Raw genomic sequence first — 140,529 nt, forward strand, 5'->3', positions numbered from 1 at the left:
TGAGTGATACCTGCTCTGGAGATGGTCCTTGATGAATAACTCTACTCCCAGTATCTATCTCCTGTACTTGTAAGTAAGGAACACTACTTGTCTGCTTGTCAGGACATTGCAACAACAACTGAGATAACAGCAGAAAAGCACTGCCTCAGTGCCAGCTCACTGTATACCTCCATACGTTTTATTATTGAGTCTGCTCAGCACTGAGCAGCCTACAAAGTCTCTCTTTTGCCCCAAATGGCTTCCTTTGCCTCAGAGGCACCAGGAAAGGCTCAAAATAGCCAGAGAGGTTCTCACAAAACCTGCCTGCTGGGAATACCAACATGCACTGTGCACTGCCTAAGTGCACACCCTGTACTGTGGTTTAAGCCATGATACCAAGTTGAGCTAGTACAGATGGCTGTGCACTATTAATTGATTGCTAACAGTAATAAATGGCTCCATAGTGTGGACTTATAAATAAAGTCCTTGGCATTTGTATTGACAGTAGGCAGCATGTGGAAATGTTCTTGAGAGAGGTGAGCTCCCAGCCACTGTGGAATGCAAGCTGCCACCCTGAATCTTGGCCAAGCAACGATTTATTTAGTATTTCAATTAGAAAAAAACTCATCAGATCCTTTGGGGAAAAAAAGAAATTAAAAATAAGGCTGACCTCTAAGCCCACTCTGGAGTCTAAATTTTCTTATTTGCTTAACATTTCCCGGGTCCAGAAATAGAAAGGGTGGGTGAGTAATAGACTTAAGATCTCTGAGGTGAAATGATGCTACTGAAGGAAGAATATGCATTAGCTGGAATCAGCACAGCCAGAAAAAAAGGAGAAATCCACTTAGAGCTGCTTCTCCTGTAAGATAAGCCCCAGGTTCACAAAGTGAGATGCCTCCTCCCTGCTGCAGCAGTGAATTAAGTTTGTCATTTGTTATTGTGTCTTGCCAGCGTGCAAAATAGCAGCCCTGGGCTGTAATCTCCACTCATCTGAGTCTGCACAGTAATTGCTGGCAGCCATGGAAACCAAACTTCCCACAGTCATTTATAAACTTGACCCTCCTTGCTTCCTTATTGCTGTATTCAGCCAAGCCCTTGATGGGGGTAAGCGAAGAGAGAGGAAATTGTAAACTGCAAGAAAATCTAAATGTTTGGCGGCGGAGCACAGAGAACTGGCCAAGAGCCCATCGCGGGAGTAGGAGCCTTTCCAATGTCCCGCTGGCTCTACAGCAAGCTCCTGGTGAAGAAGGTGGAGCAGAGCCATCTGCTGCGATAAGCTCCAGTTAATGACTAACGGGCCTTTATCTTCATCGCGTGGGATGTGAGGATGTCTCCCCGCCTCCAAATCCCACCACCGGCTTCCCGGGGAGCCTTGGCCATGCCACATGACTTGCCTTCCGCCTGAGACATCCCAGCTGTAAACTGGGGATAGCCTATTTCACAGGATTATGAGGAAGGTGAAATGATGAAGGCCTCTCAGTAGATCAAAGATTTGGACAATAGAAGGCCAAAGAACTCATGCTGCTATTTTCCTCAAGGGTATAACAAAGATTCTAAAAATGTTTCCAGCCCAGCTGAAGATAGAGGACCTTGCCTAGCTGACATCTTGCCAGAAAACTCGATCAACCACCAAATACTCACCTCATGCACAGTCTTTGGATGGCTGAAGCCAGGCAAGATCTCTGGTGCCATTGTTAATTACACAACTTTGTGGCCATCCGAAAACCTGATCATCTTATAATTGCTGTGAAATATCTACTGCAGCAACAAAAAAACAAAGAAAATATTGAGTAGAGTTTTGAAAGTGACTAGATTTTATCTAGTTCAATTATTCAGGGATCCTCAACTGTCACACTTCAGGAACAGCAATGACTGAATACTGGCAGGAGTTTCAACACTACTGAAAAACATGTCATTGACCTCTGGGACCATCAGATTATACCACTTGACAAATAGCTACATCTCATTCCTACAATCTGCTTGTAACGGTTTCTCTTCTTTCCCCAGTACTTTTTCTGTGTCAATATTATTTGATCTAAAGCCCAGTCCAAAAGGATGACTTTTTCTTCTTGACATGCCACACCAGGTTATGATATCCTGTCAAAACGTGTCAAACCAGGCTCAGTTAAAAAGTGACACATCTATAACAGCTCTGGCATTCAAAAACAGTCTTTTCTGGCATGGTGAATTAGGAAGGATACCAATTCATTTAATTTTTTTCCTTTGGGAAGAGGGAAGCTAATTAAGATATGCTAAGCTTGGTCAATTTTTTTCTAAAAGACAGAGCTCTGTAATTATTTGGACCTCATTTAAAAGGAAAAGAATATGCTTTGGTGTCATTATTTACCCAAGAGCTGTGTGCTAGCCATGAAGTTTGGCTCTGGAGGTTAAATTTTCTCCTGTTCAGATTTGTTTTGAGCCAATGTTCTCAGATTGAGCCTGATGCAAAGTGTTACACCTCTGAGAAGGATTTAGTCTTTTCTTCCTCTTTAAGTACTCTTGCAACTTGCTTCTCCTGGTCATAGGGAAGAACAGCAGCTGTACAACACTCCCTTTTCCCAAATCCTTGTAGCCATTTCATCTATATCTTCCCACAACATCCTTATTTAAATTTCCCATCCCTCTCCATTGTTAAAAAGACTACATGGAGCTTGTAGGAGATTTGCACCTCTGTGCTGTACATCACAGACGGGAAATGTTGCAGGAGAGGAGTTCAAGCAGCAGAATTCGCTGTGCCCAGTTGCATCCACTCAAATTTGGCCTATTAAACCCACTTGAATATCAACTTTGACCATCTATGTTTTCCTCTGTAGCTAGCAGCTGGTTAATAAACTTAGTGATAAGAAGTGGTGCACAGAGGCATCTGGAAAAAATATCATGTGATTACGATAATCAATAAGTGCACCATAATGAACTGGCATGAAAGGTTGGGTTTAAGCATGGAGAGAACTCTACATTATATTTTCAGCATCCAGGGTGTTTGCCTTAAGATGCTGTGTGTATCTTTGGCATGATTTATTTTAAAAAGAGACAAAGATCTAATTAGGCAAGCCCACTACCCCTAGTTCTCTGGGTAGTTTAGAGTCTGCATGTAAGTTAACCTGCTCTGAAGCTGCACGCATGCAAGTCAAACACATGCACCAGAAGTGCTTTCATAGCTAGATGTCTTTAGGGAGGCTAACGACACAGCATATGAGCAAGGTCATCAGGTCAAGAAACATACTAACAGCACCCTTCTCACAGGTTCCAGACCCACCCAAACCCTCCCTGACCAACTCCTTATCTGCAGCACTGCCCACAGCCTGGGTAGGGATCACCACCTGGGATTTGCCCTAACAAATTTACCAGGGCTTCAGGTGCAACATTGAATGAAACAGAATAAAACTACAGCTTTCTCAGCACCCATTTAATTCAGTTGCTGCAATTTCTGTGTATTGACTTGACCTAAATTATTTAACAAGTGATGTTTATTAGAACATGCAGCACATACGCTTGCCCTGTTGTTATTCTTCTCCAGGCATCTGTCTATGGCAGCAGTTTTGGGGGGAAGGGGAGGGAGGAAGGGAAAGAAAGCTGCTGCTTTTTGTTCGGGGTTCGTTTTTTTCAGACTGAAAAATTCTCTGGTGACGACAAAAGATATTTTCTGCTTGGGGTGGAAAAAGACCCACTGAAATGTCCCATTTGTTGCAGGATGTGGGACCTAGGCAGACAGGTTTGACCCACTCTTCTCCCCTTCCCAGCCAGGCCCGTGAAGGTGCTGTTCTTCTGCTGGCTTTGCCAGTTCACAGTGTTGTGGGGACGGACAGCTGCACTGGTGCTCTGTGGCACACAGGCTGGATGCAGTGGGAGGGGCTGCTCCGACCAAAAAGCAGAAATATCCTCTACAGACAAGAGGAGAGAGGCTGGGGGTCAGCATCAGTGTCGTAGGGTCTCAGACCCGATGATCTGGAAGAACACTGTCAGCGTCACAGCATCAGGCACATACCCTCACAACCACAGGCAGCAATTAAGAGATATGAAGTCCTGAAATTTGCTTCCAAAACTCTTCTAGTGATACTTCCACACATCCCAAACCACCAATCCTTTCCCCCAGAATCTAGCTATGGCAGGATCCTTGTACACTTGGCATAGCATAGTGTTTGTTAGCTTTACTCTCCTTGGAGGATTAGATACTTTATAGCCAGTCTTTATGCTGTCAGCTGCTCTACCCAAAAGCAGTGCCTGGGATTTGACTTTTAAAAGCTGCTTCTGGGGGCGCACTGCACTCCGGTGGCAATGCCTCCATGAGGTTTTGCACATGTGCTGCTTCTGAAATCCATCTGTTCTCCTCAGAGAAGCTGGGCTCCACTGCTGTTCACCCCAAAGGATCAAGGGAAATGAAGGAAGATGCAACGATTCATCTGGACCCATTCTTCAGCAGGAGGTAGGAAAGATGCAAATGGGAAACTGTTAGGTCTGCCTCCTCCAAAATCTGACTGGACACGGCAAATTGGGCAGGCAGAGCATGGATTTTTACGTTCTGTAGGACAAACAGGATTAACAGCCCTGGTGATAGCCAAACACAGAATTGTAACAACCAAGGATGGAAGGCCTCAAACAACATCTTGTCCACCCTATTTCCACAAGGCACCATCTGCTGTTTGCCTAGTCAGCTCTTAAAAGCCTCCCACGATGGAGATGCCACTGCCTTTCCAGGCAACTTTCTCCACTGCTTTTTCTGCCATTGCTGTCAGGGAGCTTTGTTCTCACGCCAAACCTAAATCTCTCTTTCTACAATGTAACACTATTCTTCCTTACCCTCACCAAAGCAGGAAGGAAAAAAAAGTATTCTATTCTCCTTACTGCGGTTTTTGTGTTTTTAGAAACCATTGTCATCTCTGTCTTCAGACATCTCTCAGTTAAGCCTAGTTCTTTCACTCTTTCTCCCCAACATGTTTTCCACCATCTATGCTCTCTATCTGTATGTCACCAGTTGGCTCAGAACTGTCTTGAAGTGTGGTGACAGAATGTCCAAAAGAGGACCCAGCAGTCTTCCAACTGGTGGTGTTCCTCCTTAAACCATAAACTATTTTTCAGGGTCACTTTTTCCATAAGGCATTTCAAATCCTGCTGTCCAGATGTGTGTAGAGCCCTTTCCAGCTCACCCTCAGCTGCAGATTTAATAATTCCCTAGCCCTTCCACCAAGCTGTCTTAATGAAAGTATGGTATTACAGGAGACCCAGAGCACTCACTCAATAAATCTTTAAAGTCTGACAGCAAATTGTTGAAAACTTATGTCTAGATCTGTTTATCCTTTTTCCATTGGACTGTTCTCTAGTTTGTGTAGCTCCATGTCTGTAGCAGACTGACATCCTTCTGTTGCCCAGTTTGTACAGTCAAAGCACCAGCAGCATAGTAGCATGAGTTACTCTTTCCAAGGGGGTCACGCTAGGAGCAGCTTCCAAAGAGGTGGATTTTCCCCTTGCAGGAACTCCCAGCACAGCAACATGACTGTAGACAGTTGAGCTCCACTTCTGGTAACTGCAGTAAACGAAAGAGCAGGCTCTGCAGCGTGTTTTGGAAGGGAAAGCTTTCTGGAGTCATTAAGTCACTAACATCCGTGTACTCAGACCTGAAAGAAAGGTGCTGAATTGATGGATGTACTTGTCATATTTATGGTTTGTAGCAGAGTGATGAATGTGCTTTGTGGTTTATAATGCAATGCTCATTTAACTCTCCTTTTTAAGATCTGGCTGATTTATAGAAGCCAGTGTTACTATTGCATTTTAGTGGGGTGACAGGGATGATATTATAGCACAGAGGTTTGTCAATTAGTCTTGTATGACAAAGCCAGGCTCCAAATGGCCGCCTCTGATTGGGAAGATTTAACCCTGGTGAAAAAGGATTCATTTTAAAGACATCTCTGGTGCTGGAGTGACCCACTGATTTATGTCCTTACCCAGCATTTTGTGGAAGCCCTAATTTATGGGGCTAAAGCTCCAGCTGCCTCAGTGAGTCAACTCACAGAGGTGCATTCCAGCACACAGCACATCTCTGGCTGCAGCTGACCAGCACAGCAGATGTCAGGTACCACTGCCCAGCTGTAACAGAACACCCCAGAGCCATCCCTTCCCTACTTTTCCAACGATGGCTAATGGTTCAGAGTACATTTGTTTTTATTATCCATGGAGAAGCACTTGATTTTCTGGAGTCAGGGGTTCAGCGTGCACCAGAAAGGGTGGGTGCAAGATCTCTAATCACATGAGTCAGTGCAGGCGTATAGTAGTGCTGAGAGCTTTGATTTGTCAGACTTAACACACATCAGTGTCCATGTTTTCAACCTCTGCTCTGCCATGGAATCTCTGCTGGCTTTTTTAGCAAGTCTCTTCCTCCATCCGCCTCATCTTTCCCCCCCTCTTTAAAGCTAATGGAAGTACTTAGCTCACACATGTAATTAGCACTCGAGCAGCACTCTAAAACCACCAGGCACATATGTGCTTTAAGCTTTTTCACCCCGGGAGGGCAAATGCCCATGTGTAACACAAAATCACATCATACTATTTCTGGTAGGATCTTCCATATTCATTTAGCTCAAAATGCTTTGCAAGGCCACTGGAAATGAAGTTAGTTATCAAGCTAAATATAGCAAAACATCTGATGTGGAGGCAAGAAATTCAGAAAAGTGAAAATGTGTGCAGACACAGAAGCCAAGATCACCCATTTAAATCAGTCGACACACCTAGTTCTTTTTCATTTGCTGTCTTGGACCCTCTGAATTTTGTTTACTCCTGCAGAATTTTACGACAGCTGCCCCTTGGGAGTCCATTGTACACTGAATTTTGTCCCTGGGACAGAGACATTTTAAGCAGCCAGATGGTGTGAGAAACAAAAAGTTGGGTGCACAGGTGCCCGGTGTTGGACAGGTGCATGGAGGTCAGGATGAGAAGTGGGGACAGCTTCATTTGGGAGGGGAGGAGCAGACCGAGGTAGAGATGCTGTCAGGGATGGGGTGGAGAGGTGTCTGCTGGCAGCGATTCCAGGGGCAGAGTTGGTACAGGGCCGGTAACATAAAGATGTGGTTGGGTTTGGGGAGAAGCCTCACCTGTTGGCTCAAACAAAACCAAACCCTCATGACCTAGGATGCTTTTGAAGGATGCTGAGAGCACCTCAGCTCCAGCACCTCCTGAGATAGCCCCAGAAAAATGCCTCCCTATCAGTGGAAAATGGTCACAGTAAACCCTCTCTTAGCAGTGATGTGTCTGCCAGGCTCTGTCACCAGAAAGGCCACAGACAGCTTATATATTGCTCTAAAGTGGGTCTCCTGCTGGTTAGTTCTCACTGCTATTTTAAGGCTGAGGCACTTTATGCCTTCAACTTTCCCCCCCTTTTTTTTCACCATCAAATGGCCGTGAACTCTCTCACAGTTGACAGAAATTTGTATCCTTCAACAGTAATAGATCCATCAAGACCAGGATGAGGTAACTGAATGCAGAAATGCATATTTGAGATGCTGTTCATTTTAATAAACTACACTGCATGAGTCGAATAGATATTGAATTTAACATATACTGGCATGAAATAATTCTTACTAAGTGGTGTCTGGAGTCAGTTTTCAATCTAATTTCCCCTTTGTAGATTTTTTTTTTTTGCATAAATAGATTATATAAAGATCAAGAAATTAATTTGTTTGGCACGTAGCAGGTTTTCCTTATGATGAAGAGGACAAGTATGGTTAAGCATCCACCTGTACACTTAAGGGACTGAGATTTTTTGTTGGCCCTGATAAGCTGAAACTCATCTGAATGCATCTCATCAGAGAAAAAATTGAATTTTTCAGAGGTCCAGCAGACTTTTGGAAAGCTAAGGCTTGTGTCAAGGTTAATTAGGAGATAACTTTGGAATGGCACCAAGGTAGCTGGCCCAACATGGAAGACAGAGCCATCAGGCTGGCCCTCACCCAGCCCTGTGAGGCTCTGTGAGACTGGATGCAGCCATGCAGCCAGAGAGGCTCCTTCCCATGCGTGGTGGGAGGGATGGCTTTGCTAAGATGAAAGGCAGCTCTCCACAAGGAACCCCTCTCTACACTTCTGCATTTGTCCCCACTGCGTCCTTCAAAATGGGGCTCAGGCTGGAAAGTAAAGTTCCATATAGACATGGTTTCTTTTCCAGACATCATCATCATCATCATCATTATCATTATTATTATTATTACTTTTGCCATAAATTGTACTGGTGCAAGGCCAAGAGGGACATCATCATTATCCAGTCTGCCTGAGATGGGCAGTGGGAACAGAGGTGGTGTTCATCCTCACCACCAGCCTTCAGAGAGGAGGCCTGTGCACAGATGGACAGGTTTGGTGGATGTTTCCTATTAGAACAAACAGGGGGAGGACAATATAATATATCGCAGTCATTAAAAAGAGAAAGATGTTGATTTCCCCAAAGGCTTTAGTACAGGACTTCAGCTCAAAGTAGCTGGCACCTTGTGCCACATGGCCATCATCTGTCATCTGTCATTTCACCCCCTCACTGGAACCAACCTCTCTGAGCAAACTTCTCTTTCTGGCTGCTGCTTTCCCAGCGAAGTCTGAGCCAGCCTTTTGCTCCATGACAACAGGCTGAATCCAGCCCAGCCTCTCAGCAGCCAGAGCTCTTGCCATCTGATAGGCGGTTTGTCTCAGCTCGGTTCCATGCTGGGGGAAAACAAGCACATCTCACCACTGGGCTCCCCAGCTTTTGGCAGACCACCAAAGATGGCCCAGCGTGCGGAGCACCCCCTCATCCCCTGCAGGTGTACCTCCAGGTCCAGACCACTGCAGGGATGCATCACTCCACTCACCTCTGTGCAGGGGGCCAAGCACACTCCAGCTCTGCCCACCAGCAGATACCTGAAGCTGACTCTTCCTTTGAAGAATATGGACACACTAGGCTTAATCCACAGTTCATGGGATTTACAGCACACCTAACATTTCAGTCAAGGCATAGCCTTGACAGGTCAGAGCAGGCTCAAGCGAAAAAAGGACTCTGCACTGCTCCAAATTCCTGCAGCTCCAAGCCAACCACGTAGCTGTGGTGAGCAGCAGAGACCAGGCTGCAGGCATGTTAGGAAATAACTGCTGTACAGACTGTTTATTGTCCACTTGATGCCAGTCCTTGTCAGCATCAATATCCCAATTTCTCTTGCTACAAACAAAGGTTAAGTGAGTCCAATTACTCTAGTAAGGTAATATCAATAATGCTACTAATTACAGCAATTGCCTTATGGATCATTAGTTAGTGATTATGACTTTGTCGAGTGCTTTGGCAATTTTATACAAGAATCACTCACAGTGTGTCATGGAAAAGAAATATCTTCTTGGCATTGCTAGGCCCCCCTCTGTATAAATGATCCTAAAAGTTTGTGTGAAGTCTGCCAGAAGCTTCTTAGGAAAAGAGATGTCTGTCTAGCTTTTGCAGATCCACAACACACAATAGGAAGAGGGTAATGGCAAGAGAGGGGTGGAGGGGTCTTACCTTATGCAAATAAAATTTCATTATTTTGAGTCCTGAAAAATTTCAGAAAACAGGATCCTGTGCAAATAAAATGGACCCAGTTTGCGTGAGGTATTGAAATGTTTTTCTAATAACAGGCATTACTATCCTTACAGCCTCCCTGAAGAGTCTTGACGTGTCTTATTTTATTTGAATAAATAATTAATTTAGTTTAATTAAGACCATCCAACAGCCTGGAGACAGGTTTCACTAATTCAAAATGCATGGGAGGGTCTAAGTATGTAGATGGTATCCACGGAAACTGATTTTTCTCTTTCAGTTGAGTTGGAGGTGGTTGAAAACTCTCTCTTGTCCTGTAAATTCTCCTTTGCCTGTAGCTCTGCTGTCAGAGCAGTGGTGACCAGAGACAGGATGTTCCAGTGGGAACCCTTCTATGATCCCTTCTTTGGCCACAAACAAGTGAGCTCTTAGTGCCTGCATCACACTGAGGATTTTTGCTCATTCACCAGCTTTTCCAGGGCTTTTCCCAAGACCCTCCCCACATGATCATATTCCACATTTTCAACCCCTTGCTTAAGTGAGTATGAAAATCACTGAAACACAACTTTAATTAAAAATAAAAAGGAAATTGAATTTAAAAACAGAAAAGAGATCATTATAGTCCACTAATCTCAGTCATGCACATGACAGACCATAAATTTCACCCTACACTTCTTGCACCAATATGAAGTAGAATTAAAATGCCTGTTCTAGAAAAGGTCCTGGTCTGGAAGACAATAAGCTTCCTCAACTCATCATCTCATTGACAAACTCAAGGACTCTAGCATTTTGAAGGTCTTCTGAAGGTCTGGAAACCTTATGAAGCTAAGGCAAAGAGCTGGAAGTGAGATTCATTCATACACAATCCAGGGGTGCTAGAATATCCCTGGAACTTGTAAGCATCTTGTCTTGGTGCTCTGTTGGCCTTTAAGATGCAATACAAGCAATCATATATTTGGGCTGCTTCTGTCAGGGTGAGAGCAAACCAATGCAGTAGGTGGGAAAACCAGCTCCTCAGACATGTTGAATATACCACAGTGAAAACTGAGAAGACAAGGACTTGACCTCATTTCTCACTGCATAACCCCTCAGACTTAGGAAGATGGCTCAGGCAAGGCTGAAAGCAATATTCAGTCCATAATCATGTGAAATATTTAACACAGAAAGCAGATGCTTAATATGATTTTAAATTACTCATTAGAGGAAACCTTAAGCAAGAGACAATATACACAAGCACATTAAACAGGACAGCATCATAGTTGTTTCTATTCCCTTTTTAATGTACAAGCAGGCAACTGAAGAGAAAAAAATCTCTTAAACTATTGTAATAATGCAGCTCCTGTCCACATCATTGGGATACCAGCTGGAAAAAGACTGATAATTCATCTCCATTTTCATTTGGCAAGATGAGAAGATCAGATGAATTGTGATGGTGTGCAGCTTTGGGTCACAAGAGTAAAATCAGCACTGTTTGTTCTCCATGGTCGGCATTGATTTACCCTCACTTGAACTGAGAGGTTATTTAAGCAGTAATTTCACCTTCCTGCAACACAGAAGCAATAAATGGATTCTCTCATGCATTTGAGACATTTTTACTAAGCACATTCATGGGGAGACAACTGTTGATTATCCTCCAAAGCCAACTTTGAAATAATAATTATGATAACAAAATGTCACAGGAAAAGCACACCTGCCACTCGTTTCTCTCTGACACGCTCATAAATATCCACCTTTCTCCGCTCTTTTCTTAGGGCTCCAGGAAGAGAGGTGGCAAGGTGGGGAGAAGGGAGTGAGATGCCAGCAGCAAGGCTGTTTGGGGCATTCCTGCTGACTGAGGGAGCTTGTCATTCATTAGTATGTGTTGAGCAGCTTCATGGCAATGGGAAGTGATGTTGTACAAAAGCATTGGGAGTTCATTTGGTTTTCCTCATGGGAACATTTGGCCTGTCCTGAAGACCCTGCATTGCTTGGTTGTGCCTTAAGCAAACCAAGAAGCCCATTCCAGACCTGATTTTGTCACAGTTTTCCCTGCCTACAAGGGCACAGAAGGGACCATAGCCTAGTTTTTTGTGTCAATGCGTGTGTCCATGACAGGTGGCTGGAGACCACTGTTATCCCACCTTTTGCTTTATGGTTTGTGCAACCTGATTTTTGCCAGTCCCTCTAGCCAGGGTGCAAGAGGGCTCATTCACCTGGTCCATGAGAGTGCACCAAGGAGACATCAGCACCAACAATTCCCATCCAAGTAGTAAGGGCATGGTTTAGAGGTGGGCTTGGTAGTGTTCGGTTAACAGCTGGACTCAATGACCTTAAGGATCTTTTCCAACCTAAATGTGTCCAAGGCACAAGGAGCAGCCCTTATGCAGGAAGGCACAGACCCTTGCTAACTAGGCTGCACCATTTCCAAGACCTTACCCCCTGGAGATGTGCTACATGGATATAGGGAGCTCAATTAAATGCTGCCTCTGAAAGAAGAAAATGGACTCTCTCACTGCTGCTTTCTGTATGCACACCCCATTTCCATTCAGACACAAAACAAGTGTCTGAGCACTGCACAAGTGTAGGATCCCCTTCCACCTACTCCCTCTAGTCCAAAAATGATGCCTTTTACCAGGAAAGTCAAAATGTGCCTCATGTAGCTGATACAGGGCTGTGAAAATTCACAAAGCTGCCACTCCATCCCCAACATTGGGAGAACGCACCACACAGCTAAAAGAGGAGGTGCTGCTGACTGATTCCTGCTTCTTCAGTGCCTCCATTCCTGAGCAAAGCATCCCTTGCTCATACTGTGCTAGAATTAGTTCCCTGGCTGAATAAAACACTACAGGCTGCAGAGCTGTACTTTTGGCACCGCTCACCAGCACTAAAAACAATTTTGAAAAAGAGAAAACAAAAAGGAAGAACATATCTGTCAGCTCTTGGCACTAATCAGTGAAAATTATTTCACTTCAGTGGCACCAAATGAACATAAAGGTAATTGAAATGCAATGGCCAGTAAGCTGACCACCTCTAACAGTATAGTCTCTGTGCCAATTTAAGAATTATTTGGATTTTTCTCAGGGGATTTTCATATGTATAATTACATTTGCATATAGGACCCCTGTAATATGCCAAGCCAACAGCCCTGAAGATCGCTGTCCTCTCTTTTTAAACAAAACAGATTCAATCCAGGGAACAGATGCTGCCCTCTCAGGGAGCCTCATCCTGTCCATCAGAGATGCAACTACTCTAAATTGTACCAGCACTGGTACAGGCACTAGAGTAATCCAAACAAAGACATTTATCCCCATGTCTGTACCTCTGACCTTTAATCAGGAGCCACCAGCCTGTGGTTCTTGAGTCAAGACTCCGAAACAATTCAAGTGCAGCTCAAATGTAGGATCTGTCCCGTGACAGAGGCCTGCCAGTGCAGGAGCTGCAGGTAGTCCAAATCCCCTTGTTGTGATGGGAAATGGATTAAACCACCATAGTCCCATCCTCACATGTGAGGCAGACCAGCCCCTGTGGCAGTGTAGTGGAGAGAAGGCTCTCAGCTGGGTGCAAGAAGTAGGACACAGTGATTATGTGAATGATTATGATTAGATTTGTTGCTAATACAGTATCTAAATATTCCCAATGCAGTATCTAAACACCGGCTTTATCATCTATTACAATGGATTACAGTATAATCAGGTCATGGTCTCTCCTGTTGAGTCACAGGCTTCAGTGAGACCCCTCTGCTGTCTAAGCTTCTCAGAGAAATCTAGGTGCAGCTAGGTCCACTTAGTGTCAGATTTGGTCAACTGTTTACAGGGTTATAAGCAGATTTGATGAGAAATGTACATATTTACAGGCTTTGGCCCTGCAGAATTACCAATTACAAAACAACAAAGCACCTATCTAGCTATTTTAGGATTTTATCTCTGTATTTGACCAAATATTAGTGCTTTTTAATCATCAGTCCAAAAGTGAGTGTTCCCTGCCTCTGGACTGGATGGATCCTGCAGTCTGCAACTTTGGGAGACCAGTTTACCCAGTTGTCCCAGTCTCCAGCAGTATTTTATGCCCTTCTGTAGGCCAGTGTGCACCAAAGTCAAATGAAAATATCTCAGCTCCCCCACCACTGGAATGCATTAATTATGCAAGCAACCAGACAGTTCCTCCTGCAATACCCACCTGGTTCTCTTATCTTAGGACAAAACACATTGCCCATCAGAGAAAGGTATGTGTGAGGGGGAGAACAAATTCAAAGACCCAGCTAGCTTGTCTGGCAATCACAGTCCCCTCTCACCATGGAGAAGCAGGATTTCTGGCCAGGCTTTGTCAATCCCTGCCTGCAAACATCTCCCAACAATTCTCCCAGGCTTGTCTCCAGGAGGCATGTGCTGTCTGCCGACCCTTGGCTGTAGAAAGCTGTTGACATGATTTTTTAGGGTCAGGAAAGCTGGACACATCTATACCATAGGTAGTATTACATGGTCTGAAGTATTCCTAAAGAACAAAGTCCCTGGGAGGCAAGGAACTGCCCAAGCAGCAGTCCTGCCTAGCTCTTGGTCACAGTGTCCAGTCTCTTCCTACATGAGATGCAAGTGTTTCTTCCCATGACTAAAGAGTTAACAAAGCACCGACCCCAAACACAGAGGCTTGTGCATCACAGAGGATTTGCTGGGACTGTGTCCATGTAGCCCAGCCTGTGATGAGGAGCAGTGCCGACCTCACCCATGTCACTGGTTCCTCTCCTTCACACACATCTGGATGTGGCCTCTGGGGATATGAACCAGCACAGCTCACTGGTTCACACCAAGCCAGCCTGGGTCAAGTCATCTCTCCTCAGAACAGAGCTGGATGGAGTATGAATGTTGTGTGTAAAATGAGGAAACAAGGACCCAAGGGCTGACAAGACTGACTACCAACGCCAGTGGCCTCATTTCATAAAACCTTGGTCACCTCCAGTCTCCTCTGAATCCAAGTCAGTTTTGGTTTTCATTCTTAATTCCTCAGAACCAACTTACCTCTCAGTGAGTCTGCTTTTGAGATTTCTCACTTTGCAGACTGAAAAAACGGGCTTGTTAAAACATTTAGATGGGGAGGGCTAAGAGCATCTCCTCTATCTGTAATTCAGGCACAGAACAGAGGGTGCAACCACAGGGCACAGCAGAGCACGCTGATTATTCTGTCAGGGGCAGCTTAAGATAGTGAATTTCAAGCTCTTACTTCTGATCATGAAACGCCTGCAAACACATCAAGACTTTTGCACCTGCACTCATTACTCAGAATTATTTGATGAGTGTTATGTGCAAACCTGTTTAACTGCATGTGGATTATCTACAAATCATTTGATGTGACCTTCATTCACGAGTTCAACATTCACATACTGCCAAGGGACCTGTCAACCACACCGTTCTTTTCAGCCTTGATTTCTTAGGGCTGAAAAAGGGGAACCATTCCCTGGAAGAAGGACCAGAGAAAAAGAGCAGCAGGATTTTGCTTTTCTGTGAGATAAAATACGAATTCAGACAGTGAAGACAGGGTTCAAATTTGGAAGTATTTTCATCCTTTCCTGTCTAAAGGATCAAGAAAGGCATAAGCCTGATCAATGGACTGTTTGGAAAACTTCACCTCACATTTTCTCTTCATGGTCTCAAAAAGTTATCGCATTTGCATACATGAGGGTGATCCTCTTTGCAGTGTAATATCTTTTCCCCTGACTTCCACATCTGATAATTGCTTTAGCACTATGAGACTGGCTAGAGTTATGAAATAGCCTGTAGTGTCATGCAGTCCTCTTTGTAATACAGGTCCCACAGATGCACCCATTCTCCTCCTCTCTATTTGCCTGTTTTAATTTTGCCCTCTTTCTCCTGAAGCCAAAATGGGAGGAAAGAGAAAAGAACCAGTGACAGACACCACTGATATTTCTTGATAAAAGGAGCTCCTACACCACAGTGATGGGTGAGAGGAACACAGGAAAAATCAAATTTGACTGACAGCCTCAGTGCTGGATCTCTTGCCTGAGATATTGGCATTATAGTACTAAAGGTCTTCTCTCTAACAAAATAATATTTCATATACCTGCCAAGCACACTGATTTGAATGTATTCATCTCCCAGTTTCTGTCACCACCTATCATGGTTCATCACAGCCACTGTTGCATTATTAATAATCCTTCCTGTGTGTATATATGTATGTTTGCAGCCCAGATGGAAAAGAGCTCCACCTGATCAACAGCAATCTCAGTGGAGGGCACCGTCTGGGGACTTGGAAAAAATTCACAAGTCTGCTCTTCTGTGTGAGTTTGAGAAACAGTCCATCACTCGTTAAAGCATCCTCTCCAGCTGGCCATGCAGGATACAGGTGAAGGATGAAGTGACAGGGAAGAGAACAAGGGTTTACTTATTTTATTGGAACTAATCAGGAGGCTATCCTGGTGAGATCAGAATGCAAAGAGTGTGCAGGTAAAGGGGGACTTGACACCAAAACTCTTCAAGAAACAACGAAGATAAGAGCTTTGCCTGGCCAAAGTTGTCACTGGGAGGGCATCATGCAACATTTTAGTAAGCCGACAGCATTGTCAATAGGATTATCCTATTTTAACTGGTGAAGTGGGAAAACTGTGTCTGGTGGCCCAGCAGAGCAATAAAGAACCTCAGCTGTTAGTCATGGCTCTTGTTGGAAAGAAAAAAAAGAAAATCACTGACATGAAAAGGGCCAAGGGGCACTGACATGTAATCCCTACTTCAGAAAATTCTGGGAAAGGGCATTGTGTGTTTCCCTTAACATTGGAAATGTCTGATGGCTCTCCAGGACACAGAGATGTGAGCACTGATATTTCCAGGGAAAAATCCACTAATAAATGCTAAGAAATCCTAGTCTGTATTTTGCCAGAGGGCAGATCTCTTTCAAACAAACATGTATGTTCCATCACCATCTTCCCTTGAAATCAGAATGGCAAACAAAACTGTATCCCAGGCCCCAAAGTTAACCACCGGGCCATTATTTCCTCTGTGTGAGCCATATATGGCACTTTAGAAGGCTCTAATTTTACCTGTAGGGCCCAGGTGGTGAAATGGAGAGTCCTTCACCCCTGGCAGAATCACCCTGGGACTCATGTCACAGCAGATTTGCAGCTTTATCTGTCCTTTGTTCCCTAGTAGATGGAGTTTCATGGCCAATGAATAATGAAACCATCTCTTTCCAAAGTACAAAACGTGATGGTTGGTACCTTCCCTAAGAAAAGACAAGGCCAAATGAGCGTGAGAGTTGAATCTGTCCTTCAGCTCTGAACCCGAATCCCAGTTACTCTGGAGAGCACTCAAGAGCCATGCACTGGGCTTGGCATGTATTTATTTCTTTGACAGAAGGCTCACCTTGTCAGTCTGACCATAATGTTTGATTCTCACAAGTGCTTCTCAAAGCAGCATGTACATCATTAACATCCCTCCCATCCATGCCTTGCGGTGCTTCCCACCCTGCAGTGACTCTTCCACCCTGCCTGACTCCTTGGCTGCAGAATTGCTGTTACCCTGCATCTGCAGCCTCCTGCAGCATGAGACTGGCAGGGGTGAATCTGAGACACAGGGTGCACTAATTAATGGCTTACAGCAGCTGAGAAGGTGAATCTTTGTTAAGATCCCATCATGGAAATGAAAGAAGCTGCATTGAGGCTCATGTTCCCTTCAAGTGCTTCCAGATGGAGGCAGAAACCCCTCACAAAAGAGTGTTGCACAGGGGTGAGCATGTTTAAGCTCACTGCAGCTGCTTGCAGTGCTCTGACAAAGAGATGTCCATCTTGCCTCAGGAGCAGGATTTTTCAGGTTTTGCCCAAAAGCATGTGATTCAATACTGGCCCTTTTTGCCTTGCCTCAGGTACCCACAAGTGTTGTAAAAGGTTGTGAAATTAGTTCAGCCTCTTTAAAATCCGGTCACAGCCTTTGTGTCCATGACCTCGGGGAGAGGGACAATACATTCCATGGATATACTACATGCAGCATTTAAAAAAGAAGAAATTATCAGCTCTAAAGCTTCTGCCCTTTAATTTCAGTGAATGACCCCTTGTTCCCATGTTGCAGGACAGAGTTTAAAGGAAAAAAAAAGGAAAGAAAGGAAGGGGCAATCAATTTCACTTTCCATCTTTAATCATTGTGAATGTCTCAGACAAGACTCCCTCCAACTAGTCATCATTTCTGGCTAAAGAGTCCCTGCAATCTCTCATCATCTGTAAATTCAATGACACTTCTATCTTCACTGACCTTCTCTGGACCTTGCAATATCTCCTACATTTTTCTTCACCTGACAAACAACGATTTCTGACCCCCCATCAGTTTGATCCTTCCTATTGTCCTCTAAAAGGGAGCCTGTTGCATCATTTGCCCAGTCCCTGACTATTGCTTGCTTTCTGCTTATTTAAAGGTAGATACTGCAGTCCCTGTTTTCAAAGCAAAGTGCTTTACTTTAGGCACATTGTCAGTGCAAGAAGAACTCGATGAAATCTTTACACAAACCTCTGAAGAAAGCTTTCAAAGTGAGTTATCCCCTCATTTCTACTCCTAACACACACACAGAGCTGGATATTGCTGTTTACAAGCCTGGAGAGAACAACAGAAGCAGTTTTCATTGCTGTGGCATCGACTTGCTCTGGAAGCTGCTCATGGTTTAGCTCGTTCGGGCTTTTTTGCCCTTAAAATAAGCTGTAGTTTTGGAGTAGGGCTCAGGACGGGTCATGGAAAACATGTACCTGTTGCTAGCAGAAATTGTGAGTGCATTGGTCTGTGTAGTCTCATGCCTCTTTGTCCCTTTCCATAAACAGTCAGTGAAGCTGTTGACCTGCTTTGCAAGAACATCGATGGCTGCTAATGAAAAGCTCTAGGAAAGAGCTGGCTGTTATCCTATTATGAGTAATTTCCCTTAGTTTTGGACTGACCTGTTTGGGCATACAGAAGGTCTCCTCCTCCAGAACATTCCATCTCCCAATCCTCGTGGGACATGAAAGCAAGGACATGTTCTCCCCCAGCCCTACCCACTGCTGTCTTACAGCCCAAAATATTGCCCAGGACACTGGCTTGCCTGAGAAGAACACATGAACCTTTGTGAGCCCAGCTTTCTCCTTCTTCTCCCCCGGCTTCTTTGGTCAGCTCCAAAACACTCCATGTTGAAGACACTGGAAGTGTCAGCGATGGCTGTGAGGAAACAAACCAAAACAAACTGATGCCATTCACACACCACATCCTGCAGCTTCTGCAAACTTCTTCAGTGCTGCAACACTAGGCCAGTTCTTTCTTTCAAAATTTGCTGCAGAGCCCTGGCAGCCAGGCATTTTTTTTTTTTCCATGAAACCTGAGATGCTGAAAAGCAGCTAGAGGCTTCTGCCAATCCTTCCCTTTAATCTCCTCGCTAAGGCTTCCTGCTTCCCACTATACTATTGCACTCATGCTCAAACTACCCCAGCTTAACTGGTTTCTGCTGTCAGCTCTCCAGAGGACAAGATAACGCAGGAATGGGATGAGAAGAGAAAGTTTCTTTTCTAGGCTTGGTTTCTTTTCTATGCTTGGTTTCTTTTTCACTTGGAAAAGTGGCTGAAGTGATGATCACCAGGTGTGTGCTAGGAAAGGCTAGAAATCCTGGAAATCCTGTGCCATATCCTTTTCATGCTGTGAATCACTGACCTTGAGTAGAAAATAATGTGCTATTGAGCCACATTACAATGGAGTACATGCAACGTGGGCACCTCTGCTGATACTTGTCTGTCTTTGTTTTACTATTTATATCTGTAATCATCCTGAAGAGAGAAATTAATTACAGCCTGTCTCCTTATCCAGAGATTTTGTTCATATTACAAACCCCTGAAAGCACAACTCAAGCAGTTTCTGATTACCGGTGAAAGCTTCAAACTGGAATACAAGCTTCTTAATTAATCTCTCCCTCTTTCCCTCTTTTCAAATAATGATTTCATGAGGAAAGAAAAGGAGAAGAAAGTATGAGTTAGAGATTGAGAGTAGAAAACAATTTTCTTTCATGGAGAAGATAATTGCAGGGGAGAAGCTGGAGGTAGATTCTGGCTGAAGATTTCAGGCATCATATGTGGCATTTCTCCTTCTCTAGAACAGTGATGGAAGCTGGACAATAAAAACTGAGCATCCCATTTGCACAGTCCTTCACATCCCCAAGGCTCTCAGGGTCCTCCACTTGCTGAAAAATCAGATATTTTCTACAGAAATGGGATTCAAACAATTATGCTTTGTGCAGATGGGTTAATGCACATATGTCTGTCTGTTCAGTTGTCTGCCTTTCTTTTCCTCACTCCCCTGAGCTCACTGGGCAATTTTAGCCGATTTTAACTGGAATGACAGGCATAAATGAAAGGTTTCATTAAAAAAAAAGGAGGATGTCTGGATAGAGGACATAGTCCCCGTGTTCTAAATTATGGAAAATCTGCAGGCTGAGCTCACAGCTTATTAGACTCAAGACAGTCCGCATGGACAGGAAACCTTTTAAATGCCCCAACCACAGAAAAAGTTTCAGCTGGAGTGACTTGACCCAGGTCTCATTAGTTCCACTCATCAGCTATTCACTTCTTTCCTCCTTTCCTCTTGTGCCTCTTACAGACTCCAGCAGGTTTTCAGTACCTTTTGGGCCATCAGCAGTCTCCTCTCCAGGCACTGAATCCCCTCCCTCTTTTTGATTCCTAACAGTGAATAGGGACGGGGAAGAAAAGGATTTCCACCTCTGCTCCTCCAACATCCACTTGTTTTTCTGGATGCTTAGGCAGAACAGAGGCTGTTTTCCCTGCATCTCTTGTAATGATATAAAAGGAAGACACTATCCTTTGCTCTCACCTTCCTCTAAAATGCCCTTGAATGAGAGAATAACTGTTTTTCTTTATGCCTATTACTTCCCAGGTGACTTCCCTCTTACTACATTACTACTAATCTGCTAATCTACAGCCACTCACAAGGATGAGGCCTTGCCAGGGCCCAAGGACAGTGATGGAGGTCCTCAAGTGCCGTTTATGGATTGCACAGCCAGCATGGGGGCCGGGGATCATCACTACCAAAACTCAAGCACATGCAGCTGGGGATGCTGGCAAAGGCAGCAGTCCTCGAGCCCCACCTGACTGCCAAGCCTGTGGCTGTGAGGCAGCACAGCAAGGACAGGGACTCCCTGTGTCAGAGCAGTGTCAACTGCCTGGGGAACCTGCTTAAGGCTGCTGGGGTGGCTAAGTAGGTTAGCTTAAGCTGTATCACTGTCTCTTGCTGGGGGGCTCACCATTTGGCTGCCTGCTTTGGAAGGGAAGCCTGTGGTGGAGTGCCTCCTAAGGGGTTCCCGTACAAAGCCCTACTCAGCTCTCAGATAAGCAGCTTGTATCTGAAGGCAGTGTTTATGTCTGAGTTAATTCCTCTCCCTTAGAGGGAGGGATTTGAGCAGTTTGTTCTCAGAAAAAGCAAGGGAGAGTCTCTCCCCATGGTGATACCTGTGGGAACTCTGAAAGAGGCTGGGTGCTTCCTGTCATGCACCTGTCTGACCTCCAAGTCAGAGAAAGCTGCACAGCTACAGCTAAGGAAAATGCATCCTCTGGTTTCAGAAAGGAAAGTCAAGCTCACTGTTAATTAAAGCAGGAAGTGTAATTGTTTCTGTTAAGATAGTGTAGATAGGACCCCACATGAGATCTTGTTCTTGCTGTAGAGTGGATTAGGAAGAAAACAAACAAGCATGTTGGGAAAAGCAAAGATTGCTCATTATCAGCATTTCCTAGAAGACTGTCAGAGCAGATCATGAGGCCCACAGGCATGTCAGAAGAAACCAGATGCATGAATATTTTAAGTCATTTCCTTAGGTAGTGGAAAACTCACTGCATGTGCACTTGTTACCTTGCTTTCCCACAGAAACAAAGCTAATAAAAAAAATCTAATAAAACTATCAGGTTCCAGTCCTTCTCCCTTCTCATGAGTGGCTTCTAAAGAGGCTGACTGTGAGACCAGCCAGGCTGGACCAAAAGGGTCAGAGACTTTTACGTCCCAACAAGCCAATGAACAAAAGCTGTCTGAGTGGTGAATACTGGAATAGCACAGCTGAAAAAAAGCATCCAAGAGTGAGCTCAGCCCTCACAGAGATTAGAGGACCCATAAGGAAGAGACACCTGAGGATACCCCAACCCTAGGACCTTGAGGTGGAACTTTTCACCCCAAAAAAGCACAAGTGCTCTGTTGGTCCTTGCAGCTCACAGTGCCTTTCCTCCTGCCAAGTTCCTTCTGTCCCCTGCCTCCCGGAGAACCTCCCGGAGAACAGGGCCTAAGTCTCAGCTCATGTCCATCTGTGCCCTCCTGCTGAAACAAGAGGAAAAACTCCACAAAAGGAGAAGAAAGAAAGGAGAAGAGGAAGGGTAGGTGTCAGCTATCTAGGAGAGCTGAAGAAGACCCAAAAGGCCCAGTCAGTAACTACTGACAAGGAATGAGCATTGCACGGCAGTGAAACTGTGCTCAGCTTTTCTGACAGATGTTTCTGACAGATGTGTTCAATACCCCACGTCCCACTTCATTTGGCTTCCCTCTCATCTGTTAGCCAGGGATGTTGAATCATGCACACACAAGCAGATGTGCACCCTTTGGTGTCTGATGGTGCTTTTTATCCACCCCAGGAGCCTAAGGCTGGACAGACCTTTGGGAACAGTCACCAAAAGAAGGAGGCCATACCACAGCTGATCTATGAGATGCCTTACCTCAAAATGCAACTCAACCTAAATGACGCTGGGCAGGGAAGGTAAAGCTGGCTTCTATAAAAAGCAAATGCTGTGATGAATGCTCCAGCAGCAGAGTTATCAGGTGAGAAAACAAGGGCTGCCCAAACATAGTGGAAAACATGAGATGAAATATTTTGTGTATCACTTATCCTCTTTGAGTTGACATGGAAGGACAATCTATCTTTTTTCTCTGAACCCACCTCGAGCTGAGAAATAGAAGGAAAAAGGCATCTTCCTTGAATAGAAGGAAGCGTCCTTCCATGGCAATGTGCACTTGCAGGCCAAGAAATCCAGCCTTATCCTGGGCCACATCAAGAGCAGCATGGGCAGCAGGGCAAGGGAAGGGATTCTGTCCCTCTGCTCCACTCTGGTGAGATCCCACCTGAAGTGCTGCATCCAGCCTTGGGGCACCCAACGTAAGAAGGAACATGTACCTGTTGGAGCAAGTCCAGAGGAGGCCAAAGATGATCAGAGGGATGGGGCATTTCTTCTATGAAGACAGGCTGAGAGACTTGGGGTTGCTCAACCTGGAGAAGAGAAGGATCTGGGGAGACCTTATTGCACCTGTCAGTACTCAAAGGGGGCTACAAGAGAGCTGAAGAGGGACTTTTTACAGGGGCATTAGTGGTAGGACAAGGGCTAATGGCTTTAAATTGAAAGAGGGTACTGTGAGGGTGGTGAGGCACTGGAACAGGCTGTCCAGATAAGTTGTGGATGCTCCGTCCCTGGAGGGGTTCAAGGCCAGGCTGGATGGGGCTTTGACCAACCTGGTCTAATGGAAGGTGTCCCTGCCCATGGCAGGATGGCTGGAACAAGATGAGCTTTAAGGTCCCTTCTAACAAAAACCACTAGGATTCTATCTTGACCTTCTTTCAAGCAGCACTTTCAAGGACTAGAACAATGGAATAAACAATGAGCTTTTTAGAGCCTGCTTTTCAGAGCAGGATGGCACTTGAAGGCAAACCTTGGAGTTCTGCAGACCTGACAGTGCAGCTATTCGAATGCAATGTGTGATGTTGTTTTTAACCTGCAGTGTGGCTGAGTAGTGCGGTATGCATTGCATTTGAATGCATTACATTGCACTGCTAACTGGCTCCTAACTTCTTTCTGATGTGTGGTAAAATATGATTTGTAAATGTTTACTATCAAAAATGCTGTCATGAGCAATTCTATATGTTAAGTAAGTTGGGCTGAAGTGGACACAAATCATCCCTATGATCAAAGCTTTTGAAGTTCAAATCTTTATTTAATCATGTTTCCTTGGAAGCTCTTGCTTTCACATCGATAATAAACTGTTAAGCTGAGGCCCTCAAGGAGCAGCAATCAGGCTTGAAATCATAGGCAGTGTTTCTTTTTGTGTTGGTACATCCTGTACAACAAGAAGATTTCAACTTGACACGTGTTGCTTTGCACTTCAACCCTCACTACTTCAGTGTCACTGCTCACCCTCTGTCTAGTTCCCTGTTCCGACAACCAACCTGGCATCCCGTTCCATATGGCAGCATGTCTTAGACCTGTCACCTTTTCCACACACTGACTTTTCCCTTCCTTCCCACAATGCTGCTGCACATGCCACTGTTGTTTGCGTGACTGCGTGAATTTGGAAAGACAGTAACAGGTGCTGACGTACACGAAACTTCAAAAAATTTGTCTGTGCTCTTTTAACCCCATTAGGAGGTTTTCAGTGATGTGCAAGATGGCAGATCCTCAAAGTTATTAAACCTCTGACACCGACTGTGGTATTTAAGCAGCTGAAAACCAATAAGGACCAGAAGCATTATCCTTTTGCACTCCTATAAATCCTTTTGTATGCTTACTCATGATGTGGGCTTCCAGACTGTCCTAGACTCTCACCTTTTATAAATCAATTCCCTGCTGGTTTGCAGAACTAAAGACCTGAGTCAATGAATCAACAGCTTGTTTTTCTTCACCTAAAATTTCAGTTAGAATGAGGAGTCTACACAGACCCCTGCCCGAGTATTTTGTAAAGCTTTGAAATATTAAATCAAAAGCCCTTCTAAATTCAGCATTTCCCTTATCTCCTCTTTTGCCTTTGAGTGGAGCAGGCACACAATACAGCATAGTCCTGCAGCAGGAAGAGTTTGTGCCTGGCAGATGGATAAGCCTCCACTAGCCACAAATTAAGGGGTCCAGGGCCTGAAGCAGAGAGAACAAGTTGGACTTTTGAACAGAATCCAGCTTTGTTTTATCAACAATTATTTGTACAAAGCTCACAACTGAAGCAGCACAGGCATCAACAAAGTAGTTCAGCCACTGGTTTGATCCTGAGGCACCGACACACGCAAAGCAGGAGGTAGCAGCCTGAGAGCTTACCTTCAGGACTGGCCTTTTGCACCACCCAAACGGGACTCATGGGGCATACACTCTGTGTTGCCATGATGTCAGGAGTCTGTGCAGAGGCTGTTTGTGAGGCCAAGGGACTCTGCCAGTCCTCCCTCAAGCTGCTCCTGCACAGCAGCACAGACCCCAGAAATTTCCACAGCCGTGGGAGGGGAGGATGTGCTGACAACCTGCAGCTGCTCAGGGGAAAGCATATTGGAGGCCTCCAAATTGTGGGAGACATGGACAGAGCCGGGCTGAGAAACACAATCTATCATGGGAGTCCTTGCAGTTCTGAAATGATGTCCACGTGAGGGCAAACACATCTGTTAATCCTGGAGACACTGGGGATGCCACTGGGAATGCCACTGGGACAGCGGGATGTCTGTGGTGCTGAATGTGATTGGGGCTTCTTTTTTACTCATGACAATGTCCTGAGATGTGAGATTCTTCTGGACCAGCACTCTCTGGAGACAGAAAGCTAACATTGTGCAAACTCCTCACACCCCTCTCCACCCAGAGTCCTTATCAGATGTGCCAGACCTGGCTGTTTCTGCATTACACTTTTCCTCTAGTGGTTTGGCCCATGCAGCTCAGTTCTCAGCTACCTCATCCCCTGTTGTATTCAAACCTGGTAGTATTTGCACAGCAGTGACAGTACTTCTAATTTTGCTCCCATATATTTTAATTCTGAGCACAGGTTGCCACAAACTATGGCCAGTTCTATCCTCCCTTTCCTTTTCCCTGCAAAACCAGGTTATGCTGCAACAGCAAAGCATTCCACCTCAGTTTGAAGATCACCTTCTTGTCATAAAGGGAATAACTGTGGTCGCAAGGCAGCTCCCAAGGCCCCAGTTCAGCAGTTTGTCTCTGATCAGCAAAACATTTAAGCACATGTTTACCTGCAGGCTGATGATTATATCCCTTAGACTTGCCAGAGCCATGCTTTTCTGTCTCTGGTTTATGCACCCCTAGAGACTCATGAACTACTTCTAAGGGGGCCTGAAAGGTACTTAAGAAGAGCAAGCTTCTCACCAAGAGGCTTGTTTGCTACAGAGAAGGTCCAGACTCCTTCTCAGGGAATGAAGAGACCAAGGACCACTGCTTGAGAGCAGGACAGGTCTGACAGTCTCAGGCCATGGGCTTTAACAAAAGGCTGGGATCCCACCACCTCTAGGTATGTCTTCATGGTGTCCTGCAAACCAATGTTAACTTGCTCTGGAGCCAATCTGACAGGATGCAACCAGCTCCAGACCTAACATGGAACAGTGGTGGTGAGCACAGGGCTGAGTCCGAGCTGAGACACTGTGATGAGGGATGGGCATTAGCAAAAGCCTCCAGTTTGGAGCTTGTGTTAGCTGGTTTGGAGCAAAATCAGGACATACATGTGTCTGCTTGAAAAATATCTTACAGATGTTTCCTTAGACTGAAAGCCGTGGAAAGCTTGGTGATTCTTATCTTCTCCACCATCTGGACAGAAATGACATGAACTGCCCATTTTTTCTGGGACAAGGCTGTGTCAGATTCTTTTCTCATAAAGCTGATCATGAGTAGGCACCTGATTTCAGCCTTGGGGGCATCATGCCTATTTCTGCTCCTGCTTCGTCCCCCCATGCAGCCACAGCAAAATAAAGAAGCCTGCAAGTGGTGAATTACCTGGGCCCATCCAATCTTACAAAGTAAATGTCCCATGTCTGCCCTTTATTGATCCATCTGCAAATGTGCATATGAAAGTAGGTAATTCATGCTGAGATTTACTAAAACTATACCTAACTCACCTTGTGTTTTAACCGGCCATTCAAATTACTTTCAGAAATCTATTATGTGCATTATCATTTTTATTTTCAGCACAAAGGAGATATTTTTTCCCAGCCAGTCAAGTTACTGTCTACTTTTATACAATAAATTGCTATAAATTAAGTTAGCAGCGGTATAAACAGAGGTAATAGATCCCTGTCTCTGGAGTGGCAGCTGACAGCATTATGGAAATGTAGAATGTCTATTTCTGAGTTTATTCTAATGCTGATGAGTTTGCACCGATGTTCGTCTCACTCATTTCTCATTTTATCACCTCTAATGCAGTGATTTCCCCCCTGCAAGCTTCTTCTTCTTGAGGCTTGATTTAGTCAAGTAAATCCTAAAGGCTATTTTAAAAATGAGCTGTAGGAAAATGCTTACAGTTGGCATAGTGGGTACCACTTAGGCTTTTGTTTGAATAACAAAACTTTGTTTCAAAATAATAAAAGTTGCTGCAATTGAATGCATTCAGCCCAATAAAAATATAATCCATTTTCCCCTTGAAATATGCTCATAATAAAAGAGAGTATGTATTTTTGCTTTACATCCATTTCAAAATTCTAACTCCTGCTGAAGGACAGCATGGAGCAAGTGAAGTAGGAGGGAGAATGAGAAAGTGAAAATTTGTAGCCCAAAATGTGTATTTGGGTGTGCAAATATATAAAATAGTCTCCTTTTCTTTTCTACTTACCTTCCCACAACTCTTGGCCATGTAAAGAAGGCCTTAAAAATGCATGGATTAGCATCAGTTTGGAGGATTCTTTCCACCACCAAATTGTAATAGGAACTTGTGGTAATAAGAATTAAGCCCTTAACCTTGTGAGAGTTTTCAGATGCACCAACCCCCAGTATCAATTAAAAAAAAAATCAGTAATCTCATAAATTACAGACGAGGTGACCTTGGAAGAGTCTCTATCCAGAATTATGGGTTTGATGACCCTCAGTTTTGAAATCCCCATCTGCCTTTTTGCAGAGCACAGCAGCACTATTTTGATTTTCTGAGAGTTTGGTGAAGGTGGTCTTGAAATCTGTGACAAGAGCCAAGAGCCATGTCCTTCCCAGTACATTTGAACACAGTTGCCTTGGTCCATTTCCAGACCTAAAACTCTATTGAAAAGAATTTTTTTATGAGGAATTAAAGTGTAGGTTGTTTTTTGGTTGGGGGAGGGGGGGAGGGGAAGGAGGATTTGTTAAAAAAAGCAAGTTAGAAGAATTACAATAACCTTTCCTTCTTCCCCCTGCCCTAGAGTTCAGCTTGTCATTGAAGCAGACAGGGAAGGAGCTATTGAACCCACAAAGACCAGATGGTGACCACCAGAGGAAACTCTCCTGGTTTTGACACTGACATCTGAAGGGTTCTTGGAGACTGCTTGAGTTTAGTGAGATTTCTTTGGAAAGCAGGCAAAACAACACTGACACCACCAGCCAGGCTGTGCACCCATTCATCACACTGCTAGACCCTCAGAGTCTAATGGTTGTAGCTGGGGAACTGACTGGAATTATTCCTTTTCACAGGAAATTCCTGAACTGGGAAACTTGAGGATTGCTCAAGACCAAAATTACTCTGATTTTTTTAATTCTCCAGTGTATTTCCCTTCTCTTCTCTTAGCACTTTGGTTTTAGCATTTTACTGGGCAAAGCCAACTGCAACAGTGGAACAACAACAAATAGTGCCATTAACAAATTCCTGTTAAGCAGTTTCATACCTGAGCCATGGAGTCAACCTCTGTTGGTTCCAGGGACAATCTCTGCTCTCAGCCAAAGCTAAGTTGGTTACCTTGCATTGCCTTGGCAGCATATAACATATCATAACAATACAGTCATTAGCATGTGTACACACCAGCATCTGCAAGCTAAAAATTGGGGCAATTTCAGAGAAAAACAAGGAATCTGAAGAAAAATTAGGGGATCATCCATAAAAAGCCACCCTTTTTGAAGGCACCAAATGGAGAACACAAATCTTTTGCTGAGGAAGAGACAAGTATTTTCTCGGTAGGTATAGCTGCCCTTGCATACTCTGCAAAGCTGGGAACTGGCTCCAAGGAGCATCCCCGGGCACAGAGCTGAGACCAGTTCAGGACAAGAGGAGACCAGGAACGACACTTCTGCCATCTAGTGGTTTGTATAAGCATTCGAGCTGAGGAAAGATGCTGTAAATCCTGGCGGGTAGCACGAGCTTAGCAGTGCAGAATAATACAGCCATAAACCGTGATCTTACCTGCGGTAAAGAGAGGAATACGGTGAAAAATACGTGCTGGATGTCTTCAGCACATAATGAACATAATGCTGTGTAGATCCACATTCAGCCCAAAAGATACTGCCGAGACATTATTGCTAGCAATGACCAGAGCAGGAACATTTAAGAAATGATGCATTTGACATTTCTGTGATCATTTGTCTCCCATGAGCATTTCTTGACAGGTTCTCAGAATTCAAATTCGACTTCTGTTCTGGAATATGGCAGGGCTCTGCTTTCCAGAGTGGAAGAGTATAAATAAAAAATGTATTTGCCATTACAGTAATTACACTAAAACTAGCACAGAAATTTCCACCCTTGTTTAAAACTGAGCTCCTGTACTCCAACAAACATGAAAGCGGGGATTTCCACTGCCTCCTTTTGTCATGGCACAAAGCTTCCTTTTACCAGTCATTTCCCTCCCCACTAAGCTCTCCTTTCTCCTTGTTTCACAAAAAATTCTCAGCGATAATGGTCATACCTTCTTCTCTACCATACATGGTGTACATTTCCCATCCCTTCTCCATCTTTACACTGATGTTTCAATCTTTGTTTATATAAGAGTTTTTCCATGCATAGTCTCATCCCAGTGGTCTGACTAAAACACACTTTTCTCCTGCTTTGGAGTAGATCTAAACTGAAAACTCCTGCTGAAGACATAGCATCAATTTGCATAATAGCACTGCAATATCCCACACACCATACTTGGTACATTTTGCTTCTCTTTAACCACTAATTTTGGCCAAGCACAGAACTATTCATTTGTTGAATGTGCTGAAAATATGCAAACACACTTAATAGAAATGGAAGAATGTCTGTTACTTTTCTCCTTGTTAGATCTTAGACACTGCCCTCATCCTCCCACCTATCAGAGCTGGTAATTTACCAGTGCTATTTCCAGGACAAATGTGTCTAAAGAGTCCTAAATTTCAGCTCAGTAATAGGATTGCTAAATCCAAATATAGAATGATCCAAATAAATATATAGAGGTTTTAGCCCAGCCTCACTCATTTTACTAGAACACTGCTGTGGGGGTGTTTTGAGCTGTGCTAATTTGCAAATTTCTTAGTAATAATCATCTTTTCTTCAGGTTCCTTCAACTGGAAACTAATGCATTTCAAGAAGGAAAATGTGAAGAAAACAGCAACAACTGAAATAGACTCAGTGGGGGAGGTTTTCAGATTTGCTTTTTATCTGGTCATTTATTTCTTCAGAAAAAGCAAGCAGCTCAACTAAATAAAAAAGAAAACTCCTTGCTTATGAAATCTAGCAGACAAAACAATGCTCTCAAGTGATATGGTAAAAGCTTCCATTACCTGAGACATTTAACCCTGAATTGAATCTAGGACCATAAAACATCCCATTCTTTCTGTGCTTCAAGTGCAACACCAATACTCAATAGCCTTTCCTGGCTGGTACTGTTAAAAAAAGAAATGAGTTATGACTGGGATATACACTGATATAATCTCTCTACTTCTCTCTATATAAGTACACTGTTATATCCTGCATAGAAACAAACAACAGGTTTTGGGTTGGTTTTTTTTTTACATTCCCCCATTCTGAAATTTAAATCTGAAACTAAAACCCACCAAACTCTTCCCTAGGTCTCTCACCAAGATAAATGTGGGGCATGCAGACCCATGTGTCTTATTTGGGACCAGCACTTTTTGGGAGAACAATTTATCCCCCTTGTGTACAAGGGATCAGTACACAGTCCAGGCACATGATAAGGATTTGAGAATCACTGGGAGGCTGGTCAAAATTGCTTCTCAGACTGTCACAGCTTCAGCATCCCCAGAAAAAGTTGAAAACCCTGAACTTCCATCTGGAGAACAATTGATGAAAGAAAAGGAGAATTTTCAAAATGTTGTTGAACGGTGCAGTGAGCGATGAGCTGAAGGAGCTTCCACTCTGATTCATCTTGAAGCACCTTAACTTCTTCTGAAGGTTTCTGTTGTGCATTACAAAGAAAATGTTCTCATTTCAAGTTTATCCCATGTTTGTACTTACACTTCAGACCAATACTGAATGTCTTCACACAAAAACATTAAGCTCAGCTTTATGACTCCTCTGCCTTCTTGGTGCAAAGCATAGTTAAAATTCCTTTTATAGAGGCCTTTCATTCCTCCACCTCTCCCAGCATTAGCTCAGTCATAGCCTAGACTGCAGAATTCCCAATTAGATAGTTCTCTTGTACCACGTTGTGATGACACAGGTCATTATTTTTAGGTTCTCCTGTAACACAGAAAAGTGAGCTTGATTTAATTTTATTTCAGATTGTGGCACAGTGAGAGGTGAGGCTTCTTGAAGCAAGTTTGCAAACAAACAATAGTGCAATCACAAAAAACAGTCACTGTATCCCTGACCAGCTATACTTACCCCCATAGCAAGGACTAACTGCTTTTACATATTTAGGGAAAGAGGGGTTGATGTCTCAGTGCAGCACAGTTTTTCTTCCCTTTGAGTGACATATTCTATTTGCAAAATGAGAATTAGTGCAGGTAGGATGTCTCCCTATAAATATTTCTGAGCAAAAACAGCAACAAGAGACAATAATTATATTAGCTAAAATAAGATGTTGGCACAAGAACAAATGGATGCAAGCTAACCATGTATACATTTAATCTGGTAATTAGGAGATGGTTCCTTACCATCAGACAAAAGAGACTCTGGAACAGTCTCCCAGTGAGCATTGTGGGGGAATGAGACTTGATTACTTTTAAGATAAAGACTGATCAGTTTACAATAGGGATTGAATGACAGACAATAGCAGAGAACAGCACTTGATGACCCAGATCATGTTGTCCTTTCCAGTGACCCTGAAAGCACTGAAAATTACCTGTTATGGAAAACACATAAAATGTCCTGCAACACCACCAACTTCTCCCAACACAGACCACTCTGCAATGCATAACTGTTTGTTATTCCTGACCTACTCACCACATCAGTACATCTCCTTGCCTTTACCGTGACTCCAACCTTGGTGAGTCTGGAGCCCTTTCCACATGTCACCTCTTGCCCATACTTTTGCAGCAGCTCCATAGACCATGGCACACCACAGTCACAAGGCTGGCATTACCCCAGCTGGCATCTCAAGAATTTTGCGGGCAGCACTGTCCTGTTGCCAGCCTCTGCAAACTCCACTGCCACTTTCTAGCTGTTCAGGGAACAGTGGAATCTCCTGCTCTTCCCAAAAGTTCTGATCTCCAGCAATGGCATCTCTAGCCAGAAGCAGAGGCAATATGCAGGCTTGGTCTACAGAAATAGACATGACCCATCTACATTATCTGGAGAGAAATATTAGTAATACGGTAATTTCAGCTACCCAGTACAGGACAGATGTCAATGCTGTGGGTCTGTCATAAACAGAAAACTGCAGGAATGAAGCACCCCAGAGTTACAAGCTTTTTTTCCTAGAGGTGAAGGATCATGCCACAATGTCCAAAAAAAAGAAGAGCGGGTCAGTCTGACCTGTACAGAAGAGGGCTATAATGGAAACAAGGTATGAAAGGAGGAATTTAAACAAATTAACAAATTCAAGGAAAAAGAAGGAAAATGCAAATCAAGAATACAGATAGAGCTGAATATCTGATGTTTCATGGGACCAGGGTTGTAAGCTAACACCAGCAAGGGCTCCAGGGAGCAGGCATAGAGGGAGACCTCACTGCTGAAAGCAATGCAATAGGCCTTGCATGGCTCAATTAAACTCGGATTAAACCTATTCTACCTCCCTGGCAGGTGGTGAGAAGGGAGACAGCAAAATCAGCGAAAAGAGGCAAATTCAGTGCTGACTGATTGCCTGCATTTAGCCTTTCCTTTATGTGTATCACCCCAATATAGTCCTTTTGCCTTTGCTTAACCACATCCAGGAGCAGGCTCTTCCCCTCCAGACCCCATAAATCCTACTGTAATTCACTGTACTTCTTCCCTACCAGATGGACACTGACCCCCCCATCTCACCTTAGCTCTCTCAGTGTGAATACAGAGGGTGCAGCACGAGGAGCAGGGGGAGGTGCATCCCCACTGTGACAGATGCTGTGGCTCCAGGGAACAATCAGGCTGCTGTATTGACATTACAAATGAACGCATACACCTCTGTGGTTTCATTAATGACTGCAGTGAAAGATGAAGAGGCATGAAAATGAATGCAGCCTGCAAAAAAGCAAAGACAAATGGGAAGTAATTTAACTAAATCTCCAACACCTAAACAACGCACATAACAAATCTTTTGAAGTTTTGATTCTCTAAGGAAGCAAGTCCTTGAATCCAAAGTATCCAAAGAGGAGTCACCAGCATCGCTTATAAATAAGACTAAGGAAATTATATGGGTGAGGCAATTGGCAAGCAAGCAAGCAAGCAAGGTTCATTACACCTAAAATCACTGTGACATCGAGATCACTTCCTCCGCTTTCCTTCTTAAGGGCAGCTTGGTAGCTAGTAACACACAAGTCTTGAAATGTGCAGGGAGAAGAGTAACACTGTGCAAAACAAGCAACAAGACTAACAAGTGCTACAAGAGTAGCACTGTCTGTGTGCTGCTTTTCTTGGACAGGTGGAGAGCAGAGGTTTTAAACCAGGTCCCATTCCAGTTAATGCCTACTCATCCTGGAATCTAGGGAAAAAATATGAGAAACTGGGACAGGAGTGAAAAGAGATTTATGAGTTGCAAAACTATGACAGGTAAAATTGATAATTGTTCACACAGTTCTGAGTGCTGAATTTAATTCAATACATAACTTGGTTGTAAGCTTGTGCTCATGTTATTATTTATTCTTCTTACATTCATTGCACTTGAGACACCACAGAACTGAGTACTAAAACCCAATGAAACAAAAGAGGGCTACTAAATCTAGAAGCTTGGACTGTTGTTCAGTCACGAGAAAATAAGCAGACAAGGTCGCATGGTGGAAATAAAGTGGGGAAAACAAGACCAGATTGGGTGGCTTCATGGGCACTAAGCCCTTAGCACCTAACTAATCTTGCATTAAGCATAGGGAACTATACACACATCCTAAAATGTTCTGCACTGCCAAGAGCATTTTACAGAATATGTATCTCACAGCCAAGGAGACACCTGAGGGAGCATACCATGTACCCTTTTGCAGTTTGTCTCCCAGGGATGTAGGAAAAAGAATGCAAGGTGCTCTGAGCAAAAGGAATAAGCAATATTCTCACAACAGACTGAAGACTGACTGACTGAAGCTGCACTTCAGGTCTTAAAAGCTATAGGGACTGTTTGATTTTCTGATTCCCTCACTATAACCTCTTATATTCCAGAGTATAAAGAAACAATTCTGTCAAGTGTTAAGGATTTGAAGGGGTTGTGACTCTCTTAAATTTGCCATCAGAGTTCTGACATTTTCCCCACCTGACCTGTTTAATCTAGGTGTATATTCTAAAGACGTTCCTGGATTTTCTAGAAAAGAGAAAGGCTAAGTTGTCTGAAAGCACTCAATAAATGCCAATGTTTTGTGCTGGCTGATTCCCTTTATGAGCTCTGAAGAATGTGAATGATTGAAATGAATTTTTCTGAACATTTCTTCACTAATATAAAGTGCAGTAGAAGGGACTACATGTTATTGTTGTTACAATTCCTATTATTATTACTATTATGTTTGTTCTGTGGGAGGAAAGAAACTTGGGTGGATCTCAACAGGGGAAGTCTGAATGACTGGTGCTTCAGTGGCTTTATGTGCAAGTATCCTGCTATATGCTCATTTTTGCAAATTCACCTGCAAATTCATTCTCTCATCCACACAGAGTCCCTGACACAATCTAATACCTATGAGCAATCCAGCACTAAAAACATTAAACTGCAGGGGAGCTCAAACGTTTTCTCTTTCTAGGGTGCAGAATATTAAACATACCATCCCAACACATACCAAAACAACACATCCCAACAAGCTATCATTACCAAATGCTTGCTTTCATCAAATACCAGGATAATTTAAGCTCTCAATTTTCAAAGCAATCTGAATCCCTGTTCCTTTGGGCTGCACTTAGTCTCTCCCAACCATGCTCATGGCTTCTTCTGACTTGCTCCCATTCTGCCTCCACCTGACCCATAGGCCAGGTGCTCCCAGGACTTAACTGATATTTCTGTCCATAGATGTTTTTGCACAGCCTGTAATACGAGCAAGAAAGCTGAAGACTATAAAAACACAGGAACTGTGATTTTGTTGTGCTGTGCATTGTTGAATGGGGTATGAATCCACCACTGGGACTCCTAGAAACATCACCAACAAGCAGAAGTAAAGGAGCAGGTCATGTCAGGTTCACCTCTGACAAGATCCTGGTCATAAATTTGCAGAGGGACTTGTCCACCTTGGTGTTTCCTCCCTGGGTTACTGTCTGGAGGGCAAGGAGCGATTTTAGTTTTGCCAGCAGCAGGCACACGTGTACACGCAGGAGAACATCTGCACAGGTTTTTTTGTGCTCAGCCTAGGGGCTGGTTAGTTTTTACCCTGATGTGTTACAGCTTCTGCGCTTGCCGACAATGATCTGTGTGTACAGGCTGTACCCCTCACTTTGGATCAAACTACACTTTGACACAGCATAACAGGCATAGGCCTCTATTCTCTTCAAATTCCTCTAGGCCCTTACTGCACTGCAAATAATTACTGTCATCATTCTGTACTTGTTAGGACACAAAAGCATCAGCAGGGCCAGAAGGCGGATCTGTAGGGGCTGTGGAATGGCCTGTCTGTGATGGGTCAGGTTTAACCTCAGGCATGGCTGGGAACGGTGGTTTGCAGACAGCATGTGACTGTGAGCAGCCTCTGCCAAAGAGTCACGGGGCTATCTGCCGGCATCTAAATAAAAAGACAACTCGTGCATCAGTGGAGATTATGGGATTTAAGGTAACAGTGAAATGAGGTTTGTTGAACCTCCCAACAAGTCAGAGTGAAGAAGGGCTAACCTAGTGGGAAAAAGGATTCTTTTCTGACTTGGCTGTTTCCTGAGCTTTTTTTTTAACCTCTGTCTTGATGCCTTTGCAATAATGAATGAGCCATTTAGAAGATGCTGGGGGCAATTTGCCTTTCTCTTGCCTGACGCCTTTGGACAATCGATCAGAATGGGTTCGAGGGTTGGGTGATGCCTTCAGGGGCAGCAGTTCCAAGTGTGCTGTTAAGTCGTGCTTATCTCTGCCTCAACTGGCCCCGAATCCCCACCTGTGCAGTGCACCCATTCAGGTCCTCGGTGATTTAGGCAGTCTTGAGGGAGATGTGCCCATTCACGTGCATGTGTGACTAGTCTCATGGAAGTGCTGGCTCTGTAACTGTGTAGTAACAGTTTCACCCTTTCCCACTGACCCACCGCGGCAGGAACAAGCAGCCAACAACCAACCCGGGCTGCAAGCCCAGCCAGCTCAGTCTCTTACGGACTCAGACGACACGAGAGAGGAAGCTGTGCCGGGACCGCGCAGCACCCGCGCACGCGAAGAGGAGGCTGCGCCACGCCAGGGGAAAGGTGGGCACGCCTCCTCTGGTGGTGGCCGGGGTCAGAGCGGGGCCGGGCACAGGTGCCCCTGGCGTGTCCCACCCGCGTGTGGCACAGCTCCGACGGGACACGCTGCTCCCGGGGAGCCGCTCCGCGCCATCGATGCGCTCGGCAAGCCGGCGCCCCGCCCTCTTCCCCCGCCCCGCGGGTGCCGCGTTGGAGGCGCTCGGCGCTCGGCTGGCCGGCGCTAGCGCGGGTCCCTTGTCTGCCTGTCCAAGATGGCGGCCGCGGGCGGCGGCGCGGCGGGAAGCGGCGGGGCCGAGTGAGGCGGCCGCGCCCGTCCCCACCCTGCGGCCGCTGCTCAGCGCCGGCGGGCCTTGTCGCCGCTGGGCGGCCCCGCAGTCGGGGCACGCCCGGGCCTGCTGCAGGGGCGGAGCCGCGGGCTGGCGTGAGGCTGGAGCCCGCTCGGGTGAGAGGACGTGCGGGCGGGAGTGGGGCGGGTGAGCCCGCTTTGAACGGAGGCGGCGGCGGGACCCGGGCGCCGGGGGGTGTCGGGGCGCATGCGCAGGACGGGCCGGCCGTGGGTCCGCGCCCGCGGAGGGGCCGGTGCCGGGGTTCGCGCCTTCGGCTGCGCGCGCGATTCCCGGCGGTCCCGTCTGCCCTCACGGCTATGGCTGAGAGCGCCGGCGGACATGGGGCGAGGGAGCCACCCCTTGCGGCCAGTCGGCAGCGGGCCGAGGAGCGGGGGTCCGTGCGGAGCTCCGGGACTACAGAAGAGCAAGGCTGGGCCTTGAACCCGCAGGAACGGGAGACGTGAAGGGAGAGCTTCCCCGCTGAGCCTGTGCCATCACTGCTGAAACACAGGAATGTGAAGCAGGGGACCCTAATTGAGGTTTACAGGATGAGAGTAGTTAAGGGTGTGTTTTGTATTTGCCGGATTGGAGGTCTGGGCTGTGAGCGCCTTTGGGCAGTATCTACCAACCTTTGTACTGCCAAGTAGATAAGATTTTAAAAGAGTCTTAAAAGATACGCATGTAGGTACAAAGAAATCTTAGACTCTCCAAGTCAACTATTCATGAATTACCGTCTTCAGCTTTGTTTTGCATAATCGGGATTAGGCCCTTACCGTCTTGAGCACAATGCTCTGGTATTGTGTGTCTTCCCACTGAAGTCTGTATGACAAGGGAACATTACAAAATGTTGACAAGGTCTGGTTCAAGATCACGAGCCCACAAGTGGCAAGATGCTCTTTTTTATTGCTAAGTGCAGTGCTCTCTGAGTGTACATATGCAGTGCTCTTTTGCGTAGGTAGAATCCTTGTGTTTGCTACCAGCAATGTATAATGGTCAGAATACTGACTTGACAATCTGCAGTGGGTGTTTTCCCAAAAGCTGAAGAAATAACATGTATTCCTATGGATTTAAACAGAAACATCTCCTGTGTACCCACAAGCTTTATTTAGTTGTGACTTCGTTGTATCACTTAAGTAGCCACAATAGGATGAATATGTTGTACATTGTCAGCATCAGCCAGTTGTTTATAAAATTGAGTTGCATGGGGAATGTACAAGCACAAGTTCCCTGCTCCCAAAGTATTTCCATGTAGTGTGGCAAGATTACCGTGACAGCTAGGATGGCAAGCTGCACGGTCTTTGTGGCTGGATGTTTACACGAATATGCACATACACACAAACACACAAAGGCAGCTGGGTGCAATTGATTTAATCCCATAGGAGCAGAAGGTCGATCTTTTCTTGCAAAGCTGGTCACTGGCTGAGGAGCAAAAGCTGTTTGCTCTGAGAGAACCAGAGCGTGGCTATTCCATAGCAGCTCTGTCCTGCTGTATGCCCATAGCTGGAGCAGTGACTTGTTTAGAGGAGACCTGAAACCTGGGGGGGCAGAGGTTGGGTTGCTGCAGGCCTAGCTAAAAGGAGTGCTCTCTTCCCTCCCATCTCCCAGGCTGGCTTTCAGAATGGCTGCAGTGGTAGCATTGGGAAACACATCAGAAGGATGCACACCTCTAATACAAAATGTGTGGTCCTCTAGTTAAAAAAAATTAATAATAATTCTTTTGTAATTTAACTCTTTCTGCCTGGTCCCTTCTTTTCCTTCACTTCATCTGAGATTCAAGGGTTTGAAATCTATTAAAACATCCCACTCTTTGCTACAGTGGCTTCTGACAAAAATGGCTTTGACACAGTTTGGGTGCAGTTTTGTGTGTCATAAAAATCAAACTCAGTTGTCTTCTCACCTTCTTTCTATTTTTGTAAATAAATTACTTCCTTGATTTAGGTATTTTCTAAGACAGAGGTGGTAATTTCTATCTTTAAAATAATACAACATCCATTTTGATCTGTCAAGCCTGAAGAGTGACCACTCCTTTCCTTTCCTTTCCTGCTGTCTTCCAGAGAATACTTCTTTGGTTCAGAGAAAGTTTCCCAATTTACATAATGATTCTTCTTTATGGGAGGGTTTTTTTCATTCTCTGTTTCTCAGACCTTTTCCTATAGATGGGAACGGGGGAAGGAGCCCAGACGTGGCAGCTCATTCACAGGCTCCTGCAGGACCACCATGGCTTATGATGGCACCAAGAAGAAAGAAGGTATGACTGCTTCATGATCTGAAGGATTTACAAAAAAATTAATTAATTAAAAGAGTGCCCTTTGCAGCCCTTACCAGGCCATGCAGTCAGAGTGGGAAAGGAAGCTAGTGTGCTATGGAGCCCTTAAATTTAACCTGGCCAAGTTACTGGAGGATCCCAAGCCCTTGACTTTCAGGTGTAAAGTACTGGGATTAGAACTTGAGAGAAATGAGTGGTATTTCATAAGGTAGACACCCTGATTGGGAGCCCTGCCACTGCAGCCCTTCTTCTCCCGGCCAGGTCAATGGGACTAGGAACGAGGGATAATGATAGGTTTAGTCATGGTAACATTTCCAGGTCCATTTGTCTTTAGGAAGGAATCTCCAGGCATTAGAAATTAAATCTGGAATGATTGTGTTAGAGCACCGAGCCCCATCCCTCTGGTCAGACAGTACAGACTGTTATCTTTCAAGCCTCTGTGCTTATGGGGTTTTGTGCATCACTCTGTGCCTGCATCCTCTGTTAGCTTATTTTGTGCATGGTCCACTTGTCTATCAGTCCTTAATGTGGTATTTCATTTCTTCCTTTTTTTCCATGTCACATAAATCACAGAATTCCTAGAGAGTCACCGAAGTGTTGACGACGGGCTGGCATCTGGCAGGATACAGCGAGAGAAAAAGCGCTCGTACAAGGATCTTCTGCAAGAGGAAGATGAGATAGCAACTCAGGTAGAAACCCTCAGAGAAAAGGTTCAAGGTGTAAGGATATGCATAAAGGTTGTGATGGAATGGAATGTGATGGAATGGATTTCTTGTCCTTTTTTAAAATTGTTTTTACTTAGAAATGCATGTAGAAGACAGCAAGAGCAGCTAATCATGTCCTGTGTTGTTCAGTAATTTTCCTGGGGAAAAGGAGGGGATCAATCCTTGATTCTGATTTTTCTGGCCTCAGAAAATAAGCTAGTAGGAGTGTTGTCCTAGTCTTAATGTGGAACCTTGCAAATCATAAGATGCCTATACGTGAATAACTTCTTACACACATTAAAAAAAAATTAGCATTTATGGCTGTATAAATAGCCAGCAAATGATGGATAGAATGTTATTTACATCTTTGGGGCCTTAACTTTTGAAATCACATAGTGGCAACTTAAGTTTCTTCAAAACTTTCCTCTTTGAGTTAAAATTTCTGCTGTTAGCTCAGAGGTGGATATCTAGTGATTTGGGGGTTTTTTCATCTGGAAAGCAAGTTCTAGTGTAAAATTAAAATCAAAGTCTTCTACCCCACAGTTGGAATTCTTTAGAGGAGCTTCAGTTTCAGATTGCTAAATTGATCAAGACACAGATAATAATTAGGTGACATGGCATATTAAGGACGTATTTTTCACCCATCATTCTAATTATCACCTTTCTGTACCTCCTGTCACTTCTTTTTCAGCATAGTAAACATCAACTGCTTGCCTTTGTTTTCAAGGCTTGACAGTCTGTGCATCTTAAGTTATTTTTTAGCTTTCTTAAGAGGTAGATGTCTGTCTTTTGTCAACTTATCAGCTGATCTCCAAGTGATGGCTTTCACACACACACACTGCCCATATCTCAACACTTTCCAAATGTGCTTTTTCAAGTTTTCTTTTATATTGCTCCTCTCACTTGGGGGGCCTCCGTACAGAGATCTGTGTTTCAGTTTCCTTGGATGCCTGTTTTGCTGCAGTGCCTACAGAAAGCTCGATGGCTATTAGGTGACTGTGCTGAAACCAATCCTGAGTAATACCATTTCTTGTATTCTCACACCTATCTGTAACTTGTCTTTCTTTATACATACACTGTGCTCTTGGGGACAGAGTAGGTTTCCTTTTAACACCTAGAATGATGATCCTGGTTCTTACGTACGGTTCCTTGATGTTACAGTAGTATCAAGATACTTCCTACTAATTTTTGTCTAATAGTCCATGCGACTGTCATATTGTTTCCCTCCTTTTTGTCAGCAACTTTTTTCTTCTTATTCCAGGACAGTGAGTTTTTTCCAGGGACAGAACCTCACAAAAAGAAGAGAAAGCACTCCTCCGATGAGTTCTGCTACAGAGGTAAGGTAGTAGTCAAGTAGGGGGAGGGGCTAACAAATCATGACTTTAAGGAAAGGATGCTCTTAAGCCAGTGTCAGCAAGCTTTGTGATTAGCATTTTATAGGAGGAGAGTACATCAACCTTAGAACAAGTCATCAGAAACCTGACACTGATCAGCACCAGACAGCAGAAGGTTAGGGAATTACATTTTCAGAGTCTGTCTTAACAAATTGCCATTGTAGGTCACAGAGATCTTCCATCCCCTTTTCATGTACAAGTTGTAGTTTTCTAACCCATGCCTTCCCATTTGACATTTGCTTTTCTTTTTTTCCTATTGCATTACAAACTAATTATACTTACAGGTAGTATAACTTTCTCTGAATTTATAAGAACAGAATGTCTGAGGTTGAAAAATAAATGCTTTTCTGTTCAGTTATTATCACAATTAATAAGTTGGCCAGAAAATGACAATTCGGTTCATAAAAGCTTAACACTTTTAGGATTTTTTTTTTGGCCCAATAGAAGGAGAAAGCCAAGCTGAAATTTCATCTTTCATCAAAATCTGTCTACAGAATGGAAAAGCTCATATTTTCTACTCATTGGTCTCACCTTGGCTAAAAATGGCACGAAAACCTTGCACTTGAGATACAATTTCAGTAAGATTTATTTTCATCAAAATACATTATTTCACAGTAGAATGGAGTTTGACAAAACTTCAAGAACTTTCCTGCTGTCTCTGCCTTCCTTAAATTATTTGACCAGCTCAGGTGTCACAGCTTCTGTGACACTTCTGTGAATACTGAATTGTATCAGTAAGGCTGTGCTGAGCTGGCTGCAGTTCTGTTTAAGCCAGAATGTAAATCTGTCACCTGTAATTGTAAGGCTCACAGGATTCTCACTTCCTTTCTTTGCTGTCTTTAAGGGAAGCATCTCAATGTACATTTCTCTTGGTCTCTTTCAGGTGTCTCGCCTTTGGATCTACCATCAAAGAAGAAGAAAAAAGCAGCTTCTAGCCCATCCTCAGCTGATACAACCATGGATTTGCTCAAGGCTATCACCACACCTTTGGCCACAAGCTCAAAGTCTTCAAAGAGGACCTCTGAAAAATCATCTCATTCTTCCTCTGGCCATTCTGAAAGCAGAAAGGAGCATCCCAAGAAGAAGCTGAGTGGGAGCAGTGGGGAGCACTCAGTGGATGACAGCAGCTCCCACAAATCTAAAAAAATGAAACCTCTTTACGTGAACACGGAGACACTTACTCTTCGTGAACCTGATGGCTTGAAGATGAAGCTCATCCTTTCACCAAAAGAGAAAAGTAGTGCAGCAGATGATGATTCTTTATCCTACTCTTCAGCACCAGCAGCTGCAAAGAAATCTTCAAAGAAATCAGCTCGAGATGAGCAAGGCTCATTCCTGCTGGGGCACGATCTGCAGAGCTTCCTGAAGTCATCCCGAAAGAAGCACAAACTGCCTCCGGACTCACATCCACCTTCTGAGAGTTTTGGTGCTGACACCTCCCTTCATTCAGAGGGCCATGCAAGCGAGTACGAGGTTGCAGGTATGGAGGCACCACCAGAATCTGGTTCTTCTTCTGGTGGAGAGTTGGAGGCTGGAGAGCTGGTGATAGATGACTCCTACCGGGAAATCAAGAAAAAGAAGAAGTCAAAAAAAAGTAAGAAAAAAAAGGACAAGGAGAAACACAGAGAGAAGAAGCACTCCAAGTCTAAAAAGAGTTCTGGGCACTCTCCAGTGGCAGTAGCAGAAGTAAGAGTGTCACCACCACCTCCCAGTACCCCCTATGTTGTTCCTCCACCTCCTCCTGCTGTTGTTCACTCAGATGGTCAAGGTGAGAAGAGGAGGAAAAAGGAAGACAAGGAGAAGGACAAGTCTGAGAAATGGGAAAAGGAGAAGGAAAGAGAGAAGGAGAAGGAAAGAGAGAAGGAGAAGGAAAGAGAGAAGGAGAAGGAAAGAGAAAAAGAAAAGGAAAGAGAGAAGGAAAAAGAAAGAGAAAAAGAAAAGGAAAAAGAAAGAGAAAAAGAAAAGGAAAAAGAAAGAGAAAGAGAAAAAGAAAAGGAAAGAGAAAAGGAAAGAGAAAGAGACAAAGTAAGGAAAAATTGGAGGGAAAACAGAAATTGGGTGACGGGTAATAGTGAATTAGGCACTCCATTGCAAAGGCATGCTAAATTGAAACAAAGGATAACTGATACCAATTATCAATGGTTTAACTGAAGCATGTTTGAAAAACTGTTAGCCACTGTGATTTCTATTTGTAGCAAAACGAATATATGTTGTTCTGGCTTTGTGGCACAGACAGTCTTCAGCCAATAGCGGTCCTCTGGGAAAGTTACACTTAATTTTGCTTGGTACAGGTCATGTACCAAGCACATTTACATCTTTTTCTAATGGGTCTGGCTCTAGCTATTCCCAGGCAGACTTCTGGACTAGTGATCAAAGTTCCTGTAAAAAGGAATCAAGCTGTTACCTGAAAATTGAAGATATTTACCCATTTACTCCTGTATTCAAACAAAATTCTAATTCTTACAGGCTGCCACATTCCCAGTTTTGTACTTATATATTCAGTTTTCCATGGTTACTGCATAAAGATACGAGTAGCAGAAATAGTAGCTAGCATATGAACAAGGTTATAAATGAGATAACTGTAGCTGTGTGATTAAATGGGGGAAAGCAGCTTGTACATGTTCAGATAGAGAAATAATGCTTCATATGAGGAAATGGGCAGACAGAGCTCAGATCTGTTCAGACAGTATCCTATTCTATTCGGGAATTTTTCCCTGATCATAGCTCAGCAATCGCAATACCTTTGCTGTCAGTGTACTACACAGTCTCTTTTCCTGCCAAATGGAAGCACTTTGTAAGGATTCAAGAAATGGAACAAAACATTATCATGAGGACTAAATTGTTTTGACAGATCTATAATAGGTACTGTGAATAGTATAACAGATACAGGGTTTCATTATTTTAAGTTTTAAAACTGAGATACATTAAAAAGTTTTCTGTCGATCCTGAATTTAGAATAGGAGCTTGTTGAGTTTTGCAAGATAAGCCTTGTACTAAGACTGGTTCTGGCTGATTCCTGTGCTTTCATAAAGATTAAACTCAGCCAGAAGATGTAAAGGACTGCTTTTTAAGGTTCCTGATCTAAGTACCGTATCTTTCTTTAGGTCTTCAATAAATGCCAAATTCTTATTAAATTGGAGAAGGTCTCATCATAATTAAAAATCTTTGTTTCCTTTCTTCTTCTGACTAGCCAAAGAAGAAAAACATGTCTGCTTATCAAGTGTTCTGTAAGGAATATCGTACAAATATTGTGTCTGAGCACCCTGGAATAGGTAAGAGAATAATCCAGCCTTCTCTTCTCTTGATTATACCCCAGTCAGATTAATTAGCAGAACATATTGTCTTTGTTTCAGACCAGCTTCTTAATTTTGACGTAGTGCAAAGAATATGCCAATACTTAGAATAAGAGGTGGCAAAGGAGACAGGAGTGTATTATAATTTTACTTTAACCAAGCTGTGAATTTAGATAAATTATAATCAAATTTGTTTTAAACATTTTTCTTCTTTCTTTCTGCCAGATTTTGGGGAGTTAAGTAAAAAACTGGCAGAAGTGTGGAAGCAGCTACCTGAGAAGGATAAACTGGTGAGTGTTTGTGTGACATGTTTTTGTAAAATGATTTCTGTGAACTAGGTGCTTAGATCAGAATGTGCTGGCAGCATTGCCACAATGCCATGAAATACGTTTCCTATATCCCTAAAGCATGTAAAGGTGGAAAGTATGGAAATCCTGCCCTTGCAAACATAAAAGCATTCATTTTCTTCTTGTGGTATTGCTTCACCTCCTAGTTTTGTAACATCATTCTGCCTCCAGGTCCTGGCATCAGGTAACAGAATTACCTAATGTTATGAATCTTTCCTTTCTTACCATGGTAACTACAGATCTGGAAACAGAAAGCTCAGTATCTCCAACACAAGCAGAATAAAGCAGAGGCCACCACTGTGAAGAGAAAGGCATCATCTTCAGATGGTGCACCAAAAATGAAAGGTAATTGTTGCGCTTTATTCACTCTCATCTCTTTTCTTGGACAGGGAAGGTAGTCTTGCCTGTGGAATAAAAAACAAAGGTCCTTACCTGCTTCACTTCCCTACCTGCTTTCTCACAAACCATGACATTTAAATCACAGTCAAATCAACTTTTCTGTGAGAGCAAGAATGATGTCAGCATTTTTCATAAAGATTTCCTTGTCTAATTTGTGGAATGGTATTCATTTTAGCAGTTTAGGGATTGAAATGTAAAATAAGAAGAGGCAGAAAGGAAGTTCTAGTGGGATTAGCTTGCTGCTAGAGGGAAGTTGGGTTGTTCTTAGTTTAGTATCTCTGATATCAAATCTCCCCAGCTGCATTCAGCTGAGGTAGATGTTCTGTACATGTGAAAAAAAGTTGCGACTACAAAGACTTTGGGACTGGGGCAACCATTAAGAACCATTTAAGCATCTCATGCCTATGAGATTTGAACTTTAGTAACTAAATGGGCTTCTGAGTAAAAGAGTGAAAGCAAGGAATATGGAATTTTAATTTTTTGTGTTTCCAGCTCTTCCAACAGGAGCGATTTCCCCTCACAAAAAATCCCCCACCAGCACCGTAGTGATGCCTTCCTCACCAGCCAAAGCCCCTGAGACAGATCCTATTGATGTAGCTGCACATTTACAGTTGCTGGGTGAATCTCTGAGCCTCATTGGACACAGACTGCAGGAAACAGAGGTGAGTCTGTAACCAGCAGAGTCCCAGTGATGTCCTGTAATCTACACAATGCATTGAGGGAGATGATTATTTTATTTTCTTAAAAGTTTAACCAGTGGTTTTCTGTTAGGAAGAGAAACTAGAGGTGGCATGCCCTGTTTCTTTGATGCATTGCTCTTTATTTTCAGTGAAGTAAAAAGTCTCAGTAAACAGTTGGCATCAAAGAAAGACAGATGCTTTGCAGCTCTAGGTCCTTGAAAGCAATTTGTAGTTCAGCAAACCCTTCAGTCTTTACTTACCATGGATTTGGTACTTGCTTGCTATTTTGTCAGTCTCTGGGCAGTTGCTATTACTGTTCTACTTCTTAGAAAACTACCAGCCTTTACCAAGAAGTTTTTTGCATGTCCGGTGGTTTTCTGGCAGTATCATATTGCCAGTGCTTTGGATAAGGGGCTACTATTGTTTCAACTTACCTGGTAACATAATGTCACATTTTAATGGTTTCCTACTGTTAAATGACAATGGCTCTGTGAATGCACATACACACGTGTACACTTTCAGAACTCAGCTCAGCCTCTAAGGAGAAAACATATTTGTCTCAAATAATACCACTGAATTTTATGAGTAGCATGATAATCTCACCCCACTATGCTTGCTTATTTTATCAATAGTGAAATAAATGTTCTAGCGTTTTGTTTTTGGTATGCTTATTGAGATCATGAGAGGAACAACCAGAGTCCAGAAAAGCACACAGACAAATTCCCTTTCCTGAAAGTATATCAATGAATAAAGCATTTGTTTATAGGCTTAGCATTCCTTTAACTTCAAAAATAAAACAACCATTGTCATTAGGACTCACATAGTTAGCAAAATAGATGGTACAAAATAGCACAGAAAGTATATTACAAAAATGTGTGGAATCAGTGTTTTATGCAGCTGACAACTTTCTGGTGTTTTCTGTTGATTGCTACCTTTATCTTGCACTAGTTCGTTGCCTACTGAACACTTCAAATGTTTTGGGCCTGCAGTCTCTCTGTGAAGCACGAGGCACAGTTTTGTCACTGTGTAAATAGTGGAAGTGGACTGGAGGAGCTGAAGATACTGTATCTGCATGAGCGTGGATACAGTTGAGAAAGAACCGCAATTTCCACTACTCATCCCTATCCCAATCTTTTGCTTTCCTCACTACCAGGGAATGGTGGCTGTTTCAGGAAGTTTGTCAGTACTCCTAGATTCAATCATCTGTGCTTTGGGCCCATTGGCATGTCTGACCACACAACTACCTGAGTTGAATGGCTGCCCAAAGCATGTTTTGGTGAGTTCTCTGTGGTTATTTTCTCTCTAGCACTGTTAATTTCAGTAGAGTCTAAATAGAGTTTTTTTGATTAATCAGTGTAATGTAATTATAATTCCAGTGCAATAAGAAAATTTGTCTTGGTCATGCACTTTTACAGAAGAATATTTATTGAAATTGTTACAGATATTACGATTGTACAATACTGTGCAACCTTTTTTTCTCCCACTGGCTACTGACCTAATATTTTTAGCATTGATTGCAGTGTGGGTAGGTCCTGTTTTAGTGATGGAGCCAATCAATCTGAATCAAATACAGGTATATCAGTATTTTTGAAAGTTCTAATTTTCCATAAAAATAAAACCCATCTTCTAGCTGCTCTGTATCACGCAAGCTGTTTTTCTTTCAGTAGCATAAAAAACAATTTGTGATCTCAGGATTCCTAATGTGATGGTGTAGCACCTTTTACAAGTGGCTGAAACCTTCTCTGAGGAAAGAAAAATAGTCTCTGTCTTAAGGAGCTGCATAACTACAGTTTCTTTTCCACTTTAAGCTACTCTTAATATTGAGCCCTAATTTAGCAACAGCTTGTGGCATTTATGTAGCTTGATGTGGACATAGATTAAGATGGCAGCAGCCATCAGGAGTCATACTTCCTACAGGAGACATGAATAAAGCAGCAAAGGAGAGGAGCAAAAATCAAAAATACAGAGTCTGAAGAGCTAAGAGATTAAAAGCAGTCTGACAGAGAGGACAAGAGAATTGGGATATCAATTGTCATATCATAATAGGGCAGCCCAAACGTTTATTCATTAAGAGAATGGACTGTCAACAACAGGAGCAAAGTTGACAGTTTAGTCTGTGAACTCCCATAAACTGGTTCTGTGCACAAAAGCTGAGTCAGTGGGGTGTTCCCATCTTAAGCCATGGAAAAACTCCGATGCTTTTTTTCCTTCCTGCTTGCCAAGTTTATTCAGAGCAGTGACGCTACATGACTAGTGGTGTGTTTATTGGAAACTTGATCAGCTTATTGTTCTAAGGAGCAATGGAGCTTTAGGTGAATTATGGCAACTACCCTTCACTTCTGGAAGCTGCTGTTCAGGAGCTGGTAATAAATCTGATTTTCACAGTCAGATGCGTAACGACAGTGATGTTTTAAGACATGGATAAACCCCAGCGGTTGTGTTGCAATTTATCTTTCAGACAGTAGGTGGCATTGCTAGATTCTAGAATCACAACTGGTGCAGCTCCAGCTCCTCAGTCTCTCAGTTAAAGGTGCTGTTCCTAAGGCCTCCTTCAGCTATCCAGCCACAGGCTTGACCTTACTAAAACATTGTATCTGAAGAACATACAGCTGGGTCTTTTGTCTGATGTGCATGAGAAGGATTCTTACTCTCAGAATTCTGTTACATTTTGCAAGAAAAACTGAAGAGCACTTTTTTTCCCATCTGGCACCCTATTAGAGGTGATCAATAGGCAGATTCGGTTGTCTCATCCTATGATAACTTGTAACACAAGTGACTATGCTTAGTACTCTCACCTGTGCCATTTTTTAAGGATTATCTGACACTAAAAAACACTGAATTTTTTTTCCCCAGTCAAACACGCTAGACAACATTGCCTACATCATGCCTGGACTTTGATGGGAAAGGACCCTGGGATGTACTCAACCTCTGCGTAACTGACTTGTGTACATGCACTACGCTGGCACTCCCGAAGGGCTCCATGTGGAGGCTTTTAAAGTTTTATATATGTATAGTATATACATAGGATTGTAACTATTTGACTTCTATTTTATGAAAAATTGTGAAGTTAAGCTGAGAAAACCCTTTTGTGTTGGTGGGTGAAATGTCCTCCAATCTGAAAGTATTTTGTACGAAGAATTCAGAAAGCTTTTGAGATACTCGCCTTAAATTCAGATTTAGTGGGGGAAGCAGACAGAGAATGGACTTCTCAATATAAAGAAGAAAGCTGTCACCGTGAGAGGGGTCATTGAAACAGGTGGCCCAGAGAGGTTCTTGACTCTCCTTCCTCGGTGATACTCAGAAACTGAATGAGCAGCCTGCTCTAGTTGGACTTGCTTTAAGCAGGGAGATGGGCCAGATGACCTCCTGATATCCCTGCCTAAACTAAAGTATTCTGATATTCTGTGGGCAGGTAGAGATGACAACATATTTTGGACCAATTAATAGAACTGAATTCTTCACCAGCCCTATTTGTAACTCTTTTTCTGTTTAAAATCCACTTCTTGAGGGGAAAGCTGGATAGCTTTTTGCTTCTTGGTCACTTTTTCCAACCCCTTCTCCTCAGTCAGTAATAACTGAAAGTTATCAGCTGGCTGGTCTGGTAGCTGGCATTTGAAGTGAAGTAGAAGACAACAACAAGATAAATTTTTCCTTGTGGACTCATACTCAAATCATCATTAGCACAATGTATCAACCCATTGCATTGGCTTGAGAGAATGAACCTCCTGCTGATTTTTCCATGGCATGGTCAGCCTGCTTTGATGGAAAGGAGTAGGGAAGCAGATGGGAAAAACTTGGATTGCTTCTGCCCATCTTGCACCTGTTTTGTGAAATGGCTCATCCCCCATCCCTCTCACCAGCACTATTTCAGGAGCTGTGGTGCTGCTGCAGGGCAGTGACCAGTGGCCAGTGTGAAGCAGTTATGACCGAGTAAGGCACATGTGGGTTGATTGGACTGGTTTCCCTTCCTTCCAGCCACATACTTGGAGTTTGGTTTTCTGCTCCTCTGGAGGAGGAGCCGCAGGAGAACGCTTGATTCCTATTTAGGCTTTTGTCTGTGTGTATGTATGTGTATGTGGTGTTCATATCACATGTATTTAACTTCTACCAATATCTGTAACAGATTTTAATTTATCCTGTATATTTCTCTGTGTGTGTATATATTTATATATATATACATAATTTAAAAGCAAAAATTCCTCCCTCAGCCAACAGTGTGTGGAAAATGTGAATCAAGTTTGCCTCACCTCACTTCCTGCAGGAATCAACTCTGTGTATAGTAGTTAGCATGGGCATTGTGTAAGGAAACACCAGGAAGATTCTAAGTGTTTGTAGAAACAGGCTATCTTGTGAAGGTAGGCAGAACAACTGAAATATCATTTGACTCAGGCCTTATCATCTCTGTAACAGGAAAGTTTTTAAATTACAGAAGAGGCATTTTTTACTTCCAAGTAAGTCAAGCTTCTGTTTTTCAGGACAGTTGAAAGTGAGCTGTCCCTTATTGTGGCTGAGCCCCACATCAGAAGTAAATTGAATCCTGCGGTGTGGAGGAGGGTTTTTCTCCCCATGCCTCTTTGCCACATCTTCCCTAGATGTGCCTGTACAAGGTAGTCTGTCTCTTAAGGATCTTCTCTCAGTGCAGTGAGGGGTTTTCTCAGCAGAGGAGGCGCTGAAGATTCTCAGACCACCAGACCAGAACGCACATTTTAACAATTTAGGACAAATCCTAATGAGCCTGGAATTAGGAAGGGCCCAGGAGGGAGGCAGTCCAATCCTGCTTCAGATCCTGGCCCATATTAAAGCATCTGCTGTTGTGAGCAGCAGAAAATAACTGGCTCTTTCCAGCCCTTCACAGTTGAGAGCATTGTGGTGAAGGCTGCTTTTGGATCTGCTTTTGGAAACAGAAGGGGATCAGCTTTAGCTTTGTCCTCTGTACAATAGAAAACTCTTGAAGAGTGAAAAACACACACGACCCTGGTGTATTGTATTTTTATTAAAATTTGTACACTTTGTATAATCTGTATCTTGTGGTATTTGGTACTATAGGGAAAACTTTGTCAAGACTTAGCAGTTTTTATATTTTTGTTATTTCTTTGCTGTTTGGTCCAGATTACATTACAATTATACACAGACTTTTTTGTACTGTACTTAACAATATAATTTTTTTTTTAACTTCTGGAGTATTGTCGTTCATTTCTGGCACATGCTGTTTTCTGCAGCTGTTGTTACTACTCGTATTTAGTGTTTCTCAGCAAAACACATCCAATCCTAACCTTGCTAAATTCACTCAGTTGCCAGGCAAGCTGTACTGTATCCAGCAGCACAGGTCACCCAAATTACCACTCAGGCTCCTGCCTGCTTGGGACCCCCCAGAAGGGAGATGTACCATGGAGCACTGCAGGTAACACCAGGGCATTTGTCTTCCCTGCTGCCTCACCTCAGTTCAGGTTTGTGGCATTCAGGTGACACCAACACACAGGACTCGAGTGTGTTACACGGGCTGTCAGGCGTGGCAGCGTTAGAGCAGGATTTGTGCTGGTTATTAACACGGCCCCATTTTCCGGGTATGGGTGTTGGTTGATTGCAGCCTCAGCTTGGGCAGGGCAGTTGCTTAGGCCGGGAGCACATCTCAGAATGTGCTTTTACCAACCACTCTGTGCAGAGTCATAGGATGGTTTGGGTTGGAAGGGACCTTAAAGATCATTTAGTTCCAACACCTCTGCCACAGACAGGGACACCTTCCACAAAAAAAGTTTGCTCAAAGTCCCATCCAACCTGGCCTGAAAGACTTCCAAGGATGGGGCATCCACAACTCTCGGCAACCTCTCCCAGTGCCTCACCACCCTCACAGTGAAGAATTTCTTCCTAACTCCTATGAGTACGCTCCCACACCGGGCTGTGGAAAACTAAAAACCCATCGCTACAGGCTTTCCAGGATTTGGGCACCGCTCAGGCTCGCGAGTTCGGCGTGGCTGCAGAAAGCGGCGGAGGGTCTCGGCAGCGGGAGCCCCTCGGTTCCTGCGGCCGGGGGGTAAGGGCCAGCAGGGTCAGCAGGACCAGGGATCCGCCGGCAGCCACCGCCCCTCCGCGGCCGCTCCGCACCTCACTCAGCCCGTGGCACGGCGGGGCCGGTCCGGGCGGCGGCCGGTGGCGTCACAGCGGGGCCCGGCGGGGCCCGCCCCGGCCGGCGCACGGGTCACGTGAGCGGCGGCGGCGGCGGCGTCAGCTGATCGCGGCGCGGCGGCGGCGGCGATGGACTTTCTGCTGGGGAACCCCTTCAGCTCCCCCGTGGGGCAGCGCATCGGTGAGAGCCGCACCCGCGCCCCCCCCGACCCTCCCCGCGCCCCCTCTCGCCCGTCCGGCCCCGCGCCCCCGGGGGCGTCCGCCGGACCCTTCCGTGGGGAAGCGCCGGCCCCCGCCTCCGCGGCGGGACCAGCAGCGCACTAACCAATCACAAGAGCGTTCCGCTCTGACTGACAGGTGCCGCTGGCCAATAGTGGGCGCGCAGCCCGAGGCGGCTCCGTCGGGGGCCCCGCCAGCCAATCGGGGCGCGAGGGGGTCTCGGGGTGGCGAGGTGAAGTTTGCTCTCTTAAAGGGGCCGCAGGCCGGTGGTCCGCGCCACGCCCCCCGGCACCGCAGAGCACCGTGATTGGCTCGGGGCCATTCCCGCCCGCGCCTCTTCGGGGGCTTCGGGGAGCTGCTGATTGGCTGGGCTCTAGCCAGGACAGCCTATCGCGGCCGGGCGGCAGCGGGGCTCGTGTCCCTCGGTGGCGCGAGGGGCGGCCGCGGGACGGCGGGGCTGTGGGACGGGGGCGGCAGGGGCTGCGGGGACAGCGGAGACAGCGGGGCTGTGGAGACAGCCGGGCTGTGGGACGGGGGTGGCAGGGGCTGCGGGGACAGCGGGTGCAGTCTGGGCTGGCTTTGGGGCACGCGGCTCACCCTTTCGGACCCGTGTCCCTTACCCAAAGGACTCATGCGCTGGGCAGCTGGGGGTGTTTGTGTGCCCCGAGCCTCCCTGCATTGAGCTGTGGGACAAGCGGTGCTTGGCAGGGCCATGCACTGGGTCCTGCAGCAGGAGCTGGTTCACGGCATGGAGCACCAGCTTTGACAATGAACACAGCACCCCCTCTGTGACCTGGCAGGCCCACAGGCACATGGTGTCCCACAGACCCTGTGCTCAGGGCTGCTCAGGGAACATGGGAGAAGGATGTGGTCGGAGAAAGTGGAGCAGAGATGCCGCAGTTAGAGAGAACAAGACCGTCAACAGCCGTGCTGGTGTCAGACAGTGATGCAGTCTTTAAAATGCTTAGAATGAAGACTCTGTTCCCATGTTGTGTTGCCTAAGGGCCTTCAAGTTGTGCTTGAAGGTTGATGCCCATTTAAACTCTCCACTTGTAAGTTTATGTACTTGGTCACTTTTGCTGTTCGTCACTTGTCAGACCTTTGCTCTTTGCTGTGAACATGTGGTCCCACATTCAGTCTTTTTGATGTGCTTGCATGAGTGAGCAAGTGGCTGTGTGTGCAGTGGGAAGGGAGCAAGTAGCTGCTTTAAGTAATGCTTTTATTATAATGATTGTAGAGGCTATCCTAACACTGTCCCAAAGTGTGTCAGGGGCACTGTGTTGTGCCACTCTGGTGTTGGGACAGATAGGTGAGATGCATTACAGCCAGGTGGGGGAAGGATCATCAGGAAATACTTCCTGTTATCAAAATCCTCCAGATGATCTTTAACATACCCCCAGAAGAACATCACATGTTTGGTCACACATTCCAGGAGAAGCCGTCTCCTGTCCTTTCCTGAATGAATGCTCTGTGTTCCCTCAGTGAGTGTATCAGATATGCCCTTGCGTTTGGGTAGAGGCAATCTGAAGGTTGCCTCACAGATTTTTCTGGTCAGTAGAGTAACCAGATTGTAACCAGGCTTTGCTTCAATTAAGCAAGGGATTCCCAATTAACAAACCAACAGCAAAGAAGAGGAAAAAGAAAAGTTATTTCAAAAGTGTTGTCAGAGAGGGGTTGAGAAGCCTCAGTAGCAGAGGTGTGATAGTAGGGAGATCTTAGTGAATGGGGTTGATTTGGGTTATGGGAGTCCAAAGGAATGGAGGAATTACAGCATGTGAAAAAGGAACTCTGTGGAGGACTTGAAAGGGCTGGTGACTGAAAATATGAATATTTTCTCCTTTTGAACATTGCCTATCAACATCCTGGGGACATGGATAAATGCTATCTTCCCTGCTTAATTTGGGATGCAAACATGACTTACCCAAACTCGTTTGGTAGGTCCATGGCAGCTGCGTGTCCAACCCATGAGCCTGATCACCAAACCTGCACAGCGCTGCTGCTCTGGGCTGTCTGCAGAAAGATAATGCTGCGTCCTTGTAAATTATTTGGGCAAAGTCATGTATGCTTGATAGAGCTTATGAAGTCTAAAATAGCTTTAGATGAAGGCTAAGGAAGAAAAAAAATAAATCCTCTGTGGCATACTCTAGCAACATTCTCAAATTCCCTCATTAATGTTAATCTAGTAAGACCCATTTATTTTTCTGACTAGGAAAGCAATGCCCAGATAATCTCAGTGATCTGTCACAGAATGAGTCAGTTGCAGAGGAGTAGGTTTCCTAGTTTCTTACTCACAGTTCTGAGATTTAGTCACAAAAGTTGCCTCTGTCTGGTTTTTGCACAGGATGGTGTCTCTTCCTGTGATGTCTCTTCCCAAGCAAGAGGAATACAGACTTGCTTGTTTGAGTTTTTTAGTTTTTGTTTCTGTTGTGTGGTGGGTTTTTTTAAAATCCAGTGGGAAAATTTCCAAAGAGTGATAAAGCACCATAGTTCAGATTCTCCCCTCAAAAGGGAAATCCACTGTGCCTCCATCTAGGAGCTAAGAGAAGCTTTTTTCCATTTTCAAAATGGAAAATCTAATTTCAAGGAGGTGAATTCTCTCTTAGTGAGAGGATGGACATGAAACCACCAATGCTCTCTCCTCACCCTGGAAGTCTAAAATAACTAGTAATTATAGCAATACCAAAATGGACAGAGGCAGGTTATTTCAGTGAGTGAGGGCAGGCAAGGCATAGAAGTAACGGTGTAGCACAGAGATGACACAGATTTTTTTATGGATGGGGGTTATTTTAAGCATGAGGACTGGGAAAAGTTAAGACTGTAAAGAGGGAGCAAGTAGGAAAGGCTCCTGGGTGAGGAAGAGAGGCAGATGCAAGACAATATGTCAAAAAAATCCCCACAACCTTTTGGTTCCCACCTCGCAGGTGTTCCTGCACCCCTCTGTGAGCTCTGTGGGTCCCTGTGAGGTTGTGCTTCTCAAAAAGGCATTGCCTTGTCTTCTGTGCCTGCTCTGTCTGGAGGAAAAGGGGCAAAGGCAGCAGTTGAAGAGCCACTTGATCCCTGAGAATTTGAGTTGATTCACAGGAAAGGGGCAGGAGTTCAGAGACACAAATACCCACACCACTATGTCAGCAAATTCTGTGTCCATCACCATCCTGGAATTAGGTTTGGAGCTGTATCTCTGGTCTCTCTAGAAAGCACATTGTCCTCTCAGGCTTTGGGGGAAGGATACATCTAAATGGTGAAGTCCTGAAAGAGCTGGTGCTGAAGTTCCCTCAAGGGAAGTAAAAGCATGACGCTTGTTCAGGATGCTGATTTGGGCCTGTGAGTTTGTGAACTGAAGTTGGGAGAAGGGACTCTTGAATTGCTTTCTGCTGAACCTAAGCTGGCTCATGCAACAAACTGCTGGTGCCCTCAAACGCCTGTTGAAATGAGTGAGAAGGTGCTTGATGCTTTGCTGAGGAACTTAGAGCCAGCAAGAAGCACTGCAGGGAACACCGTTTGAAGGCTTCGCTTGGAGGAGGGGCAGAGCATATCACGAGCAAAGGGTTTCTGAGAAGCATCTGGCTGGTTATGGGTACTCCAGGTCTGGAATGGGGAGCAAAGGGGACAGGAGCCTGCACAGTACCTTCTGTCCCTGGCTCCTGTACTTCCCCACAATACTGGCTGCAGTGCTGGTGTGCTGCTGCAGGGACAGCTGAGTGGGATCCCCAGCCTCACAGTGTGCTCTCCCCTGCCACCAGGGCAGAGACAGTAACCTTGAAAAGAAGCAAGGTTGTGAAATGTACTCATAGCACAAAGCAATGTACAGCTCCTTTGCGCCAGTTATGCCAAGCTCGGAGTTCTTCATTATCTGACGGTTCCAAATAACTTTTATCACCTAGCTGCAGTCAGCAGGAGCACATCAAATGCCATGCAGGAAAAGAGCTGATGCTCTGGTTCAACCCGTACCAGAGCCAGTCCTCCACAGTTCTGGGTCGACCTGAGGAATTTGTGAGGCAGCAGACTGGAATCAGACAAACCCCAGTGCTGTCACACCCGGGGAGCCGGACTGGCTGCCAAAACAATGTGGCTTTGGAGCGGCCCCGTGAAGGGCCTCCTGTACATTCAGCGGCCAGTTGGTTTGGGGCTTGGAGGGGGACAGCACTCGCAGGCTCGCAGTAACCTCTGCCAGGGGAATTCTCTGCTGCAGGTCAGGCTCAGCTGGTAACACACAGAAGTAGATGCTGCCTGATGAGTCCCACCAGGCAGAGTGCTGGGTGTGTGGCAGTGCCCTGCCTCCTGTGCTCGCTCTTTTTAGGGACTTGCCGCTGTCCCCAGCCATCCCGGGCTCAGATTTCATGCGGAGCAGACAGCTCATGTGCTAATTACAGCTCATGAAATGGGGCCAGCCACTCTGATCCTTCATGTGACTAATGAATTAGACTTTGTTTCCTCCCCTTCTGCAGGCTTTACAAAAGGGTAAAGTTCAGGATTTCGGAGAAAACTCCGTATCTTACTAGGCTTGGACAGTCCCTTACAGCTTGGAAGAGGGCAAGGATGATTAGAAGGGCATTAACTCCAGCTCTCCCAATGCCAGCTAGGCCAGGCCTTAATTTGTACTGGGTAAATTCAAGCGTTTTGTCCTTGAAATTGCCTCAGGGTCACATTCCTGTTTTCCATATGCTCTAATACTACTCTTCCAGCTTTGTATTTTGTGAGCCTGTGTTGAGTTTATGACAGATTTTCTGCTTTACTACAGCTGTCCCTTGATGAGTGTATGAACTAGGGTGACAGTAGCAGGATGACCAGTGTCTTGTGGGGTAGCAGCGGGGCAGGATGTGTCACTTCTGAGGAAGCCCAGTTTTCCCCTAAGTGGCCAGCCAGGTGAAGGAGCACACATGTTTTATTTGCATTCCTCTCTGAAAAGCAAACCCACTGCTTGACCTTGGCAGGATTGGTGCATTTGGAGGGAAAGGGTGGTGGAGAGCAGGTTACAGCGTGCCACCAAACACTGGGAAGCGAAGGAAGGGTGTTTGCAGATTCAATTCATGTTTGTGTACAATGCAAAGGAAGGTTGGGGAGATCTGAACAGCAAGGATTGATGGTTAAAAGCAGGTTTTATTTTGTCCTGTGTTTCTTCTGTAGCTCAGTTTCCAAGCAAGCTCAGCCCTGTTCCTGAGTTGTGGGTTTTTCCTTCCATGTGCAGTGAGAAGAGTGGATGTAAACTTCCCTTTCAGCAGAGCAACCCCTGTGTAATGGATTTCTGTGATTTCATTGCCAGTGGCAGTAAACAGTGCAGTGAAATTTCTGGCTTGTTCAAACCATCATGTGTCATGAGCAAGGGATCCCAGGGGAGAGCACAAGTGAGGGGTGGCTTTGTAACCACATGAGCCAAACCCATCACACTGACCTGACCTGCAACCTGCCTGCCAGCAAGGCTGGTGTCCCAGGGAAGGAGGAAACCTGGAGCTCTGACATTGTACTGAGTAGTGATCCCAAAGGAGCCCCAATGGAAAACATTTTCCCTCATGTGTTACCACAGTTTCCCCCATTGACTGGTACATGCCTTGGTGCACCAGACATGCCCATTGCCCTGGTTGTATTCTCCACCACAGCACCCAGTGCAATGCTTCCTCCTGTGCCTTACTGAGGAAGCTTGGATCGCCCAAGATCAGAATCCCTATGTAAAGTTAATACTCAAAGTGACAAAAGTTTACCTGAATCAAGGAGCTTTAAGGTTATTCCAATAATAGCCAGACCTTCAGAAAAGTGGAAGAGTATCAAGAACATTCTGCCACTCTCCTTCCCTTGTCTGCCCTCTTTCATCTGGCTGTGGCCACAATGTCATCAGCCTAATCACTGTGTAATCAATACATTCTGTAGCCAACAGAAAAGGTGGTGGCTGGATTGTGATAAGATGCAGATAGCCTCACACTGTGGTGTGCAATCTGTGGGAGGGACACGTGTATAAGAGGCTCCATTGCACAGTGGTGTGAATAGCTCTGTTCCTGACCCTTAACAGGTCATGATGGATGTGCTTACCCAGGCAGGAATTAAAAAATCATGTTCCTGTGTTATGGCCTTATCCCCTTACTATGTGAATGGGCATTTAATTTCATTCCCACACAGGGATCATTAACTGCTCGGTCAAAAGCAGAAAAAGGCAGCTCTGCAGAGGAAGGACCTCTCAAAAGTGGTAGAGGACCCACAGCAGCAAGGGACAGCCCCAGATTTTGCAGGGACAGCAGTTTTGAAAATGCAGGCACTTCTATAAGTACCTCGCTGGGACTGAGCTCTCCTGAAGAGCACCTGGTAAGTGCTAAACTGGTCTGGCCAGTTTTAATTCTCTTGCCCCAGTGCTAAGTCAAGTGTTTTGTAGGATGAGAGAGCTGGAAATGATGGGTTTTGTCCTTTGCTTGCCATTTGCTGTGTCTCTGTGTTTCCCTGTGGTCTCGGGAGTGCCTGGGTCCTGCTGGCCCCGATGGCAGTTCTCTTTCCCCCAGCTACTGGTGGTGTCCCTGAAGGCATCAGTCGGTGGCATGGCTAGGACTGAGACATGGATGATTACAGGGTGGAGACACTGGTGCTCCCAGTAATAGCTGCTCATTTCCCAAATCTCTGCCTTGAATAAATAACATCAAGGCTGACTGAGGAATTCCTAATTAAAGGGGACACAATCAAAGCTGAAACAATATTGCTTCAACTTCAGCCTGCAGTTTGCTTCTGCCCACACTCCCTAAAGGCCAGAAGTTCAGGGGAGAGGTGTAAATGTTGAACAAGAGAAAGCTCTGCTTATAGTTTTCTATGTTTGCTTGTTTATTTTTATAGAGCTGGTGTACAGAAGAAAGTGGAGTTGATTCTTTTGTTTCCTTATGTGGTACAAATCAATAATTGGTGCTACTGGCATTAGATCCATATCAGCGTGAGTGGGCTGAACTCACAGTTTCTGGCCTTGCAGTAACAAAGCAAATAAGCCCCCTTTTCCCCAGCTCTGGAGCTGAAGTCATGCTGAGCCCCTTCGCTTCATGTGCAGAACACCTGAGATCACACAGAGTGTTTGTGCGTCGGTATTGTCGGGTGCCATGGTCACCCACCATCCCGGCCATGTCCTCTGCCGTGGTGACACCTAGTGGGGAGCACTTGGTGACCTGGAATTTGCATATGGATTAGCTTCCTTGCATGTTGTAGTGGCAGCCAGGGAGAAACAGGCTGGGGTCTGGGGTCTTGTGAGAGGTTAACTTAAGAGTGCCAGGGCTGCTCTTTACCCTGTCTTGGTTTCTGTTTTCCAGAGAGAGCTACCGATGGGTCCCTGCGGAGTGAGGACTGGGCTCTCAACATGGAGATCTGTGACATCATTAACGAGACTGAAGAAGGGTAAGGCAGCTGGCAAGGGTCCATATCCAGTGGCAGGTCCCTGCACTGCCTGTAACACCACATCCCTAGGCTGCAGTGGTAACATGCACTGGTGGAGGTAATAAGCTATGCTTCCCAACAATCCCTGAGACAAGGCTCTGCTAGGAGACCTAGAGACATAGCAAAGCTGTCAGAGCACATATTAGATGCTTGTCTATAATCTTGGTGAGTGCTAGGAGCCATTGAAACAGGCCTTCAGGGTCCCCAGACAACCCTCTGTTCAAGCCAGGCTGCCTCCCAACTCCAAAAGGCATATTTGCATTTCTTCTACTTTGATTTATTCTCTCTTCCTACCCTTCTCTTTCTCTCCTCTGGGAATGTAAAAATCTAAAGGCTGGTGACTGAGGAGAGGGGAAAATCTCAGGCTGCTATTCAGTCCTCTCACTGTGCCAGTCTTTCTTAGGTTTCTTCTCTGGTATTTTCATGTACAGTCACTCAAACACACACAAAGTGGGTGGGGGGAGCTCTTGTCTCCCTCTCCCTGCAGGGAGATCAATCATCAATCTGCCAGACTTGTTAACTCTGGAGCTGGGGATTTGCCAGTGAATTCAGGGGAGAATGCTCCTTCTCACAGTGGAGATGTCAAGAGCAGCATGTAAAAAGGAAGGTGCTACATGGAATAAAACACGTAGGTCTCACTCCTGCTGTCCTACCCCACAGTGATGTTGACAGAGGATTAGCAAGCCCAGTTTTCAGCTTCACAGTTGTATGGAAACAAAGTCAAACATCTCTACTTACAGATCTGCCACCGCTCCTTTTCCACTATCCCCATGGTGCAAAGACACCTGTTGCTGTTCACAGTTCTCAGGCCTGAGCTGTGGCCACTTGTTTCAGATTTGGACACCTGATAACACAGCTTGACAGGCTCTCCCATTGCCCTGATAATGCCCATCCATTGACACCATGCTGCCCCATAGCCCAATACACTCCTGCCCTCCTCACTGCCTCAGTGTCTCCACCCCACTTTTCTCCTCCGGCACTGCTGCTCTTCTAGCTCAGCTTCACTTCCTGTGCTCTGCTAAAGCATGTTGGTTCATTTGTGCCCTCTTAAGACCACAATGGTCTGAGACCATGGTGTTTCTCCCCTCTGAGAATGGTTAATGAGGCCCTGCTATGCTGTTGCTCTCATACCCACCTGCAATATAGGCAAGATTTTGCCACTGCATCTCCCCTGCGGCTTTTGAGCCTCCTTGTCTCCAGGGAAATGTTAAACATCTCCCCTTTGAGCAACACAGGAATTGCCACAGCTTGCTTCTCCTTCCTGTTTCTAACCCATGCCAAGCTTTTCTGTGATCTCCTCCTCTTCAGTCTCTCTGCCATGGGATTTTGCTCTATCCCCAGCAAGTGTGTTTCTAGCATTGTTTTTCCTCTGTTCTCTCTTGTGTCCTAAACATCTTGAGCTGTTTCAGATGTCAGCGCAGAGGCCTCCAACTTCAGTAACAGCACTCGGGGACATGGTTTAGTGCTGGACTTTGCGGTGTTAGGTTTATGGTTGGACTTGATGACCTTAGAAGGTCTTTTCCAATCTAAATGGTTCTATGATCAGTCAACCCCACTCCTCTTGCAGAACTACAAGCAGACGCTGCTTTACCAGTCACTGCTTCAAGCCATCCTGAAAGCATGGTGAGGGATACCTGTTGAGTATGAGGCATCCAAAACCAGTGGCTGTTTTTCTTTGCCCCAACCTTCTGATGATCTTCCTTCATCTTATTTCTCCTTCAGGCCCAAAGATGCCTTCCGAGCCATTAAGAAGAGAATTGTAGGGAATAAGAACTTCCATGAAGTTATGCTGGCTTTGACGGTGAGTGGTCAGGGCTCTTTCTCTGCTCTGTGATACCCTGCTGTAAAGCTGAGTGCTGAACACAAGTACTTTTTAGCACACATGCTGAACAGACACATGTACCTAAAGCCAACAAGTCTAACATGTGGGCAGAGAAGGCTACAGCTAATGCTTCATTGCCTTTGAAGGTCCTGGAGACCTGCGTCAAGAACTGCGGCCATCGCTTCCACATCCTTGTGTCCAGCCAGGACTTTGTAGAAGGTGTCCTGGTGAGAACGATCCTCCCAAAGAACAATCCACCTGCCATAGTGCACGACAAGGTGCTGACCCTCATCCAGGTGAGTCAAGAAGTGTGAGCATCTGCACCCATCCAGAGAGTGTGTGTGTTTGGGTGTCTGTACAGAAAGTTGTTGTATGTGGTGATGGGCTGTACTGTCTCCTTCTCCCCAGTCCTGGGCAGATGCCTTCCGCAGCTCTCCGGACTTGACTGGTGTCGTTGCTGTCTATGAAGACCTGAGAAGGAAGGGCCTGGAGTTCCCCATGACTGATCTGGACATGCTGTCACCCATCCACACACCACAGAGGGTATGGGAGTATTGCTGAAGAGAAGAATGTTGGGCAGCTGCCATTCTGGAGCAATGAGGGGATTTCAGGAACTCTGTCTTGCATTTAGAGGGTTTTTGGGTGGTGAGAAGCTCCAGGACAGCCAAGAGCTGTTGAAAGCAGATGGGGAGTTGCCATCAATATTTCTCCTCTAGTTGCACTGCCCTGTCAAGTGTGAGTGTCTAACATCTCCTTCTCTCTGTCACCTTCCCCACTTTTGTCTGCAGACTGTGTATAGCTCCAACTCTCAATCTGGACAGAACTCACCCACAGTCAACTCCCCTCAGCAGATGGAGTCCATCCTCCACCCTGTCACCCTGCCCCCCGGGAGGGGCACATCCAGCGACGCGCCCATCACGCCCACACCAGAGCAGGTGAGCTGGACACAAATCCCAGGATGTTGCTGACTCTGCCTGTGTTTGAGGCTATTTCACAAACACTGTTCTGGGACTGCAGTCCTGGTCCTGCCCCGGCCTCTGTCTTCAAGGAGTTGTTCCTCTAAAGCACAGTTCTTCGAGAGCTCCCCAGAGCTCCATTGTGGTCACAGTGATGAACTGGGATACCGCAACCATAGAGTGGTTATGTTTTCCTAAGACAGGGCTGCTTGCAGGTAAAGGAAAGTTCTCCTGGCTATAGGGAAGTGGAGAGCTGAGACATGATGCCTCTTTATCATCTTTGTTTATCTTGCCTCACTGCTTACTTTATATGAATCAACCCTATCTGGCTATGTGGTTTCCAAAGGCTAGGGCTTCCTCACTTGTTTCCCCACCCTCTTTTCTCCTTCCTCACCCTGACTTCATATGATACCATGTTCAGCACCAAACCTCCAGCTGTCGGTATTTTGCATTCCCTTGCAGAACAGAGAGTAGAAACTGTTCTAAAGAGGGTCATTAGCAGCTTGTAAACCAGACGAATAAAGCTTCAACTGCACACTGAGCTGAGGCTCTCCTGTTGAATGGGAATTAATTTTTTTCCCCTCTCGTACACCACTTTGGAAATTAAACTATTTAAATGGCTACCACACGGGGGCTGTTAGCTGAGGAGAGATTTGAATCATAACAGCAGCCTGTGCTGGCTATTAAAAATCAAAGGCTAGTGGCCAAAGATCCCAGGTGAGGGCCTGGCATCTGTTACCAGCAAATGAATTTGATGGTAAGTAATGAAGGTGTTTCCTGTTGGGAGCTCCTGAGAGCTAAAATGAATGGTGACAAACAAACTCCCCAGTGGCTGTTCCTCCAGCTCTGTGAACATGCTTACATATGTGGTGCCATTCCCTGCCATTCAGAGCTACCTCAGCTGCGTCCTCCACCTTCCCTGGTGGAGCTGTCACTTTGCTTTGCTTTTGCAGATCGGGAAGCTGCGCAGAGAACTGGAAGTGGTGAATGGGAACACAAAGGTTATGTCGGAGATGTTGACAGAGCTGGTGCCATCCCAGGCTGAGCCTTCTGACCTGGAGCTGCTGCAAGTAAGGAACACACGGCAGGGGTGGAGGGCTGGCACATGAAGCACAATGACTGGATGGACTGAGGCCCGATGCATGCCAGAGGAAGGACTGGACAGTTTAGTGTGGGGCTTTATCAGGGAGTGAAGGGATAAGGGAGACACAGGGAAGGTAGAGTTTCAATGGTGGATGGAAATTGCACTACCGAGGCTGGAATCATCTCACGTGGGAATTTGTAGTTGCCAAGGGCCTTTCTTTCTGGGTGATGTGTTACACTAAAAGCATACAATTATTCCATGTAAAGCTCAGACTCAATTTACCTCTCACACCAATATTTGTTGCTCATCAACAGTTCCTGATAGATCCCTGATAGTAGCCTCTGGGGTCTGTGTTCCAGACAGACTTCTAGATTTGTGAGTGCTCAGCCATAAGCGTGACCTTTGTGGTAAATTGCCCTGCTTTGAACAGGAGCTGAATCGGACATGCAGAGCCATGCAGCAGCGAGTCCTGGAGCTGATTCCCCGTGTCCTCCACGAGCAACTCACCGAGGAGCTGCTCCTCATCAATGACAACCTCAATAACGTGTTTCTACGCCATGAAAGGTACCTCTCTCCTCCCTTCTCTTCCCTGCTCTCCCTCAAGAGTTCACTGCCCTTGAAGGCTGCCTAGCCCACCCTTTTGATCTGCCCATGAGTATAATACTCGAGACATATCAGTCTGTATCATCCATCCTTGAGAACAAAGCCTGTTCTCAGTTTTTGCTGACTAATTCCTGTCCCTTCAAAACTGCTGTGTAAGTTCCTGACGGGATATAAAGATGTGCCTGTGGCATAACCCAGAAGAAGGAGGCAACTGCATGGAAAGAGCTGGTTTTCTAGCTCTGAGGCAGATGGGGACAGAAAGAAATTGCCCAGGTGTGGGATCAGCACTCCTTTTTTTTTTCCCTTCTGTTTCAACAAACACATCTCTTTGCTAGAATGAAGTCTGGGGAGTTCATCCCCAGATGAACTGTATGGAGAGCTGTTGGTTAGGAGTAACTCTGGAGGATCCTAAGAAGCATTCTCACACCACCTCTCAGGAGACATCAACTCTCTGGGTCTTGTTGGGGTGTCTTGAGGGGAAATTGGGCCCTGAGCCATGATTCCCCTTTCCTTGTGGGTAGGAAACGGCAGACTGTGCCAAGTCTTATAAGAAATCTCCTGGGCTGTGGGTGAATGAGCCCACACGACTGAAATGCATCCTGTCATCTTTCTTGCAGGTTTGAGCGACTTCGGACAGGACAGCCTGTTAAGGTAACTCGGAGCAACTGCCCCTCTGTGCAGCTTGGTTTACATCCTGCAGGTCCAGCAGTGCCCTGCTGACTTGGAGGGAGGTTCAGTCTGCCCCACTTAGAAATGGTGGGCTTTGCTGTCCCAGCCAGGCTGCACCAGACCACCTGGTGTGTGGGACACCCCAGTTCCCACTGCAAGCCTCTCCCGCCCTGCCCAATGAGCAAGAGCAGAGCAGAGCAGCAGTTATGTTTATTAGTGAGATTCCAATTCCCATATAAACCTTCTCTGAGCACTACCCTGTCCTCTGAACGAGCATCTACCCTACTTATTGACATCCAGCAGAGCTGGGAGGCTGGCTACCACGGCATATCCTGCCCTGGGACACTATTCCCAGCCAGTTCTCTGGTCACTGTCCCTCTTCTCCCTCTTCATAGCTGATACCTTTTAATGAGCGCAGAAGGGCTTTCCTCTCCAGTATCAATGAGCTACGATTGTAGGGTCAGGGTGTCCAAGCTTCAGAAACTCTCCACCATCTTCTTTTTTCTTCCTACAAAGGCACCAAATGAGGCAGAGAACAGCTTGATTGACCTGGCACCCAGTACTCCTTCAGCACTGAAACAGCCTGAAGTCACCAGCAACCTTTCCTCTCAGCTGGCTGGAATGAGTATGTTGCCATGTGGTTTTCCCCTCAGTCTTTCTCCTGTACTGCTTTGAAAATCCTTTCCTGCCCTTGAATCATCTCCCAAAATTATTTAGTCAGATTCATAGAGTAACCTAGAGAAATGCCCTGTGTTTTCAACTAATAAACTCATGAAGAAGCTTGTATATGCCCCAGGGCACTCAAGCATATGTCTTGGTGTTCTCACCTCACATTGTGCAGGAGGTGGCCATGACTTAAGAAGGACCTCAGCATTAGTGTGTGGCTAAGGACCTTGCCTTCCAGAAGGATCAGGAATAAAGTTGCTCTCTCTGCAATGCCTGGCAGCATTGCCTGCTTACCTCTCTTGCTGTGTGGTGTCAGGCTGACCACTGAGGTCTGGGAGAAGCAGAGCAGCTGAAGCTATGCTGCAAAGGCAGCCATGAGCATCTTGGGCTCAGGACCCAGGATTTGACAGGTTGTTTACTCAAGAAGCCTGGGGGATCCTGGGGGTTCTTCAAGATATACCAACAGCCTACCTAGCACTGCCTGGATGCAGGTGCAGAAAATTGGCATAAGACTGTTTTTACAGACAAGCCAGCTAAGATATTTTTCAAGTCACCTTTTTTTCAGATGATGCCTGAGTCACAAAATCCACTCATCTGTCTCAGAGGCATTTGCCCAGAAGCACAGGTTATTTTCTTCCACAGGTTATGGAGCAATTCCCTCCAGAGTTGTCTAAGATGGTCAGGAACATCTAGCCTTCAGCATCAGTAAATTGATGCTGCTGCTGTCTGAAACTGAGCCAAAAGTATCTACTGAGTAGGCAAAGAAACTGCTTCTGTTACTTCACCCACGACACTGCCCACATGAACAGACTGTGCTGCAGCTGAGGAGCGGGATGGAGGAGTGGACCTAGAGCAGTTTAGCCCATTCTGATGATAGCTTCCCATCCAGCACTCTCCAAGCCTACAGTCCTCCGTTTGCTGCTCTGTGCTGCCTGCTGACCCTGCTCTCTCTCCCACAGACCTAGGCTCAAGCAGTGTAAGTGCAGGGCTGCACTCCCTCGACACTTCTGGCAAGCTGGAAGAAGACTTTGACATGTTTGCCCTGACCCGTGGCAGCTCGCTGGCTGAGCAGCGCAGAGGGTGAGTGGAGCAGCTCCCTCTGTCCTGTCCTGTCCTGCCTTCTTGCAAAGGATGAGGGCTCAGGGTAAATGGGGCCATGACCCCAACCAGCAGCACTTCCTGGGAGACAGGAGGATGCAACAGAAATGCACTCTTCACATGCACAGTGTTTGTAGGATGAGCTCTGTGCTCCCAGTCCTTTTTCCTGCTGCCAACATCTCCCCTTCACAGTGTCCTCCTGGGTATGGGGAGAAGGAATTAGTGAGCATGTGAGCATTGCAGTGCCACATGTTCTGGAAGATTCAGTGTCTGGGGATGAAGGTGTGGAGTGGGACTGTCTCAGTCTTCTTGTCTGCCTCTTAACTCATGTGCCCTGACAGGGGTAATGTTGAATTTGGGAATTGCTGAGTACTGATTCAGCCTAACAGACAGAGTATTGAGCTGGAGTGCAGGAAGAGTGCAGTCAGTTGTGCCTTGCAAGAGGGCACTCTTCTGTGCCTCAGCTTCCCCGTTGGCAAGTGGGACTGATGTTTCTTTGTCCATGGTGTGTTTGAGACCTCCTGGTGTAAAGCACTAAGAGTTGGGTCTCCATAGAACTGGATGAACTGAAGAGGTCTTCTCCACTGCAGAGTGGATTCCCGAACCCTTGTTGTGGAGGAGCTGACAAGAGCTGTGCTGACCAGATCCCCTGGGTTTAGAGACTGTGGCTGATCTCACACTGCTTTGCCTGTCAGTGCCATTCACTGCTCTCCATTGAGTACCAAGCAGTAGAGACCAGGGGCACATCACTGCCTCCAGCCCTCCAAGACCTGTGCTCCTGCATTCCTGCAGCCACTGGAGTGCCTTGTTCTGCAGCTGGCCAGTAGCAAGTTAAGGTCTCTTACACATGTCAAGTTAAGGTCTCTTAACCACATCTCCTTTCATTCCTCTGCCTCAGACTGCTTCTGGTAAACATGGTGGGGAAACCCATGGCCTACACATGACTTCATGTGTTTTGTCCCTGGGTTTCCCCACCGCTTTTACTGTGGGTTGTGCTGCCTGAGGACAGAGACAGTCCAGCACAAAAACAGTTGTCTCAACAGCACCCAATCTGGGGCTGAAACTGGAGCCATTGGTATGTGCTCAGTGCTGGAGATGTGCACAGAGGTGGAATTGTATCCTCTCTGCTGTAGCGCAGTCCTTAACAGGCTGAGGTTTATGATCTCTCCACAAGTAACAAGGCATCTTCTATTTATTCCTCACTGCCCTTCATCTGCCTGCACTTGCACTCCTGCCAGGTAACCTCTGGTGGCTCAGGCTTCACATTTCACTCACAAGTGTCTGCTCTCAGTGTCTCCCTGCACTTGAACAGACTCATTGCCCTGCAGCTCCCGAACAGGACGTGCTGGCAGAGCCTCTGGAGTTTGTTCCTGACCCCCCATGCTTTATGTGTGTCTCGGTGAAGCAGTGCTTGAGGCACTTCAAGCCTTTCCTGCCATTCTTCCTCATCAGTGGCATGATAGCAGCGCTGTACTTCATCCTGGATGCCATTGTCCACAGCGGCCCCTTCACTGATGAGCACTTCTTTGAGAAGTTTGAGCGGCGGTGGCCCAAGCCCCTGGCCTCCAACAAAACCAGCTCCACTTGATGTTCTGCTGGATCTGTGGAAAGGGGCCTGGGAGCAGCTGGAGAGGAAACTTGTGGAGAGTTTCTGTGAAAGGCTTCATTTTCCTAGCATGGACAGCTTTCCCCACTCAGCATGGATCAAATGGTGACGTGTGTCATTGTCATGTGTAGTAGCAGTCTAGAGGGGGCACAGGAATGGGATGAGGGAAATTATGGGTGAGACGTGTCTGCGTGTGGAATGGTGCGTTTGGAGGCCTGGAAGCAACATGAGGCTCTTCCGATCATCCAGTCCCACCTATATAGAATAGGCCAGTGAGCCTCTGCCACCATCATTTCTCGAGTGGTATTAGTTAAAGAGATGTTTCTGAGCTGTTTGTGTGTATGAAGATAGATGAGTATGTAGGGGCTTGTTGCTCAAATCCTTTCTAAAATGTCTGTAATATTCTGGTCAGTCTGTGTTAGTTTTCTCTCTTTATAGTCCACCCCAAAGAAGGTAAGTGTTGTGGTTAATGCACCTAGCTGTAAGTCTGTGTCTTAGTTTTCATATGAGTCCTTGTCATTCTTCTGTCAGTGTGCCAGGGCTGTCCTGTTGGATCCCACAATGCTGTTCCAGTGAGTAGATTAGTCTGTTTTGTGGTGGGCTATGCCTTTAATAAGGGCTTTGCACACCTTTCTAGATGCTCTTGGGAGCAGAAAGATGAGGCATGAAAAGTTGTGCAGTCAGAAGAACTGAATATTATGTTTAGGAGTTTTCCTGCTCTTCATTCTCAGGCCTCTCATCAGCCTGTGTTTTGTCTCACTTTTTGCTTCCAGGGTAAAGTATGAAGACCCCCAAGCCACCAAAGGCCTCGCTGGTGCCCTGGATGCCCGGCAGCAGAACACAGGAGCGGTAAGTGGCCACAGCTTTTAGTACATCACCAGGAATGGGAGCAACCTCCTGGCTCACCAAGGCAGTAAGTGTGCTGTCTGGAAAAAGTCAAGTAACTCCCACTCTCCACCAACCTGCATTTCCTAGCTGGGCTACATACCTCATTCTTTAAAGCCCTGAGGTGAGGAGCTATGGAAGGTCTGGGGTTGCCTGAAGGATGTCCTTCCCCAGGGAAATTTCCACCTGGAAATGTATGTTTTATTCCTCTTCAGCAAATTTCCAAGTCCAGTTGCCTTCTCTCAGCAATCAGAGAAGTAGGCCACCAGTACTAGTATATTCTTTCCCCCACCCCAAACCCACTGCCTCCCCTCTCCCTCACACTGCAATGCAGACTCTCTCTCATTCAGGGGGAGTCTGGTGCCTCTAGTGATGGAGCCCAGCTGACAAAGTGGATGATGCGTCAAGGAATGGTGAGATCTGAGGTCGTGGAGCACCAGCAGGGAGGAAGGAGGCTGGGGCTCTGGCACAGAAGTGTCACTGGCACAGCACATGAGGATGCACAGCAGACATCAGCAGATACTGCTAACTGAAATTAAGCAGCCCTGGGCTGGGCCAGTAGTGGAGACCAGGTTTGGGAAGGAAACAGGCAGTGTGTCAGTCCTTCCTCAAGTAAACATTTGTGCAGGAAAAAATCCTAAGAGCTCTGAGGTCAAGAGAGCATGTGCCACTCTGAGCTAGAGGATGGCCTGTTTTGGGATGGGTGTCTGAAGCAGAGGCAATAGGGCAGCTGCTGAGGGCAGCTGCTGCCATTCATTGTCCTTGCAGTCTCTCCTCCTTAGCATGAAGTGCCTCATTTGAAGGAAAACGCATTCTGACTTTACCTTGTTGAAGGCTTCTTCCTATAGCTAGTGAATGAGCTTTCAGGAGGTTGAATTTGGTCTTTTGGCAGCAGGAATTCCTGCAATTGCATTCCCACAGGCACACAGAGGCTTTGACAGCTCCTGGGTCTGAAGCTTGTTAGCCTGTCTTCCTGTAATGGGCACTGCCCAGACTGATGTCTGCTCTAGGAAGTTTCCCCACATGCTGTACAGTTGGCTTGAATGCACTTCTACCCCAGAGAGATCCTCTCTGTGTAGGCAAAGCCAGTTTGCTTTGAAACTTCCCTAATCTCACACATCCTCTTCTGTTCCCATTCATCCATCTGCCAGCTGTGATAACTATCTGCGCTTGCTCCCTGGTTTGGGAAAATCTGCCTGTCTTTGGTACAAAGGCGTTGCTCTTTTTCTTGGTCTCAGTGTTTTCCTGAGGGCAAGGGAGCTATATATATTAGAAAACTAATAAATAAGTTCCCACAAATACTGTCTCATGCTTCTGCTTGGGGAGCCTCTAGCAAGGGCTGCTTCTTGCTCAGCTTTGTTCAGGAGCTCATGACTGGAAAAAAGGATCTGGGGTTTTGAATCTGATTTTGTTTCTTTCAAGGTTATCTCTGTCCACTAGGAATATGTCTCTTTTCTGTTTAAATTGATCAGGGACATGAATTCTTCTGAGCTAGCCTCATCCCTACTGGAAGTAAAATTTAACTGTAGATGACTTTCTCTTTGATGGGTCTGTTTCAGTAGTTTGAAAGTGTGATGTCAAATCCTGCTGTGGTCCATGATCCTACCAGGGAATCAGTTCTTGGCAGGTGTCTTTCCCCTTTATTGTGCTGCCAGACCTGGCACCTCTAATATCTTCAGCATTTCAGATTTTGACATCAGACTGTCACTGGTTTGTAGAAGGGAGGAGGTGTAGAAAAATGCATGTCTCTTGTTCTCTGGCTGCCTAACACAAGCAGCCAATATTCACCTAGTGGGTCCTCACCAAAAAGCAAAGTCTGGTCCAGTCCTAATACCCCAAAGCCAACCACCAAACCACAGATGCTTTTAATGGCATGTATCCTGGAAACTGCGTGTCTGGGCATGGATGGGGCAGAGGAAGCAGGTAAGCAATGGCACCGGTAGCTGGGAGAGCTTTGCAGTGGCACTGGCTGGATTTGGATGGGCCTGAGCTGACAGAACAGTGGAGCGAGAGGGTGAGCTTGTGAGTTGGGCTTTCTTTTTGCATAGTGGATTTACTGGAACATCCTCTATTTTCTTGGCCTCATCACCCCTTTTTTTCTGCCCCAGGTACCAGTTCCTCAAGCCAATTTCATGGAAGACATAGAAAAGTGGCTCTCCACTGACGTGGTAAGTGAGGAGCTGCTTTCCTGGAGCCAGCAGTCCTGCTGGAGTTGTCTGTGGGCTGGATTTCAGGCAGTGTGTAACAGTGCTGGCATTGCTGAATGTGTGGCACAGGCTGCTGGGAGGGATCACGAAAGGAAAAGGCAAGGACACAGGCTTTGGGATACCACAACAGTACAATCAGCCTTCTGGGAGACATAGCTAATGAACTGAGGCTCAGGGTCCCTCTAACGTGTCTGTACTGTGGAAGTGGGGGCAGCACTATCCTGTCTCTCCATGTGCAAAGAATCACATCTGTGAGATGCCTTTACCTACCTTCCTTCTAACCATGCCCTTCTCCTTCTTCTTTAGGGCGAATCAGAGGATGCAAAAGGTGTCACCAGTGAAGGTAAGGTTGGTGCCAGCCAACCCTCTTCTTTAACTGTTCCTGGCAGCACCTTAGCTCTTCCACAAACCCCCCTCCTTGCTAATGCTCTGCTCTTCTCTTGCCCTCAGAGTTTGACAAATTTCTGGAAGAGCGAGCGAAAGTTGCGGACCGCCTCCCCACTTTGTCCAGCTCCTCGGCAGGGACGTCTGTGTCCCCTCCTGCTGCCAGCCATCATCGGAAGCAAGCAAAGGAAGATGATGCTATGTTTGCCTTGTGAATGCTATGGACCGGTGTGCTGTGGAGCAAGAGGCTGTGTGTGCTGTTTTGCTTGCCTCCAACCAGGGGCCAGCAGAGGAAGGACTCTGTCCCCTTCCTCCATTCTCTTCCTGTTTCACCTTTGAGTTATTTTTATTTTTAAGCTGCTTTCAGACTTCAGATAATCTTTGTTGTGTTTAGGGATATCATACAATAGACTTCTGAAGGGGGGGGTTCAAAGCTGCTAGAGAATGTGGGAGTTCAGTGGGCTTTTTATGGTACAGTGTGGACAAAGCAGAAGCTCCGGAAGAAGCTCCTTCATCCTAGTCTCCAATGAGGTAGTTAGAGATCTTGGCCAAGAAACAGGAGAGGCTGCAGTCTGCTGCTGAAATCATTCCTGCCTGCCTCTTTCCTCACCCCTCTCCTAGAATGTATCTCCAGCCCTCTGCCTGCCAGTGTTAGACTGGAAAGCACGGGGATGTGAAACATTACTGGTGGCCAAGGAGGAACACTAACGGTAGAGGAACCCTGTTGCTCTAATCTCTCTTTCACAAGTGCTTGTGGTATGCAACACCTTCCCACTCAACCCCTTCTCTTCCTCTTCCCCGCCTTCCTTTCCCTATCAGTTTATTCAGAATCCTACCCACAGCTCAGATGTTTCCATTGCATGACAGCCAGTCATCCAAGCCCTTGGCAGCACCCAGGACTGCAAGTGGTACCCCAGGCTGAAGGGACTGTCTCCCACGGGATAGGATGTGCCTTCAGCAAACTATTTGCAGTTAATTTAATTCTCCATTATCATATTTTTCTCCCAATGTGATCCTACCTCCCTCTCTCACTTCCACCAATGCCTTCCACCACGTTGTGCCGTGGTGTGGGAAGTCTCTCTGAGCCAGGCCAATGCTACAGACTCCCTCAGGGTGGCTGTGTGCACTGGGGTCACAGAACTGCGTCCCCTTAAAGCAGGAGGCCCTTCCATCAGCATGTGGGAACGTGCTGTTGCTGTAGAAGCTTGTTCAGCTGATGAGCACAGAGGGGAAGCGAGACATCAGTCATTTCATGCCAGCAAAGCAGCCCTGCAGCAGCCAGAAGCTCCTCTGCACATGGGGAGAAAAACCCTCCTGAGCAAACTGCACACGCTGCCCAGTTGTAAATGAAAGCCAGGGAGAAGGGTGCCAAGCTCAGGGCTTCTGCTCGTGGGATTTCTTGTTGAGCGTGGGAGAGTTGTCTTTTTTTACTGCACATTAAAGGAGCAAAGACTTGAGTCTCCCTTGAAGATACGGTGTGTGCTGTCAGTGCTGGTGTGGGGAGGGGAGGATGCTGTGGGGAGAAGAGGGATGAAACCATGCAGCCACATTTGCTCTCCATGAAAAGGCAAGGGCACTGGTGCTGAGAGGAGAACAGCATGGGGGCTGAGGGTGCTGGGAGTCAAGGGAGGTGCTCCCTGCTTTTTACCACAGTCTTGTGGGGAGGTGATTACAGCCCATCTCAAAACAGCAAGAGGGCAAGCTACCCCCTCTCCTTTCCCTCTCTGCCTTGTGGCCAGATCTGAATACCCACCTTGCAGGCTGTAAGTCACTTATAAAGACATGCAAGAAATACAGTTGCTACTAAAGGGCCCTCTGGTATCCACAGGACATCCTCAGTTGTCCCTATGCTACCTCTCCAGTGTCCAGCTGAGTGGGAGCTGTGGGAAGGATTCTTAAAAGGAGGTTAAGTAGATTCGAAAATGTCATCCGAAGAAAGGCAAAAGGGCCAAGTGGCTGAGGTTCCCCTGCTGGAGCACGTGCAGGAGAGGAAGCAAGAGCTGGCTCATGATGGAATACAGGCTAGTTTTGTAACTGTGAGGCTGGAAGGGCTTCCAGAGCAAGCAAGGCCCAAGCCCTCTAGCCAGTGCCTGGCCTCAGGCTGCCTGGCTCAGCTGGGAAGGAAGGGCTTCTGGTGCCCAGTCAGTGTTTCTGCAGGGTACCGGGCTGTTCACACTGGTGATGCTTTAACACTGGTTCATGCCTCAGCTGGCACTGAAAGCTCTCAGTGCCTCCAGCTACCTCGGAGCACTGCCTGCAACTTTCCCAAAAGGAGAGATGAAGACATCCCTGAATGGATATCCTGAGTATGGGGAGTTCAAACTCCTCCTTACTGCCTCTGGGATGCCCTGAGTCCACCTCAGGATAAAGCCCCCGTCTTCACCCTCACCTTGTTTTTAATTCCCCAGACAGCTGGCCCAGGACCTGGCAAATCTAAGAGGGAACTGTCCCCAAGGAAGACTTGAGTGCAGGAGAAATGAGTTGCTGCTATTTTCGTCAAGGGGCAAACAGATGGAAAGGGTTTTTGGTGTCTGCCAAGTGAGGTCAGTTTGAATCGATGGCCAACAGGTGAAAATTCAGAGTGCTGCTTGCGGCCCCCGGGGTGAGCCTGTCCCCTCCCCACAGTGCTTTTCACTGAGATTTATCTGACAGGGAAAATGTATCTCTTTTTCAAGTAACTGAAAATATGAAGAATGGGGATGAAGGCATGGAAAGATTCCAAATTAGTACTGTCGTGCTGTTATAGATTATACCAATAATAGCTTGAATAATTTTGCAAGGTTTCTTTTCAGAAGCGAAGGGAAAAAAAACCTGCTAGTTCTGCAAGAGATCATTTCAAATAGAGGTTGGGCACTTTGCATTGGCAAAAACTGCTTCATGATTGAAAAAAAAAAAAAAAAAAAAAAAAAGCACTGCAAGGAATTATTTTAAATGCCTTTCCCTTTTTAAAAGTTTTCTGATGTTGTTGAAGAAAGAACAGCGCTGCCTGCTCGCTCTGACCACCAGATGGCTGTGGTCCCTCGCACACCCAGCTCGGGCTTCCCCATTGCAGAGACAGCCCCTCCCTTGGCAGTGACGTGCTTAGCAGGCTCTGCCGCCCCGGGGGACAGAAACAAAACAAAGTTTTTCCTTATTCTAGTATTTCACTGCAACCATCAGCCCTGTGCACACTCGCACAACTACCACTCCAGAACATGCATCCACGTGTTGTGGCTGCACGGAGGACGGGAAGGGGTGCTTGTAATCTGCCTAAGCATCCATTAATAGCCACACTGGGAACAGGATCTTGACCTGGACAGATATTTTGCATGACCCAGAACAGCTGTTGCTATGCCAGATGAAGAAAGACATAACTTCCTTGTACTGGGTCAGAGTTGCTCCACATCTCTAAAAACGAAATATATGCTAAAAGTTAATGAGAATTTCCGTGATGTTTGGGTAGCGTGATACTTGGCGTGCCAGCATCACATTCATAGAGGCAAAAAATTACGTTTCTCTTTTACCAACCACTAACCTCCAAATAGTACATGAATTTTTCTAAAGGGAGGTAACAAAAATATGTCTTGACTTCCCACAGTATTGTCTCACAAAGTCAGCACAGAAATGTCCAAAGCCAGTACACTGGGAGGGCTGTTCTCCATTCCACAGTACTTTCATATTGCTTTGCCATGTCAAAACTTCCTCAAAGCTTATTTTGAATAACCAAATTCTCTCTCCCTTCACAAAATGAGAATAAAGCCACTTCCCCTTTCCTTAAGATTACTGTTGGTGCTGCTAAGAGTGGATGAAGATGCTGGGAAGGGTATGGTGGGAACCCAGTGGGCAGCAGAGAGGTGGGTTGTGAGGAAGGACAACACTTCTGTAGGTAACTCATTTTTATCTGTGTAGGTGGCATAAACAAACGGAAGCACAAGAAGAGATGAAGAGGCCAAAAGAAAAAAAAAAAAAAAAAGAGGGAGGGAGGATAGGAAAATGTATAAACAAATGAGAAGAAAAGTGCCTGCCCCAGTGCTTAGGATCAAGGGAACAGAGATGGTCATTGACAGGATGGCTCTCCATGAGTACAAGTTTGCTGCAGTGCTGTCTCCAGCAGCCTTCCTGCAGGGCTGGACGTTGGCCCTTGCCAGGAGTCCTTGGACGGGGTATGCAGGGGTGCTACACTGTGCAACAGTGAGGCTGGGGGCTCAGTCCCGGCAGGGAGGCTGCCAGGGAGAGGGGGGATGCAGCAGGGATTTTCTCGGGGGGATCAGGAATTCCCTCCCAGCACAGGAAAGCTACATGTGCCTGTATCCAGGCACTTGTTTTCCTAGCCAATCTCGGCAGCAAAGCGTGGATCAGGCACGAAGCAAATCTTGCAGCAGGATGAGGCAAGGACACAGCTTTCCTGTGGTTTTAAGGGGGTCTCTTTCACCAGCACAGAGTGGTAGGAGAATCTGTGTTTAGAAAAGTTGCTGCAAGGCACTTCAGTGGTATTTTTAGCTGCTTGACCCAAAAAAAAAAAGCTTAAATACCAGATCAGTTTCAGAGAGAGAGAGAGGTGCCAATTTCTCTGAGCTGTTTTGCAGCCTGAGTCCAAAAAGGAAAAAAAAAAAAAAAAAAAAGAAAAGAAAAGAAGAAAAGCCAGTGGGTGATCTGCCAGCAGTGCCCTGCTGCCGCTGGGCAGGGACATGTTTTGTCACACCATGAACCATCAAGTCCAGCAGGGCAGTCAGGTGGTGGCTGGCCCCATACCAGGCACCTTCAGTCTCACCATTTGCCGAGCACCTTTGGTCCCTCTCCGCCTCTGCCAGACCACACCCAGCAGCTGAACACTACAATTCAAATCCCACGTCACCTTGTTAATGATTATTTAGCCAAAGAGCTGCCGCCACGGCCTTGAGGTCCTGCTGTGCCCACCACTGCTTAGAAGAAGGGCTGAGCCCAAAGCCCTGATTCGTCGGAGCCTGGGATTCCAGGGAATGCATCCCCCCAAAAACGGGGATGTTCTGGCTCTCTTGCCGTGGGGGCTGCAGTCCGTATGCTCCATCGTGCACAGGGCTCTCCAGTGCTGAGCCCACTGTGCCATAAACTAAGGACTTTGAAGAAATATCTGCCCTTTCTAACCCTTCTTTGGCTTATTTCTCCTCGTCAGCATGTACCTGTCACCCTCTCAAAAGACAGCAGCTCGGTGGGGTAAATGAGGTCCTGCCTGCTTGCCCTGGAGCGATCCTTGGTAATGAGCGAAGGAGAGGGCACAGGCTATGCCACAGATACCTTACGTGGCCTTGAGTAAGTCACTTAAATTTGGCGCATCCTAAATGCCTGTCTCTAAAATGGCTTCGTTCCCACACATGGTTCCTTAGTTTGCTATTTTCCACCAGCACAAGTGAAAGCTGGGTGCCCATCCGGCCCCTGAGTGTTCCCATGCCTTGACTCCCCCCGTATGGAGCACGGACTGTCCCGGTCCCAGAGCAGATGGCCACAGCATCCTCCACGTCTCCAGGTCAGAGAGGTGTGCAGCTTCCCCACCTTGGGACACCAGCTTTTCCAACCCTTCCTGCCTCACCCGGTGTGGCTCTGGGAAGGACAGCTGAAAGGGGAACATTTTGTGGCTGTGAGCGATGCCGCACGTTCCACCAGGGCTCCCCCCCTCTCCCACGAGCCCCAAAACCCGCAGCCGCCTCTCGCTAGTGCTGAGTCAGCCTTTTCCCAGCGTGGGCGTCCTGCTGAGTCAGGGTCAGGCCGGGCGATTGCTGAGTAAAGGCTGCGCGAGGGGCGCTTTGCTGAGTCACGGCGGAGCAGGCGCCACGGGAAGCTCTTTATGGCAGCGCGGAGATTGCAGCTGCTGCTCCTGGCCCCGGTCCCGCTGCTCCGGACAGCTGGAGAAATCTCCAGAAACAGCCCCTTCCTTCGGCCCAGCATTTCTCCTATAGCCTGGAGCAGGGAACCACGCAGAGGTCGTTTGGAAACCTTGGCGGGGAGGGGGGACTTGGGTCTCGTTTTCTGTGCAAAACTTGGCTTCCAGTTCCTCCTTCTCCTGAGGCGTGAGCAGTGTGGTACAAGGTCCTCCTTGTTGAATACGTGTTGTTTGTCAAATCCAAAGTTTCACGGTTTGTTCTGTCTCGCAGTCAGGGCACACTTTGTTTTCCACGGTTGTAGCACTGAAACAAAAGAGGGAGCAGCACCGAGTGAAACACTTTCACAAAATGGGATTTTTATTTGCTAACTCTGCCCCACTCCCTCCCACACCTCCATTTGGCTGCCGAAGCAGCTCCTAGCTGGACACAGGATTGATTCCCATGGCTACCAAGACTCTAAGAAATGTGGTGGGCTCTACTCACCCTCCCCCAAAACTTCACCCCAGTGTACCCATAACATGGAGACCCGCTGTGTGCTTTAGGTCGCTGCCTGACTCTGGTCAGGCATATGCTTTTCAGGGTGCTTGCACTGTTCTCCCTCCTTCTCCCCGCTCTGTTTCCAGACAGCCCAGGCTCTCTCCTTGCCCATAGCTCTGTGCTATATATACCCATACATCTGTGAAAATATGTATTGTAATATGCATTTCCTATTTTTGTCATGCTGGTTCATTTATCCTGAGAAATCTGCCTGTGCCTCCATCTCCCACCACACCATTTTCTGGGGTTCCTGTGTGTGGGGTTTGCCTAGCACAGCCATGCCTGGCTATCCAACCCTCCAAAGGTACCAGCAGTGCCAGCCCCATGAACAGCTGCAGTGCCTGAGCTCCCAATAGGGATTTCCAGTGCATTGGACTCTTGACCTCCTTTTTTTCCACCCGTATCGTTGATCGAGACTGGGATTTTTGGATGCTGAGAGAGCAGTGAGCACAGTAAGTTCTGCCAAGGCAGGGCTGGGAGAGGTAATGTCCCTTTGGTAAACACAGATTAACACACAGGATATCCCTGTAAATTCCAGCATGGACTCCTTCCTAGAGCAAGTAACTTTAAGCAGTTATCGTAACTCCTTTTTCCCCTACCATTACACAGCAAATCCTGGTTACTGAGTCAGCTTTCCGAGTGCAAACCAGGCAGCTGCATTTTGCTGTGTCATGGTTTGAGAGAGCCCATCATTCCCTCTGAGCTGGCTGAGGCTGGTTTTCCCCACGCAAGCCAAGCCAAGCTGAGCTGAGCTGAGCCTGCCAGAGCCCAGCGTGGAACAGTGCTACCCACAAGGGACTCAGGAGAGCTGACTTTGCATCCCGTGACTGCCTGTGTAACTAGATACTTCTGGCCATAAATCTACTGGCAAAATAGGCTGCTAATGTACAAAGAGGGGAAAATTCCCCACTTTCCTGTTCCACATGGAAACACTGACCCCTCAATAACTTTCTGTTGTTTTTAACCATTCATCTCCCATCTCATGACTAAGCATTTTCTCAGGGGCTGGGATGTGCAGACAGGCTTTTAAGCCCAGCAGGAACTTTTGCAAATATCTTCTTGCCTGAGGCTACTTTATTCATCTTTGCTAGAAATCCCCTGGGCAGTTTTGCTGGTGTCCTCACAGTGCGTAGCTCTGGCACCACCCAGCCAGAGATCGATGGCAGAGAAGGAGACAACAGGGCCTCTGGCAGGCACGGTGGAGACCACAGCTCTGATACTTCAGTGATATTCAAGCAAAATTTCCTAGTGATCTGGATGCAGCTGGCCTCTGATTTCCCATGGCCCGCTCTGCTCTGGGAGCCAGTTTGTTCCTTCCACTAAAAGCACACATCTCCTTCCTCGTTCACCGCTCTCAACTGTCAACTTCCAAAGTTCTCTTTGAGGAAGAGATGGCCCTCACGAATCCCTGCTGGCACATTGGCTCACTCGGTGTCACTGACCTTCCCCCTACCACAAAGCAACAGCTCAGCAGAAGCAATTCAAGTCCTTGCTGCAGAACACTGGATGGGACCAGAAATGCTCCAGGCCAGCAACTGCAAAGATGATGACACCCCACTTTCAGTTCTCGTTCCATCTTGCTGCAGGGCATTTGGGCCTTTCCAGAGAGCTAGGCTCAGTCTCACAGCTGCCCCATCCCAAGAAACCCAAATCAGCGGGAGATCAGACAGCATAAATCACTTATGGGGCATGGCTTGCTTGTCTGCACCTTTGCAAATCTCCTGGCAGAGGTGAGCTGCATCTCTTGTGACCTGCCATGGGGAAGGTAAAGCCCCAGGATCCAGAGGAGGTACTGCTCCATGTCCTGGGGCAGTATGGTTACAAGCCAGAAAACCTACCTGGAATGGTAGCAACATGACTAGACTCTCTTTTTCTTCCCCCGAGTCTCATTCAAACCTACCACAATCCTGGATGAAAAAGAGAAGGACTTTGGGATACATCCTTTATATGGCCTCCAAGCATGCAGCTACTTGGAAGAAGGCAGGCAGGCAAGCTGGGGACAAAGTCATTGGCTTGAAAGCACCCAGAAAATCCTTGGGGAAGAACTGGGTGCATTGCCAGGGCTGCAGGTGAAAGGAGGGGCAGGGCTTGAGGATTGGATTATTTTCATATGATTTCACAAAATGAATATTACTCTCATAATATAATTCTTATTCTCATGTAATTCTCATATGTTTCCTACATCCCTCCACTAGAACTAGAGGTTCAATTTGTGCTCCAGCTTCCCCTGTCAGAATAGGACTCACTGAAAATGACAGAAAATGAGAGTATTAAGGAATTATGCCAGAGGGAAACATTCATTTTGGGGCCATCTCTGTAGCAAACTGGTATCAGTGTTTCCAGGAGGGACTGGCCATGCCACTCGCTGCTCTACACGTGGACTCTGCACTCCCAGGAGATGTTTGGGGCATTGTCACACTTGCTTTGAAGATTCAGACATCCTGATACATTTATTTTACCTTACAGAAAAGTAAGCAAGTTGTCTGCAGTGGCATGGGGGTAAGAATGGAACGTGTCAGCTTTTTCCCAGCATGCACTGTTGCTTTAAAAGACAAAAGCAAGACAGGAAAAGTCTGGCTGAGTCAGGATGGAAATGCTGAGTAATCCTTCCTGAACACTGCAAGCCAGATGTCTGCTGGAGTCAAAAAAGAAGCGAGGAAGCATATTTTTTCCAGAACAGCTTTTTAACCTACAGCCTCCAACCCTGCTGGGGCTGGTGTGGGTGCAGTGACAGGGAGACAGGTGAGGTGCTGGTTTGGATGGCAGCATCCACAGAGGGGACTGGCTGCAGAGGGACAGCAGACGCCACAGTCCTTCTCCTTCCACCCCAGGCTCTGCCTCCCCACCACCCCCTGCACGACTCTGTCAGGGACTTGCTCACACCTGCAGCAGCAGGGGAATGGTGGCTCTAAGTGCCCTGCTCTTTTGGGCTGAGCACAAATGTGGGATTTCCCAAAGCACAGCTAGCCAATGAATCATCTATCCCTGCTAGCCCAGCTTCCAGCCCAGCTACAGGTGGGAAAGAAGGGCCCATCTTCATTTGTTGGCTGCTTCACTGACCACTTTATCAAAAAAAACCCAGCAGAGCAACAGCTACTGGCAGAAGCACCATGTCCAACTCTTTCCCCACATCAGAGAAATTATGTGCCTTTGAAAGTCTCTGCAGACTCCCTCAGTTTCCCCCAAGTCCCGTATGATATCTTTTCAGCTCTCCCAGCCTTCTGGGTATCTAGGAGATGGAGTGCTATTTTCCTAAATTGCCCTGCACGCTGCTGTGATGACAACAGGAGCCAGCTGTCAAACTAATCAGATGCCATTGTTTCCATGAGCAAGAGAGCATGGAATGGATTTCTCTGCACGTCAGCACTGGCACACCTGTGTTGGCTCTGTGCACAGCGTCAGGGTTTGCTGCCCAGTGCCAAGGGCAAGGGGGAACTGCTCAAGGGCAGTTCTGGCACCTGCAGGCCAGAGGTGGTGCATGCCTATGCACGGCCATGGGAGATAAGATGCTTTTACCTGAGCTGTGGTAGAGCAGGTGAGGGTGAGTGCTGGATTAGCTTTCCAGGGAGGGTGCAGGGGACACAGACTGGGGTGTAGGGAGAGAAGGCTGCTCTCCCTGCCCCAGGCACTAAATCCACTAAATCCCCTGTAAATCCACCCTCCTTGTCCAACCCCACTGTCTCCAGGACAACGAGCACCTCTTGCAGTACCCGGGCTCTGCCTGCCACGGGCAAGGCACTGAAAGGGTTACAGAGCCAGGCACCCTTAAAAGAGAAGTTTCTGGACATCCTCTTGTTTGTGCTTAGTTATCAAGATGCATCAGGTGACTTCCTTCTGGTTCCTTGGGGCTGCAGGCCAGGAGAGGGTGACAGCCAGGCTCGGAAGGGAAGTGCTGCTGTGTTGCAAGAAGTTTGTACTCACACTGAGGTCAGCGGTTCACTGCTCACGTGGCCTGGCCGTATAAAGCTGGATGTGGGAGCCAGGCTGCCCAGCTCAGAGCTTCACTGTCCTGGGAGCAGAAAGGAAGGAGGAAAGCACGAGCAACAGCAGGGAAGCAGAGGAGTGAAACGACGTGGAGAAACATGGAAACTTCCCAGGCGCACAGCTCCGAAAGGTGAGAGCGGGACGGGAGTGAGAGGGAAGCGCTTTGCTAGGGGAGTGTTGTGTTTCTCCCCTTGCTTTTAGGCATGCTGTTCCTGTTCCTGCTCTGCAGGGAAAGGCATGCTGCTGCTTTCACTTCTGGATGGAGTCTGTCAGTCTTGCTTGCTCGGGACAGTGTTTGGAAAGCTGGTGCTCTCTGACTCCCATCCACAGCTCTCCGGAATGCTCTGCTCCTTTTCCTGCCATCCCAGGCTCCCCCTTTTGTCTTGGAGAGCTAAGATCTATTTTGTCAGAGCAGACAGCACTAATACCTGTTTCACTGTTCTTCCCCAGAATGTCCACAGACCTGTCAGAACTGTTGAAAGAAGCTACCAAGGAGGTGCACGAGCGGGCGGAGAATACACCGTTCATGAGGAATTTCCAAAAGGGGCAGGTGTCACTCCAGGAGTTTAAGGTACTTCATAGCAGCATTGCTTGAGGATGGGATTTCCTCACCAGTTAGATCAGATGGGCTGTGAGGGCACTAAAGGCAGGAGGATGGGGCCAGTCCAAGTAAGGAGGATGGGGACATGATGCTGTTATCAGCATCTCCTATGAAAAAGATTAAAAACATCAAACTCCTGCACCCTGAGGTGTTACTGGCTCCTCTTGCAGAAGGTAGGGAAGGACTCTGCATATCAGGATGGACAGCCAAGCTGAAACAGGAGAAAAAGGACAGAGAGGTTGATGGAACTAATGCTATTGCTTTTCTCTTCCTTCATAAATGCCTGCATGATAATTATTGCCAGTGATGGTTAATGCAGATAGAACTATGTTCAGATACTTGAGCAGCTGGAATGCCCAAAAGAGGGGGAATTCTATATTTACAACACTCTAGGCAGCTGCAGATAGAAATAATGATGGGATGGTGAGAAAGTGAGGATGTGGGATCATTGCTGGCACTGAACTTAGCATTATCACTTGAGTTATACCACAGCTCAAATCATGAACAATAACTCAAAAGCAGACTGAGTTTGAGCAATCCGTGTCTGCTGCTAACAAGCAGGAGCCTGTTGCTTTTTTCGAGATAAAAGAGAAACATTTCCACATATTAGCCTAACCTGGCTAGATACAATTCCTGGGATGTGAGCCACATAACAAAGCCGTGAGCAAAACCAAAGCAAACACCTGGGCCAGAAATTCCTGAGAGACTGTAGGATGTGACGCATGGACTTGCAAATAACAGCTACCGATTCAACCTGTGACTTAATTACTTTGTTGTTCAATTGTTCCTTGGCAAATAAATCCACAAAAGTAGGAAAGAGACTACTTACTTCTGACAGATGACATTCAGAATACTTAGTCAAGCATAAATTCAATCTCAGATACTGACTTCCTGCTGTTAGAAATACGGCATTGGTTAGGCAGTGAACTTTGAGACAGGCAAGAGTGTAAAAAGACCTTCAGAAATAAAACTTTGTTTCTTAGATGATTTTTATATGCTGTCAGGGGAACAAGATGGGACATGAACTTTAAAAATTAACAAGTTTAAAAAATCCATTCTCATTAAATCACTCCCTGCCTCTGAAAACAGTTAAGCTATATTTTTGCTTAATTTTTAAGGCAATGTTCCCATCTTTTGTTTCTTTTCCAGTAAGCTGGGTAACAGGTTACTGTTTAAAAAACTCTGTTTTTGTTTACTCTCTTGGCAGACCTATATATCTGCCCTGCTATGTGACTCCCCAGATGGTGGATATTTGTTTCCACAACCAGTCACTGCCCATGTGCTTATCAAAGTCCTGTTTGCTGGCACAGTGGGGAAAGGTTGAAACAGGAACTCTTTTCCTGCAGAACTGACAGCTTTGTGAGAAAGGAAACTGCTTTCTCTCCTGTGAGCAGCATAATCCCCCCCTCCCCAGACTCACCTGTACTGCAACACCTTCATCTTTTACCCTTTGCTGCTCACAAGGGGTCCCAGGGTAAGGAAGGGGTGGTGTAGGTGTAACAGCCTCTGAAAACAGAATGCCTGGAAAAGGAAAGAACACAGCTATATTGTCTCAGACCACGTGGAAAAGCTGGCAGATAGAAAGTATCACATAAGCTGGGAAAAACAACAATAACAATGGTTTCAAAATAGAGGGGAGAACACAGCCTCACAGCACTCCTTCACAAAGGCATCTTTCAGAGGCAGGCTGTGCTTCCAGCTCCCTTTCATCTTGTCTCCCTGGGGCAAGCAAGGAGGCAACCCCACTTGCATGCCTGAGTGAGCAGAGTGGTGGTGCTTCAGTCCCCAGGATGGTGGGATGCTGACAGGATGAATATGTTGAAAAATAACCAGAGTGTGTTAGCATCTCACAAGGCCCCACAAAGGGAAGCCACGTTTTGGAGCATTCAAATTTGAACAATGTACCAGAAAGGATACCTTTGGGAATACCCTATTGACTGAGGGAATGGGAAGAGACCAGGAATGCTTAAGCAGGGCTCCAGTTTACATGACATCAAGCTGCAGGACTTCAACTTGAAGGCAAAGCAGTGACTTGAAGAGCCAGTAAGACCCATACCTGCTGGAAAGGGCTTGATTGTGGCCTCAAGCAGAAGGGGAGGGACTAAACAGTGTCTCCCTGTACCTTGCACTCTGTTTTCCACACTGGAAATCTGCAACATCACAGATGTGCATGACTCACAGTGGGTGTGCCTTTTTTGTTAGTACACTTTTTCCCACAGACTTGAGAAAGGCAAACACATGCACCTGTAGCTCATCCTCTTTCTTCCCTTTCAGATGGTTACGGCATCCCTGTACTTCATCTACTCTGCTCTGGAGGAAGAGATTGAGCGTAACAAGAACAATCCAGTTTATGCCCCAGTGTATTTTCCGGCGGAGCTGCACCGCAAAGCTGCCCTGGAGGAAGACCTCAAGTACTTCTATGGCAGAAACTGGAGGGAAGAGATCCCATGTCCTGAGGCTACTCAGAAATATGTCGAGAGGCTCCACTACGTAGGCAAGAATGAGCCAGAGCTCCTGGTGGCCCATGCCTACACTCGGTATTTGGGAGACCTGTCAGGGGGGCAGGTGCTGAAGAAAATTGCCCAGAAGGCCCTTCAGCTGCCCAGCACTGGGGAAGGGCTGGCTTTCTTCACCTTTGATGGGGTCTCCAATGCCACCAAGTTCAAGCAGCTCTATCGCTCCCGCATGAATGCTCTCGAGATGGACCTTGCCACTAAGAAAAGAGTCATGGAGGAGGCCAAGAAAGCATTCCTGTTAAATATACAGGTGAGTAACAACCAGTCAGCCCTGCCAGCCCACATCCTCTCTCAAACAAGAAAACAGCTGAAGGGAAATAGAAGGCCAGTATTGCTGCTGGGGAGCTTATGAGAAGTTGTGGATCAGGGTGAGCTGGTCAGAGTTGGATGGCCATGCTTCTCCGACCTGGGAGCCGAATAAAACAGGGGTCTCTGAAAAGCTCTTCTCCCTCCCTTCGTGTTTGAATCCGGTCTCTTCCATGTGCCACTATTCAGATACGAATGAGGGCTCATACTGGAGTGGGGATTACCATCTACTATCTGTCCTGCCTCTGTGGTGAAGTTCCACAGGTCCTCTGTGGACTCTGACTAGGTGACAGGTACCTTGCTTTCCTTCCCATCAGAAGATGGGCAATAGCCTTCTCCTTAGCTGAAAGCTTCAAGGAGAATCTGTAAATTGAGCAAGGAGTTTGAGAGACATCCTCCTGACCTCACAGGCAGCTTTTGTTCTGTGCAAAATTTGCCAGGAGACTTGGACTGAAGCCTCATGACTTCCTCCAGTTCCTTAAGTGGCTGGAGAAGGGGCAAGGGGTCCACTGAAAGAACAAGAGGAGGCCACATAATGAGACAGCATTCCTTCTTCTCAGGTGTTCGAGGCACTGCAGGAGCTGGTGTCCAAGGGCCAGGAGAATGGTCACCCTGTGCAGCCAAAAGCAGAGCTTCTTCGCATGAGGAACATCAACAAATCACATGAGCACGGTAAGAGACTTCTAAGGGCAGGTGCTTCACAGTGCTCCTTTGTTTCCTTCTCCTTCCTTCCTCTGTCCTTATTTGTAAAAGCCATTGGGAAACAAGCACGAGGTGCTTGCCCCATCTCTTCTCCAGCCATCAGCAGGTAGTGCAAGGAGAGGCACTGCTGTGTGCAAAGCTTCTTCTGGACATGACAGAGCAAGGATAACACATGTGGGCTCTCCAGAAAGAGTGTCAGTGAGGAAGCTTTACAAAAAGAGACTCCTCTCTCCACCTCTAGGGCTTTAACAAATGTAAGGTTCATTCACCACAGGGAAAACTGACCTTGATTTCAGAGAAGAAAAGGCATCAATTTTGGGTGCCGCAGATCAGCCGTGGTGCTGTGATGCTGACAGAAGGCTCTTCTGGACACACAGTCCTATCCAGCAGCCTGTCCTTTTGGACTGTATCTCCCTCTGATCATTTTCCTGCCTTTCAGAAGTATTTACTGAAAACACTCCAGAGAGTGTGCTGGGTTTATAGTGAGCACTGCTCTGGATGGTGGAATGTAATCAGCTTGTAAGTCAGGCTTGTACCTGAGTGAGGAGCAAGCTCAGATGTTTACAGAGCAGAGTGGTTTCCATGATGACACGCAATTCAAATAAAAAAACCCTTGCGACCTACACATTCTGAAACTAAAATGGAGATTTTTTTCAGTGCATACTGGATTGAACCACAGTTTTCCCACAGCAAAGAATGAAAAGCAAGCCTTGCCTTAAGCATCTCTAGATAGTGAAGCTTAAAGCAGCTTCTGTGGGAAAGACATTAAAGGTTCTCTGTGAAACTTTGCCATTCCTTTCCCAATAGATGCATACAAGTAAGATTTTTCAGAAAAACCTAGTGTTGGATGAGGAATCCCATCCTGTAGCTGTACTGCAAAAATTGGTTGGAGTGCTGAAGACTGTTCAAGGTCATTAGATGCCTAACTAATTAAATCAATGAGAAATAGGAGACAAAATGCCTTTTAAAATTCTGGCTTAAGTATTTATCTGTCTTCTGCACACATCAGGGGTCTGATGGAGCTGGGCAGCGCAATTACAAGCCTGTAAGGAGACAAGGGAAGAGGCTGGTAGTCATTTACAGGCAGAGGGGTTGTGAGCCTTTGTGATTCCCAGGTCAAGTCTGCTGCTTCCCTTCTCCACTGGGAGAGCAGAACCTGCTGCCACCGTTTCTCCCATCTGGGCTCTGGGCTTTCTCCTTCTTCCCTGGATGACTCCAGCAGGGTGTGCTCTGGCACTGGGGAGAGCAAACGTGGCATGTTAGCAGCTTCTTGCCACAACCTCTTCTCACTTGTCTTTATTTTCTTTTTCTCTCTATTTGATCTAGGTCCAGCAGCTGGAAAAGAAAGTGAGAGGACAAAGATGAGAAATACAGACACAACACCCACCATGTCCCTGGTGCGGTGGATTGTGGCCCTCAGCTTCCTCGCCATGACAGTTGCCGTGGGCTTATTTGCCATGTGAAAAAGCAGGACCTTCATCTTCTCTTTGTGACTTCTCTCAACCTGAACTAATCCACCTTCCCCAGTCCTTGCGAGAGAAATTACCCCTGACTGGGTACTGTGATCTTGGTTCTGCCACTAATACTAGGAGACTTTTCTCCCCAGAAATCAAAGAGGGGTTCTCTTTGTGCTGTAAGGGGGTTCAGGCAAAGTCTCTCCTGTGCTTGGTGTGAGCTCTTCTCAGAGACTAACTTTATCACCAAAAACCAAGGGTAGGAAAGGCTAAGAACAATGGCCAAGAATTGTCGTTGCTTTACAGAGTGCCTACAAAAAGCATACAGGATCAGAAACACAGCTTTGACATCTGTCTTTCCTCAGAAATACAGAGCTCCTCAGAGCTCTTTTTGCTCAGTTTTTTTATACTGCTAGATAATACTGTGATCACTTTCTCTGTAGAGCCACATGGTTCCCATGGGTTACAGACGGTTTTGTATGACACTAGTAGGTCTTTGTTAATTCTTTGTCCAATCATTTTTGGTCTTTGAAAAGCAAAAGACAGTTGTTGAAGATACAGTGTCATTCTTTTCTGGTTGTATAATTTATACACATAATAAATTTCAATGTAAAGTCTTCAGGCCTGGTGTTTCCTATTATTAAAGCCTTACCCAGGGAGAGAGGAAGTGTCTTTCTTCCTCCTGGTTTTATGTCTTTTGGAGCTGCTGCCTGCACAGACGTGACAATAGACAGAAGTGGGAGCTATCATCAGAGCCAGACTCTGCTCCCACTCAGTGCTAACAATAACCTGTTATGAGCTGGGGCAGGTTCCTTCAGCTCCTACACACTGCTCTCTATTTCTAGAAACACCATGAAATTCAGTGAGCGTGCAAAGCATCTTTGAGGGGTGGAAGAGGTACGTAAGAACTGGCTGCTGTTCTATCACAAGCAAAAGGGGATGGGACCCTCAGCTGGGGGAAACCAGGACAGCTGTCCCTGAGCTGCCAGCAAAGGGCTGCATTACCAGGCTGCCTTTGCAAGAACTTCAGCGTGAATCAGAACTGCAACTATGTTTTCACCACCCAAAAGTTAAAGGCATCCTAGGTTTTGGTTGAGGTAGCTGAATGAGAGGCATCAAGCACACAACCACACGCCCTCACCCGAGTGGCAAACCAACGCCCCTCACTCCCAGGAGTCGGCACACACGTGGCATCACTAAAGGCACTCCAAACACACAGCACTGCTGGAGCAGGCCATGCACACAGCTTCCTGTCCCTGCCTTTTGCTGGGGCAGGTCTGGAGGGCTGGCTTTGTGTCCAGCCACAGGCCCTGCCTGCTCCAGAAGCTCTCCCAACACAGGAGAGGCTGCAGTTTGGGTATGGCACTGCAGGGACTGACAAAACTGCTGTGTTATCACCCCAGAGTCCTCTCTTTCTACCAGAAAGCCTCTGTGATCAATCTGTCTCCATGATCTGCGTGTTCTGGCTGTGACCTTAATCCCAAACACAGGTGTTCCTACTGATCTATTTTAATGACCAGCACTGAACCTGCTCAAGGAACAAGAATCAGAAGGCAGGTCCTGCTGAGAATGAGCAGTGGGAAAACAGCACTGTCATCATTCTTAGGCTCTTATCTACTACACATCCCTTCCCCAACCCCATTTAATAATTCTCTCTTTGGATCCCGCTGCCAGAAAAAATAGTTAATTCTTGAAAAAGACAGTCAAGTGCTTGAAAAGCAGGGATATGAGGCTTGATAGCAATACAAGAACTCGTTCATTCCGATTTGTATTAAATTCTACCCATTCAGTCCCTCTAAAGCACCCCAACAAAACCATTTTGTTCATTCAACCATGCTGAGGTAAGATCCCAAAGAGCCAAACACGTGTCCATGAGCTCGGAATCACACTGCACCACACTCAGCCCCTCTCAGCCCCTCTCCACTGCCCAGAGAGCCCGACCTCAAAGTTGGAAAATACAGGTTCTGGCTGGCATCATACCCTCCCTGCTCACAGCAGGAGAGGTGGTGCTGTGGGTATCTCACAGCCATCGCTATCACACATTGAAGGACTCCAGACCGAGCCTCAAGTCCACAGAGGTGGAGACTAAGGCTTTGTTTGTACATGCTTATGATCTTTATGAATACATCTGGTTTCTCTGCAACGACGACACCGTCTTTATTTCCCACGGCTGCAGCTGAAACCTCCTTTGCCATGCACTCCGCTTCCCAGCTTTCTCTTCACCTAGGGCGCACACTCCCACCCTCTGGAAGGGCCAAAATGTGCACCCAGCCACCTGCCAGCCTTCTCCCTAAATTCACTACTAGCCAGGAGGAAGGCATCCCGGAGAACTCGTGTCCTGAAGCCCTGAAGCAGTGACAGGCCCCAGGAGCCTACAGCAGTATTAATTCACCTCATTCCCGCACCTCCCGGGCCGCTCCCCCCGCCCTCAATGGTGTCACCCGCTCCCCCTCCGCGCACCGCCGCAATGGTGCGGCCCACCCGCCATTTCGCCTCACTCTTCGCTCCCAGATTTCGCGCCAAACCGCTCGGGGCGGGCAGGGGGCGGAGCGCCCCGACCAATCAGCGGCGGCAGCGGGGCCGCGCGCTCCCTCTCTGGGCGGGGCGGGAGGGCGGCCGCGGCCCAATCGGCGGCGGCGCGCGGCGGGCGGGCCAATCGGAGCGCGCGGCGGCGGAGGCGGCGCGCGCGCCCTGCGCCGGTTTGGTTTCCGCCGCGCGCCGCTTTTGCCGCGAAAAAGTTGGCGGCGGATTCCGGCGGGAATCGAGGTGCGGGGCGGGAGGGGATTGGGATTGGGGGTCCCTGGGGCATTGCGGGGAAAGAGCGCGGCCAGTGGGGGTGGGGTGGGGCGGGGTGCGGAGCGGAGCGGCAGGCGAGGGGCGATCCCGCGGAGCACTTGGTGCGGGGCGGGGGAAGGAGGCGGTGGGAGCTGACCGAGCGCTCTCGCCCCCGCAGAGGAGCAGCAGCCGCGATGTCCGGCTTCGACGACCCCGGAATTTACTACAGCGACAGTTTGGGGGCAGATGGGTCCGTGGACGAGGGGCAGGTTCGGAAGTCGCAGCTGCAGAAGCGGTTCAAGGAGTTCCTGCGGCAGTACCGAGTAGGCACAGACCGGACGGGCTTCACTTTCAAATACAGGTGCTGCTGTGGCCCCTTTTCTCCTGCAGTGCACACCCCACATATACAATAGTCACTTATCTCTTCCTGTAGGCCGTAAAAAGCTCGGTATTAAGAGATGTTTGTATTTAACCTGATAGAAAAGTGGAGGTCTGGTGTACTCACAAATTTTTAGGCATACAGACAGTGGCAGAGGTAGCAATAGAGGGATCCACACTGCCAGGCTTGCACTTAGTTCTGAAATTCAAGGTCTGTCCTTGAAGTTGTAGTGCTTTCTGGTCTGGAGTATTGTCTGTATCCATTAAAATCAGTGCAACACTCTCCACATGCGCCTTCCAAGTCTATGAAGTTCCTTTGGCCATCCCTTTGCTTATGCATTTTGGAGACACAACTGAGAAAACATGGAGATACATCATAATCAAGGGCTAGAACAGTCTTTCACCTCTGAATTTCATGACTCCTGGCATTTTTAAGGAAAATCTTGTCTGTTCTGTTATTACTTCCTTTGTTTTAAATTGCGTCTTAGGATTATAACTATCCTACATAGAAATTTTCTCATTGTTTATCTGGTCACGTAACTCTAGTAAATACTTTACATTGCCACTGCAAGCACTGGTGTCCCTGGTCTTATGTCACCTTTCAAAGTGGGCTTGGGTGAAAGATTGCCCAGGTTCCCCTGCGCTTCTCCTAGCAGTCACCTAATTTTCCCTGTTTGTTTTCCAAACCAAGAACTACCTGCAGAACCTGCCTTTTCTGATCTTTGCTTGTTCTAAGGCCACTGTGGGTGACTGGTGCTTTCTGCCCTGCAAACCTTTGCCACTTCTGCCTTCCAGGGATGAGCTCAAACGGCACTATAACCTGGGGCAGTACTGGGTGGAGGTGGAGATGGAAGACTTGGCCAGCTTTGATGAAGATCTCGCAGACTATCTGTACAAGCAACCAGCAGAGCACCTGCAGCTGGTAAGAATGGAGGTTGGCAGCCTGGTTGGCAACCTAGAACGCTGTCACATCGCGAGAGCAGCCCTGACGTTCTGCTGGGACAGACCATTAAAGCACAGCTATTCCCTCTCTAGTTGGAAGAAGCGGCAAAAGAAGTCGCAGATGAGGTCACTCGTCCTCGTCCCTCAGGGGAGGAGACTCTCCAGGACATCCAAGTGATGCTGAGGTCAGATGCCAACGCAGCCAACATCCGCAGCCTGAAGGTGAGGTGAAGTGAATCGGCTGCCACGCAGAGCGGTGCTTGTGTGGGTGTGATTGCAGGGTAGCTTTTGCTACCTGGTCACATAGCTCACAGACAAATTTACAAGCAGTGATACACTGCAGCTTAAATCTGACTGCAAAGGGCTATTATTGCTGGTTCCTGCTGCAGGGACGTTATTGCTGTCAGTGATGTTCAGCACAGAGTGTTCTGTCCTTGGCGCTCATGCTCTGTAGTTTCCCTCACATCCTCCATTGATGGCTTTCTCACTGTCCCCTCACCTTTTCCCTTTCAGTCTGACCAGATGTCCCACCTTGTGAAGATCCCCGGGATTGTAATTGCAGCAACCCCTGTGAGAGCCAAAGCCACCAGAATCACCATCCAGTGCCGCAGCTGCCGCAACACCATCAGCAACATCGCGGTGCGCCCAGGCCTGGAGGGCTACGCTCTGCCCAGGAAATGCAACACGTAAGGACTGACACAGGAATGCTCCAGCAGGCTGGAGGGGGAGAAAAGACTGCATTCCTTCCTCCTGCTCCAGCTCTACATCCCATCCATTGCAGAATCTGCTCCCTGTTGTACAAGGCAGCAGCATCTGCACTGCTCTGCCTCCACCCTTCGTGCTGCCCATGTGCCAGTGTGCAGTTGTGGCTGGCAAGTTTTAGCTGTCCATCTGTGGTCATGCTGATTGTGACCCTGCATGGTCAGTGCTGCATGCAATGTTGAGTGACCATGTCCAGGGAGTTCTTTTTATTCATAGGGAACTTTGCCTGTTGTATGTAAAGGTCCATTCCTGCCTCCAGCTGTCCCATAATGCTGTGTTAAGCTGCTCTCCTCTTTTCCAAACAAACTCCTTGCTTCCACCTCCTGAGGGGGTTGTTTTGTGTTACCTTCCTTAGGGATGCTTTTCTACTAGCCTTTTTATCCTGCTTTACAGCTCTTGGTGCCTGTGAGAGCTGTGAGCATTAGGCTGCCATCATGCTGTAGCTCTCAAGGCAGTGAGTCCTGGTGGGTTGTATCTTTGGCTCATACCTGCCAGTATTTATTTTCTGCACCTGAACTCTTAATGCAGCTTGAGAGGGGTTTGGGCTGGGGATCGTTCTTGTGTGTGGTCTGTACAGCACCTCATTCCTGATCCCTGACTGCATGAGTGTATCTGCACTCTTGTGTTGCCTTCCCTGAAAGCCCTGCATGGAGTCAAGCATCAGTCGTGCCATTCTGAGATGGCAGCAGGACGTGGAGCTGCTCTTTGTCTCAGAGAGCTTGTAAGCTAGCAAGGCAGATATGTCTTGAGAGACTGGGAGGTGGATGTCAGCCTTGTCACATTGCTAATTGCTTTCTCACCAGAAACCACTTAACATTTGCTTCGTGCATGAGGTTATAAAGAAAAATGCCCTGCCGTGTCACTGAGTCTGTACTCTTACCTTCTGCGTAATTAATGAATTACCTTCCTCCCTGCTTACAGCTAGCAGGGGAGGGGAGGGAGGCAGGGAGAGTGCTCAGACAAGTGACACCCTGCCTCTGGCTTGTTCTCATGTACATATTTGGCAGCTGGTGAAGACAAGACAGAGGGCTTGGTGGCCTCCGGTCTGGCCCCGTATGTCTGCCCTTACCTGCTGATGTGGCACTGCTTGGAAGGGGCAGCTGCTCCTTGCTGTCACTGCTGTCCCCTCTACAGGTGCACTCCAAGGGGTGGCTCCTGAGTGCTAACAGCCTTCCCTGATTAATCTCTCTGCACAGAGAACAAGCTGGTCGCCCAAGGTGCCCTCTAGACCCCTATTTTATCATGCCAGATAAGTGCAAGTGCGTGGATTTCCAGGTCCTGAAACTGCAAGAGTCCCCGGACGCCGTGCCGCACGGGGAGATGCCCCGGCACTTGCAGCTGTACTGTGACAGGTACTGGCACAGCCTTCCCACCCTGACCCTGCTGGCTGTTGCTGGTGCCATCCTTTCCCGCTACCATCCTCTGCTTTCCCCTTCTAGGTACCTGTGTGACAAAGTTGTCCCAGGGAACAGAGTCACTATCATGGGGATCTACTCCATCAAGAAGTCTGCGCAGAGCAAGAACAAAGGCCGTTACAATGTGGGCGTGGGCATTCGGAGCGCTTACATCCGCGTGGTGGGCATCCAGGTGGACGTGGAGGGCTCAGGTGAGGGCTGCTTTTGGTGTGCATTTGGTCTGTGTTGGTAGCCTGGTGTTGCGAGACACTCCCCACCCTGTTCCTGAACAAGGTGATCCCTCAGCAAGGACTGTTTGAAATCACAGCCTTGGTCTTTCTCTGGTGTTCATATAGCAGAAGGTTCAAGCCATTCCAGGGGTCTGACTTGCCCTGAGCTCTGTCTAGTTGTGTGCTGTAGGACTTTTCCTCAGTGATATTAAATGAGGAGGTCTCAGTCTGAGTCCTCCATGGTGTTTAAGTGATTTTGTCTTACTGATCTTAGTGAGAATCTGCTAAGCCATCCCTGAGGATCCCAGCTGAAGTCCACGGTTAAAATTGTATTTAAAACATGGTCCTGACTGTAATTTTCCCTCTGGTTCCTGCAGAGCTGCTTTGTCCAAGATCCTTTTCCTTACCAGCCTCTAAGGGCACAGCCTGCCTTGCTGGGTTAGCAGATGCTTGCCCTCTCCACCCTTCCCACCTGGTGGCACTTGGCCTGATCTTCAGGAGGGGATTTTGGTTGTCGTGTGTGGGGGGGGGGAGTGGTATAATTTCCTTTAAAACATCCATTTGTTCACTGTTGCATCATTCCCCTCATCCCTGTACAGGACATAGCTTCACAGGCTCAGTGACACCTCAAGAAGAGGAGGAACTTCGTCGCCTTGCTGCCATGCCCAACATCTACGAGACCATTGCCAAGAGCATCGCTCCCTCCATCTATGGCAGCACTGACATCAAGAAGGCCATCGCCTGCCTCTTATTTGGAGGCTCCCGCAAGAGGTGGGGAAGAGTCAGCTTTTGTTATCAAAGTCAGTGCTTTGTTATCAGAATAAAGGCTCACCATCTCTCCTCCCTCTCTTCTTCCCAACTCGGTCACTCCAGGCTCCCAGATGGCCTGACCCGCAGAGGGGACATCAACTTGCTGATGCTGGGGGACCCTGGCACGGCCAAGTCCCAATTGCTGAAGTTCGTTGAGAAGTGTTCACCCATTGGGGTACGTGGCTTGAGGTGCCCACTTGTAGTGCAGCCCTTTTCTGCCTTCTGCCCCTTGTCTAGCACCAGAGACACGACAGTAGCCACAGCAGACACCTGCCTGTGCATCCACAGGTGGACTTGCTGGCAGAGGTGTGAACTGCCACTTGCAGCACTAGCTTAGAAGGGATGGGGAATGAGGGAGGGAAGGGGAAGCAGGTCATGCCTTTTATTATGCTATGAGCCAGGCTGTTTGCAGATGTCCACAGACGTGCCTGGTGCTGCTGTTTATTGTTGAGACTTGATCAGCAGAGGGGTTGGCTGGTCAGGACAAATTAAGTTGACTGCAGCACAAGCACGGACCTCCAGCCTGAGCCAAGGCATAGAATTATGTTTTCAGCAGTGGTTTTTTGTAGTCTCTATTAAACTCGGCCTCTGTCTGTATTGTTCTCTCCAGGGGAAAACAAAGCTAATGCAGCAGCCCACCAAACAATGAATCACTCCCTGTTCTGTACTTAATATCTGTGTTTGTGTGTCTGCGTGCCCTCCGGTGTGCCACAGCTGCTTAGTCCAAGGCTTGGGATGAGGCAATAGTCCTGCTCTTTGCCCAGCACATCTGTTTTTTTACATGTGCTGAGGGCTGTTCCTGAAGGGTTCTTGTGTTTCCCCCTGGGAGCTCCGGGCTTTGCAGAGCCAGGGGTGCTTTATCTCAGCTAGAGCAGTGGGCTCCTGGGTGCTGCAGCAGCTGATGTGCTGTCCCTTTCCTTGTCCCACACGCCACTAGGTGTACACCTCGGGAAAAGGCAGCAGTGCTGCCGGCTTGACAGCCTCAGTGATGCGCGACCCTTCCTCCAGGAATTTCTTCATGGAGGGAGGAGCCATGGTGCTGGCAGACGGGGGAGTGGTGTGCATTGATGAGTTCGACAAGGTACCTGTGGGGCTGCCTATGTGGGAGTGGGAAGGAGAGCCCTTGGGATGCCAGCTTGTCCCAGGAGAGCCCAGAGCTGCAGGAGGAAGGGCAACTCCCTTGAGACTGCCTCACTTCCTTTCAGGGAAGGTCGGGGGGGATGGGGCTGCAAGGGAATTCAGTTACATCCTGCTCTCTTGGGTGGAGGTCCTCACAGAGCTTTATGTTGGGGGTCACTTCAGTAGGTGTGTAGCAGCGGTCTGGCACAAGTGACTGATGGTGACTTTTTCTCCTTGCCTGGTTTCTCTCACCCGGGATGAAAAGATGCGGGAGGATGACCGCGTGGCCATCCATGAGGCGATGGAGCAGCAGACCATCTCCATTGCCAAGGTGAGCTGTGGATTGATGCATGCTGCCCTGAGGTGGGAAACTGAGAGCCCAGCAACCAGTGGTCACACATCTTTTGCCAGAACTGCCCATTTTAGAGTCCAGGCAGTGGTATTGGTGATTGCTGATATCTCTGGTCTGAGACCAGTTAGCCCTGCATGGAGGCTTTGGGCAGCCTGAACTTCATGGCTTCTCCTTGCTGGTCACTCTCAGGCTGCTCCTGCAAACCTATGCTTTGTGCCAGAGCTGCCTAGGAGGACTCAGTCCTGGCTGCCTAGTATTTGTCTCAGATCACAAACCTGGGGTGAGGGCTCCTCTGTCTCTGCCTTTGACAAGAGGTTTTAAATGAAATTACTCAGTGCTCAAGTCTCAGCTGAAGCCAGTCCCATTGAGAAGGACATGTGGGTCCAGCTGCACCATTACAGAGCAATTGGGTACCGCTTAAGGGGCTTTGTTTAAATGCAAGTGATTGAGGATGAGTCCTTGAAAACAGCTTTGGACCTTTCACTGAACTAGTGGCCTTCTTGCCCTGCTGTGACATGGAAGTGGTCTTGACACCATCCCTTTTTTTGCCTTCCCCCACAGGCAGGAATCACAACCACACTCAACTCCCGCTGCTCGGTGCTGGCAGCTGCCAACTCTGTCTTTGGGCGCTGGGATGAGACTAAGGGCGAGGAGAACATTGATTTTATGCCCACCATCCTGTCCCGATTTGACATGATCTTCATCGTTAAGGATGAGCACAATGAGGAGCGAGACATGGTGGGTTGAGCCGCGCGGGTGCAGCTGGGACTCACAGTGCCCCTTTCTTTGGGAGGAGGAGGCAGGGAGGTTCCTGCTCTCTGACTGCCTTCTGCTTTCCTAGACACTGGCCAAGCACGTGATGTCCTTACACGTGAGTGCCTTGACGCAGACCCAGGCCGTGGAGGGCGAGATCGAGCTGAACAAGCTGAAGAAGCTCATCTCCTTCTGTCGGACGTGAGTGACGGGAGTGCATTTTTGGCAGCACCCGGGATGTGCGGTGGGAGGCAGTGGTGAGAGGCAAGAGGGGCTCACAGTGGTGCAGCAGCATGGCCCAAGGAAGGGAGTGGTGCCCAGGGGACCCTCCCCAGTGGTGCTGCCTCTAGCTCCAGTCCCCCCTTGCAGGAAGTGCGGCCCTCGGCTGTCGGCAGGGGCGGCGGAGAAGCTGAAGAACCGCTACATCCTGATGCGCAGTGGCACCCGCCAGCACGAGCAGGAGAGCGACCACCGCTCCAGCATCCCCATCACCATCCGGTGAGCAGCACCCCCTCCTCGCCCACCAGCACCTCTGGGGTTGGGGCTGCGTTACTCTGGGGTAACCCAGGAAGGGGGTTGGCGCAGTGCTGGGATGTGAGGATGTGGCCCTGAACCGGGAAACACTGAAAGTGCTGTGGGTGGGGACAGGAGGTGCCTGGAGTGGAGTAGGTGGGGATGGCAGGAGTCAGGGGGAAGAAAACACCCTTTTAGCTGCAGTAGAAAGCAGGGAATGTCTCCTGTGGCCACAGGCAGCTGGAGGCCATCGTGCGCATTGCCGAGTCCTTGGCGAAGATGAGGCTTCAGCCCTTTGCCACCGAGGCAGATGTTGAGGAGGCCTTGCGGCTCTTCCAGGTGTCCACGCTCGATGCGGCCATGTCGGGCAGCCTGTCAGGTAAGGAGGAGGTGTTTTGTGCTGGGGGCAGGAGAGACATGCTGGGCCTGGCTGCTCAAGGCAGGGAGAGACGAGCTCCTCTCCCATGACCTGGCTGTCAGGCGCAGGTGCTGGACCTCCTTTCTGAGCAAAGACAAAGCAATGCTTGTGGCAGCAAGGGGCTGCCATGGCTGTGGGGCTGTGCCTCACAGGGAGGGCAATGGCAAATGACACTGAGCGTCTCCTGTGCTGGTCAGGGGAGGGCTGGTCTGGCCCCTTGTGGTCCCAAGGGCAGAGTCTGGTGCTGGAGGTGGTTCCCCAACCTATTAATTCTCTAATATCTTTCTCTGTGGGGGTGAAGACAATGTTTCCTTGGGCAGCAGCATGGAACAAAGGGTTTGAAGAAAGCTCCAGCAGTCAGGTCCATGTTCAGTTGTGTAGCTGGTGCTCCACAGCCTTTGATGGTGCAGTTGTTCATGGGTTCTCTAAAGTCTCTAAGCTAAGCTGTGCAGGTATGGTGGGAGACACAGGAGATGAGCACCTTGTCTTGGAGAGTAACATCTGGGGAGTTCACACAGTGTCTCCCTGCAGGGGCAGAAGGCTTCACAACACAGGAGGACCAAGAGATGCTGTCCCGCATTGAGAAGCAGCTCAAGCGCCGCTTTGCCATCGGCTCCCAGGTGTCGGAGCACAGCATCATCCAGGACTTCATGCGGCAGGTGGGTCAGAGACCCCGTGGAGGGCTGGGCTGTGAAACCAGGGACCCCAGGCTGCTGCTGGGGGCATGAAACCCCTTCCCAAGAGCTGACTGAAGAGCCTTTTGGTCATGCCTTTGAAGTTGTTTGTAGGGAATGGTGTGCAAAGTGATTGCTGAGTTTAAGGGGACTGAGGCGAATTTCTGCAAAAGCTCTGAGGTCTGGGACTGGTTTGGGGTCCTACCCTTGAGACCAGAACCGTTTGATTTGTGACACTGGCTGCAGTCACACCTGAAATAGTGAAAGAGGAAGGGAGCATCAGTATCTTGGACTATTGGGCTCTCTCCTTCTAGAGAGTCATAGCCAGGCTTTAGCAGAGGTTGCAGGTTCCTGCTGAACTCCTGTCAGCTATTCTGTGCTGGCTCACCTTCCCCTGCTCTTCCCTTTTGCAGAAGTACCCAGAACATGCCATCTACAAGGTGCTGCAGTTGATGATGCGGCGGGGGGAGATCCAGCACCGCATGCAGCGCAAAGTCCTGTACCGCATCAAGTGACCGCCCTGTCCCAGGCTCCAGAAGGGAGCTGCTGCTGCTGCTTGACACCTGCCCAGGAGCAGGAAGAGTGCCCCAGGGAGCTGGGGACTGCTCCTGAAATAAGCTTTTCCTTGGGGAGCCAAACAGCCCCAGGCCTCCGTCTTGAACCAGGGTTTGGGATGGTTAGGGTTTCCCTTGTGTGCTCTGTTGCTGTGTCGTGTCCATGTTTCTTTGAACTCCAAAAGCTTTTAGTTTGTATTAAAATAAAAACTGATAGTGGTAGCTTGGGATCTTTGGCCCTGAGGGGCAGAGGGGGTGGATCCCCTTCCTCCTTTGGAGGTGGTGCAGGATTTTGGATAGAAAGGTGTCCCTCCTGCCTGCCCTCTGTTACGCACTTGCCCTCAGTCAGGCTCCAGCCTCATGGGAAGCACCAACAGCCCTGAAGGCAGAAACTCATTTCTCACTCGGGGTTTGTCTATTAAGGCATAAAGCCTGTTGGCACAGGCTGTCCAGTTGGGCTCAGCAGGGTGGGAGGCACTTTACCCAGTCCCTGTGTGCAGTCTGCTGCTTGCTTTCCCCTCGGCCAGTGGCAGTGAAGCAAATGACTTTTGTCCTGCTTGTTCCCTGCTCTTTGCTTGCCCCTCTTTGCCTTCTCCCAGGGCTTGTAAAAGCAAAGCCCTTTATCCTGAAGTGTTAAGGGGCTGTGTGAAAGCCTTGCTGGAGGCATGGGCACAGTTCCCTGCTTGCTCCAGTGAGGATGTGGATGCAGGGTAATCCCCCTGAGCTATGTGGTGTCCTCCAAGTAGTCCCTGCCACCTCCTTCATCTATGCCAATGGCCGTGGGGAGGACTGTCCCACACACCAGGAGCCTCTCCTGGACACTGCCCCAGGGTGCCCTTGTGCAGCCTCTCACCCTTCTGCATTTGCTGCACAGCCTTGCACTTACAAACTGGCAGGTTTCTGTTATTTCTAGCAAAGTAGTGCTGGCTCTCTTAGGTGTTCTCACAGAGATGAACGGTGCTGGTAGGTCCGTGCCCTCAGCAGCTTGGCTGTGAGAGCACTGGTGGGACTTTTGAAGGCTGCAGTGTTGGGTGAGCACAGCTGCCGCAGGTGGCGGAGAGGCCGGTGCCTGTGTCTACAGGAGAGGTTTCAATAGCAAAAGAAACGTTCAGGGCCAGCAGAGGGTACCAGAGTCCCAAGGATGTTGAGCTGTGGGCCTGCTTGTGGCACTGCCTCCTCCTAGAGGGGAAACCAAGGGGTCCCAATGGGCTGTGGTGTGCACCCAGTCTGACAGCTGTCACACGAGGGCTGGGCCCCACTGCAAAACTTGGGGGTTCAACAGCATCCCTCCGCTTCTGGGTGTTTTGAGAGGCACACAATCCACTCCTTACGTGGTTGTGGAGTCGGAAGTCTGTAGGGGCTGGGGTGGTGGTGGGCCGGGAAACACTGGCTGCAAATTGGGGAAACAGCCTTCTGCTCTTCATTCTCCAATTTTTTGGATGGGGACAGCCTTGTGGAGGGCCGGAAGGAAGAGAAGGCTGGCCCAAAGACTCACAAGGGATAGGCAGGGATAGTCTCTCATTCTAGTGATTTTATTGCCCCGTATTTTTGCATGTGCCAAGCACCTCAGAGTGCTTCTTGGAGCAAGCAATGCTGGGGCAAAAGAGGGCCCCTTCTTTTCCCCTTAGGAAAAAAAAGACACCTTCTGTCCTCACAGTGCTCCCTGGATGGAAAAACAAGAGGATGTTGCTGCTCCAGAGAGGGGATTATCTCCATGGAGGAGGAGTAAGGGAATGTGGGAATAACAGGGCCACATCCTTCCTTAGAAACCGAAGTTCTTGAAACAACCAGTGTCTGGTAGAAAACATCCTGCCCTCCTCACAAGCTCCTGCACCCCTGATCAAGCACTTGCTCTTGCAGGATCAGGAATGGCTCTTAGAGCAGGGTCAACACAGGCCTGAGGTAGCAGCATGGTGTCGTGGCTTTTTTTCTGCCACGAGCCACAGCCCCTGTGGAGCTGTAGTAATGGGTCCTGCAGGTCTCTCAGCCCCTGCCGCCTTCCCACAAGAACCTCTGTCCTTGCTTCGAAGGTGCAGGCAGTACCTGTCTATGGACCTTGTTTCAGAGGTGCAGCAGGAGCAAAGCAAACGGGGAAGTGAGTGTGGGAGTATGAGATCAGTACCCACAGCCTGCTGCCTCCAGAGGAGACTGTGAGTCTCTGTTCCCAGGCTTGGAAAGAACACCCAGTGATGGGGCTGTGTGGGGAGAGAGATGGAAATGGGATCAGGGAACACAGTGCAAAGGGCTCTATTTCCATCACATACCTTCCTTCCTCCCTTCCCTTCTTGCCTCCTTTCTTCCCTCAGACACCCCCCATCATCATAATTTTTTCTCTGTAGGACATGGCTGGATTTTGGCTGCTGCTGGCTACCAATGGTGGTCATGTGTCATTCAGAGGTTTTAAATGAGCCATCATCTCCAGGAACATCAAGCTGTGCTGGGCGTTAGCAGGTGTGGAGGTTGGAAATTCTAATTTTTTTATGTTGTTTTTGTGACATGATAGAGAGCTGAGGTATATTTCTGTGATGGGGATCAGAATGATTGATCTCTTCGTGCCAAGAAATGTGTTGATTATATGGTATGAGGTTATATAAGTGTACATGCAACTTGAAACAACATTGTTTAGCAATTAATGCATGCAGTGTTATCACAAGGAGCGGAGCTGGGATGTGCGCAACTGGTATTGTTTGGAACCTGAGATTGCTGATTAGTGCTGACTTGTGTTGAGCATAGCACTGCAGGTGGAAATTTTGTGAGGAACAGCACTTCTCAACTGGGTAGGTGCAAGGTGATATCTACTTGATAAGGGATTGCTGGTCCTGCTGGTAACAATGACCAGATTTTTCCTCAAATGATAACTACTTGATAAAGGACTGTCATCCTCCTGGTGAAGGTGTCTCCTTTTGGTCTCATCTGAAGTTCTGGCATGCTGACATTTGGAATAAAGTCCTTGTCCAAGTGTCCTTAGATGACCAAAAATACTGTTCTCAAATACAATACTAACAGAGAGAGTAAAAGCAGTCAGGCTTAGCCACTTGTTCCTGAGCAGCACAGCATTCCCTTACCTAGCCTGCTGACCTGACTTTGTCCCTTCCTCACCTCAGTGCTGTCACTGGCACAGGAGGCCCCTTCCCCACCCCTGGCTTGTCTCCTTGGGAAGCACAGTTGGATGAATGTAATCACCCTAAACCAGGCAGTCACCAACAATGCTCAGGTGCCTTTGACTCAAAGCTTGGGCTGTTGTAGAAGACACCAACGTCTTGCCACAATGAATTAGTACTCAAAGAACTTGCAGATTACATCTAATTCTGCATGAGGTGTGTTAATCTATGTGAGTGGATCACTCCAAAGAGATCCAGTCCACTGAGCTCTTGCCAGCATTTTTGGTTGTCCGAGGACATAGCCTTAAGCTGCACCAGGGAAAGTTTAGATTGGACTTTAAGAAGAAGTTATTCACAGAAAGGGTGATTAGACATTGAGATGGCTGACTGGGGAGGTGGTGGAGTCACTGTCCCTGGAGGCATTTAAGAAACGACTGGACGTGGTGCTTAGTGCCATGGTCTAGTTGACATGGTGGTGTTAGGTCATAGGTTAGACTTGATGATCTCAAAGGTCTTTTCCAATCTAGTTGATTTGTGATTCTGTGAAACTCATCAGAATATTTCTGTGAAATGTCAGTGGACCTCCACTACTGTAAAATCCAGCAAAGCTGAGTCATCACATCTGCTCCACTCAGATTTCTTCCATCTCTGTGTAGGACGAGAGCTGTTGCAGTGCAGCAACATAACCCCTGAGCGTGTTGTGAGTGTCACTTCCTCCATAAAATAAAACAAAACCGAACTGCACAGTCCTGAGGGCTATTGCTCAAGGATGTGAGATAAACACTGGCGAGTGGGATGTGCTCATATGGGCAATGTGAGAAATAATCTCATCTGGTCCAACAAGTACCAATCTCAGACAAATGAAGCTGGGACTCCTTCCTCCTTTCAGCTGCTGGCTTACTGGACTAGTTGAGCAAGTGACTTTATCTCCTTGCCTATTCTGGATAATAACCTTTTTGGAGCACAGATCACTTCTTACCATGATTTGGTGCAGTCCCTGGCAGAACAAGTAGCCCAATCTCAGTGGCAGAATTTTTACCTGCTGGCTTAAGTAACAGTAACATATTCTAGGGCTTCTCCAGCCCTTGTTAAGATGAGAAATGATCTCCTGCAGGCAAAGAAATTCCTGTGATTTGCTCTGGACAATGCCAGAAAAGATCAAGAAACCATGCGAGACCGTGGTACAGCAATGCTGCACTGCCATGGCATGACCCTGCGGAACAGCACACGTGTCATGGGTCAGGGTGTCTGTGAAGTGCTCTGCTGGGTGGGGGGGTCTCATGCTGAGTCTCATGTCCTCTGAGTTTGGTTAACAGCCTGTAATTCTGGGCTAGTTCCTTCTAACCTAATTCTGGTTCCTTCAAAATCCCAAACCACTCATTCTCCCACAGTGGTGACGTACAAATGTCTGCTACTGCTCTTTGCCATGTTTTGCCATCCTTTTGCATCATCCTTTGCTCTTTCCTGGGCACCTCTGTTCCAGGTCTCTCCCAGCAATGCCAGGCAGTCCATTTACTCCTCCTCCCCTCCACTGCATGCCTCATGCCTGCTCTCTCTTCTCATCTGCATGGTCATCACCTCCTATTTCCCTTCCTGGTCATTGTGGTCTGTCCCATGCCACCTTACAGAGTGCTTAGCAAAAGCCTCCCTGCTTTACAGGCAGGCAGGACATCAGGGTATAACTCTCAGCACTGCCTGTTAGGAACAGGACACCAAGGGACATTCCTAAGAGAATGTCCCTGGACCATCTGCTGCTTCTCGGCCGTTCCTCTCCTCCTTGCCCTTCAGCTTTCACCCAGCCAAGGTGCTCCACCTCCTCTCCCCATTATTTATCTTCACCTTATCTCGGCTCCCTTTTTTATTTTTTCATAAGGCTTTTCTTTTCTTCTTCTCAGACTTGTGTGTGGGAAATTTGGCCAGAAATCCCACAAATCTCTGGCCAGGGAAGCCAGGCAGCGCTGGTTTATAAGAACGAAAGCAGGAGCACTATCCTGCCTGCCTTGATCCCAGTACCCATGGACTGCTTGCTGAGTGGGAAGCAGGTCTACCCACAGCTGGCCACACACTGTGTGCTTGTTGGCACCCAGCACCTCTGCAGTATAAATATGCATAGGCATCCTTCCTTTCTGGAAATCCTTCACTTGATAGAGTCTGTCAGGTTTCAGACTGCACCTGGTACTTTTTGGACTCTAACACAAATGATCGGAAAGATGAACTTCAGTATTTCACTAGGACTCTGGAGCTAAGTGCACAGTGCTAAAGGTATTTATTTGGTTTTTAGAGAAACAGTTGACAGCTCATCTAGCATGCAGGTAATGTCACTGTCCGAGACCCTTGCACCACAATAAGAGGCACATTCTACATTATCAGTTATCTTCCATTTGTGTTTTGTAATGAGGTGTTTGGTGGTATGCCCAGGAGTGCAGAGACTGTCACCAATCTGGGAGGTTTGCATTCATGCAGGTCCAGCAGGTGAAGGGTAAGGGCATGAGCTGGGGAGAACTGAAGACACAGAGGAAAACAGCTTTCCCAGCACCACATGGGCTCTCACAAACTGCTCAGTGCCAGAGTCCTGCGTACCTGGTGCTCAGCCCAGATCTTTCAGCAGCCCAGCTGCTGCAACGGGGGAACTACAGTGACTGATTTACCTGGCTTCTCCTGAGTCAGGCAATTAAAATATCATGGTTTCCACAGCAACATCACTTTACTGTATCTTATTCAGGTACAGATGCAACTTACAGTAATAGATAAATCACATGGAAAGAGGGTGAAGCTTCTGCTGTTGCATCTCTTGCACTGGAGAAAAGGGCAATGCTGGGTCAGAGAGACAGCTCAGAAGGAGAAGCCCAGCATTTGAGTCCCTCCTCTATGAGAAAAAAGAGAAGACCTATTCGTTTGTGGCTCATGCTGCACGCCCCAAACCCAGAGACACAATTTACAGTCGTGACCCCTTCACCTTTCTTGCTCCTCAGAGGATAAAACGGTTTCCTGTTTATTCCAATGGGCAGCTGTTGAATCCACAGGGGAGAGCAGCACTCATGGTTAATATGGCTGATGTCCAGACACTTTTTGCAGAAGTTGCTTGTTTGTTTGCTGGGCCGTCCAGCAGCTGCTGAATGTCCTGCCTTTGGGAATAGGAGACTCCCAGGCAATTCTCAGATGCTAGAGCATGGGAGAGGACTTGTTCCCCCCACACAGGGATCAGCAGGCAGGAAAGAGGTCCTGAGGTCTTCTTCAACATCTGCTGTATGCTGAAGTATTTTAGGAGCTATAGGACCTCCTTTGACTTCTTCACCTGGTTCATGTGTGCCCTAGGGATGTTCTGTGTTACCCATGGGAGAGCAGAGGCAGTACTCTGCCTCAGGGTCTCATAACCTCAGCAAATGCTGCTAGACATGAGTTGGGGTTCATAGCTAAGGCTATGAAACATCTGGGACCAGTGAGGGAAAATCCCTGGAGTCAGTGCCCAGGCAAGAGAAGTCTTGGGGTGTAGACAATCCCTGAAAATATTATCACTATGGGAGTCACTCCTCAGGCTGCTTTTGTGGTGACTTGGACAGAAGAAAATGTCCCAGGATGTGGAGGTTGCAGCTCCCAGGAGGTTCTCTGCCAGACATGCCATCACCTTAGGCCATTTTTGATCTCCTCCATCAGCTTGGAAGAGGCAGTTAAAATTGAATGCCTATGGGAAGGAAGCATCAAAGACAATTAAATGCAAGATAAAAACAAAGCTCGTTGCCCTCTGTATGTTTCTCTGTTGACATCAAAAGCACTTCTCATGTTTGCTTTTCTTTGCATCTGCCTGTCAGGGCTGTGTTGTCTGTTTATGTTTTTTAATGCTACATTGACCCAGATTTGGAACAGGCAGGTGGTGATCCAGGCAGTAGGTTTGTATCTGACTCTGCTTATGCAGTCAGCTATGAAATGCTGAAATGGAAAGAAATCAAAGCCTAATCTCCAGTGACCCTTACACAAGCATCAGTCACCATCAGTCTGGAACTGGGGCACTGAGATACAGGCTGGAAAGTGGAGACCTGGCAAGAGCTGCCCTAATGAATCAGTTGTGCCCTCAGGTCAAGCCATAGCTGGTACCAACCCCATGTATTTACTCACTGGCTTTGCTTTTCAGCAGCATGTCCTGTGTGCACCTCCAGGCTGGAAAAGATGCCAGCTCACAGGCATTGCAGTAGCCAAGGGCTTTGGAGAACTCCTGTTGAAGCGGTAAATTGTTTTAAGTGTGTCATCCGCCTGCTTATGACATAGAAAACGATGTGAGTGGTTCTGTTCTGGGTCGCAGAGTGAGCAGCAAGAGGTAGGTGAAACCTGTACAGTCCAAAGGACTGTAACTTCTCTGCTAGCTAATTTCTCTGCTTCTTCTGGCCACTTTTGTGGGCTCCTGCATATGAAGATCACAGCAGAGCAAAAGGAGCAGTTAGAGGCTGCCCGGACTGCGTGCTGGTGGAGGCAAGGGAAGCACAAGACTAGTGGGAGCCGCTGAGAGGGGAAGTCCTGCATAAAGCATGCCTGGACAATCCCACTTCCCAGTCCTAAACTGGTTCCCAAACTGCTGCCCAGGTCTGTTATGACGGTTGGTGGTGATCACGTTTATTGCAGCAGGACATCAGGAAGAGTCCAAATCCAGGCCTTGCTATCTGGAAAGAACCCTGCTTCAGTGCATTTCAGCCAAATACGTTGACAGATAGCAGAGGTGAGGACTGTAATATGTTAGTGAGAGAAAAAGGGATTGCAGCACTTCTCTGCAGAACACAAATGGGTTTCTGTTTAAGCCTAAGTTAAATATCGCAGGAATGATGATCTTACAAATGAAACATAACACCCCCAGGGGCTTATTCCTGTATCAGCCACTAATTTACTGTGTGACCTTCAGTAGTTCATTCAAGCTCTCTCTGCCTCCATCACTTTTTTTATCAAACAAGCCCAGTGACAAATGCCTTTCTTGCAGAGGTCTTGTGAGGACTATGCATCTCCACGAGATCCTCACGGGATACATTAAAGGCAAAGTGTTTTCTCAACGAGATCTCATTTAATCTCCTCAGTGATGTAATGTGGCACATTAGCTCTTTGTGCTAAGCCTGGAGCCTCCCACTCAGAGCCCATCCCACCTGCCTCCCACAAAGGCGTGTGTTGCCCTTACGCAGCCGCTTCTCAGCGCACTTCCTTCCTCTCCCCCTGCTTCCTTGGATATCTTTTAAGCCTCCCTAACACCTCCTCCCTTGCCATAGCACTCTGGTCTTCACAGAAGAGCCCTTGCCTTGGCACAATAGGCAGAGCCAATCACTTCCCTTTAAAGGGAGATGTTGCCTCAGCAACCAAAGTTTTAAAGTTGGGCAAAGTTCTGAAAAAAAACTACCAATTGTGATGGGAAATGACACTCAGGAACAAATGTACCACGTTGCCATGGCAGCCTGAATACTTGCACAGAACTTGGTGTTTTGAAAATATAAAAAGACTGTGCTTCAGATGAGTCCAACTAACTTAATGCCTTTGTCAGGTAGCTGCACAATGCCAAGGGTCTGGCATTTGTGTTTTATACCTGGCATGTGAATGACTTCATCACTTCTGAAATGGAAGTAATTTCTGCTCTGAGTCTGACAGATGAGTGTTTGAGACCACAGGTTCTTCTAGGTTGCCTAGCGTGGTATTGATCTGTTAGGGTTATTTCTGTCATTTGAACTCCATCAGGTCTTGGTTGTCTTGGTTTCCACATCTGTGTTTCATCTGTTATTTCATTTGGGGCACTTCTATGTCTCAGTGTCTGGGCTAAAAACAGCAGGTGATTTGTTCAAAAATATGGGTCCTCTTGCTAGTCCCACAGTCTTTCTTTTCAGCTATAAGGTGCATGAGGGGGTTTCAGAGGCCACAGACTTTTTCATTCAGCTCTTTGAGCTGAACTGAACATGATTTTTCTTCATCAGCTGGATGCCTTCTCCTAATTACAGTGAGGAAGAGGAATAATCAGCCTGAAGGTATTCCTGTGCTGGTTGGACAGACTCACTTTGCAAGCCCAAACGTGAACTGAATTCCTCTGAGAGTCTGTAAGACCATCCGGGTCTGGAGTTCATCACCATTTGCCCTGATTCTTGTTTGGCAACTTCTTGGTGGGGCTTCCTGTGACCTGAGAAGTAAGAGCAGAAGGAGAGTGAGAAATTGAATTTTGGTGATCTGTTGCTATTATTCTTCACTGTCTCAGGCAGCTAGCCAGCCCTCTGGTAAATGCAGTGTTGGTCAGAAAAGGGCTGTGAGATGCAGCAGGGAAAGAGGCACTGGTCCAGTGCTGAGAAGAGTGAATCCCAGATGGTTCATAGAAGGAGGCAGATTCTCAGTATTTAGCTGAGAAATAACCCGGGGCCCTGACACCACATTTCATTCCTTGCTGGTGAACCCCTTCTGAAAGCTAAGCATGGGGACAGCTCTCTCAGCTGGCCACAGCAAACATAAGACTTTGGCAAAGTCAGCTCTCCTGTGCTGGCAGAGAAACACCTCAGCTGAGGAGCCACCATACTACAGATGCAGCGAGGCCACAGATGGACCCCCACGTGCCAGCTTGGGCTGACTGCGTGCACAGAGCTCCATGACATGAGGACTTCCCACCCTAGGCTGGGCACAACTCAGAGATCACGTTCCACCATCATCTGTGACTTTTCTTTGTCCCTCTTCCACTGGAGCGTGTTTCTAGTTGCCCAACCCTCCCTTGCATCATATCATCTGGGGTTCTGTTTCATCATCCTTAGCGTTGTCCCCATTGCCCTGGGTGGTCCAGTGCTGGCTGCTCTTACTTGTAGGCTGTGTGGGAGTGACCTAATTTGGAGAAATTGTGGAAGAACATCAGGAAGCCCACAGGGAAGTGGGGATTTCTGTGCTCCTTGGCAGGAGCTCAAGCCACGTATTCATCCCCTGCAGCTTCTAGGCACTCTTCCCTGGGTCATCTACTCCTCTAGTCCCTGTGTTCGTCTCATCCCAAATGCTCCTCTCCAAGGAGACAGTTTATCTCAAGTGCTTTGGAGAGGGAGTCACTGTTCTTAATTACTTGGCGGTACAGAGGTTTCTGGTCTCCCATTTTCCCTTGACAGTTTTATTATGGAAATATTTTTTACTTTGGGCTCTCTCCTTTGTGTTTTTGTGTGGTGTTTACAATAGGGGCTCTTCAGGGCTTGCTCTCAAGAGACTGGCTTCAGACAAAATGCGCAGCTCTCTCCGGGCAGGCAAGCAGAGAAATGCCAGCTGTTTCGTAAGGATGCTCTCTAGTCAGTGCCAGCTCCCCAGCCTCCAGTCCTACACCTGCCTTTTCTTCTCTTGGCCTCCACAACTGCAGGAGACTCGAGGGATGGGACCAGTCCCATGCCGGTGACAGGTTCCTCTTTGCAGCCGTGCTCTGCTGTGATATTTGGGACTGCTGGGCTATGAGCTTCATCCCTCATGGAACTCCTCTCTGCCACTCCACCTAATTACTGTTCCTTATCTACTGTTTGTACAGAGCCATGCCAATAGATGGAAAGGCATGGTACGTACCCAGCAGATGAAGATGGGATCTGGAAAATAAATGGAAAGAGTGTGAGGTTACTCTAAATATTCACTTCAAATGGATCCCTTGATCTGAGCCTGTTGAGGTCTGTGGCAGTTTTGCTGGAGACTAATGCCACGATTACTTTATAAAGAAATTGTATAAAATCCTTAATCTTCAGTAAATTTGGGTTATTCCAGTTTACTAGACAAGTGCTCAAGCCTACAGCAATCTCATTTAGGAGGTTTATTTTGTGCCATGAGGGCTAAATATATTTCTGAGGCACATACTTTATAGACTTAGACAGAAACCTCTTCTCAGTTTACATAAGAATAAGCACAGAGAAGCATCATTAACCAAAATTAAAGTATTGCCCTGTCTATGATCCTGTCCACCATATTTAGTTATTTTACATGGAATGGGTCTGTCTCCTCTCTGTGTACATGGTACAAGGGTATCACCGTCACCATGTGAGAACAGGGCTTTTAAAGTAGATTGTGTGTACCCCAGCCCAAGCCAGTCAGCCTGCCTCAGCAGTGGAGGCTTTCAGGGAGTGGGATCTGTGTACTGTTCAGATAAGGAATGAAGGTCTGTTTCATGTTATGTTAGTATTTTTCACTGGTGGTGTAGTTTCTGTTAGTAGTGATGAGTAAAGTTGAATTGGTGGGAATGAAGCAGAACTGGTTTCCTAGAGAAGTCCCAGTGGATCCGTGGTGGTTGCTTTGCTAATACTTTATTGCTCAGAGTTGACTCACTCTGTCCAGAGGAGGCCTGATCAGCAGTGGCAGAATCTGCCTTGCAGGACAGAGCCTGGTGACGTGGATTCCCAGGATGGTGAAGATGGCCACGTGCCATTACCTCTGACAGTTCCTCACAGGACCTGTCAGGAAGGTTTCTGCAGCGTGGCTCTGTGGTTGCCTGCAGTTTTGGTGCTTGGGGTTTGATATGTGCACAAGTTTTTGTGGGTGTGCACTCATCTGTAAGTTGTAAATTACTGTGCTGCTCAACCAAAAGACACTGTAGCTCCTTCTCAACACCCTCGAGAACTGCTGGCTGAAAACACTACCAGCATAAATAACCAGGGAGACCTGCAATTTCCCACATCCCAAAATAGGAAAATGGCTTCCATTTCTCACCATACTTAATTTATTTTTTTTTTTAAAGGGGGCTTGGACTGAATGAATCCCTGCTTTTTGGTCTCAGCAGCTGGCAGAAACCACATGTGTGTACACATGTGCAGAAACAGCCACAGTGCCAGGGCTGGAACACGGCCCTGCCACCCCCTCTCTGCTGAACTGTAACTGCAGGAATTTGTTATGAACTTGGGGAAAGAGGAGAGAGAAGAATGAGCTGAAGGTCACACAGGATTTTGGTACATGTGTGACAGAGCAGAGAGGGTGGCATCGCTGACAGTGCCAGAAAGAAGGAGAAAGGGCCAATGAGGGAAGAGAGATTAGGTGTTGGTTAGTAGGAGCTTCTCCTGGAAATTTGCTCTCCACCTAAAAGCTATCTGTCCTCCAACAAGGCATGCTGTGACACCCCCAAGGCAGTAGGACTGGATACATCCCAGCTCCTTGCAACCAGGGCAGAGTTGTTCTTGTGCCCCAGGAGAGGCAGGGCCGCACTCTTCCTTCTTGTGTGCATCCCTGGGGGCCTCTAGCTTGGCTGTGAACTGGTCTGGGCTTCACCTTTGACCATTTGCTAACACCCAGTGTGAGATGCAATGGTAGCATGGGTTTTCCAGCAACTTTCCTCAACAGAGCTCTCACCCCTCACACCAGGAAGGCCAGCATCTCTTCTCAGGGCTGGTTTGCAGCCAGCCCCGAGCCTGAAGGCACTGCTGCTTTGAAGAGACAGTGGCAGCACATCTCCCATGTCCAGAGGAAGGTGCAGAAGACAGCAGGAAGAGATGAAAGCATGTTGATTAACACCCAGGACCACCTGAAATCAGAAAGGAGGCGGGAAGCATTATCTCTGAGTATCGAGGCCATCAGGATGGAGCTGGAGTACCTCTGAGTGGAGCAGGCAAGGACAGGTATACAGAAATAAATGACTCACTTAGAAAAAGGTCAGCCACACTCGATTTGCCAGAGCCAATTTGTGGTGAGCGTGCAAGCTGTGACACGCAGCAGTGACCACTTTCAGATGATTCGTTTTGAGGCCACTGTGAATCTCCCTTCTTGGAAACCATTGCCCTGAGGGCTTTCAGGCAGACACGTCTCACCCTGAGGAGGGTGCATTTCAGCAGAAATGGGATGGAGGGGGGCACAGGCCGGGGTCTTTATTGGCAGGCAGACCTGCTCAGCAAATGGAAAATTTTAGTGAAATCAAAAAAATTAGGGTTTTTTTTTTCAAAACTTCATGTTTGTATTGTTTGCTTTCTCACAGAGAAAAGAAAAATGCTGGGATTTCAGAAGGAAAAAAAAAAATCTTTTTCATTTTCAATACTTACTTTTCTACCAAATCCAAGAGTGGAAATTGGTGAAGATGGCTTCATGAAGATGGCTTGAATGAAGACTCATCCTAGAAGGAATAAAATAGGTAATTTCAGAACACATTAGGGGGAAAGTGAGATGATTTTCCGCAACAGTGTTTTGTCATGCTGTGTCCCATGTCTCTCTCAGTTTGCACAGAGGGTCATTCCATGAGTACCCACTTAGGACACCCTTTGGTAACAACATCCTCTCAGCAGGATTGTCCTGGGACATCTCAGATAACAGAACAAAACATTTCTTCTTCTAAAAACAGCTCCCAGGCGGTCTCTGGGCACTCTCAATCTGATTATTTAAGTGGGGTTTGAGTACAAGATGTGATTTGGTCATTACAAATTCCTGTCCTTAAATAAATTTACATTGGTGTTTCACGAGAATGTTTACTCCTGTTTCCCCGAGTTTGAGACATTAAACAAATGGGTTTTGCTTAATTAAATGCACTCTGCAGGAGTTCTCCCTTAGCTGGGAGATGGGAGATGAGTAAAAGAAACAAACAGGGAAAAATGAGATGTATTTCTTCTGCTCTTGGAACTGCAGATCTGTGTCAGGATCTCCCATTCCACAGTTCTTTTATACATGGGGTTGTTTGGCTTCAGAGTTAAAAATTCATAAAGCAAACCAATTCATTTTAAGTTTCCCATATGGATCTCAAAAAGAACAAGATATTCCTTTGTACTGCAGCACAGTTGGGAGTCTTCCATAATTTCTTTTTTTTTTTTTCCCCTGTTTTTTCTTTCCCTGCTCTGGCAGGGTGGGATGTATTTCTGAAGGGTGTTATACCTCTCTTTCCTGAGCAGGACTCCCTGTTCCGTGGCAGAGGACAAGTCCAGTTGAGAGGGGTCAGGACCTTTAGGGACAAGGGTAGTGTACGTGCCATACTCATGGAAAAGTGCTCTCCAGAATCCTGGACCCTGAAGGGATGGGAGCCCTCAGAACTCCGTAATTTCCAAGGTAGGTTCATGTGATTCATGCCAGTGGGGCTAAGGTGAATGTAAGGTAAAGAAAGATGTGTTGGTACGAGCCTGAGATTCTAACTTTCCTTTCCCTTTTCCAGCAGGCAGGATGAGTACAGCATGCAGGGTAAGTCTTAAGGGATGTTGCCTCAGGAGAATCCTTCTGAAAAACAGTAGTTACAGGAATTCCTGAGCCAGGAGATGCTTCTGGGTGACTGTGTTTAATAATCACCAAAGAAGCCAGTTACAGCTACAACACCTCATCAAGAAGTTCCACTGAGCAATAATGAGCATTTTTTGCCAAGATCCAGAGAGCTCTTAGTGCTGTCATTTTAACTACATTTTTATAGTTGACAGTTTTCAAAACACTATAAAATTATACAAAAGTGAACTTAATGCTGTTCTGCCTATGCTGGACTGTGAGCTGGAGCTGAATTTGGTGTTTCATCTCAGCCTCTGTATTGCTAGAGATAAATACTCCCAGCACCCTGATGATGAGCAAAAAAGCCTCACAATCATAAAGGAAATTGAGAAAACAAATAACTCTCAACTCTGTTATTATTTATAAGATGAGAATATTTCCTATTCTTATGAAATAATGTGCAAGCTATTTTCATAGAAAACTTCTGCAGAGCATCTCAGTGCTGGATTCTGTGACCAAAAAAGGGTTTCTTGGTGTTTCTGAACTGCTTTTCCTAGGTAGCATGTAGGATTTTTCACTGATCTTAGACACTTATTTGGCTCCAGAACACATGGCAAGTCACAGTGTTCTGGAGCCAGATGGTGCTCCTAGAACCTCTCCTGGTGCTGAGCTTCCCCCTTCATGCAAGCAAAGGTTACTGTGGAGCATTCACCTCATGAAAATGTTCCTAGAGTGATGGAAGAGGAAAAAGTTTAAACAGCTGTTGAGAAAAGAGGGTTATGCAGGAGCTAAATATTTCACATAATAAGCAAAACTTAAGAAGTAAGCCAAACATTAGGAATAACCAAACAACAGAAAGAAAAGCAGAAATATTTTGAATCTCATCAGTGCATCCTCATAGAGATGCCCTTTACACAACCTACTGCCATTGGATTTGTTCTCTCCTCACCATTTAAGGAGCTCCTTGCATTTTCTGTGCATCGTTGCAACATTGATCCTAGCGTGCAATGAGTAATTGTGTTTTCTTTTAGTGAAAATCCCCAGCCCCCAGCTTGGTTTCTATAGCCATGTTCTTGTAACCATTCTTGAGAGGGTGCCTGATATTGTTCCACTTATTCATTAATAACATGTGTTGTGGCTTTTTCTGATGTAAACATTAGCCAGGCTTTCATTAAGTTTTTAATAAACTTGTCCACCACCACATACATTAAAATGAAAAATTATCAATGACCCCTTTTGCAAGTCATTAATAATGACACACAATTTGGCCGATGAATCACGAGTTTGCTGTAGATGCTATGTTTGTGTCCATCTCAGTGAAGTCTGTCCCCTTCTCCATGGTAACTGCTCTGCCTCTGACATCACTGGCAAAATAGAGCATGGAGGTTATAAAATCCTGAGGGGGTGTGGGGTGGGGAACAGTAGAGACAGACAGAATGAAAATACAATTCAATAAAGGAAACTTCCTTAACGCTTCAGTCACAGGACAGTGCCCCGTGCATCGATCAGGCAAAAGATGTCTGAAATCTGAGAAATGGGGATATCAGAATTCCAGAGCTGGAGATTTGCGTAAGGTTATTGAAACAACTTGGAAAGCAAAACAATCTGTGACTTCTTTTTGGACTGAGTCATGAAGTACTTTATCCATATGACTTTTTTTTTTGGCTTCAAAAAACCCCTTCATCACAAGAAGGGTAAAGAGCCTAATGCTGGGAGTCAAAAAAGCTCTTTGACAGCTAGGGAAGGCCACAAGAGCAGGAGTTGCAGAATAAGTGTACTAAAACAGATGCCAGCACCACTCATCTTTATCACAACTTTTATCTGTAGCCTGGGATGCTGCTTTTCTAAAACCCAGACCCCAGAAGGCATGAACTAGATGAGAAAAAGAAAAAAAAAAAAAGAAAAAGAAAGAAAAAGAAAAAAAGAAAAAGAAAAAGAAAAAGAAAAAGAAAAAGAAAAAGAAAAAGAAAAAGAAAAAGAAAAAGAAAAAGAAAAAGAAAAAGAAAGCAGACTTTTTAGGTTAAAAGAGACAAACATAACAAAAAAAACCAACATGGAAATTCAAAATCAGAAGGGCAAAACAATGAACCCGAGGTTTCTCAGCCACTAACATTTCATAGTTCAAAGTACAACCGGGAATTTCCAGGGCCCCAGTTTAGTGCTCTGGAGCCATCAGTACTGCAATTTGGATGCCACTGGAGGACAGGATTGCTTAGAAGGAGTAATGTGGGGTAGGGGAGACAGTGGGCATGGGGAAAGGTCAAGGGAATGGGAGGAAGTTTAGGCTGATCTCTGCTCATTTGAACAGGGCTGTTAGTCTTGGGAGGGTTAAGAGTTTCCAGGGGAATGGAAACTCAGCTCAAGCCTTGTCAGAGCTCTGACGTGACAACACATATAAAATAAACACCAGTGGAGTGTTAAGATAATGCACACACACCAGGCCTGTGCAATGTCAGGATCATTTTAGATCGCTTCACAAAGCTATTATCCCTTTTTGACTTGCATTTTTAGCCAGTTTTAAATGTCCTGAGGACTGTTTCATTTAGGAGAAAACAGCTAATAATGGAGCCCTGTATTTTCTTATTGCAGCCCTGCTTTATTTACGCTGAAGGTACAGGAAACCCTCTTTCTTTGAACAAAACAGGAACGAAACAGCAGGAAACAGTTTCTTTCTTCACAACTTTGAGGCAGCATTTAGTCTCAAAATCTTTTTCTCTGTGTTCTCTCATTCCTATGTTTTCCTTCTCTCAGTGCCAGCTTTTTTTTCCCCCTCATAAAGCAGATGTAGCAGAGGTTTTGTTTATTTTTACTGTAATAAAATGTCTTCTAGGAAATTGAGAAAGCAAACTGCGCAGTGAACAGCAGAAAGAATGCAATGTGAGTTCCTGTAAATCTGTACCCACTGCCCCTGTTTCTATATCCACTCAAGAGCCCAAACAACACAGACAGTGATCATGTGGCTGACACCCATTCACAGTTTGGCTTGACTGCATGGCGAACAGGAAAAATAATTGTTAAATTTATGCTATGGCCTTCCCCTCAGCACACTCCTAGCTTGAATATCTTCACTTGGTCATTGGTTTTCATGCAGCTTGTAAGAACTTGTTATGTTTGAGGCTTTCACCGTAGAAACTAGGGAGAGTGATGGCCAGACTGTATTGTCTCATGTCTTCTTTCCTTAGGAGAGCCAGATGAAAAACAAAATATAAATCCACATTTTTTTTAGTCTCAGTGAACTAAAGAAAGAAAGAAACAAAAAATGAGTGAGGAAGAGAGGAAAGGATGGAGAAGTATGGTGAACAAAGGAAAAAATATGTGTTAAGATAATCTGAGATGGGAAAAGAAGAAGACAACAAGTAATTGAGAAGAAACAGAGATAAAGAATCAAAAGCAATCTACACGTAATTTAGGTAAAGGAATTTTACACTGCTTATTTTATAAAATGAATTTAACCTGCCTTGCAAATACAGGTGCAAATAAATCACATTTCTCTATTAAAGAAAAACATTAAAGGATAAGAAAATTTAGTTATGCCATCTGCACAAACAGCTGTCAAATGCCAGTTGTTTCTGTTTATTTTGGTGAATCTGAATGAGTTTGGACCATTGACTGTATGCACACCATATATATTAAATTATATTAAGAGGATGGGTGATGCGATTTGGTCCTTTGTCATGATGGTTTTAGCCAGGTGCTTAAACATGCATGTTCCAAAATGCTTTTGGCTGCAAGGGTGGATATTACATTGTGGTCAAAGACCCAGAGCTGAAGCTTGGACTGGTGTCCAGAAGGACCAAGGCCGGTGGCAGGGGGCTGTTGAAGAGAGGCAGGAGGTCCCAGCCTGGGTTCATAGCTCAGCCCCAGCTCCATGGGCTGCAGGGCCAGGCACTTCCAAGCACCACTTTGGCCAATCTTGCCCCTTTGAGATGGGGGCCTCCCAGATCACGCAGAGTATCTGCTGCCACATGGCTTCAGACTCAAGTCAGGGAGATACAGTGTGGCCAACCACTCTCCCAACCTTCTGTCCTAATCCATGCAGTGAGGAGCATCCCTTCCTGCCTCCATCCCTCACTGTCACCTGTCCTCCCTCTGACATGGTGGCTGGCCCTGGTCAGCAGAGAGACTGTGCCACCCTCTGATGGAAACACTCTGCCTCCTTCATGGTCATGCACCTGTGAGACAAAGGCTGCACTGGCATCAGCGAGGATGTGCAGAGGTGTCGTAGGTGGTCACTGGTGTGTGCCCACACAGGACAATGTCTTCACTTGCTCCAAAGCCCAGGCAAGAACCTGGCACAGAGCAGGAAGGGTAATGCTGCAACCAACATGGGGTGATTCAGATGTGAGCAAGGCAAGCCCAGAGGCCCAGACATTAGCTCAGGGGTGATGAGGAAATGTCACCATCCCTTTCCAGATCACTGTGTTTCACGGGTGGGCAAATGCTGCAAATGTCAAGTGTAGAACTCCTACCTCATCTTCTCCTCCATCTTGCACTTTCACCACACTATGATGTGTGGCCTGAGCTGTGCAATTCATCACTGTGCTGGAAGCACTCCGTGGGCTCACAGAAAGCTGCACCTAGCAAAGAGTAGTGGAGCATACCAGTATTTTTAAATTAGTGAAGAGGAATGGCACAGGTGACAAGAATCAGCCTGAGAGCCTAGCCCCACTAAACACTGCAGCTGGAGCAGAGAGAGTTTATGGGTACACCTCCAGGAGTGAGCAGGCAGGCTGGTTACCCTTTTAAGGTAGAGATGGAGCTCTTTTCTAGACTGATCAGATAGTGTTGCTGCCCATCTTAGATGAGGGGCAGAAAATGTTTTGCTCTTTGGGTTCAACTGTCCTGTTACTCTTCTGTGTTTCAGATAAAGTGTTTTCCAATTTTGTGCTGATGTGGCTGGTGCACTCACTGGTACAGAGCTTCCTGGAAGCCTGAGCAGCTTCATCAGGTCTCCATGTCCCATGAGAGCTTCCAGAGAGGGAGCTTCCAACTGCTGCCTAAATTGTCGGTCTCTCCCATGTCCTGGGTTAAGCTGCAGATATGTCAAGTGATGAGTGTGGGTTTTCTCCAGCCATGTGACAATGAATAAACCCTGCCTGTGTGATTCAGATCATGCAGATGCTGTGTGATCTGAGCGAGGATGCAGGGGCTGATGCGTAGGTTGGAAGAAAGTGGAAGAACCTGCAAACTGGTGTCCTCCTTATCAGGCAGGGAGATTGGTTCTGGTTAAAACACAGTGTTTGTTTCCTCCAGCAGGGGTTTTCTGTGTCATACTGCCTGTGCCCTGAAGTTTGATTAAGGAGACATAAGTGATTCAGGTTTCACAGCATTCTGTTTGATTTCAGCAGTGTGGGCCAGGCGAGAAAGATGGGGTGGGTCGTCCTGACTAAGTCCTACAGGATTCAGATCTAGCAAGGAAATGACAAGGAAGGCAGTGAAATTATCTTAATTGTGGAGTTTAAAGATTCCCTGGTGATTTTTTGGCAGCTGTACTCAATCGTCCCCTGAAGCAACAGACACACTTCTGAGCGGGGTGTGGAAACGGCGCTGCTGCCTGGTTGTGATGAGCACTCCTTGCTGTGGAGGGCCAAGTGCTACTTGGTTGTGGGGAAGGTGCTTTGGGAAGCAGGGGACATCTGCCTGCTCATAGGCAGAGGATGTGATACAGCACGATAGCGTGGCTCACTGCCATTGGACCCAAGTTCTATTACTGCAGATAATTACAGGTGTTTCAAGTTTGTCAGTGTGCTTTTTCCAGAACTGTGTGTCTTAGCACATTTCAAAAGAAGCAAGAAACCCACAATAAGCATGCTAATTAGCAAGCTGAAGTGATGAGAGACACCAAAGAGATGCTGGAGGAAAAAAAATGCCACAAATGGTTGACAGGATTGCGCATTTTGGCTCTCAGCCAGATTCAGACCCTGCAGTCAGACTCCTGGCTTAGTGGGGGGGGCATTTCCAGCCTTTGAAGTCACATTTTCTGCTGACACCTTTGTATGGTGAAGATGGCCCCGCACTGCAATCCCTGATGTGCAGAATGGGATGCAGATGGGACAGCACAAGTCACTGCTGTGACAGAACAGAACAGTGACAGCCTGCAAGCCCTGAGGTGGGCAGGGATTGGCCGGGGACGCAGCACCCCGGGTATAGCTGTGGCTCTGGGCGCTGCTGGCTGCCCTTTGTCACCCTTGCTTTGAGCAAAGATGCCCTTGGTCAAGCCAGGTCCGGCACACACCCTGCACAGCAGCTCCCGGTTGGAAACCTGACCCCTGGGAATGCCAGGAGGCTGCTAGGACTGTTCCTGGCTGAAGGAAGTGGCACCTCACTTCAGAAATGAATCACTGTCTTCTCTTTCAAATTCCTATAAACCACTTAAAATCCATCCTTCTTTGCCTTCTTTTTCTGGGCTCTCTCCCAAGTGATTTGTCCAAATTTCCATGAAAATTAACTCAGAGCATAATGAAAACAGAATTAAAAAATACATCCCATCTTTTTTCTTGATGACCTCAGCTTTTTTAAGGTGAGGGTGTAATGATGCATGAGTGGGGAAGTTCATTTCCATTTTAATTTCAAACTTCAGTGGAGTGGGTCGCCTGCTTCATTCTCTGAGTGAGGCGTCGTGCTGAAAGCTGTTACCTCTAGGCTTGGCTGCATTAAAAGTGCATTACATTAACTTCAAATCTTTTCACATTGTATTTAAACTCTAGGTGTGCCTACTGGGTGGATTTTCAAAGGCTACTGTTAGCCCAGCAAAGCCAATCTGTCTCGGGGAGCTGCCCCTGTTGCCTAAGATGAAAGAAGCTGTACAAAATTCTCTTTAAAATGGTAGAAATCAAGGTCCTGGCTTGGACTGAGTGAAAGAGGATCCTTCTTAGTGTGTCTTTTCAGTGGGATGAATACTGGAGAGGTAGAGGGGATTGTTTGGGTCAAACTGAAGTAGAAAGTTTTACATATATTTTTCTCAAAATAAAATTGAAAACCTGAAAGAAAAGATGATTCAGGTCATCCTGAGGCCTTTTTGCTCAGACCAAGAGAAAACACTTCACCATTGTCTTGTGAATCTTCTGCAAATCTTTTTTTTTTTTTTTTTAATACAAAATTGCCAGTCAGCTATCAAAACCCACTGTTTTGAAATCTAGTAATTGGAATGCTGTTGGAAAGTCTGAAGTCAGTCTGAAAATCTTTGATGTGATTTAGGCTTTTCCAAAATGGAACATCTCATTTTGCACATGTCTGAGTGACATTGCATGGCATTTTCAAAATTCCTCCTTCTCTTCACAACTTTTTTTTTTTCCAGCCAAAATTATTTGTTGATTTTGACACAGTTTTGCAAGTAGTTCCATTTAGTGCTTGTCAAAACATTTTCCAGATGATCTAGCTGTGCTGGGGTGAGAGGCCAGGAGGAGGCGTGGGATGCAGCAAGGGCTGTGTGAGGAAGGAACAGAGGGCAGAGGTGGGAATGGTTGAGCAGGGGCACAGCTGGTTTTCACCACCATCTTCATTGTGGATGCTTAAATTCAGTAAATGGGGTGTCACAGCCAGGGCACCACTCAGGGAAGAAGAACTGGGAGGAAAACCGGAGTGCGGAAGGCTCCAGGAGAAAAACTAAGGGGAAAGAGAGAAAGAGTTAATTGGAACAGCTGAAATAAAACATGAATGTGTTCTCTGGTGACAGTAAAGCCTCACTAATTCATCACAGCTCAGCAAGGAACTGAATGCAACGAAAGTGATATAAAGCAGACCCAGAGTCTATGCAGATGGGCATGCAGAGGGTTAAGCTCAGCCGGCTGGGCAGTACGTCTTTGAGCTGGGTGAAGTCCCAAATGCTGGCTCACATTTTTTGCCCATTAGACTGCCAGCATTACTGCTGTGAGCTCTCAGTCTCACTTGCAATAAAACAGGCTGTGTTTGCATTCCTATCCCTATGGTGGCTACAGAAGCCAAGCCCCTCAGTGCCCAGACACACCCTGGAGCAGGAGATGTGCTGCGGACTCTCTGTGGTTCCAGGTGACCAACGCAGGGAAAGCACAGACGATACCCCTCAAATTCACTTCTGCCCTTGGATAACACCATGCCTGTTGAAGGCAAAGCCTCTGTGTTCAGACACTGGCTGGGTTTCTTCACAGCCCAGGGTTTGATCCAGCTCCCCATGGCCATGCCAAGCCCAAGGCACGCAGCAGAGCTGAGCTGTGAAAGACAACGGGGGCTGCCTCTGCGGGCAGCAAGGGAAAACTGACACAGATGCACACTAAAGCATAAAGATCAGGAAATCTAGGAAAGGGTTTCCGGAAACAACGTCTTAAAAACTTGCAGTCAGTTTTCCCCCCTTCCCTTGTTCAGTGATGTCCTGGTGACAGGAGCAGAGGGCCAGTTTAGTGCTATAGGGATGTAACCAAACTGTGCATTCTACTCCCCTCTAGGTCATTTCTGATAAACTGTTAATGATGGGTGGTTTGCAGGAGCCACCCAGTGCACACCTGACACCTCAGGCTACAAATTGGGTGTTAAATGAGATAAGGAAAAAGAGGCAAGCTGTGCAAGGCAGGGTAATGTTTCTTTTCCTTCACAAATGACTCAGCTCTGATAACTCCCTCCGGCGAAGCACCAGCACAGTTACACCCACCCTGAGGGGATCATCTCTTCTAATGGGCCATAATGGACTCAATGGCACCAGCAGAATAGACAGCTGCAAGGACTTAGACCATGAGGGACTCCCAAAGCACCCCATGACTCACAGGATTACATCATTCCAGCGTAAAATTCCCTGCCCTGGAGGAGGTACTGAGCATTCCCCACCTGAACCTGAGCGTATATAATCTTGGGATTTGGAGACCTAGGACACCACCTCTCAATGGATCCAGAAAACCAGAATTTCCACAGGATCATTGTCTTCAGCAGGACTGCAACCACCTGGATGAAAATAGTGCCAGGTTGTACTCTTTGTGGGTTTAAGCCAGTTTTTCTCTGTATTGTTGCATTTATTGTAATCTCTCTAGTAAATTACAACTCTGACCTGAAATCTCTCTTAAGGTAACTGAGTGGGGTTCGTTTCTCCTGCCGGTTCACTTTCAAACCAGAATAAATGGCCATCCATCCCTCTATGCTTCTCAGGGACAGAAGCATCTGCTGGGGTACACAGCACTGAGATGTCAGAGCAGTTTGAGCCAAGCAGGTCTTCAGGGCTCATGGGGCCCTGTCCTCTCTCCTATTATTTACTTCTTGGGCTGGCTTCCATGGTAAACTACTATATCTCTTTATGTCTGTGTTTTTCTGTGATATTTAAGGAGAAGAGACATCCATGGGAAAGAGTACTCACCCACAGGGCTGGGGGAAGCCCATATATTTTAGATATTCCTCAAGGATACAGAAAATATCCAGGGATAAAGGAAGCCTGGTAGCTTTGTGTTTTGCAAGCAGTGGTGGGGGGAGGTACAACAATAGAGGCTGGTGATTAAAATGTGAAACTCAAATTGCCTTGCTCTTCCTTGTGTCAGGCCAGGTATCCCATACCATGTGTGTAGGACATAATACTCTGGCTATTTCCTTCCCCAAAGCCCTCCAGGCCCAGATGGAGCTGGGTGTCCTGGGTGTCTTTTGATCCATGGTGCCTGGGTGGGAGAGGCCCTGCAGTACCACACTGCCACAGGACATACACCAGCCTCCACAGCTGCTGCTTCCCTCTGCAGCCCTTTCCCCATCCTCCCTGATATGCTGGATATGTCTGTCATCACATAACGGGATCTCTCAAGCATTACACAGGAGGATGCTTGAGAGATCTGGGCAAGGAAGATAGGGGGTTTTTAGAGGAAGGAGGGGGAACAAGTAGTACTCATCTCTCTAGAGCTAATCAGAGAGAGATATTGCAAGCTCTAGTTTCTTCTCTGCATAGAGGAATAATTGTGTAGATTCTCAGCTAGAATAACTCAGCATTGCTGCACAGCCAAATAAGCATCTGTCAGCACACACAGTGAGTTGTTCTCATGCTATCCCCTCTGTCAGTAAACTGAGATCTTCCTTCTCAGTTCAACATGAGATCAAAATCCTTAAATACCCCGATGGTACTGTTGGTCCAGTTGCTCTCTCTGGCTTTGGCTGTGTCCTATATACTCCGCCTTTAGTTCCCTGTTTCTCATGGGTCCCCTTTTGTTTTACGAATGCTTTTCCAGTGAAAACAGCGAAACAGGTAGAGAGCTCTTGGGTGTGCTCAGAAAGGCAGAATGACTCCGCAGTGAGGGCCACGCCATTTTCAAGTCTTTGCTCTAGGCTCCCCAGGCTTCTAAGCCATGAAAATAGGGGTTAATAAAATAAGTGTCTAAACTCCCCTAGCTTTGAATCCATGAAAAATATTTCCTGTAAAAATACCTAGAAAAACTAGAAACACAAAAGTCCAGTTCTAGGAAATGTCAGAGTCTCACCATCTTCATGCAGTTTCCACTTCATCCTAAGTTTACGTATGGTTCTGCCCTGCCTGAGTGGTGCAGGCAGAGGGCGGAGGCTCCCTCGAGCAACAGCTGGAATGAGGAGTCAGGCTGAGCTGAGGTTGGTGTTGTATAAGGCTGATCTCTTAAGCAGGAGGAAGCAGCACTTGCCCAGCTCTTATCTTAGGGTGGTCACAGAACAGCATTTCCTCAGTAGGAGAAGGGGACAGTGTAGGCCCCAGCCTGACCAGCAATTGCTTGGAAATGTAGAACTGAAGAAGGATTAGATAGCACCGTGTTCTGTATTTACAAGCAGGGAAATATAGGCAAGAGAAAAAAAAAAGCTGACAGAAACATGTCAAGGTTAAAATGAAATATCTGAGCAATGTGTTTTTAAACAAAGTATAAAGATCTGGTGAAAAATGTAGAAAGGTTTTAATTCTAACAAAACAGTGCTGCACTCTAGGTTAGCTGATTCTTTGTCTAATCCCTTAGTTTAAATTCACAAAAGCATTCTGTGTCACGGTAGCAGCTGCAGGCATGTAAGACCAGCACTGCCATGGATCCAGGGTATCCCTTTCACTAAGGCAGAAGAGTCACAATCCCCGGCAGCTCTCTCATGGGTACTTCTGGCACCCACTGGACTCCTCGGTTTGCAGATTTGACTCACTAAGTTGGAGGAAAATCAGTTGAACCAGAAAACAAAAATGGTTAGTCTGTGCCAAGGTCCTGAGCTGATCTGAGCTCTAGCATGGGAAAGACAAGGACTTGTGAAAAGGCTGGTTTGGCTCAGAAGAGGGTGGGAGGAGGGCACTAAAGATCACAGGGACCTCTGGAACTTAAGTTTCAGGGAGAAGATGCTTGATCAGAGGCCCAGTGTACCAGAGGGCACATTGTACAAGAGGTTTGATTCCACGCAACCCCTCTATCCAGGACTTTAGTGTATATAAAGGACATATGTTTAGGGCCCCCTTCCCATCTCCACACAAGACTTCTGCTGTATTTCACATTCATTCCACCTCAGGGTATTGTACATGGCTTCAGGTTATTCTGCCTAACTTGGTTGTAACCCTTCCAGGTATATCCTCTGCCATCCTGGGATATTTCTGTTGCTCTCAGTGACTATTAAACCCTATTTTCAATGGCAAACTGAACAGGTTTTTTTCGTCAGATACAGACTTATGGCCTTTTGTTGGCATGGTGCTTTCCATTCCTCTTACCCGGGCACCTACTTGACACTCTTACTTTACTCAGAGTAACAAAGAAACAGCTCTGCTAACTTATTGTACAGAGCCATTAGACCTAATCTTGTCAAACAGAAATATCCTTAGGGCAGTTTCACAAGCTTTCAGAATCCAAGGACCAACTTTCCCTTCTGAAAGGGCTCCAAGGACAACTTATGCTGTGTTTCCATGGAGGTTTTAATTCACAAGCCAGTAACAATCCATTAGCAATAAATCTATTGATTCAGTTAATTCCATCTGTGTATGTATTTCCCAGCACCTACATCAGAAGAATGCTGAGTGAGAGTAGGTTAGGAAACAAGGGGGTTTGCAGGCATTTTCCTGGTCACAATCTGAGGTAGCTCAACCAGCTTCTGACGATACCATTCTTTAAGGGAGGTTTCTCTCCTTTGCTCTGCCACTGTGGGTAGTCAAGATGCAAGAGGTGTGAAGGGAGCAATGTTGGGGCAGTGCTGTGCTCCCCTGGGCATGCCTTTTGTACTTTGTCCCTGGAGCTCCAGGCTTTGTGGCTTTCTTAATCCTAACCCTCTCCCAAACCCTAAGTGCAGCCTTTGGCTGAGACTCGTGTGGCCATCACCACAGACTGTCCAGATGAGAAAGGTGTGTGACAGCTACCTTTATGCCTCCCCTCCTTCCTGATGGAACGGGGCCTCATTTAACCCCTTCAGTACACTGGTTTACAGAAAAAAGCTCTTGAAAACTAATGGGGTTTTTTTTTGACCTAACCCTGTTATTTGATTCACTCTAGGTACAGAAAATCATCAGTATCAGGGCAAGGAAAGGGATATGGGGACCTGGCTGGGGACAGAGTGCAGGACAAACTTGCCAGAGACAAGTGGCCATTGGATTTGAAACCACACATTTCAGGCCATACTGGTCCAGCAGGTGGGGAATGCTTGCCAGGATGTTGATGCTGTCTAGATGCTGAACTGCTGGTATCTTCTGTTCACCTGAAACTGTTGGGCCTCACTGAATATTTCTTCCCTCACTATAGATACTTGCTAAAAATAGTCATATTAAAATGGAAGGGGATTTTTTTAGAGAAGAGTAATAACCAAACCCTCAACAACACAAGAGATTACAGGTTTAAGAGGGTCCTTACAAAAAAACCCCTGAATTTAGGGAGTGCTAATACTTTCCACTGCCAGCCACTCATTTAAACACGGCCTTGGTCATTAGTAACTGGAAGTGGTTCCTGCCTGGTGGATTTTTCATTGAGCTGCATAAATAGAGGTGAGATGGAGAGGATCCTTGACACAATGGCCAGGTGCCAACATCACAGCCCCCCAGTATAATTTTCAATGGAATTGAATGGTTCAAATGTATTATGAACAGCACCTTTTTCACTTGGTCTAAGCATTTTCCTCCATGGTCCTCTCCTGGTGGTGAGTAGCTTGCCTTCCCACTATCACAGCTGTAGCTTTTTTTGTGGGTAAGTGGAAGATTTCACTCTTGTGGGCTGCCAATCAGGTGGCTTTCAGTAGCAGCTAGAGTCAGAGGGATGATTAAAATAAACTGCAGCCTTTTGTCCTGTTCTTTGCAAAAGGAGCTATCAGCCATTTCAGAGGAGAATAAAGATTTATCCCACCTCCTGCGGTCCAAAAGATGAACAGAATAACTTTCAAAATGTTAGAAATATATATTGATTTACCACGTTTCTCATTTCCCATTTAAAGAGACAACTTGCCTTCTTTTGTATGAACCTTGGCATTTTATTTTAGTGTTTTGGCTTTCTCCTGGACCCCTGTTTACAGTGTTAATGCAAGCTAGTGACCAGTTTTAGCCTAGCTCTTACAAAATAGACACTTCTTTTCCTACTACTTAGCATAACTGTATCATTTTCTTTCCTCAGAAATGTAATAATATCTTTACTAGGAGGCTGACATTCAGGTATCAAAAGACTTTCTAAATTCTGACCAGACAAAAACACAGGCTACTCATCATTTATGGTCATTTGCAAGTACCTTCTCAAAGAGCAGTGGTCAGACTGCTCATGTCCTGGTCTTATTCCAGTCTGGCAAGCTTTAACTGCAGTTTTGGGGAGATTTTTTTTTTTTTTTTTTTTTTTTTTTTTTTTTTTTTTTTTTTGGACTCTGGAGAAGCTTAAAGCTCTATCCAGACTGTTACACAGATGCCACATTTCATAACAGATGTGAATTTCTTAAAGTAAATTCTGCTGTGTATAGAGAGGACTAATGTAAAGCCTTTGAAGTAGGTAGCAAAACCTGCTATTGACTCTGGATCATATATCTATGGGCTGTAAAGATATTTGCAAGTTCTTTGGGTTAAGAAGACTACATAGATGCAGAACATCCCTGCAGGCCAGTAGAAGTGTCTGTGATTCATTTGAGATGGAAATCAGCCTGCTGTCTTCAGTGGGAGATATATTTCAGAATAAATATGTATAGTAAATGTATTTTTCCATCCTTATAAGTTTTTGGAATGGCAAATATTCTTCTATTCCTGCGTTGATATGAATCTGCTGGGGGATGGGTCTCTCTCTTCAGTTTCAACACTGACAAACAATACACAGCAAAGTACTGAATGACAACCAACCTCCCCCAAAGACAAGTTTCAACTCATATGGTTTATTCTTGAAAAAAAAATCCTCATTTCAGTGGATGGGCATGAAAATGTTTAAAAAAAAAAAAAGCTTCTTTGGAAAGTTCCTGACCAGGAATTTTCTTACAGAGAGTTCTAAGCACAGGCTGATACTGAGAAGGAGACTGGGAGGTATTTGGCTCCTGCCAGGCATTGTTTCTTGGTTTGATTAAGCTCTTAATCTTGTGTTTCCTCTGTGAGTATCAAGCTCCAGAAAACTGCCTTATTCAGATGCCTAAGGGGAAATAAGATTCAACTTCAAACTAACAACAATCACTGCTCCATTTTTGATCATAATCTGGGGGGAAATGTATCATGAAGCATCGTGCCTCGATACCTCCAGAAATCAAGTTTGGGAGTCAGAATTTAAGAATCTGTCAAATCTAATCACTTCAAATAATGCTGCAATAGAAGATTGGACTCACCACAAGAAGCATTTGCAACAGGAGATAAAAAGATTACATGCTGAATGGTCTGATGTGAATAGGAAAGATGCTATTCTTAAAGCCCTGAGCTCCCATGATGCAGTATTACAGCTTTGGACTGAAATGGTAAAGCTAAACTAGAACTGTGCACTGATAACGTCAGAGCAATCAGCCTCTGGGATGAGAGCAGAATTCCTACTTCAAAACCAAATTTTTTTGTTGAATTGCGATTATTAGTATTTAAAACAGCAGCAATTAGAGTCACTGAATCCAAGAGGCATTGTGCTGGGCTTTATTCTGTTTTATAGTGAAGAGCTGCTGCCCCAAGGACTATAACTCTGTGAACAGACAAAACAGAAATATGGATGGAGGGGATACAGAGGAGGAATGACCTGCAGAATGCTTAATATCAAATCAGCATCACAGCCAAAAATACAACACAGGGTCGTAATCTGCTGCCTGCTTCAGCCATGAACACCCAAAGCTGCCTTCCCTGAGAATTCACTTTACACCAAAGGAATCTCATCTCAATGAGACTTTATCCTGGTGGGAATAGGGAAGCAAATGACAGCAGCTATGATAAGGTAAATTCCATGGGTTGATCACCTGTTCTGCATTCAGCTCTGAAATGAAAAGCCTTTGGAAAGAGACATCCCTAAGGGACCAGGAAGTGAGTCCAGGTCTTCCTAGGATACATGTGAGTATCTTTTCAAGGAACTAAAAAAACTGCTCAGATGCTCAGACATCTTAAAGAATAGTGGGTACCAGCTGCGGTGAAACTCAGGCTGGCAGGCTGCATTCAACCCTAGCTGAGCCATGTTCAGGAAAGGTGAATCCAACAGGCAGAGAAAGCATGTCCTGGGGAGTTTAAGGAGATGCCGTCATACAAGGAGAGACTACAACAGCCTATCTCTGGAGTTTGGCTTCAGCTAAATACAGCAGGAGGAAAATACCAGGTCAGGAGAGCAGCTGTTCCAGACACAGGATGATGTTAAAAAGTGGCAAATGAGCAAAAGTTTTCCACAAATGCATTTAACCTTTGAGCAACCCCTGCTGATAGGACTAGTGAGGCAAAAACTAGCAATGCTTTTAAAGCAGAGCCAGTGAACTAGATATTGCAATGCACTTTGCTATGGAAAAGGGAATAGAGTTAATTGGTCCTCCCAGGCCTTTGTTCTAAGAAGATACTGCTGTCCTTCATAAGATACTTTTCTAGAAAAAAGCAATGAATTTTTTAAAAAGCTCTGCGTTCCACAGAAATCTTGTAAAGTCTCTTTCCTATTGCAACATCATGACATATGTTATAAATGTGGGAATATCTGATAACCTCTTGAAGAGGCTCTTGTGATCATTGAGTCATTTAGTCTTTATTATTTTTCAGCTGGCCATTTAACATTTTTAAGAATTATACTTCTAAAACCTGAATCCTTTTGGCCAAAAAAACCCCCAAGTTCCCCTAAAATGCAGGAAACTGGAAGAACAAAGCTCCCCACCTGAAAAGCAAGCTGGTAAACTGCAGTTATCCTATATTTACAGCAATCTTTTGACCTACACACTTCAAGATGATTCATTTTTGAGACAGTTTAAAGCCTGCCTTTAAAAGATGTCTTCATCACCACATACACCCATACCTGCTGCCTTTGGGGAAAAAAAATTAATTATAATACATTACGTTGGTATTAATCACACATATGTGATGATTATTTTTGATAATGCAGCTTAACAATATAATAGAGCATTAAGGTAGAGGTCTGATTACATGTCATTCAGCAAGGGTTGAGCCACTATATTTAGATGCTCACTAATTTGGGAGAGTGCTTATCCATCTTCCTGAGCAATTTCTGTAGCTCCTCTTGCTGGGGGATCTGAAGAGTTCACACCAGTTGGGCATTTCACGCCCAGGGTTTCTGCAAGATTGGAACATGCTGACCTCCCCATTCCACACCTGCCTCCTCAGGCTCCCTCCCTCTGCTTGCCACAGTGTCTTGCAGGTATCAACCCTTCTCCTGGCTCTCCCAGGGATGCCAAAGACCTTGTGTCACCTGGACAAGGGCAAACTGAAGGATATGTCCCAAGAAAACTGTATCTGTGACAATCAAGATCTGGTGTCCGTGGTGCAGCATCACCAGATGAACACTTGCACCTAAAATATATGTTTGACTCAACTGAACTTGATTCTTAGTTAAAATATGGGGACTTTACTTTTCTCCTGTGGTGTGTGTAGGAAGTGAGGAGTAGAGAGTTCTTGAACAGCTGTAAATGCTCCCCTTCAATTTCCCCTTAACTGTGCCCCATGTACTTCCAGTACAGGGCACTGTGTTCACCTGCAAGCTATCTCTAGGGAAGCATCCTTACCTAGAAGACATGGGCTTCCCACATCCGCACTGCTGCTGAGACATGTTTGCTGGGAGCTAGAAGAAAACATTGCTCACATCTAAAACGAGGAGCCACGGTTACAAAGTCCACAGGGACAGGAGAAGTCAACTCAGCAGTGACTTTCCCAGATTGAAAAAATCCATGTCCCAGACAGACCCAGGGATTTGTAGCCAAAGCCTTTTTAGGAGCTTGTGAACTGAGCATGCAGATAGACCCACCAGTGGCAAAAGCTGGAGGAGGCATCAAAGGGCTGACAGAGAGGCTGGCAAGAAGCTGCGAGAGTGAAGCTGGACCAAGAGAGCCAGGAATCGCCCATCATCCAGCCCAGAGCTACAGCAACATGAAAAGACAAGGCAATCAATCTTTCTAACTTACTTGGCTACATGATCAAGGAACGTTAAGCCCTGCATCACAAGGCTGCTGTACTTGGAAAGGTATTTCGGGTCCACAGTGTACTGAACCAGAGCGTACTGAGTGAGGCTGGTGGGAGGTTATTGGTTGATTCTTACAGAGACAGCAATGGCCTCGGCATAGGAAGAAAGGACCACACATAAAGATCGCACATGTGAGCTATGCAATTCTTTCACTCCTTTAAGCAGACCCCAGGATCCAGGCAATGGAGCACATTTGAATGTCTCTGGCAGGAATGGAATTCCACAGAGTACAAAGACAGCATGGTGCATGCAAGGTTAGAGACAGCTGAGCCAGAGTACACGGGAACTCAATCTCATTTCAGCACAGGGACCTGTCTATCCCTGCTTTGTAACAGGTGGACAAACAAATAACAGGATCATATTTGATTGCCCCCCTCAGAAATGTCAGGTCATCATTGCAAGGGCAGCTGGCTGAAATGAATGTGTTTTTAAAATCACTGCATTTAGCTTTGACTAAAGCTACCAAACAAGAAAGTTTAATCTATTATTGTTATTCATGAGTTTGAGTTTTTTGTGGTGGTTTTTTTCATTTTTTCTTTTAAATTGTTACTCTGGAAAAAAGAGAAGTAGCTTCCTCCCCTCACCCCCTGCTACTTGAAAGTCAGATTTGCAACTAGTTACACACTGAAGAATAAATAAGGTATTTCTTTTTGCAAATCAAAAGAATAACTTGTGCACATGCTTAAATATCTTAGTATAGTGGAACAACTATTCACCATTTTTTAAATAGTTACATCTTTAGAATTCCTAATCTATGTAAATACCATTAGGAAACAACTGAGAATCCAGAAAACTAGCATTTAAACTGATATTATTAGCCAAGTCAAACAACATTACCTGTGCCGGACAGAAGTCACTTATCAAAATATTTTGCATTGAAACATATGGTTTGTTACCCAAAGAAAATATACTAATGGCAGTTATTTTCATTTTGGTGTTCATCAGGTCTGTAGAGCTAGTAGATATCAGCCTAATTTCGAAGAAGACAGACTTCCCCTTTTCATTGTCTGTTATGTTTCTTAGCTTTGAGTGGGTTAACTGTTGGACTGATGTAAACTGGAAACAAAAGCAGAGAAAATGTTATTCAGCTGAAAAAGGTATCTCAGTTGTCAAAGCTATCCACCACTTCAGTAAACTCTCATTCCTGGCAGATAGTTGTTTCAGCCAGTTTTTTAAATTTATAGCAATTAATCTCTCCTTACAACTGTTAATTTTAAACCTCAGTCCTTCACCTTTCTTATCCGTCAGCGGAAGCAGTGCGGATCCTTAAGGCTAAGAGCAGCCTCCACAGCCTGTCCCATCTGTGTCCCCCTGCTCCCCCCAGTCTGTGAAGGCAGCTGGATAGGGTACAGCCAGATATAGCTGGCATGGGGAAAGGGAAGGGGAAAAAGGCAGAAGATGCTACAAGCAGATGCTATAGGAGAGGAGGAGATGGCTGCCCAGGTGGCCCACTCTGAGTTAGATGCCTAAGCAATTCATTGGGAGAATTAGGGTTTGCAACTGGTTTCCTTGTAGACTAAGTGCCTAAACTAGCCAATGCACATCTGAAAAGAGAGTTATGGCTACATTCCATCTTTCCCAGGTGCTTTGCTGACTGAGTCGCGGGGTAAATACTGCAAAAGATCAAGGTGCTTGAATACCGTTGCAAGAAGCAGACGGGGACTGACTGTCTTTTAAAGCATGTACATAACCATGACTTATTTCTGTTCTGAAAGCAACTTATGTTCTTCCCATATGGGTGTTTTTGAATGCAGCCCCAAAATAACAACCTCCATTTGGTTGGGAGTAAGAGTACAGAAGAATGAGCAAAGCTGTAAACAGCCAAATTCTCCAGGGAAATAAGTAGCAGTTAGGAGTTCCTAATCAAAGGCTATTTCATGTCTTTATAGGCATTACTAAATTCCTAAAGGAGCAAGTTACTTGGAAACTCTCCATCTAAGAAATTTGCTCCAGAAGGTCTTGGGTGGAAGTTACATGTCACCTCACCATCAAGTCTCGGATCCCAGGGGAGCACTGATCAGCAGTTGCTGAGGACATCATCTCAAAACCAGTTCCCGTAGATTTGGAAGGTGTGTGAAACTCCTGTGGTTGCTGGGCAGAGTGCCCAGGGATTACTCCAAGGCTCACACCAGACAGTCAGCACTCTGGGCCAGAGAAAGAGCCAGAAAAGCGCCCTTGGCAGAAGATGTAAGCAGTCAGTGCCTGGGGGCACAATACTGAACGGCTGTATAGTGCTGAGGAAGCCAAGTCTGGTGAGGACTCCACCATTCTGCCTGAAGGCTGAAGCTAAATGTCCATAGAAGAACACACAGCTTTTGCCTCAGTAGCAGCTGGTTTACCTGTTCCAGCAGAGGCTAGGAGTAAGCTAACATACGTGTAGTGTGGATGTTCCCATGACCATGCTCTGCAATGAGAGAGCTGACCCAGAATCAGAGCAGCCCTGTCCCACTGCTGGGGTGTAGGACAGACGGAGTTCATGGCCAAAGCAGCAGACTATTCCCCTACCCAAGTATCAGAGTCTCTTGAACTGCCTCTTAATATGAAAAACTGATTTTTCTCCCACTGCCTCTGATGCTGCTGTCAGGGAGGGGTCTCAGTCTGTTCCCAGCGCACGATGGTTATTAGCACTTAGGCTGGTGCAGACTCGCTGGGGGAGCATCATTCCACCACTTAGGTGGTAACTCCAGCACAGTGTTGCCCTAGCCCATGATTTCCCTGCTCTTCTGCCAGGTAGGCTGTGTGGTAAAGCACCTTCTGCACAAAGGTGACATGCTGCATGGCTTTTGGGAGATGTCAAGGCTCATCTTCCCCCACACACACGCACAATTTTCTGAACTACGCCAGTACTGAACAGAGATGTTCCATCCGCCAGCCTCTCATATTTGTTTTCAACTGTCAAAAACCAAATCCGAGTCTGAAGGCTTGCAGGAAAATCCTGGAGTCCAGATCCAGGCTTTAAATAGAAGGAGTAGAAGTCACAATGTTAATTCATATTAACATGTATAGTTTTTTGCATGTTGAAAACATTTTAAGAAAGCCAGAATTATCAGCTATATAGTAGATTTTTACTGTATCTTTAATAGTTAACTCCACATCCATGTTCGTGTTCAGACTGGCTAATATGTTTTGCAGCCATATGGAGATGCCATATTTTGGACCTGGTGTAAAAAACATGGCATCAGTAAAATGCCATATTCCAGTTAAAAAGAAAAGTCTTGAAAGAATAGTCCGATCTACCAGTAATGAATACAAACAGGAGGATTTGCACCAAGCTACCTTTATCAGTAAGGAAGAGATGGAAACTGGAGACAACTGGCTGATCCCCACATCCCTTTTAGGACTGGGCTCTTTGTGGCAGGTTTGAATCATCTCTAAATTCTCCTGAGCAAGTGGAAAAGGCATTCTCCAAAACTGACTCCAACTGGTGTATTCAGTGGTTCCAGGCACCCTTGATATGTCTCTTCCCACACATTTTTTGCTTAAAACCTTCCTTTGGAAGAATAGGGAAGTGTATTTTTTCTGGATTGCTAAGTGTACTGACACACAGACCATTCACGAGCCAGACTCTGACAGTTGTGCCAGGCTGTCATTCAATGCTTAGGCTATGGGTATGGTTTATCCCAATGGAAACTACAGCAGTCTTTCACCACTGAGCAGTAATTACCCATAATGTGCTGAGATGCTTTGCAGTTACAGATGGGGGCAGAACTGGCTTCTAGAAGTAAACTGTCTGTAAGTCCTGCATCCTCACTCTAGAAGTAAATAGACAACCTCTCAGTCTCTTGTGGTTAAGGTCTGGTGTAAACTGTGACTTACAAGACTGAATATCTTTTCTAGAGTGGATTTACAGGCTCTGATTTTACCCTCTTCTTTTAACTCAGATGAGGATTTGCAGCTGTGTAAACGAAATGAGAATTGAATCTATATCTGTGCCAAGAATATGTGCTAAATATACAAATAGGCTGCAATGAATATGATTTAATCCTCAAAGCAGACACATTTTGAAGGATTTGATTTCCTTTCCCTTCTAAAAGTCAAGCTCTTGCTGTGAGCCTGTATCTACAGAAAAATACTGTTTGCAGGGAAGAACCCCTGGTTCTTTCTTTGGCTTAGGGAGTACCATGACCCAGAACAGCTCTGGCAACCTCTGTCTCAAGACCCTTATAAAGAATGGGGAAATCTGGGTGGGATGAGAGGAGGAAATCCCTTCAGTGGGCAACAGAGTATGAAGGGATGCTGCCATTTTGGAAGAAGACTCCTAATCAAAAGCTTTGCAAGCTGGTATTTCTCAGATGAATCACACAGAGAGAGGCTTAGGACAAGGTGTCTCTTGTTCAGCCTGCATTAGCTCTGTGACAAGGACGCTGTTTCTCTGCACTGTGGCATTTTGCTTTCAAGAAGCCAGAGAGGCCACAGCTCATTCATCCATGTGCTGGTGGCCTTTCCAGAGTCACGTCAAAGCTGGGCTTGGGGCCAGTCTGGCAGCATTGTTGGCTTTGGTTAAATCTGCCTGCTTATTAAGGTAATGTGCCCTTAACTCCCAGTGTGCTGAGAGTTTCCTGTGAGTGTGCAGACAGGTGTGTGTGTAGGTGTAGTGCAGCAAGACTGTGAGGAGAGAAGCAGGATATGTTATATCCATATGGAGCAGGGAAGGTTATATCTGTGTGCAGCAGTAACTCAGTCTGGGAAGGTGGGATGAGCAGGCAGATGAGGGCACTCCTGCTGAAGCAAATAGGGGCCCCAGCCCATCCAGGTCATTCAGGGGAGTTTCTGCCATGCCTGTGTTTGCACAGGGACAGTTTCACATCAGGTGTACGGTTTAATGTGAGGGATCTACCTTCCCTGGCAGTAGGCTGGGCACTCACTGGCTGAGCTGGGAGGACTGAGATGCAAAGCTGTGGGGAAGCAGTCATTTATCACGAGCTGCCCAGACTCGGGCGTGAGCAGTGGGTCCAGCTGCAGACAGCAAATCTCTATTGCTTAAAGAGAAAAAATGAAGCAAGAAAAGAGGTTAATGCTGCTTACCCTTGATAAAGCTTTTAGCTGCAAAATGTCACATTCTTCAAAACCCAATCAGCCAGTCATGCCTTAGGCTTTAGCAGCTGTAACTCTAATTGGACTAAGAAAATTAGTTGATCTGCAGCATGAAAACACAAAACAGAGCAAAAACCCCCCACAAAATGCATGCTAATTGAGTTAACATGGTGAGAGGGTCTGCTTGACATGAGTGGTGACTTCACTGCAGAGTGGCCTTTACAGCTCCCTCCAGAAGACAAAGCCCACCCTGAACTCTGCCTCCAAAGTGCCTGAGTTCCTAAGATGCAGCAACCACACCAAGTTGCCCCATAAAGAAATGCTGTTTTAATTGCTGGTATCAGCCTTGGAGCAGCGGAACAACCAGCTCATCTGGATGATTAGCATTCCTGCTGCTGGAAGAGCAGGAGTCCAGCCTTGTGGAGGGGCTCGAATGTTGACTGACAGCTTCCCACACTCATTGTGCTGTTGTCTCCTTCCCACGGAGAAGGGCATGCTCTCCTTTGTCCAAATCTGGCGGCACCATACATCACCTTTCCGTTCCCTGCAATATTAATCCAGTGGCACCACCAAGAATAGGTCCAGGCCTCAGGGCAGGGAGGGAGCTGCCCAGGGTCAGATTGTGGAAGCAAAGAAAATTATTCCAGGAGACAGTCAGATGGACAGCTTCCCATTTTAAGCTGTGCATTCCATGTTTTTTATCTGCACTGCCTCCAAGCAAGTCTTCTTAATGACAGACTAGACCTGGATTTCTGATTGTGAGAGTCCCCTGCCCCGCTGTGTCCAAAGGTTGAAATGTGCTGCAGCCTGCCCTGGAGGACTCCTGGGACTCTTGTCCATGAAAGGCAAGGCTGTGCATCTGCTTGGGTTATTTAGGGGCAAGAAAGGCTGGTGTTTATCGTGATGGTAACTCCTTGCCAGAAGAGGACTGCTCACTTCAGGGCACCTCCCAGAGTCTGAATCTGTCAAGCTTTATACAAGCAACAAAAAGCAAAGTGGCTTTCACCGATCTTCCTGGAGATTAGTCCAAAACCAGATGGATCCCAGCACTGAGAGACTGTCATGGCATTGGACAGAATGTCTGCTCCACAAACCAGCCAAACAGTTCTCTCTTTTCCTTGATGTCTGCATCCTTGGGACTTCTGTGGACTAGGGTTATATCCTCTATTTATCTCCCTGTTTTAGGCATTTCCCTTATGCAAAGGCCTTACTGCCTATGGAGGGATGGATCTACAGCTGCTATGTCTTCCAAAGGGTAATTTCCACCAGGCCAAGAAATTGTTAAAGCAGTTGCAGATTTTTGACATGGTCCTGTATGTTTAACAAGGAGGTATGGAATCCTTCTTCTGTGCAGCTTCTTTCCTCTTGGGTCCTAAAATCTTTTAAAGAGCATACAGCACAGCAGCCTTTCTCCAGGCTCTCTTCAGGGCCATTCTTCCATGCATTTCCTTTTTCAAAGTTGCTGTCTGCTTTTCACAGAAGCAGTAATAGGTAAAAGTCTTTCATCTGCCTTCAATTTGGGCAGAAAAACCTATTTATATTTGAGGTAGCAGATGCTCTTATTTTAGTTACTCATTTCACAAAGCAGCTATTTTATAGGAAAGGCTTTATGAGTGTCTCTTCATGGGTATCTCATACACGAAGTTTCATAATTCCTGGATTTGCAGAGGCATCATTGTATCAACCTGAGCAAACTCAAGAGACCAGAGGAAAGAAGTGTGCCAGGGTCCATGGGATAGTGTCACAGTCATCCCCACTTTCAAAGAAGAGTAATCCCAGCAAGATTTAGAGTCCTCAGCTCTTGAGTTATCAGGAATGTGATGGTCAGGTCACACTTCCAGCAGTTTGGGTTTGTCCCTGCTCTAAATGGGGCAAAATAGGTATGTAAAAAACAAGTTTCTTCCTTTACAGATTCCTGTGGTGGATTCTGGTAGGGTGTGACTTAGAGGAGAGGGAGATGTGACCCTCTGGGAGATGGAGGGATCTGAGCTGGACTCCAAGCAATGAATTTCCCCAGTATCTTTCTGGTAAGGGCCCACATTCAAGATAACTGTTCCATAAGATTGCTGGCCACAGTCACCTAAGTAGTGTTTCCTTCCAAGGCTGTGGCAGAAAGCAATGCAGACCAAACTGCTTGTGTTTAGTTTTCTGGCTGACATTCATGACCTGTGGAGCCAAGACCAATTTGCTGCCTGTGATTCCTCTCATGTCTCTTTAGACACTGTTGCTTTATGTTTCTCCCTTCCAGGGAGCATCTGTGCTTTTTGCTGTTTCCTAAAGTTAGCATTTGACACAACTTTCTCTTACTGTCTTGTCTACATATCCCTTCTCTCTTTAGACTGTTGATGCAACCATGCTTGGTGCTTTTGAACCTGGACTAGTGTGCAAATCTCAGGGCTAGTTGTGACTACAGGCTAGGCTTCAAAAATTAAGTGCTTTGTTGGAGTCCTGTCTGAGAACTGGAGAAGAATCAAATGTGTCCACTATGCAGCCATCCATCTCCCTGGAGTTTATTATAATTATTATATAATATATATATAATTTTATATATAATTATATATAATTATATATATAATATAATATTACCCATCTGTTCTTTTGCTTTCTTACGAGAAAGGATTGTGGGGTTACAGAGGTACAAATTAGCACATCTGGTTGAGACTGTGTTTAAAAATATTTGCTGTCCATCTGTTTGGAGAGAAAAATCCATTTCTGTTAACATGGTTGTTTTCCTTCTGACGCTTGCTGTCTGCAGTACCCAACTTGGAACAACACACGTTGGAAGAAGGGAAGAGCTTTACAGCAAGTGGACCAGTGCCTAACTTTGCATGGGACTGGTAAGAGTCAATACTAGAGAGTGAGAAGGAGGTTTTGGGTGCAGGAAGGTGGCAGAGGAAGGGGAAGTATTTGTAATGTTCCCCCTTCCCACCCCCAAATGCCACTGGAGACAAAGCCTGCAATGGTACGATGCCACGCTTGTGGTGCACTATCTAACAGGGCTCTTTTAAGTGCGTGCTCACTTGGATCTTGCTGCCCAAAGAGGGACTACAGAGGGAGGTTTTGCAGAGAATAAGCACTGCATTCACCACAGATTGGTATCTGTTTGTCTTACAGAGCTCCTTAAAGGTCTGATGGCAAGAGTGCCAGCCATTCCCCACAACCACTGACTTCAACTCCATCACGCTTGGACACTGTATCCATGATCCTCTTTTACTCTCCCTGACAATGGCAGACAACAGAAAGCAGCAGAGATGTGAAGGAATCTGGCTGTCTTCTCATCTGAGGGCAGCTTTGGTCATCAGGCCAAATCCAACAAAATGGCTGGCATGGAGTGCTGATAAATCCCTTTGTGAGCAGAAAGACTGAGGGGGTAGCATCTAGACAGGAGAACAATGAGCAGCTCTGCGCCGTCCCTCTGCCACCCCCGGCAAGGCACCCCCTCCAAGAGCCACTCAACCCATTTTAAATGTATTGCCTGTCAAATTCCTTCAACAGCAAGGAAGCACTGTGAAAGGCACTCACCGCGTCTCCCACAACTCCCTTGAACTCCTGGGATTTGACTTCCTAACTGTGTCTGTATGCTGGGTTAGTCTTGCTGCTATGGCAAGGAGGAAATGCAAAGTAGCCATGGCTACAGAGACACTGGAGAGAAACAGCAGGCAGCAAATCGTGCTTGGCTGTGCAGTCCATGTGTGCTTGGCCTCCACTTTGCACTGGACTCTGTCACAGCCTCAAAAGGCAATGGTGTCCCTACATAACTCTGGCCTGTTGTGCCACACTGTCTCTTGGGACAGACAGTGGTCGGTGAGGATGGGGGATGCTGTCTGTGTGGTAGCAAGTGACAGTCTGAGTGAAGCTGAGGGACATTTCCATTACCACACACAGATACAGGTGATATTCCAGGACCTCTCTGCACTGCAACTGTGGGACAGTTAGGGAATGCAAAACCTTTAGCTTAAGGAAGAGTTTAAAACTGCTCTGTAACATTTTTCTTGGCTATTTAGGACTTTGTGTGATCTCATTGTAGTTGGGTCTGGCACGCTGCAGCCTTAGGTCTGCGTATCTTCCTTCAGCAATAACCAGAGGGGAGGTGACAGTACCTGCCATGTCATTCTTAGGGCTACCTGCAATTTTCATCTTTGTTTAGTAGCCTGGGGTTGATCAAAAAGGAAGCCTGAAGGAAGCTTACAGACCCAAGCCACCAAATGTGAGGACCTTTCAGTGCAGGCTGGCTTGCATGTAAGTGTTAGTTTGCCCAGGTGCTGGTGAACAGACCATAACCTTCTTCCTTAGTGTGAGCCCAGTGGATCTGTGCTTGCTCTGGGCAGGCTCTAGCAGGAGCAGTGTTCCCCTCTAGATGTGTTGGCACAAGGTTTGAATGTCCCTTTCTCCCTTCCCTTTGCAGACCCATTTTCATGATGGCTCATGTGCCACAAACAGGATAGCTGTGAGACAGGAGTTGGGACAGAGGTCTGGAAAGGCTGTTAAAGGCACCTTGTGTAGCTGTTTCCTTTCCATAAGTACATCCATCTTCAGAATAGCTGGGATGAGCTTGCCAGCTATCACCTTCCTCTGCTTTCTCCTGTCCAGAGCATGAGGAAAAATTGAAGTACCCCAAAGTGCATGGGCTGGCTTTGGTTCATCAAGTCGTATAAAAAATTCCCTGAAGCTCAGTGTCAGGGGTGCCGGAAAACTGCACCCTGGGTAGAGATAATTTCCATACAGAAAAAAGCCATCCAGCCACAGAGCAGTAAAGAACTGTCTGAGCTCCTCACCACTTTTGATGATCCTAAAGAGGCTTGGCCAGGTTCACTGGGAAACACATCGGGGCATGTTTGGCAGGCCAAGGCACAGAGGGATACTAACCTGGGCAGCCAAGGCTTTTTGCTTCTTCATAGTGGCTGTTCAGGAAGTCCTAGCACCTCTGACTAGGTGCTAATGGGACACTGAAGGTGTTTGTAGCAATGTCAATGCTGGCTTGCCAAGCATCTTGAAGCATGAGTCACCTCTT

At 46.7% G+C, this 140,529-nt stretch overlaps 4 protein-coding genes and 3 long non-coding RNA genes across 11 annotated transcripts in view; 6 read left to right on the top strand and 1 right to left on the bottom strand.

Moving 5' to 3' along the window:
* The first annotated feature begins 36,342 nt into the window (after positions 1-36,342).
* Positions 36,343-50,621, top strand: HMGXB4 (HMG-box containing 4). Of its 2 annotated transcripts, XM_048301730.1 has the most exons (11): positions 36,343-36,484; positions 38,511-38,616; positions 39,208-39,323; positions 40,600-40,675; positions 41,616-42,757; positions 43,923-44,004; positions 44,251-44,315; positions 44,612-44,717; positions 45,264-45,433; positions 46,605-46,727; positions 48,305-50,621. In XM_048301730.1, the coding sequence occupies exons 2-11, from the start codon at positions 38,586-38,588 to the stop codon at positions 48,347-48,349; spliced, it is 1,956 nt and encodes a 651-aa protein (XP_048157687.1). In that variant the 5' UTR covers positions 36,343-36,484; positions 38,511-38,585; the 3' UTR covers positions 48,350-50,621. The 2 variants fall into 2 exon arrangements, with proteins under 2 accessions (XP_048157687.1, XP_048157686.1); XM_048301729.1 differs by lacking the exon at positions 36,343-36,484 and having other exon boundaries at positions 36,605-38,616.
* Positions 50,622-51,645: 1,024 nt separating this feature from the next.
* TOM1 (target of myb1 membrane trafficking protein) lies at positions 51,646-72,634 on the top strand. 3 transcript variants are annotated; one of them, XM_048301106.1, is made up of 16 exons: positions 51,646-51,755; positions 59,062-59,146; positions 60,908-60,986; positions 61,154-61,303; positions 61,416-61,550; positions 61,796-61,942; positions 62,917-63,033; positions 63,478-63,611; positions 64,268-64,301; positions 64,836-64,944; positions 65,945-66,065; positions 68,463-68,538; positions 68,925-68,987; positions 70,683-70,742; positions 71,088-71,124; positions 71,232-72,634. In XM_048301106.1, the coding sequence occupies exons 1-16, from the start codon at positions 51,704-51,706 to the stop codon at positions 71,378-71,380; spliced, it is 1,548 nt and encodes a 515-aa protein (XP_048157063.1). In that variant the 5' UTR covers positions 51,646-51,703; the 3' UTR covers positions 71,381-72,634. The 3 variants fall into 3 exon arrangements, with proteins under 3 accessions (XP_048157063.1, XP_048157064.1, XP_048157065.1); XM_048301108.1 differs by lacking the exon at positions 51,646-51,755 and adding an exon at positions 57,911-58,084; XM_048301107.1 differs by lacking the exon at positions 68,925-68,987.
* Positions 72,635-79,970: 7,336 nt separating this feature from the next.
* On the bottom strand, positions 79,971-83,629 carry LOC125324786. The gene is made up of 2 exons (XR_007203129.1): positions 83,545-83,629; positions 79,971-82,335 (listed from the first exon to the last, which is right to left on the bottom strand). It is a non-coding gene; the product is annotated as an uncharacterized LOC125324786 (long non-coding RNA).
* HMOX1 (heme oxygenase 1) lies at positions 81,511-87,719 on the top strand. 2 transcript variants are annotated; one of them, XM_048301110.1, is made up of 5 exons: positions 81,511-81,653; positions 81,974-82,094; positions 84,399-84,890; positions 85,507-85,618; positions 86,975-87,719. In XM_048301110.1, the coding sequence occupies exons 1-5, from the start codon at positions 81,622-81,624 to the stop codon at positions 87,109-87,111; spliced, it is 894 nt and encodes a 297-aa protein (XP_048157067.1). In that variant the 5' UTR covers positions 81,511-81,621; the 3' UTR covers positions 87,112-87,719. The 2 variants fall into 2 exon arrangements, with proteins under 2 accessions (XP_048157067.1, XP_048157066.1); XM_048301109.1 differs by lacking the exon at positions 81,511-81,653 and having other exon boundaries at positions 81,768-82,094.
* A 2,059-nt stretch (positions 87,720-89,778) lies between these two features.
* On the top strand, positions 89,779-98,998 carry MCM5 (minichromosome maintenance complex component 5). Its single transcript, XM_048302303.1, has 17 exons — positions 89,779-89,868; positions 90,056-90,238; positions 91,051-91,177; positions 91,291-91,419; positions 91,711-91,883; positions 93,156-93,311; positions 93,399-93,565; positions 94,183-94,354; positions 94,457-94,568; positions 95,331-95,474; positions 95,778-95,843; positions 96,426-96,602; positions 96,706-96,818; positions 96,987-97,115; positions 97,367-97,509; positions 98,080-98,207; positions 98,636-98,998. The coding sequence occupies exons 2-17, from the start codon at positions 90,072-90,074 to the stop codon at positions 98,735-98,737; spliced, it is 2,205 nt and encodes a 734-aa protein (XP_048158260.1). The 5' UTR covers positions 89,779-89,868; positions 90,056-90,071; the 3' UTR covers positions 98,738-98,998.
* An 8,385-nt stretch (positions 98,999-107,383) lies between these two features.
* Positions 107,384-113,384, top strand: LOC125325355. The gene is made up of 4 exons (XR_007203297.1): positions 107,384-111,434; positions 111,788-111,940; positions 112,689-112,842; positions 112,946-113,384. It is a non-coding gene; the product is annotated as an uncharacterized LOC125325355 (long non-coding RNA).
* Positions 113,385-132,384: 19,000 nt separating this feature from the next.
* Positions 132,385-140,529, top strand: part of LOC125325105 — an 8,682-nt gene continuing 537 nt past the window's right edge. Inside the window, exons 1-3 of the long non-coding RNA XR_007203205.1 lie at positions 132,385-132,553; positions 138,274-138,355; positions 138,633-140,529. The exon at positions 138,633-140,529 is cut by the window's right edge and continues 537 nt beyond it. This is a non-coding gene — a long non-coding RNA (uncharacterized LOC125325105). The remainder of the gene's footprint in view (positions 132,554-138,273; positions 138,356-138,632) is intronic.

Source organism: Corvus hawaiiensis, chromosome 4 (assembly GCF_020740725.1).
Source record: "Corvus hawaiiensis isolate bCorHaw1 chromosome 4, bCorHaw1.pri.cur, whole genome shotgun sequence".
Lineage (NCBI taxonomy): Eukaryota > Metazoa > Chordata > Aves > Passeriformes > Corvidae > Corvus > Corvus hawaiiensis.

Excerpts from the sequence above, each read along its gene's own strand:
- HMGXB4 (XM_048301729.1), top strand. The coding sequence starts at position 38,478 with ATGGGAGGGTTTTTTTCATTCTCTGTTTCTCAGACCTTTTCCTATAGA. Across the intron at positions 44,316-44,611 it reads TACCTGAGAAGGATAAACTG|ATCTGGAAACAGAAAGCTCA; the intron begins GTGAGTGTTTGT and ends TGGTAACTACAG. Across the intron at positions 44,718-45,263 it reads TGGTGCACCAAAAATGAAAG|CTCTTCCAACAGGAGCGATT; the intron begins GTAATTGTTGCG and ends TTGTGTTTCCAG.
- TOM1 (XM_048301106.1), top strand. The coding sequence starts at position 51,704 with ATGGACTTTCTGCTGGGGAACCCCTTCAGCTCCCCCGTGGGGCAGCGC. Across the intron at positions 64,302-64,835 it reads GGACAGGACAGCCTGTTAAG|GCACCAAATGAGGCAGAGAA; the intron begins GTAACTCGGAGC and ends CTTCCTACAAAG. Across the intron at positions 66,066-68,462 it reads CTGGCTGAGCAGCGCAGAGG|GGTAAAGTATGAAGACCCCC; the intron begins GTGAGTGGAGCA and ends TTTTGCTTCCAG.
- HMOX1 (XM_048301109.1), top strand. The coding sequence starts at position 81,783 with ATGGAGTCTGTCAGTCTTGCTTGCTCGGGACAGTGTTTGGAAAGCTGG. Across the intron at positions 82,095-84,398 it reads TGTCACTCCAGGAGTTTAAG|ATGGTTACGGCATCCCTGTA; the intron begins GTACTTCATAGC and ends CTTCCCTTTCAG. Across the intron at positions 84,891-85,506 it reads CATTCCTGTTAAATATACAG|GTGTTCGAGGCACTGCAGGA; the intron begins GTGAGTAACAAC and ends CCTTCTTCTCAG.
- MCM5 (XM_048302303.1), top strand. The coding sequence starts at position 90,072 with ATGTCCGGCTTCGACGACCCCGGAATTTACTACAGCGACAGTTTGGGG. Across the intron at positions 93,566-94,182 it reads GGTGGACGTGGAGGGCTCAG|GACATAGCTTCACAGGCTCA; the intron begins GTGAGGGCTGCT and ends ATCCCTGTACAG. Across the intron at positions 96,819-96,986 it reads CTCATCTCCTTCTGTCGGAC|GAAGTGCGGCCCTCGGCTGT; the intron begins GTGAGTGACGGG and ends CCCCCCTTGCAG.